Source organism: Triturus cristatus, chromosome 7 (genome assembly GCF_964204655.1).
Source record: "Triturus cristatus chromosome 7, aTriCri1.1, whole genome shotgun sequence".
In the NCBI taxonomy this organism is placed as follows: Eukaryota; Metazoa; Chordata; class Amphibia; order Caudata; family Salamandridae; genus Triturus; species Triturus cristatus.
The window spans coordinates 5093043-5237221 of NC_140590.1; the positions used below are offsets into that span (position 1 = coordinate 5093043).

The 144179-nt window shown below is 52.1% G+C and overlaps 1 protein-coding gene across 1 annotated transcript; it reads right to left on the reverse strand.

Annotated features, from left to right (window-relative positions):
• Positions 1-29006: 29006 nt before the first annotated feature.
• LOC146808671 (uncharacterized) lies at positions 29007-117357 on the reverse strand. The gene is made up of 4 exons (XM_085614211.1): positions 117157-117357; positions 69775-69878; positions 63252-63402; positions 29007-29366 (listed from the first exon to the last, which is right to left on the reverse strand). Exons 2-4 carry the CDS (start codon positions 69821-69823, stop codon positions 29201-29203), a joined length of 366 nt encoding a protein of 121 aa, XP_085470337.1. The 5' UTR covers positions 69824-69878; positions 117157-117357; the 3' UTR covers positions 29007-29200.
• Positions 117358-144179: the final 26822 nt, after the last annotated feature.

Consider the following 144179-nt stretch of genomic DNA (forward strand, 5'->3'; position numbering starts at 1 on the left):
CGCTGCTACTGATTTCAGGCACGCAGGCAAAGCCTGAGCTACGGGATCTAATGTACTAGAGAAATAGGCACATGGTTTGTGTGCTCCTGCTTGATCCTGTGTGAGTACTGACAAAGCAGTACCTTCGCGTTCTGTAACAAAGAGTGTAAACTGTTTTCTGTAACATGGCGTTGCTAAAACGGGTGCTTGACATAAAGCTTTCTTTAGGCTTTCAAAAGCTTGTGTGTGTTCCTGAGTCCAAGGGAGAACAGTCGATGTGGCTGCCTCCTGTGTTGTCAATTGAATGAGTGGTTTTGCTAGAAATGCATACTGCGGGATCCACTGTCTACAGTATGAAGTGAGGCCTATGAAAGCCCGCACCTCCTTTTGTGTCTTGGGTATTGGCATGTTAGTTATTAACTGAATGCGGTCGGGTGTAAGCTGCCTTCCCTCCTTGTCCAGCGAGTGTCCAAGATAAACAACTTGCTGGACACAGAATTGCAGCTTAGAAGGGGACACCTTGTGCCCTTTTTCGGCTAGAAATTGTAAAACTGTCAGTGATGCTTTCTCACATTCAGGTTCGCTTCTTGCGGTGATCAACAGATCATCGACATATTGAAGCAAGGCAGTGTTAACTGGCATGTGGATACTGTCAAGTTCTCGTTTCAGTGCTTGGCTATAGATGCTGGGGCTTTCTGTAAATCCTTGAGGTGCGCGTGTGAATTTAAAGCTACGTCCATTTAAACTAAATCCGAACAAATATTGGCTTTCCGGATCTATTGGGACGCTGAAAAAGGCGTTTTTGAGATCAATTACAGTAAAGAATGTTGCTTCGGAATCAATAGCTGTCAATAATGACGAGATATCTGGGACCACAGGAAATTGTGGCACAATGCATTTGTTTAACTCGCGCAGATCAATAACCAATCGATATACTGGCGGCGCTGTAGGATCTGTTCGTTTAAGAATCGGTATTATCGGTGAATTACATATATTGGAGTCTGTTTCCACAACTACTCCTTGGGCAATGAGTTCGTCAATGATTTGTAGTAAAGCCACTACAGCATCTGGTGGTAACTTGTATTGTCGCATTCGTGGTAGCACCACTCCTGCCTTTAGTGTGACTCGATATGGTGTAATATTCATGCAACCAACATCAGTAGGGCCTTGTGCCCATAGACGTGTAGGTAAGGTCTGCAGTCGGGGATCCATGTCTCTAGATACATAGTGACCTTTAAAATCACGTAAAAACAATCTTACTCCTTCCGGAGAACAACATATTATAGCTCCTAGAGCTTTTAACGTTTTTATTCCTAATAGATTTTCTGGACATGATTTAGTAAGCAATAAATCTGTAGTTCGGGTCAAAGGTCCTATCGTAAGTGGCAGAGGTTGTGACACTTCATTAACAATAGGTTTTCCTGAAAAACCAAGGGAAATATTCTGTGAGCCTGAGAGGGGTGCCCCTGGAACTTCACTACGTTTTATAGTTGTTCGACTTGCCCCTGTATCGAGTAAAAATTTTCTATCTTGACCTAATAATTTACTATGTACATAAGGTCCTTCTTGATCTACAGGAATCTCGATAAGGGGTAAGTCAACTTCCCTCTCTAGGCTTGTTCATGCGTAACGCTGATACTCGGGATATTCATACTGTGCGGTCTGATACATTTGTCGTGTTGTTGTCTGTGTGGCAGCAGCAGGCAACGGTGGTGCAGCTGGCACAAACTGTATTGGCTGTTGTGCGGCTGGCATGGCCTGGGCATGCTGCATAGCTCCTTGTTCATTCTGATCTTGTCTTAGTGGCCGTGATCTTTCTTGTGTTTTACCTATGGCGATATTATGTTTTAAAACTGGACAATCGTGTACGTAATGGCCTGGCTTTTTACAATAATTGCATGTCCCCTTTACAGGTCCTGCTGAATCGGAATGTGTCATACCCTTTTTATGTCCTTCAGCTGGAACTGTCTGGGAAACTAGCATTTTCATTTTCGTGTCTTTCATGCGTCTGTGTTCATGTTCTTGTTCCTCTTTAATTCTATTGTGGTGGTACTGTAACATTTGTAACATTTGTGTTGGAGTGTTACCTTGCCAGGTACTCTCGAATTTTAATACTCTATTCTTTACTGGGGGCAGAGCATTTTCTACTAATTTTGTTACAAACAGATGTGGGTATGATTCGCTACTTGCTTTTATGCCACTATTTATACCAAAACATTTTTCAAATCGGGCATAGTAATCACTAGTGTCTTCATCTTGCTTCTGCTTACAGGCTGAAATTGTACCCCGATCTTCCTTTTTCGTAGTCAATAAACGTGGCAGTACCTGTACTAGTAGACCTGGTAGTGCTTTAGTTTTGTCCCCAAGCCCCGAACCTGGACCTCGGGCCCTTTCTTCTGCTTCTAATGCTGACCATTCTATCTTTTGATCACCTATCTCCCACTCTTTTTCCTTGAGTTTCTCATAAATGCCAGCAGGCATCAACACCTTTAATATTGTCATAATGTCGGGGTAGGTATACTCTCCCATGAGTAACATGTCTTTAATTTCTCGGTGAAAACCCGCTGGGTCTTTGTCATGACTGGGTACCACTTTCTTCATTTCTAACAATTCTATTTTCGATATGGGCGTATATACAAATACGCGTTTAAACTGATTGTCCTCACCCTTTATTGGGTGCACTTCTCGTAAGGGATTCTGTCTATCTATGTGATACGTGGTTCTTTCCTTGACGGACAATGGAACATGTTCTGAACATACAAAAAGAATATACTGCTTTCTTGATTCTAGAATTTCTTTAATTAATTCAGTACCTGGACCTCTCCATTTATTCATAAGTAATTCAGTCAGTATGTCAGGCAAGGGACCAGGGTCCGAATGCTGACTCCGATATAGTATAATGAGTTGTTGAATCATATAAATCCCAGCTAACCTTTGTTCATCTGGGGTAAGATTCAAAAATGTGCGTACTACTGTATCATCACTATATTTTCCGGGACTGTCCACCCAATGGACAGCTGCCCTGGCTAAATCTTGTTCATCCATAGAATCGAGGAAATGATAACCCCTTCGTTCTCGGAGTAGTTTGTCGGCGGTTTGGAACGAATGCTCGTTAGACCTTATATTAATTATAGGTATTTGAAAATTCCTGTTATTATCTAGACATATTGGACGTATTGGGTCAGTATGACATCTAGTCTGATTCCTATTACAAGATCTTCCTCTACCTACATAGGCTATGGTGTCTGACTGTCCTGTGGGCAGTCCTGACCCATCTTCCTCGTTTTGTTCGAACTCGTCTACCTCTAATCGCTCTTCGTGTAGGCGTTCTATTTCTTTACGGATCTTTCGGCACATGGCTATTATACAGTTTTGTTTATTATGTCTCCCTTCCGATATATTCTGGCTCCATCTTGTAAGAATTTTCATTGCTTCCGGGTCTACCCCCGGTCGGTCTTGATTTCGGATCACACAGTTTATGAGGAAACGTAACAGTTCCCCCTGTATCTCTACTTTCTGGTATTCCATAGCTCTGTAAATACATTCTGGATCTCGCCCCGTTTGGACAAAATGATATATATTATCTAGATGCGCAGTCATTCCTGGTAACTTCGCTAAATACACTGCGGCTCGTCTGATACGCAATGATGCTAGGGTCATTTCGTCCTCCTTTCCAGGCACCGGGTCATATCTACAATCTATAAGAAGTTCCTTAAGCGCACGAGCACTAAGGAGTTTGGGTGTACGTGAATGCGCTGACTCTTGAAAAGTAAGTTTATTTATTCTGGGTGGCGTAGAAAAGACATTGGCAGCTCCTCCCGCGGCCCCATCTGGGGCGTCGGGTGTAAAAGGATTCGTCGAACGTGACACAGCAACTGCAGGTGTGGACACAGCCATAGAAGTAGCTGTAGGAGCGGATACAGAAACAGATGTGCTTGCCGGAACTTGTGACTCGATTTGTTGCTGCAGGGATACGGGTACTGGATCTTGGCGTTGAACCTCCCTGGTATGCGGTCTATGTGGGGCGGAATTAGCATACTCGGGAGCTGCGTCATCTAAATATGAGGAAAGAAAAACATCTTCTGCGGTTCTAGGATGCCCCTTAGGATGTACCTTTATTGGGAACAATGGGGTTGGCAAGTCTTTTGGTGTCTCTGGAGTAGCCTTAGGTAATCCTTCGGCCAGAAGGGGATACATACCATTCATAAGGGCATTTCTTTGTCTGTCTACTTGTTCTGATTTTACTCGGATACCTTCCTCAATTAATAGATTCTCTCGAACTTTATTGGAATTCTCTTTACTCTTCTCCTCCTGTCTACGTGCTTTTTCTGTTCGTCTATGTGATTCTTTACGCCATAATTCAACGGCGTCTTTCTGTGACTGTCTGACTTTTCTTTTCCATAACTCTTCCTCGACTTTCATGATGCACTCTGCATCCCAGGTCCCCGCTGTGGGCCACCTCTGACTTTCTGGTAATCCCTTGGTATAGTCTACCCATAAATCAAGAAATAATATAGCGTCTAAGCCATGTTTGTGATACATAAAGTGCCCTGGAGTGTCCCTAGGAGGAATAGGGACTGCTTCTTCGAGAACCCCTTTTCTGGTAGTGATCTGCCTTAATTTCGAAAAGAGCGGCATATTGAGAACTGACCTTATACTTGATTTTGACCTGATACTTGAATTTGAACAGACTTAATACAATAAACACGATAATGAACAGTCATTCATACCACGATATTCAGAACATACTTAAACACTTTAAACATTTAACATTAAACCATTAACTGAAACAACAATGATGATCGTCTGCATAACTAATCACCAAGCTTAATTCTCGACAATAACTAGACAATAACTAGACACTTCGGAATACTTCGGAATACTTGATATACTGCTAAACAGTACAGATACACTGCTAAAACAGTGCAGACCGGATTTGTGTACCCAAACCCGTCTTGACCGGCACAACCTATGTGCACGTCAGAAATGCCTCCCCAGCAATGGTACTCACCGGGTAGCTTCGGAAACGGAAGGCCTCAGTAACTTGAACTTGAACCGGACCGGACTCGACTCGACTCGTCGGACACTGGGCTTGACTTCGGACTGGTGGGTCTCTATATACCTCGGATCTTGCTCTCTCAGCTAGGCTCTGGTCGGGATACTTCGCACTTCTCACCGCCTCGTCTGGGTGTTGATCGCAGTCTCAGTCGCCCCCGCTTGACCGGAGGGAGATACAGGAAATCCTGCTGGTACGCGTTATTGTCCGTCCAGCTGTGGCAGGAGACCGGGCCTGCAACGCACCGCCGGCGCGTGAGATGAGAAAGTGTCCCTGTTCAGGCGCCATCATGTGGTAAATATTTCTCCTTTACCGGGACTGAATTTGATACAGAAACATTATAAAATAGCTCAGTAAAATGAGAGGCAGAATCCGTGATATTAGAGTTTCGGAATGGACTTTATTCCGGTGGTCGATTATAATCGGATGCCTCAAGTTCCATCACCACGGGGGTTCAGGAAGTGAAGTACATACTTTATTGACAAGAAGTAACTTTTATAGTCCATACATTATAATGAAGTGAATATAGTAGGCGTAACAATTGATAAGGACATTGACGTTTGGTTTGCGTAACCGAAAATGGGTGTATTAATGAGTAGAAAGGAACATGATTGGTTATGACGTAATACATAGGTGGATCTATAAGATAATACTTGGCATTGATGCGCGCGCAGCAGTATGACGTGTAATTGACGTGTAACTAGGGGGTGACGGGGACTTGACATTAGCTCTATATGTGGAGACAAGAAGTCTGGGGGGTCAAGTCAACCTAATCCCAAATCATATCTAACATCCTATGTTTAAAGAACTATGTTATCCATAAAAGAAGGACTCTTGGACAGAATCTATTCTATACTGACTGTGCGTGTACAAGCGTCTAAGTGTCTACACTGAATGCGAGGGGGTAGGAATATTCCATGGTAACAGGGCTATGAATTACTTGCATGAGGACAGAGAAGATGGGCCTTTTTGCTTGGTAACTGGAGGAATGTTTACTTAAACTACTAGGCAGGAATGCATCGGCTGAGGGGGAAGCAGATAATTCGAAGGTGAAATACAGTTCTTGGCAGAGAGTAAGCTGATGTCAGGCTTCGTGAGCCGCGCAGAGAATGAGACAAAGTTCATGGTCACAGATGCAGGCTCGGGCTGGAGCTTTTAGAGGCAGAAGGCAAGAAGAGTTTGATGACAGAATCAGGGCCTACTTGCCTGGACTGAAAAATGGCATAAGTGAACCATATAAAGCCGGTGGCCTTTCATATTTAAGAATGGAATATCCGGCCTATTCATGGCGGATCTGGCAGAGGACATGTTGACGGTGGGCATACATGTATTTGCGTCTTCATAACTGGAACTGGGGGGGACATATATGTACTTGTGATATACACATGGAACCGTTGGGGTCCAAGATAGGGGACATAACTGACCAGGAAAATCCATATTTCCACACCTCGGACAGCCCCTGGGCCAGCCCGGTCGTGCTGGTCCCCAAAGCCGCTGCCCCCGGCACCACTCCTGAACTCCGATTCTGCGTCGACTATCGGGGCTTGAATGCTGTCACCAGGACCGAGGCTCATCCCATCCCCCGAGCGGATGAATTGATCGACCGCATGGGGGCTGCCCGCTACCTCAGCATCTTCGACCTGACAGCGGGCTACTGGCAGATCGGTCTCACACCCCGAGCCCAAGAACGGTCCGCCTTTTCTACCCCCGATGGCCACTACCACTTCAAGGTCATGCCCTTCGGCATGAAGAATGCCCCAGCTACTTTTCAGCGACTAGTGAACCAGGTCTTGGCGGGGCTCGAAGAGTTCAGCGCCGCCTACCTGGACGATATCGCTGTGTACAGCCACCACTGGTCCGACCACCTCCACCACCTCCGAGAGGTCCTGCAAGCCCTCCAGCGGGCCGGCCTCACAATCAAGGCCGGCAAATGCCAAATTGGTCAGGGGTCCGTGACCTACCTCGGACACCAGGTGGGAAGCGGTCTGGTGGCCCCTCTGCAACTCAAAATCGCTGCCATCCAGTCCTGGCAACCCCCAGTCACGCAGACCGAGGTCCGAGCCTTCTTGGGACTCACCGGCTACTACCGGCGGTTCGTGAGGGACTATGGCAGCATTGTGGGGCCCCTCACGGGTCTCACGTCCAAAAACCAACCGAAGAAGATTAACTGGACCCCCGACTGTCAAGCGGCCTTCGAGAAGCTGAAAGCCGCCCTGTGCACCGCCCCTGTGCTCCAGGCCCCCGATTACAGTCGGGAATTCATTGTGCAAACGGACGCCTCCGACCACGGCATCGGGCGGTTCTCTCCCAGCTGAACCCCGAGGGTCTTGACCAGCCGGTGGCCTTCATCAGCAGACGCCTCCTGGCCCGAGAACAGCGCTGGAGCACAATCGAGAGGGAGGCCTTCGCAGTGGTGTGGGCCCTCAAAAAGCTCCGGCCCTATCTCTTCGGTACCCACTTCCGGGTGCAAACCGATCATCGACCCCTGCAGTGGCTAATGCAGATGCGGGGGGAAAACCCAAAACTATTGCGCTGGTCCATCTCCCTGCAGGGGATGGACTTCACTGTGGAACATCGACCGGGCCAAGACCACGCCAACGCAGATGGCCTGTCACGCTTTTTCCGCCTCGACGAGGAGAGTCCCCAAGAGGATGGGTGACTCTCCCCGCCTTCAGCTGGGGGGGACGCATGTTGGACAGGCCACATGAAGGGCTCGCTCCCTCCCCGCATGACACGGCCCAAGCCCCGGACTCCTAGGTGTTACCCACAAGAGCAACCCGCACCCCGTCTCCCGACGGAACTCCTGCCCCCGGACATCCATGTATCATGGGGCCGAACCCCTACCGGCTCCCCCGGCCGGATCAGCCGCCATCTTGGACACTGCGCCACGAGGCCGCGTGGCCTCAGCTCGACCCTAACCCTGGGCCTGGCCCGGCCCCGACAGCCCGGCACCACCATCCACCCAGGAGGTGAACGGACCACTTGGCAGGTCAATGGGAGAAAGAAGTGTCGATGGCTCTCCCCCGCCAGGTGCCGATCACCCTCCAGCTCCCCCGGGCGCTGGCTCCACCCCCTGCTGGGTGTCTGGACTCCCTCATCCCGGACCCCCCCGACCTCCAAGTGCGAGGGTCCGGACATCAAAGGGCGCCAGACCTATAACTAGGGCAGCTCCAGAGCAGGAAGGCAGTTGTATCCTGGAGTCGAGAGACACCGAGAAGAACTCAGCCTTGACGGACTACTGGCGCTGCCGTAGCCCTGCCTTGTGAATTATAGTCCTGCCTGCTGGCGCTGCCGCGGCCTTCTGCATCATCCATCCTCGTCGGGACCTGCTGGCGCTGCCGCGGACCGTTGTAACGACCACCTTCATCGGGACCTGCTGGCGCTGCCGCGGACCGTGTAACGACCACCTTCACCGGGACCTGCTGGCGCTGCCGCGGCCCGTCCAAGCTAGAACACCGAGCTCGAGGATTGTGAGCTACCCACCATACCATCTCAGCTACCAGATTGGTAACCAGACTGTCCCGCTACCCCCTTTTCCCAAACCAAGAGACTAGAATCGAGGGGACCCCTGAGTCCAGACCTCCTTGTACCATTTCATCGTACCTCAAGAAATTGCCTATAAAGAACGTTAAATCCCATCCTTGTGTGGTGTGTATCTGTGGGGGGGAAGTTACTCATCTGTACGATCGCTGGAGACGGCTCTCCCAGGAGACCTCTCCCCTTGTCCTCGGCCGACCCTCCCGGTCCGTCTAACATATACCATATACTAGGGGCTTATAAAGCACTCCAGAATCCACTTAGAAATGTACCTAATGTACATGGAAACCATCTTAGAGAGGAAGAAGCTAGGCTGGGGTCCTGATTAGCAGTGCCACAGCCAGACTAAGGTCGAAAAACAGTGAAACACCAGCAAAATGTCGGGGCCTGATATATGCTGTCCACTAGTTCTAGTGGGCACCTTGTATCAGTCCAAACAACCCCTTATGGTGAATAGTTAAAGACAACCTTATATGAAAGCTATCCTAGTGGTAGCTATGGAGAGCAGCCTTCAGGCTAAGTCTTGAAGGAATGTAAAGCAGCTTGTTTTACCAGTCTATAATCTCTGGAGACTGGAGTTCGAAGTACTTATGTTACAAGTGATCAAGCATCAGTAAAAGCACAAATACACATTTGGGCCCTAGGGGCATACCAAACCATATACCAAAAAAGTGATATAGGAACCACGACTGGAATAGGCACTAGGCCTAGAGCCTGTAGAATTGTTGGGACCCCAAGGAACCACCCAAGGTAGTGACAAAGGGGACCCACGGGAGCCGTATGCAGTGTGAAAACACAACCGCGGGTTCCTATTATCTTCTATGGGAAATGTCGCAGTTGGAATTTTAAAGATTAGGGACACTTCTAATTGAGTCAGGACCAAACCCTTTTGGACTTAGGTAGTTCTAGGGCTAGCACCCACGAGAGTACCAGAGTACTCGAGTTACCTCACCCAGGGATGCCGGTTGCCTAGGTGTCTTTTGGTGTCGGGTCGCGTCATCGATTCCAATGGAAGCCTGCAAAGAACTGCTGCTGCCGTGAAGAGGTGAAGTGTCCTGAGAGATCCAAGCCTGGATCTAGGATGTAAGGAACCTGAAAACAGAGGGGACAGAGTCTGGGTCACTTACCAGTGACCTAGGGCAGGATGGACCAATGCCCACATATGTCGGGTGCTTCAGGTGAGTTGATGGGTGTCTTGACTCTTCAGCCACAAGGTCCAGGAGGTGTCGACGAAGTCCACGAGCCGGATTCGAGCTGTCGCACAAAGTTTGTTGAGTGCTGCGGTGTCGGCGACCAGATTGGACCCAACAAGCCTTGGCAACAGCAAGTCACTGGAAATCAGAGAAAGGACTGCCGTGCAAACCAGCAAGGTCTGATAGACTCACCCAGCAAAGGTAAGTAAGGTCACGTCTGGAGCTACCAGGAAAGCCCAAGCAGAGAAGGAGTTGCCTTTGTGGGGACCTGCTAGCCAATGGGCCACTGCCAGACTAAGGTCGAAAAACAGTAAAACACCAGCAAAAAGTGGGGGTACCCATGTGAAGCAGATCCTACTCTCCTACACAACCCCCCCCCCCCCAAACGCAGGGACATTAAACTAACCTTGACCAGTTGAGTCTTCATGTTCTAAATGGAAATACCTAGAGAGTCCATCTGCATTGGCATGGTTACTCCCAGATCTATTTTCCACTGTAAAGTCCATCCCCTGTAGGGAAATGGACCACCTAAGCAGTTTGGGATTTTCACCCTTCATTTGTTTTAGCCATAAGAGGGGCTTATGGTCTGTCTGAACAAGGAAGTGAGTACCAAACAAGTATGGCCTCAACTTCTTCAGAGCCCAAACCACAGCAAAGGCCTCCCTCTCATTGGCTGACCATTTCTCTCTAGGGGTCAGCCTTCTGCTTATGAAAGCTACTGGCTGATCCTGACCTTCTTCATTCAATTGTGACAGCACAGCCCCAACCCCCAATTCAGATGCATCAGTCTGAACAATGAACTTTTTGGAGTAGTCAGGACTCTGCAGAATTGTAGCAGTACACATGGCCTGCTTCAGGACATGAAATGCCTTTTGACAGCTAGCTGTCCACTGAACCTTTTTGGGCATTTTCTTAGAAGTTAGGTCATTCAAGGGTGTCACTATTGATCCCTACCCTTTGAAAAATCTCCTATAGTACCCAGTCAGGCCTAAGAAGGCTCTCTAGATCACAGTCGTGTCAAATGTCCTGAGTGAATTTGACACGACTGTGATCTAGGTGGCTATACATACCCAAGATAATCTCTCTTTTTACATATTTGTGGTACCCTGTCTCTTGGGCAGTGGGGTCCCTCCCGTGTTTTTTACATACTAAGAAGGCTCTCACCTGAGTCTGGGTAGTTGGAGCAGTCCATTCCATTATGGTCTGGATCTTGCTCTGCAATGGTTGAACCTGGCCCCCACCTACAAGGTGGCACAGGTACACAACCTGACTCTGCCTTATCTGCACTTAGTAGCTTTGATAGTTAGGCCTGCTTTTTGCGGGGCTTCCAATACATTCCTTAGGTGGACCAGGTGATCCTCCCAGGTGGAGCTAAAGACAGCAATATCATCTAGATATGCTGCACTAAAGGCTTCCAGGCCTGTGAGAACTGTATTCACCAACCTTTGGACAGTGGCAGGTGCATTCTTCAAACCAAAGGACATTACCACAAATTGATAGTGCCCACTAGGGGTAGAAAATGCTGTCTTTGGCTTTGCATCATCAGCTAGTCTGATCTGCCAGTAGCCTGCTGTCAAGTCAAATGTGCTAAGGTACTTGGCTGAGGCCAAAGTATCTTTAAGCTCATCTGCCCTTGGGATGGGAGGAGCATCAGTCCTAGTGACTGCATTGAGACCCCTGTAGTCCACACAAAACCTCATCTCTCTTTTCCCACCACTGATGTGAGGTTTTGGCACAAGGACCACTGGACCAGCCAAGGGCTATCTGAGGTGTCAATCACACCCAAATCCAACATTTTCTGGACCTCTGTCCTGATACAGTCCCTGACATAGTCAGGTCGCCTATAAATCTTATTTTTAATAGGCAGACTGTACCCAGAGTCCACTTCATGAGTGCACCATGTAGTCTGACTTGGAGTCAGTGAAACATGTGTCTGAACTGATTGAGAACCTGTCTACAATCAGTTTGTTGCTGGGCAGTGAGGCTGCCTGCCAAGGCTACACCATCTACTGACTCATCATCAAGGTTCTGTGAGAGGAGGTCAGGGAGTGGGTCACTCTCTTCCTCCTGTCCGTCATCAGTTGCCATGAGCAAGCCCATGTCAGCCCTCTCCACATATGGCTTTAGCCTGTTGACATGGAGAACCATATGGGGACTCCTAGGGGTTCCAAGGTCTAACAAGTAGGTAACCTCCCCTTTCTGTTCAACAATAGTGTGGGGTCCACTCCACTTGTCCTGGAGAGCTGCTGGGGCCACAGGCTCCAAAACCCACACTTTTTGTCCTGGCTGGTAAACAGTCAGTACAGCCTTTTGGTCATGCCAGGCTTTTTGCAGTTCCTGGCTAGCCTCAAGGTTTTTGTTTGCCTTTTTCATTTATTCAGCCATCCTGGAGCGGAGACCAAGTACATAGTCCACTATGTCTTGCTTTGGGGGCTTGAGAGGTAACTCCCATCCTTCCTTCACCAAACTCAATGGACCCCTGACAGGGTGACCAAACAGAATTTCAAAAGGGCTGTAGCCAACCCCCTTCTGAGGCACCTCCCTGTATGCAAATAAAAGGCAGGGCAAGAGAAGGTCCCATTTTCGCCTAAGCTTCTCTGGGAGTCCTTTGATCATACCCTTTAAGGTTTTATTGAACCTTTCAACTAAACCATTGCATTGTGGGCGATAGGGTGTGGTGAATTTGTAATTCACTCCACACTCCTTCCACATTCCAGTTAAGTAACTTGACATAAAGTTTACATCTCTGTCAGATACTACCTCCTTTGGAAAACCTACTCTTGAGAACACACTCAAGAGAGCTCTTGCCACTACAGGTGCTTTAGTGGTCCTTAGGGGAATTGATTCTGGATACCTGGTGGCATGATCCAATACCACCAGTATAAACCTGTGCCCAGATGCAGTTTGAGGATCCATGGGACCAACAATGTCAATCCCAACCCTCTCAAAGGGAACCCCCGCCACAGGTAGTGGTATAAGGGGGGAATTTGTAGTGCCACCTGCTTTGCCACTGGCTTGGCAGGTTGCACAGGAGCGACAGAACTTCTTTGTGTGTTCAGACATGTGTGGCCATGGAAAGTGAGGAACAATTCTGTCCCAAGTCTTGTTCTGGTCTAAGTGTCCTGCTAGGGCAATATCATGGGCTAGTGTCAATAGGAAAACCCTAAACTTCAGAGGTATAACCAACCTCCTGGATGCATCAGGCTTGGGGTCTCTACTCTCTGAGTATAGGAGTCCATCATCCCAATAAACGTTATGGGTGCCACTAGCATTTTCAGCAGCCTCATTAGCAGCTTGCTGTCTGAGGGTTTCAAGAGAGGGGCAGGTTTTCTGCTCCTGGCTCAGATCAGACCTGGAAGGGCCCCCTGTCCCCAAGAACTCAACCTGGTCAGGTTAAAGCTCCTATGGGACAGTTCCTTCTTCAGGCTCAAGATCATCTCTCTGAGGAGACTGATCAGCATCCTGAGACAGGTGGGAAGGCTCTGCCTTGACCCTTCTGCTCCTCCTCTTGTGAGGCACCTGGTCCATTATTCCAGAATCCAGGGCCTGTCCAGCTTTTGACATTGTAGCCTGTGACCTAGTCACAGCAAAGACATGTGCAGGGATCCCTAACATTTCTGCATGTGTCCTGAGCTCCACTTCAGCCCAAGATGAAATTTCCAGATCATTGCCAAGCAAGCACTGTACTGGTAGGTCTGCACTTACCACAACCTTCTTAAGGCCAGTTACCCCTCCCCAGGAGAAGTTAACAACTGCCAGAGAATGGTCTGTTCCCACATTGCTAGCATTGGTCACTTGGTACATTTCACCAAGTATAATCTGCCCAGGATCCATAAGATCTTTTGTCACCATTGTGACACTTGCTCCTGTGTCCCTGAATGCCCAAGCTTCTACTCCATTAATTAAAGGCTACTGTCTGTATTTGCCCAGGTTACTGGGGCTCACAAAGGGGGACATATCCAAGCCCCCATCACTGACAAGCACAGCCTGAGTTGGTACTCTGACTAGGCCAGAGTCCATCTCAGAACCCAGGGTCAACCATACTACACCCTTATTCATTGTATTTCCACCACCAATTGTAACTGTACTAGGGGGAACAGGTGCCTTAGGGGCATTGGTGGTGGTTGGAGTATTTTCTTTAGCCTTGGTGCAGTCACTAGTTCAGTGAGTTTTATGCTTACAGATTTTCCACCAGGGTTTCGTTTGGCCTTTCCCTTTGTTAACCTGTGAAACCCCACCTGAAGAAGGTTTTTGGGGCCCGTGTGAAGACTTCTGGTCTTTACCCTTGTCCCCACCCTTATCAGAGTTTTTTGAATCTTGCTTCTTAGGGTCACCACCTTGGTTCTGTACTTTCTGCCTCACCCTGGTTCTGACCCATTTGTCTGCCTTCTTTCCCAATTCTTGGGGAGAGGTCAGATCCGAGCAACAGCTGATTTTGACAGTTATTAAGAATCTGCTCCCTCATTATCAGATTGTACAATCCTTTGAAGCCACACACTTTATTGCCCAATAACCAATCTTCCAGAGCCTTAGCAGCACAGTCTACAAAGTCAACCAAGTCTTGATTTTGTACCTTTGGGGTATCCCTGAACTGTAACCTGTATTGTTCAGTGGTTATGCCAAACCCATCTATCAGCGTTACAACAAACAAGTGATGGACGGAATGCTGACAATGCAGACATTCTCCCCCAGTCAAGAGATCTGGGTTAAATCCATCGTTCTTTTGCCCACTACGCCACCCCAGTTTAGACATGGCCATATGCAAATCAGTCTTGACCCTGTGCCTCATGGGAACAGTCCAGCCCGAACTGCCAAGCCATGTCTTCCCTGGACCAGAATCAAGCATCCTAGGACCGGTTTCTGGCTATCAGCCGTCATCAGCCAGGATAGCTTGACTCCAGTGGCATAGTGAGCACGGGTCCCACGTCTGGGAATACCCATCCCACTTAGGGCGAAAAGCGTTACAACAAACAAGTGATGGACGGAATGCTGACAATGCAGACATTCTCCCCCAGTCAAGAGATCTGGGTTAAATCCATCGTTCTTTTGCCAACTACGCCACCCCAGTTTAGACATGGCCATATGCAAATCAGTCTTGACCCTGTGCCTTATGGGAACAGTCCAGCCCGAACTGCCAAGCCAGGTCTTCCCTGGACCAGAATCAAGCATCCTAGGACCGGTTTCTGGCTATCAGCCGTCATCAGCCAGGATAGCTTGACTCCAGTGGCGTAGTGAGCACGGGTCCCACGTCTGGGAATACTCATCCCACTTAGGGCGAAAAACGTTACAACAAACAACTGATGGACGGAATGCTGACAATGCAGACATTCTCCCCCAGTCAAGAGATCTGGGTTAAATCCATCGTTCTTTTGCCCACTACGCCACCCCAGTTTAGACATGGCCATATGCAAATCAGTCTTGACCCTGTGCCTTATGGGAACAGTCCAGCCCGAACTGCCAAGCCAGGTCTTCCCTGGACCAGAATCAAGCATCCTAGGACCGGTTTCTGGCTATCAGCCATCATCAGCCAGGATAGCTTGACTCCAGTGGCGTAGTGAGCACGGGTCCCACGTCTGGGAATACTCATCCCACTTAGGGCGAAAAACGTTACAACAAACAACTGATGGACGGAATGCTGACAATGCAGACATTCTCCCCCAGTCAAGAGATCTGGGTTAAATCCATCGTTCTTTTGCCCACTACGCCATCCCAGTTTAGACATGGCCATATGCAAATCAGTCTTGACCCTGTGCCTCATGGGAACAGTCCAGCCCGAACTGCCAAGCCATGTCTTCCCTGGACCAGAATCAAGCATCCTAGGACCGGTTTCTGGCTATCGGCCGTCATCAGCCAGGATAGCTTGACTCCAGTGGCGTAGTAAGCACGGGTCCCACGTCTGGGAATACCCATCCCACTTAGGGCGAAAAGCGTTACAACAAACAAGTGATGGACGGAATGCTGACAATGCAGACATTCTCCCCCAGTCAAGAGATCTGGGTTAAATCCATCGTTCATTTGCCCACTACGCCACCCCAGTTTAGACATGGCCATATGCAAATCAGTCTTGACCCTGTGCCTCATGGGAACAGTCCAGCCCGAACTGCCAAGCCATGTCTTCCCTGGACCAGAATCAAGCATCCTAGGACCGGTTTCTGGCTATCAGCCGTCATCAGCCAGGATAGCTTGACTCCAGTGGCGTAGTGAGCACGGGTCCCACGTCTGGGAATACCCATCCCACTTAGGGCGAAAAGCGTTACAACAAACAAGTGATGGACGGAATGCTGACAATGCAGACATTCTCCCGCAGTCAAGAGATCTGGGTTAAATCCATCGTTCTTTTGCCCACTACGCCACCCCAGTTTAGACATGGCCATATGCAAATCAGTCTTGACCCTGTGCCTCATGGGAACAGTCCAGCCCGAACTGCCAAGCCATGTAGTGGGCAAAAGAACGATGGATTTAACCCAGATCTCTTGACTGGGGGAGAATGTATGCATTGTCAGCATTCCGTCCATCATTTGTTTGTTGTAAAACCCATCTATCAGGGCACTTTTCAAGACCTGGTAATCATCAGCATCCTCTTCTCTTACAGTGAGGAGTTTATCTCTACCTTTGTCTGCAAAGGAGAGCCATAAGATTGCTGCCCACTGACTTTGAGGAACCTTCTGTACTTTACAGGCCCTCTCCAAGGCAGTTATCCATTTGTGGAAGTCATCCCTACTCTGGTAGGGAGGGACAATCTTACTTAGGTTTCTATGGTCATAAGACCTCTAACTATCGCTAGGGAAATTGCTGCCACCAAGGGACTCTAGTCCCTCCTTTTTACTAGCTCTGTAGAGCTCTATGGCTTCTCTATCTAGGGCCATCTGCTGCTTTCTGAGGTTGAACTCATCTTGCTCATACTTCAGCAGTCTCTCTCTCCTCTCCTGGGAGGTTCCCCTCCCTCTATGAGAAGAAACAGAGGTCCCGACAGATGAGGTAGACTGAACAGACTCCCCTGAGAGAGATCTATTCCTTCTAACCCTATTTTCAACTCTTCCTGGAGGAACAAAGAGGGGAGCATTGTTGTCATCCTCCTCATCCTCATCCAATAGAGCTGGGTTCACCAGATCCTGATGATTGTCATCAGTCTGGTCAGCAGTAGAGGTGGGGTCAGGGGAAATTCCACCCCTAGGCCCACCCTCACCTGCTGTCCCACCCACTCTGCCTACCCCTACAGGCCCACTAGGCCCTGAGAGATCATCCAGCCTGAGTATCTTTAAGAGATGCTGGGTGGTTGGGCTTTTGCCTGTCTTCAGCTGCCTAATGGAACAAAAGGCCCTTAGCTGTGCAAAGGTGAGATCCTCATATTTATAGGGGAGAAGGTCACTGGCTTGTGGCAGGGACCCACTGGTTCCTGGCTGATAAGACATTACTAACGTGGTGTGGTGTTTTGCACTAACTACACTAGTGTGGCCTACTAAACTCTCTTGAGTTGTAGAAAGGGTGTGCTATCCCTTAACACACAACTCAAAGTTCAGTAGAACTTACTGTATACTAAACTTGATATTATATGTACCTCAGGTACCTTTAGTGGTTTTCAGTTGATCAATTCAATTGAGATTATTTGGTAAAACAAGAGCAAGCTGGAATCCCACCGCTGCCACCAATGTGAAAAGTTGGCCAGATATATGCTGTCCACTAGTTATAGTGGGCACCTTGTATCAGTCCAAACAACCCCTTATGGTGATGGGTTTAAAGACAACCTTTATTGAAAGCTATCCTAGTGGTAGCTATGGAGAGCAGCCTTCAGGCTTAGTCTTGAAGGAATGTAAAGCAGATTGCTTTACCAGTCTATAATCTCTTGAATAATCAAATGAAAGGATAACCACACCAGGTATATATTTAAAATATATGTATTTAAGATAAAACACACCCCTCTAGTCTCTTTAAGAGACTGGAGTTCGAAGTACTTAAGTTACAAGTCAGAAATCAATAGTAATAGCACAAATACACGTTTGGGCCCTAGGGGCGTACCAAACCACATACCAATAAAGTGGTATAAGAACCACGACTGAACTAGACACAAGGCCTAGAGCCTGTAGAAGTGCTTGGACCACAAGGAACCACCCAAGGTAGTGACACAGGGGACCCCCGGGGGACGCGTGTAGTGTGGGAACACAGCCGCGAATCGCCGTTTACTTCTATGGGGAATGTCGCGGTTGGAAATGTAGAGTTTAAGGACACTTAGAAGTTATCTGCGAGCGAACCCTTCTGAACTTAGAGCTGTCTAGGGCCAACACCCACAGGGGCACCAGAGTACTCGAGTTACCTCACCCAGGGAAGCCGGGTGCATAGGTGTCGGGTCGCGTCGATGTTTTCAATGGGAGCTGCTCAGGAAGTGCTGCTGCCATGAAGAGGAGAAGTGTCCAGAGAGATCCATGCCCACATCTAGGAAGCAAGGAACCTGAGAGCAGAGGGGACAGAGTCTGGGTCACTTACCAGTGACCAAGGGCAAGATAGACCAATGCCCACAGATGTCGGGTACTTCAGGTGAGTTGACGGGTTTCTTGACTCTTCAGCCACGAGGTCCAGGTGGCGCTGATGATGACCAGGAGCTGGATTTGAGCTGTCCCAGAAAGTCTGTCGAGTGCTGCAGTGTCAGCAACCAGATTGGACCCAAAAAGCCTTGGCAATGGCAAGTCACTTGGAATCAGAGAAAGGACATCGGTGCAGACGAGCATGGTCTAAGGGGACTCATCCCAGAAAGGGTAAGCTGGGGCACATCTGGAGCAACCAGGAAAGCTCAATCAGAAGAGGAGTTGACTTTCTGGGGACCCACTAGCCGATGGGCTAGCGATCGCGAAGGAGCCTCAAGGCGTCGCACTGGAAACTGGCCCACGGGTCACTCGTAGAGTGGAGGCCAGAAATCTTCGGTGCAGGAGGTGCTCAAGGCTGGGGCTACTTGGAGCCCAAAGCACAACTTCGAGGAAGACCAGGAAGATGATGGATGAGCAAAAGATCACATTGGCCAGGAGTCACGGTTCCACGTCACCCATGATAGCCACGGGCCTCAGCTTTGCTGTGGACTCAGGGTAGCCTCGGAGATGTCTGGAAATCCAGCTCTGGGGATGCAGAGACTACGGTGTCCGGCAGGAGCTTCAGAATTGCAGACCGGTCAGTTGTTTCTTTGGTGCCTGCCCAGCAGGGGAGTCACTCCTTGACCCCAAGGGAGATCTCTTCAGTCCTCTAGTCAGGATAGAATGTCGAAGGTCCAGGATATATATTGCAGACTTTCGTCCAGGGTAATCAAAAGTCGCAAGGACTGGGTTCCCATACTTATACTAAGTTTGGGGGTTGGACATACTCTAGGGACCCACCTATGGGAGGGTTTGGAAAGAGGGGTGGTTTCACTCATTTTCTTTGTCCAGTTTCACGCCAGAGCAGGGGCAGGTAGGCCCTGCAACCGGGTTGAACTGGACAATGCACAGGGACACCAAGTGTGTCCCCAGTGAAGGACTTCAAAGCACCAGAGAGTGCTCCCGCCCAGCCCCAATACACATCTGCCTGTCTGGGGAGGTGGTTACACCTCCCTGGGACAGGAAACCTACTGTCCAGGCCTTCCCTGCCGGAGTTTCGGTCAGCAGCAGGAGGCCAGACCCGTGTCTGTGGCAGAGGCATCCATTTTGTGATGTCAGGGCTCTGAAAGTCTTAACCGGGTAGACCAGTGTGAACATATCTCTCCCTCTAGAAGGGTAGAATGCTACCCCCGCCGCCAGAACTGGTGGGGGCATAGTATTACAAAGCGTTTGACACCAAACACGACATGTTTCCATGCAGTCATCCCAAAGTTAGCATTTACTGCAAGGTTATAATGCACATAAGAGTATATGGTCAGGCTGCACCACAAACAGCATCAGAGGAGGTACTATGAACGCTGCAGAGGGGTTCTTCTCAAGCAAGGGCACGCTCTCACATAAAAACCAAGCACTTTGCCTTCAGGATTGTTAAGGCTTGCCATAGGAGCGACTTATAGGTTTTATATGTGTATGCAATGGTAGTGATATAGGTAGCCTATACCACAGTAAGGGGTGCAAGCACACCTTACCCAGGCTGCAGTAGCACACCAGTGGTGTCATTTTGGAGTGCTACCCAGGGGTGGCATAATACATGCTTCAGCCCCTGGTAGGCCTATGAGCTACCTATGCCCTATGCCCTAGGTACATAGTATACTGTATACTAGGGGTTTATAAGGCACTCCAGAATCCAATTAGAAATGTACCTAATGTACATGGAAACCATTTTAGAGAGGAAGCAGCTAGGCTGGGGACCTGATTAGCAGGGCCACAGCCAGACTAAGGTCGAAAAACAGTGAAACACCAGCAAAAAGTGGGGGTACGCATGTGAAGCAGATCCTCCTCTCCTACACTGCTCACTTGTGATCTGTTGTGTTATAGACTCTGCAGTTATTGCTCACTTTTGATCTGTTGTGGTATAGAATCTGAAGCTGTTGCTCACTTGTGATCTGTTGTGGTATAGAATCTGCAGGTACTGCTCACTTGTGATCTGTTGTGTTATAGAATCTGCAGGTACTGCTCAATTGTAATCTGTTGTGTTATAGAATTTGCAGGTACTGCTCACTTGTGATCTGTTGTGCTATAGAATCTGCAGGTACTGCTCGCTTGTGATCTGTTGCGGTATAGAATCTGAAGCTATTGCTCACTTGTGATCTGTTGTGGTATAGACTCTGTGGGTATTGCTCACTTGTGATCTGTTGTGGTATAGAATCTGAAGCTGTTGCTCACTTGTGATCTGTTGTGGTATAGACTCTGTGGGTATTGCTCACTTTTGATCTGTTGTGTTATAGAATCTGAAGCTATTGCTCACTTGTGATCTGTTGTGGTATAGAATCTGCAGGTACTGCTCACTTGTGATCTGTTGTGGTATAGAATCTGCAGGTACTGCTCACTTGTGATCTGTTGTAGTATAGAATCTGTAGGGTTGCTCACTTGTGATCTGTTGTGGTATAGAATCTGCAAGTATTGCTCACTTGTGATCTGTTGTGGTATAGACTCTGCGGGTACTGCTCACTTGTGATCTGTTGTGGTATAGAAACTGCAGGTACTGCTCACTTGTGATCAGTTGTGGTATAGAATCTGAAGCTATTGCTTACTTGCGATCTGGTGTGGTATAGAATCTACAGGTATTGCTAACTTGTGATCTGTTGTGGTACATAATCTGCAGGTATTGCTCACGTGTGATCTGGTGTGGTATAGACTCTGTGGGTATTGCTCACTTGTGATCTATTATGGTATAGAATCTGAAGCTATTGCTCACTTGTGATCTGTTGTGGTGTAGAATCTACAGGTATTGCTAACTTGTGATCTGTTGTGGTACATAATCTGCAGGTATTGCTCACTTGTGATCTGTTGTGGTATAAAATCTGAAGCTATTGCTCACTTGTGATCTATTATGGTATAGAATCTGCAGGTATTGCTCACTTGTGATCTGTTGTGGTATAGAATCTGAAGCTATTGCTTACTTGTGATCTGTTGTGGTATAGAATCTGCAGGTACTGCTCACTTCTGATCTGTTGTGGTATAGAATCTGCAGGTATTGCTCACTTGTGATCTGTTGTGGTATAGAATCTGTAGGTACTGCTCACTTGTGATCTGTTGTGTTATAGAATCTGCAGGGTTGCTCACTTGTGATCTGTTGTGGTATAGAAACTGCAGGTACTGCTCACTTGTGATCAGTTGTGGTGTAGAATCTGGAGCAATTGCTCACTTGTGATCTGTTGTGGTATAAAATCTGAAGCTATTGCTCACTTGTGATCTGTTGTGGTATAGAATCTGCAGGTACTGCTCACCTGTGATCTGTTGTGGTATAGAATCTGAAGGTACTGCTCACTTGTGATGTGTTGTGGTATAGAATCTGCAGGTACTGCTCACTTGTGATCTGTTGTGGTATTGAATCTGCAGTTATTGCTCACTTGTGATCTGTTGTGGCATAGAATCTGCAGATATTGTTCACTTGTGATCTGCTGTGGTATAGAATCTGAAGCTATTGCTCACTTGTGATTTGTTGTGGTATAGAATATGCAGGTGCTGCTAACTTGTGATCTGTTGTGGTATAGAATACGCAGGTATTGCTCACTTGTGATCTGTTGTGGTAGAGAATCTTTGGGTATTGCTCACTTGTGATCTGTTGTAGTATAGAATCTGAAGCTATTGCTCACTTGTGATCTGTTGTGTTATAGAATATGTAGGTATTGCTCACTTTTGATCTGTTGTGGTACAGAATATGTGGCTATTGCTCACTTGTGATCTGTTGTGGTATAGAATCTGCAGGTATGGCTCACTTGTGATCTGTTGTAGTATAGAATCTGAAACTATTGCTCACTTGTGATCTGTTGTGGTATAGAATCTGCAGGTACTGCTCACTTTTTATATATTGTGGTATAGAATCTGCAGAAATAGCTCTCTTGTGATCTGTTGTGGTATAGAATCTGTGGGTATTGCTCACTTGTGATCTGTTGTGGTATAAAATCTGAAGCTATTGCTCACTTGTGATCTATTATGGTATAGAATCTGCAGGTATTGCTCACTTGTGATCTGTTGTGGTATAGAATCTGAAGCTATTGCTTACTTGTGATCTGTTGTGGTATAGAATCTGCAGGTACTGCTCACTTCTGATCTGTTGTGGTATAGAATCTGCAGGTATTGCTCACTTGTGATCTGTTGTGTTATAGAATATGTAGGTATTGCTCACTTTTGATCTGTTGTGGAACAGAATATGTGGCTATTGCTCACTTGTGATCTGTTGTGGTATAGAATCTGCAGGTACTGCTCACTTTTTATATATTGTGGTATAGAATCTGCAGAAATAGCTCTCTTGTGATCTGTTGTGGTACATAATCTGCAGGTATTGCTCACTTGTGATCTGTTGTGGTATAAAATCTGAAGCTATTGCTCACTTGTGATCTATTATGGTATAGAATCTGCAGGTATTGCTCACTTGTGATCTGTTGTGGTATAGAATCTGAAGCTATTGCTTACTTGTGATCTGTTGTGGTATAGAATCTGCAGGTACTGCTCACTTCTGATCTGTTGTGGTATAGAATCTGCAGGTATTGCTCACTTGTGATCTGTTGTGGTATAGAATCTGTAGGTACTGCTCACTTGTGATCTGTTGTGTTATAGAATCTGCAGGGTTGCTCACTTGTGATCTGTTGTGGTATAGAAACTGCAGGTACTGCTCACTTGTGATCAGTTGTGGTGTAGAATCTGGAGCAATTGCTCACTTGTGATCTGTTGTGGTATAAAATCTGAAGCTATTGCTCACTTGTGATCTGTTGTGGTATAGAATCTGCAGGTACTGCTCACCTGTGATCTGTTGTGGTATAGAATCTGAAGGTACTGCTCACTTGTGATGTGTTGTGGTATAGAATCTGCAGGTACTGCTCACTTGTGATCTGTTGTGGTATTGAATCTGCAGTTATTGCTCACTTGTGATCTGTTGTGGCATAGAATCTGCAGATATTGTTCACTTGTGATCTGCTGTGGTATAGAATCTGAAGCTATTGCTCACTTGTGATTTGTTGTGGTATAGAATATGCAGGTGCTGCTAACTTGTGATCTGTTGTGGTATAGAATACGCAGGTATTGCTCACTTGTGATCTGTTGTGGTAGAGAATCTTTGGGTATTGCTCACTTGTGATCTGTTGTATAGAATCTGTAGGGTTGCTCACTTGTGATCTGATGTAGTATAGAATCTGAAGCTATTGCTCACTTGTGATCTGTTGTGTTATAGAATATGTAGGTATTGCTCACTTTTGATCTGTTGTGGTACAGAATATGTGGCTATTGCTCACTTGTGATCTGTTGTGGTATAGAATCTGCAGGTATGGCTCACTTGTGATCTGTTGTAGTATAGAATCTGAAACTATTGCTCACTTGTGATCTGTTGTGGTATAGAATCTGCAGGTACTGCTCACTTTTTATATATTGTGGTATAGAATCTGCAGAAATAGCTCTCTTGTGATCTGTTGTGGTATAGAATCTGTGGGTATTGCTCACTTGTGATCTGTTGTGGTATAAAATCTGAAGCTATTGCTCACTTGTGATCTATTATGGTATAGAATCTGCAGGTATTGCTCACTTGTGATCTGTTGTGGTATAGAATCTGAAGCTATTGCTTACTTGTGATCTGTTGTGGTATAGAATCTGCAGGTACTGCTCACTTCTGATCTGTTGTGGTATAGAATCTGCAGGTATTGCTCACTTGTGATCTGTTGTGGTATAGAATCTGTAGGTACTGCTCACTTGTGATCTGTTGTGTTATAGAATCTGCAGGGTTGCTCACTTGTGATCTGTTGTGGTATAGAAACTGTAGGTACTGCTCACTTGTGATCAGTTGTGGTGTAGAATCTGGAGCAATTGCTCACTTGTGATCTGTTGTGGTATAAAATCTGAAGCTATTGCTCACTTGTGATCTGTTGTGGTATAGAATCTGCAGGTACTGCTCACCTGTGATCTGTTGTGGTATAGAATCTGAAGGTACTGCTCACTTGTGATGTGTTGTGGTATAGAATCTGCAGGTACTGCTCACTTGTGATCTGTTGTGGTATTGAATCTGCAGTTATTGCTCACTTGTGATCTGTTGTGGCATAGAATCTGCAGATATTGTTCACTTGTGATCTGCTGTGGTATAGAATCTGAAGCTATTGCTCACTTGTGATTTGTTGTGGTATAGAATATGCAGGTGCTGCTAACTTGTGATCTGTTGTGGTATAGAATACGCAGGTATTGCTCACTTGTGATCTGTTGTGGTAGAGAATCTTTGGGTATTGCTCACTTGTGATCTGTTGTATAGAATCTGTAGGGTTGCTCACTTGTGATCTGATGTAGTATAGAATCTGAAGCTATTGCTCACTTGTGATCTGTTGTGTTATAGAATATGTAGGTATTGCTCACTTTTGATCTGTTGTGGTACAGAATATGTGGCTATTGCTCACTTGTGATCTGTTGTGGTATAGAATCTGCAGGTATGGCTCACTTGTGATCTGTTGTGGTATAGAATCTGAAACTATTGCTCACTTGTGATCTGTTGTGGTATAGAATCTGCAGGTACTGCTCACTTTTTATATATTGTGGTATAGAATCTGCAGAAATAGCTCTCTTGTGATCTGTTGTGGTATAGAATCTGTGGGTATTGCTCACTTGTGATCTGTTGTGTTATAGAATCTGAAGCTAATGCTCACTTGTGATCTGTTGTCGTATACAATCTGCAGCGTTGCTCACTTGTGATCTGTTGTGGTATAGAATCTGCAGGTACTGCTCACTTGTGATCTGTTGTAGGATAGAATCTGCAGGGTTGCTCACTTGTGATCTGTTGTGGTATAGAATCTGCAAGTATTGCTCACTTGTGATCTGTTGTGGTATAGACTCTGCGGGTACTGCTCACTTGTGATCTGTTGTGGTATAGAAACTGCAGGTACTGCTCACTTGTGATCAGTTGTGGTATAGAATCTGAAGCTATTGCTTACTTGCGATCTGGTGTGGTATAGAATCTACAGGTATTGCTAACTTGTGATCTGTTGTGGTACATAATCTGCAGGTATTGCTCACTTGTGATTTGGTGTGGTATAGACTCTGTGGGTATTGCTCACTTGTGATCTATTATGGTATAGAATCTGAAGCTATTGCTCACTTGTGATCTGTTGTGGTATAGAATCTACAGGTATTGCTAACTTGTGATCTGTTGTGGTACATAATCTGCAGGTATTGCTCACTTGTGATCTGTTGTGGTATAGAATCTGAAGCTATTGCTCACTTGTGATCTATTATGGTATAGAATCTGCAGGTATTGCTAACTTGTGATCTGTTGTGGTACATAATCTGCAGGTATTGCTCACTTGTGATCTGTTGTGGTATAGAATCTGAAGCTATTGCTTACTTGTGATCTGTTGTGGTATAGAATCTGCAGGTACTGCTCACTTCTGATCTGTTGTGGTATAGAATCTACAGGTATTGCTCACTTGTGATCTGTTGTGGTATAGAATCTACAGGTATTGCTAACTTGTGATCTGTTGTGGTACATAATCTGCAGGTATTGCTCACTTGTGATCTGTTGTGGTATAGAATCTGAAGCTATTGCTCACTTGTGATCTGTTGTCGTATTGAATCTGCAGTTATTGCTCACTTGTGATCTGTTGTGGCATAGAATCTGCAGATATTGTTCACTTGTGATCTGTTGTGGTATAACATCTGAAGCTATTGCTCACTTGTGATCTGTTGTGGTATAGAATCTGAAGCTATTGCTCACTTGTGATCTGTTGTGGCATAGAATCTGCAGATATTGTTCACTTGTGATCTGTTGTGGTATAACATCTGAAGCTATTGCTCACTTGTGATCTGTTGTGGTATAGAATCTGAAGCTATTGCTCACTTGTGATTTGTTGTGGTGTAGAATACGCAGGTATTGCTCACTTGTGATCTGTTGTGGTAGAGAATCTTTGGGTAGTGCTCACTTATGATCTGTTGTATAGAATCTGTATGGTTGCTCACTTGTGATCTGTTGTGTTATAGAATATGTAGGTATTGCTCACTTTTGATCTGTTGTGGTACAGAATATGTGGCTATTGCTCACTTTTGATCTGTTGTGGTATAGAATCTGCAGGTACTGCTCACTTTTTATAAATTGTGGTATAGAATCTGCAGAAATAGCTCTCTTATGATCTGATGTAGTATAGAATCTGCAGGTATTGCTCACTTGTGATCTGTTGTGTTATAGAATATGTAGGTATTGCTCACTTTTGATCTGTTGTGGTACAGAATATGTGGCTATTGCTCACTTTTGATCTGTTGTGGTATAGAATCTGCAGGTACTGCTCACTTTTTATAAATTGTGGTATAGAATCTGCAGAAATAGCTCTCTTGTGATCTGTTGTGGTATAGAATCTGTGGGTATTGCTCACTTGTGATCTGTTGTGTTATAGAATCTGAAGCTAATGCTCTCTTGTGATCTGTTGTCGTATACAATCTGCAGCGTTGCTCACTTGTGATCTGTTGTGGTATAGAATCTGCAGGTACTGCTCACTTGTGATCTGTTGTAGGATAGAATCTGCAGGGTTGCTCACTTGTGATCTGTTGTGGTATAGAATCTGCAAGTATTGCTCACTTGTGATCTGTTGTGGTATAGACTCTGCGGGTACTGCTCACTTGTGATCTGTTGTGGTATAGAAACTGCAGGTACTGCTCACTTGTGATCAGTTGTGGTATAGAATCTGAAGCTATTGCTTACTTGCGATCTGGTGTGGTATAGAATCTACAGGTATTGCTAACTTGTGATCTGTTGTGGTACATAATCTGCAGGTATTGCTCACTTGTGATCTGGTGTGGTATAGACTCTGTGGGTATTGCTCACTTGTGATCTATTATGGTATAGAATCTGAAGCTATTGCTCACTTGTGATCTGTTGTGGTATAGAATCTACAGGTATTGCTAACTTGTGATCTGTTGTGGTACATAATCTGCAGGTATTGCTCACTTGTGATCTGTTGTGGTATAGAATCTGAAGCTATTGCTCACTTGTGATCTATTATGGTATAGAATCTGCAGGTATTGCTAACTTGTGATCTGTTGTGGTACATAATCTGCAGGTATTGCTCACTTGTGATCTGTTGTGGTATAGAATCTGCAGGTACTGCTCACTTCTGATCTGTTGTGGTATAGAATCTACAGGTATTGCTCACTTGTGATCTGTTGTGGTATAGAATCTACAGGTATTGCTAACTTGTGATCTGTTGTGGTACATAATCTGCAGGTATTGCTCACTTGTGATCTGTTGTGGTATAGAATCTGAAGCTATTGCTCACTTGTGATCTGTTGTGGTATTGAATCTGCAGTTATTGCTCACTTGTGATCTGTTGTGGCATAGAATCTGCAGATATTGTTCACTTGTGATCTGTTGTGGTATAACATCTGAAGCTATTGCTCACTTGTGATCTGTTGTGGTATAGAATCTGAAGCTATTGCTCACTTGTGATCTGTTGTGGCATAGAATCTGCAGATATTGTTCACTTGTGATCTGTTGTGGTATAACATCTGAAGCTATTTCTCACTTGTGATCTGTTGTGGTATAGAATCTGAAGCTATTGCTCACTTGTGATTTGTTGTGGTATAGAATACGCAGGTATTGCTCACTTGTGATCTGTTGTGGTAGAGAATCTTTGGGTATTGCTCACTTGTGATCTGTTGTATAGAATCTGTATGGTTGCTCACTTGTGTTCTGATGTAGTATAGAATCTGCAGGTATTGCTCACTTGTGATCTGTTGTGTTATAGAATATGTAGGTATTGCTCACTTTTGATCTGTTGTGGTACAGAATATGTGGCTATTGCTCACTTGTGATCTGTTGTGGTATAGAATCTGCAGGTACTGCTCACTTTTTATAAATTGTGGTATAGAATCTGCAGAAATAGCTCTCTTGTGATCTGTTGTGGTATAGCATCTGTGGGTATTGCTCACTTGTGATCTGTTGTGGTATACAATCTGCAGCGTTGCTCACTTGTGATCTGTTGTGGTATAGAATCTGAAGCTATTGCTTACTTGTGATCTGTTGTGGTATAGAATCTGCAGGTATTGCTCACTTGTGATCTGTTGTGGTATAGAATCTGCAGGTACTGCTCACTTGTGATCTGTTGTGGTATAGAATCTGCAGGTATTGCTCACTAGTGATCTGTTGTGGTATAGAAGCTGAAGCTATTGCTCACTTTTGATCTGTTGTGGTATAGAATCTGTGGGTTGCTCACTTGTGATCTGTTGTGTTATAGAATCTTAAGCTATTGCTCACTTGTGATCTGTTGTGGTTTAGAATCTGCCGCTATCGCTCACTTGTGATCTGTTGTGGTATAGAATCTGTGGGTATTGCTCATTTGTCATCTGTTGTATAGAATCTATAGGGTTGCTCACTTGTGATCTGTTGTGGTATAGAATCTGTGGGTATTGCTCACTTGTGATCTATTGTGTTGTAGAATCTGCAGGTACTGCTCACTTGTGATCTGTTGTGGTAAAGAATCTGCAGGGATTGTCCAGTAATGATCTATATCCTTGGCCACATGGGGCCAGACCCTCAAGGCCCTGTACAGCTCTGTTATGTTAAGGGTATTTGTAGAGCGCACAATCATACAATAGGGTCAATCTACCATCCATCCCCCCAACACTCAATTTTTACATAAATGACCATTTCAAGACACAGACTTGTTACCAAAAGCTCATTATATTTGGGTTATCGGAGGGGAGGCAAGATGGAGAGATTGGAGGAGTACATAATCTGGCTGAGATCCATCAGCAGATGGAGCCGGGAAAGGATCTAGAGAAGCTGAAATGAGCCATGGAATGGACAGTCAAGTTCTCTTCTCATAGATGGCTCCTAAACCGCACCCTTTTCTGTTCTAGGAATAAAATTTCTTGAAGAAGTCCTTGAGGCCACCCGTGCTGTTTGTTGCTTTAATCCGTTCCTGGATTTCTTTGACCGGAGCGCTGAAGTGGTCCTCATAGTAAGTCCATAGATACTCGGAGCTATAATTTACAACCCCCTGGACACCATTCAAGGTCTTCCTGAAATGAAAGAAATTGAATTTTGTTATTAACCGTAACTGCGACAAGCACTCCTTAGATTGCTGCGACCCATGATATATGCGCATGCCCTAAAGTATACGTGTCTACCATAATCATGAAACCCCCTTGAGAGCCAGAGTGATATTGTCATGAAGTGTCTTCCCTCTGGCGTCCACTGTCCTTGGATCAATCGTGGAGTAGACCATGCTTTACTATGGTCTAAATTAACTAAGTGAGGCATTCCCCGGTACCTGAGGTCCAGACCGTCTGTGTATTGGAACCACGTGTCCAGGTTAGAGCCACCGTGGCCACATTTCTACAAAGATCATGACAAAGAGGATGCTGTTATCTTAGATCGCACTGCATGGGGCCTGCAGAAGACTCACAGCCCTGAATACCTATTACACTGTCAATAGCCAACCAATGCAAAGAAATCTGAAGGTTAGGTCATTAGCAACTAGCCACTCAATGTGAGGCAAAGGTACGAAGGTGTTACCTGAACTCGTAAACAAAGGAAGGACACATTTAGGAGTATGAGGGTGTCGCCTCAGCTCAGAAACAAAGGAAGGACACACATTTAGGAGTACGAGGGTGTCGCCTCAGCTCAGAAACAAAGGAAGGACACACATTTAGGAGTACGAGGGTGTCGCCTCAGCTCAAAAACAAAGGAAGGACACACATTTAGGAGTAAGAAGGTGTCGCCTCTGCTCAGAAACAAAGGAAGAACACATTTTGGAGTACGAAGGTGTCACCTCTGCTCAGAAACAAAGGAAGAACACATTTAGGAGTACAAAGGTGTCACCTCAGCTCAGAAACAAAGGAAGGACACACATTTAGGAGCATGAAGGTGTAACCTGTGCTCAGAAACAAAGGAAGGACAGACATTTAGAAGTCCAAAAGTGTCACCTCAGCTCAGAAAAAAAGGAAGGACACACATTTAGGAGTAAAAAGGTGTCACCTCAGCTCAGAAACAAAGGAAGGACAAATATTTAGGGGTGCAAAGGTGTCGCCTCAGCTCAGAAAAAAAGAAAGAACACACATTTAGGAGTATGAAGGTGTAACCTGAGCTCAGAAACAAAGGAAGGACACACATTTAGGAATAAAAAGGTGTCACCTCAGCTCAGAAACAAAGGAAGGGCACATATTTAGAAATACAAAAGTGTCACCTCAGCTCAGAAACAAAGGAAGGACACATATTAAGGAGTAAAAAGGTGTCACCTCAGCTCAGAAACAAAGGAAGGAGACATATTTAGAAAGTGTCACCTCAGCTCAGAAACAAAGGAAGGACACACATTTAGGTGCAAAAAGGTGTCACATCAGCTCAGAAACAAAGGAACACATTAAGGAGTACAAAGGTATCACTTCAGTTCAGAAACAAAGGAGGAACACACATTTGAAGTACGAAGGTGGAGCCCTTTGCTCAGAAACAAAGGAAGGACACACATTTAGGAGTGCGAATGAGTCACCCCAGCCCAGAAACAAAGGAAGGACAGACATTTAGAAGGATTCAAAATTTGCAAACATTCGTGACAAGAATTTTCAATTCTATTAAAGACACGGAGGCGAGGATTATGCTTCTCTTTCATTTACTACTAATGAAACAGCAGCCAATCACATTAAAATGTTTGGGAAAGACTACATTTCCCATTACTCCCTACTGTCACATGATCTACCATAGAGCCCAAGCCCACCAAACCGCCCAACAGCCCTCCAACCTCCTCTTTCTGTGCACAGTCTAATGAAAACCGTTGACGCAGTTCGAGACCTGACTTTCCAGGCCGTAACCAACATCCTAACCCTCTAACTATAGGGTATCAACCATCAGGAACTGAAGACTGAAGACCCAAGGCAAATGATTTAGAAGATATCGCACCTCGCGCTGAATGGGCTCCAAGCATGGACACATCAATGCCCCCTCCACCCATAAGCCAATGCACCCATCTCGCAAGTATGGCCGGGGTCACTAGGTGAAAGGGTTTCTGCAAAGCAATTAACAATTTCCCCCTCATGTCAGTACAAAACTAGGACGTCATCAAACATTGTACCAGACAAAGTTTGGGGTTATCTGGAAAAGCGGGATAAGAAACTGATGAAGTATTACACTTGGTGCACCTAGAAATGGAGAAGGTAACCCCTTCCAGGGAGAAAGTGTGGCCCGCCAAATCCAGAGCACGGACTTCAGATTCTTTTCTACATGAAACATGAAACGAGGCAGAGCAGCAGAGTATGCTTGGCTGAAATCTGCTTGTGCAACAGTTTTACATTTTGTATATTTTAGCTGAGTTTTATATAGTGCAAACTTGACTTGAAGGTATCGGGTATCAGAGCGCTTTACACCAGCACCAGTTGCGTTACATGAGGACACATTCATTTTTGTTAGGCAAGGGGAGATTAAGTGATTTGTCCAGAATCACAGGATGTTGCGCGTCCCTGCCAAGACTCGAACCTGGTTCCCCAGGTCCGAGGTCGACCGCCCTAGCCGTTATTGTCAGTCCAAGAGGCCAAAAACTGCAGGACAATGGACACATTCCAAAACACCGAGGATTTAGGAAGGGGAGGATGGACCATACGGATGCCCCTCAAAAGCTTGCACACTATGGGACGCTGACCCACCAGTTTACCATCAACATGAACATGGCCAGCAAAAAATGACAGATCTAAAGTTATTAACAGTCCTGTATGCCATACCCGCAGAGGCAAGGGAGGACCGAAAATTTTTCACCAAACAGTAATCTGCTCCAATGGGATTGACATCCCGTTCAACGGAAGACCAGGCTTGGCAGATGAAGTAATTAGCCTCTTGTGAAATCCCTGGGACACCCCATCTGTCCTGGAAACCCTCCAAGCCCCTAGAGTGAGGTGTTGTGACAGGATCGATGGATGAGGTGAACACCCCGGATCCAGAAGGAGATTCCAATTAAATGAAATCAGAATCAGACAGGCACAAGTCAACTCCAGGAGAACTGGGAAACAGGCCTGTGCTCTCCAAAAAGGTGTCATCAAAAACAGTTCCGCTCATTGATGGTGCAATTGCGCCAGCACCCTGGGAATCATCAAAAATTGAGGAAACGCAAAACACAGATATAGAGTCAAGTCCTGAAGAAAGGCATCAGTGGCCAGGGTTTCTGGATCCGGGAGTCAAACAAAGAAGGTTGGAATCTGACCAATGAGGTACAATGCAAACAGGTCTATCATGCAAGGGCCCCAGAGACGATTCAATACATGGAATACCCTGGGATGGAGTCTCCAGTTACTGAAATCCCGAAGATGTCGGGACTGCCAATTCATAACCGTATCGCCCTGACCTGGGAGATACTACTCCACCACTGAGATTCAGTGCTGTAAGCAAAATCCTTGGCAATCTCTGGGCCCGATTCACAGAACTAACTTAAGACAAAATCCTAAACTTACTACCATTTTGGTATTCACAGAAGGCACTTACTCATTTTGGTATTCACAGAAGTTAGGAGTTATAACTTTAGGACTCCTAAATGCCTTCTGTGAATACCGAAAGTCTTAAAGTTAGGATTATTCTCAGTTTAGGAGTAGTAAAGTTAGGACTCCTAACTTTACTACTCCTAAACTGAGAAAAATCCTAACTTTAAGACTTTTGTTAGTAACAGAAGGTATTTAGGAGTCCTAAAGTTAGAACTCCTAACTTCTGTGAATACCAAAATGAGTAAGTGCCTTCTGTGAATACCAAAATAGTAGTAAGTTTAGGATTTTGTCTTAAGTTAGTTCTGTGAATCGGGCCCTCAGACTGAATATGAGATTTCGTCCCACCCAGTTTTTTCACATAGTGAGCCACTGAGACATTGTCCATACGAAGCAAGATGCAACAATCCATCTTCACCTGCGAAAGACTGCAAATCACAAAGGATCCCGCCAGGAGTTCCAAACAATTGAGGTGCTAGGAAACTTTCCCCTGACACCAGGGACCCCCTGTGGAAACTGGGCCGTACTGTGCTCCCCAACGGCTGGCATCGGACTCAATCACAAGCTCTTGAGTTGAGACTAAAATAGCCCTCCACGTGATCCAACAACCACAACATCTCCAACCTTGCTTCCTCTGAGATGAGAATCTGGAGAATCTGTTCCGCAGCAGAGCTGAGGCCTTTCTGGAGATGTTGAATTTTGAGTCTCTGCACCTTCTGGAGCGGGAGAATCAGTTGGCAGTGGATAGAATCGATCTGAAACCCCAGATTCTCTATGCTTTGTGAAGGGATCATAATCGATTTCTGCGAGTTCACAATGATTTGCAACTCCTGGAGCAGGGAGATTGACCATTCCAAATGAGTGACAACCAGAAGAGGACAGTGCACCATGATAATGATATCGTCTAGATAAATAATCAGATGGGCGCCTCGAGCTCTCAAGGACTCTATTACTGGCGGCAGGTGCTTTGTGAGGCACCATGAGGCGGAGGAGAGGCTGAAGGGAAGCACCTTGCACTTGTAGCAAATGCCCTGCAACCGGAGCTGGAGAAACATCAATGGGGAAAAAAGATGGGGACAGAGAGATATGTGACCTTCAAATCCAGCCGGACCATCCAGTCTCCCTCTCGGAGAAGATCTCGCAACAGATGGATGCCGTCCATCTTCAAATTATGGTATATCACCCAGCCATTGATGATTTTGAGATTTAGTATGAGGTGAGAGTCATCACCTTTCTTCTCTGCTAGAAGTTGCAGCTAAAAAACCCAAGAGGATGAGGATCCAAGACCACTAATGCCCCTTTCTGCAGAAGGATGTGAACCTCAGAGGAGACAAAATCTTGCTTTTGTTGGGAAAATAACATTCCTGGGGTGGGAGAACTGCCTGGGGGGCTGTAAAGTTCTAATTTGTAACCCAGCACCATCTCTACAACCTAAGCAACCTGCCTGATTTAATGTCAAGTGTGCAGGAAAGACTGAATCGTTCCCCGCAAAACAACTTCGGCAAGTAGAATTAACCTTACCTGTGGTCCCTGAATCCTGGGCGGCTCCTCCATTGAGGCCCTTCTTGAAACGAGTCTGGTTGGAACGCAGTGGAGGTAGAAGATGGGGTTGTTGGGGGTCCTGATATCCCCACACTGTTGCTGGTAGTAACCCCTCTGTGGGCTTTGCTGGTATCCACAGCAAACAAAAGCACTCAAAAATGTCCAGCCCTGCCAAAAACCAGTCTGAAAACTTTGCAGCGTGATCCCTGAGCTTTGTCCAGGTTGCTGAAGGTAGCAACAAACAAATGTAGAGAGCTCTTTCAAGAATGGATAGCCAAACAACAGCCCCAGCGCAATCAGGCCTGACTCCGAAGAAACCAGTTAGTATGCTTGGGATCTAGCTTCAGGAGAACAGACCTGCGCCTCTAGGAGGACATAGAGCAATTAGCATTTTCTAACTGGAAGACAGAACATTGTGGCCCCCCTATCAATTCGTTGGGATCAGTGGCCATGGCCAATTCCTTAGCCAGGAAATCCAGCTCTAGGTTTTTTTGTCAGAGACGCAGACATATCCAGTAATGTATCCTGCCAGGATCGCCAGGCCCTGTCAATCCCCTTTTTTGGATCTTTTGAAAAAAAAAAAATATGTGACAAGGGTAGTATCCACTTGGGGGGTCTGTGAGACCTTCCCAGGTAAAGGTGGCCTAGGGTATTCGTAGTGGAGTCTAGCACGCACCTCTTTGTCAAAGGCCTGACGTATATGAAACTGAACATAGTCCGCCACTTCTTGAGGCTGTAGCCAGGCCGTGGATTTAGGGTGGACAATGTCTGCGGGCTAAACCGTGAGCAGTTGTGGCTGAGGGAAGGCATTGACATGGTGCTCATTGCGTTTTCACTGGCTGGGCCCCCGGGCTCCTTCTGGCAGAGCTCCGGTGAGAGGAGGAGCTGGAATCATCCTCCTGAAAAGGATCGGAATAGGGAACTCAACAGAAGCGCTGTAGGCATGTTCCGTGTTAAGCGAGCTGGCCAAACTCACAAGATCAGCAGCATGTGGGCCCCTAGGGGCCCTCCCACTGGCCTTGGTGCACACTTGAGGAGCTGGCAACCAACCTTGTTGCTGCATAGCCACAAAGATGGCGTTTTAAAGACTCAGGGCCTTGTTAACGGAGTGCTGCAGACCCACGTCTAATGCCTCAACCAGGTCCTGCTGTGGGAACCAGCAGGGTCATCATAATAATATCCATCCTCATAGGATTCCGCAAGCAGAGGAAACAAGGTCCCAGGCAGAGGAGGAGGACCAACGACCAATTAACGTAAAAGGAAGAAATCACGTCCCAAGTAGCAGCAATCTACCCCAAAGCAGGCAAAATTCAAGGCAAATTTTAAATAGTGGAGTGAGTGCCTACGGACACTGCCCTAGGCAAAGTCTGTGTAAATTTTCCCACCCTGAGTCAGTTCCAGCAACAGGGCGTCAGTAGGGAGCATATCGAGGGCCAGGGACCAGGAGAATTGTAATACGTTTCTCCTCATGTTCACTTCGAGCTTCCGAGTACCGGAGGCAATGAAGAGGGCCGACATGGAGGCAAGGGGCAATGAAGAGGGCCGCCACGGAGGCGAGGGGCAATGAAGAGGGCCACCACGGAGGCGAGGGGCAATGAAGAGGGCTGCTATGGAGGCAAGGGGCAATGAAGTGGGCTGCAAGGGGCAATGAAGAGGGCCACCGCAGAGGCGAGAGGTAATGAAGAGGGCTGCCACGGAGGCGAGGGGCAATGAAGAGGGCCACCACAGAGGCAAGAGGCAATGAAGAGGGCCGCCACGGAGGGAGGGGCAATGATGAGGGCCACCATGGAGGCGAGGAGCAATGAAGAGGGCTGCCACGGAGGTGAGGGGCAATGAAGAGGGCTTCCACGGAGGCGAGGGGCAATAAAGAGGGCGGCAAGGGGCAATGAAGAGGGCCACCACAGAGGTGAGGGGCAATGAAGAGGGCTGCCACAGAGGCGAGGGGCAATGAAGAGGGCCAACACAGAGGCGAGGGGTGTGAGACCGGCCTCACGGCGTATGCCCTCCCGATCATCCAGACCACCTGCAACCACCCTCAAAACACGACATCTCCGACTTCGGCCGCCCCAGCCACACAGACCCGAGGGCCGGCCAGAGCCCCCGACAGACTCGACACCCTACCACGCATGTCCGCCCGAGGGAGCGGGAACCCCCGAGCCAGACCAAGAGGCGCCAGCCCAGTCACACCTCGGATCGCCTTCCCCCGGGAGGACTCGATCGGCCACCAGGCCCCTGGGGGGCAGGCGCCTCGCCTGCCGAGCGTCTGGGGTCCCTCCCAGACCCACCTGAAAAGACCAAAGACACGAGCGGCAGGAAATCCCGCCGAACCCCCTCAGTCACCCAAGGCCCCCCTCTGCGAGGACTCCGGACTTCAAAGGGCAGGGGGAGTATAACAAGGGGTGCCGGAGGAACGAATGGCAGAGAAGACCTGGAACCATCTGAGCCCTGCTGACGAGATCGCGGCTCCCGACCCCCGAACCACCTGGGCCTGCTGAGTGACTCGCGGCCCCCGACTCTCGAACCACCTGAGCCCTGCGGACAAGGTCGCGGCTCCCAAACTCCGACCACCTGTGCCTGCTGAGTGACTCGCGGCGCTCCCCTCGAGGACGAATTGGCAAGAGATCGCCCAGAGAAACGACACCCTCCAGCTCGAGGATTGTGAGCTATCCGCAGGGTACTTTGCAGAGACACTACCTTCAAAGACTGTCCCGCTACCCCCATTCCCCTACCACAGATTTGCAGTCTCTTGTACCGCTGATGTACTCCTTATGCTTTGGATCATAAAGATCCCTTGAAACCTTCGATAAAATAACCTATCGTCCTACAAAGAATACGTGTGGTGTACCTCTGTTCGTAGTGTAAGTTCAGGGTGTGCGCGCCTGGTTCGGCCTACTTGGGAGAGGTGGGTCAAAGGGGTGGGCAAGACGTGTATCGAACCCCCCGCCGGCGAACGCCTTTCCAACATTTGGTGGCAGACGACGGGATCCGAGCCGACACCGAAAGAGAGCGTGCAGTGAACGACTGACGCACTACCAAACAGAGATGGAAGGAGAAACCTCCCTGGGTGCCGCAGGTACCGAAATGAGCTCCATGTTCAGAGAGGATCAATTGGACTATTACACGCATAGAGAATTAAAACAATTTTGCAAAGACCTTGGAATCGCTACCACCGGACTAAGCACAAAGGAAGACTTCAAGAAAGTATTGAAGACCTGGGTCGAGACGGGGGCGCCCCCGACCCAAACGGAGGGAGACCCCGCCCATGAACCACAAAGCATCCCGGTGAGAAACAGCGGGCCAGAGGGGAACCTGTCCCCCGAGGAACTAGCCGACCGAGAGAGAGGCCGCAACCACGAACTTGAACTGGCCAAGCTGAAAATCGAGGGAGAACTAAAACTGGCAGAGAAAAAGTTAGCCGTCGAGCAGTTACGGCTACAAGGAGAACTCGAAGAAAAGAGACGCCAAAGAGAGCACGACGAAAAGAAACTCCAGCTGGAACATGAACGCAGCCTGAAAGAGATCGAGTTGAGGGTTAAAAGCGAAGAGTCACGACCTTCCGGGACTCGACCATCCGCTCCCACCGTGGAAGCCAAAGTCCACATCCCCAAGGATGTGGTAAAGGAGTATTACAAAAACGACGATATCCAGCAATGGTTTAAGGCCTACGAAGTCGCCATGACCTCTCACCGAGTCCCGCAGAAGGATTGGGGGGCTGGGTTATGGGGCCGGTTCTTAAGCGAAGGAAGAGATACCCTGCTGGATCTGCCCTCCACGGTCATGAACTCCTACAGCTACATGAAAGAAGCCCTCGTGGGCCGGTATGGACTCACCCCCGAGATGTACCGGCAACGGTTCAGAGATTGCAAAACGATACCGGGCACCACCTGGGTAGAATACGTGAACTTTTACAGCCGGGCCTTGGATGGGTGGATCAAGGGCAGCAAGGTCTCCACCTTCGAGGAGCTGTTTGATCTGATCGCCTGGGAACATTTAGCGGCCAACTGCTTTGTAGAACTGCGCCAACATCTCCTGGACAGTAAACTCACCGACCATCGAAAAATAGCCGCCGAGGCTGACCGTTGGGTGAACACCCGGGCCGCCCGAAGCCCCGTGGGGGGCTACGGTCGCCACAGTCAATGACCACCTCGCCAGAGGGGCGGAGGAAACCATGGCCGACCAAGAGACTTCCCAGGGGGGCCCACGCACAACCCTCCCAGCAGCCCACCAGCGGCAGGTCCAGCACCATCCCCCGCCAGCACCGGAGCCCCGGGGCGGCAAGGGCCACGAACTAGGATCACCTGCTTCCGCTGCCAACAGACCGGACACTACGCCAATGACCCCCAGTGTCCCCAGTATCAACGAACCGCAGCGACCAACCCCCCGGCCCGGCAGATGGCCTCCGTGGCCCTAGGGGAAGAGATAGAGGACTCCGAAGAGTGGGAACCAGCCGCCATGGCCCTGGTCTCCCTTGGTGATTGAGAAATGGTCCCCGGGACACCCTTGCCCGCCAACACGAAGAAATACCGACAGCAGGTGACCATCAACGGCCACCGAGTCGAGGGCCTCCGCGATACCGGGGCAAGTGTCACCGCGGTCCACCGCAACCTAATCTCTGAAGACCAGATCCTACCCGGTGCCCTCTGTCCGGTCATATCCTCCGACAATTCCGAGAACCTCTGCAAGATGGCTCTGGTGCCTTTCGAGTGGGGAGGAGTCTCCGGAGAATTGAAGGTAGCCGTCCGAACATCACAGCCCGTAGACTGCCTCCTGGGCAACGATCTTGAGAGTTCCCCGTGGAGGCAAGTGGAACGAAGAGCCCATCTCGAGATGATGGGCCTACCCGAATGGGTCTGCGCCACCACACGTTCCATGACCGCGCGATTGCCACTCTCCGAGGGCGGTGAGGCCCTCCCACCAAACACTGTCCCCGAGAACCGGGACACCCTACCAGAAACGGACAACCCTCCTTCGGAAGGAGAAGAAGACACTAACCCGGGGGAAGAGCCGGAACCTTCCGCCCCTGAGGCCCTGACTGAGCTCGGAGAACTGCCCGAGATGGCCCAGTGGCGCTGTGAGGGAGGTCCCTCCCGTGAAGAGTTCTGCCAGGAACAGGCCACCTGCCCTTCCCTCGTGGGACTCCGACAACAAGCAGAAGCACAGACCGCCGGTGATCGGACCGGAACCCACTGGGTCTATTGGGACAATGGCCTCCTTTACAGTGAACAAAAGTCAGTCGAACTAGGCGCAGCCCGAGTACTGGTGGTACCCCTGCGCTTCCGAAGCCTCCTCTTGGGCCTGGCCCACGATGTACCCTTGGCAGGACATTTAGGCCAAGACAAAACATATCAGCGTTTAGTTACCCACTTCTATTGGCCCAAGATGCGAGCAAATGTGGAAGTCCACTGTAAATCCTGCCTCACGTGCCAGGGCAGTGGGAAAAGTGGCGGAAAGCGCAAAGCTCCATTACAACCCTTTCCCGTTGTGAGTACCCCGTTTGAGCGGGTCGGCATCGACATCGTGGGACCGCTGGATCCGAAGACCGCCCAGGGCCACCGATTCATCCTCGTCCTGGTGGACCATGCCACCCGCTACCCCGAGGCCATTCCCCTCCGCACCGTGACGGCTCCCGTGGTGGGCCGGGTTCTCATGGGGATCTTCTCCCGTGTCGGATTCCCTCGCGAGGTTGTGAGCGATCGCGGAACTAACTTCATATCCCGCTACATGAAGTCCCTGTGGCAGCAGTGCGGAGTGACCTATAAGTTCACGACCCCCTCCACCCCCAGGGCAACGGCCTGGTGGAACGCTTCAACAGAACCGTGAAGGGGATGATCCTGGGCCTCGAGGAGCCCCTGCGCCGAAGGTGGGACGTCCTCCTCCCTTGCCTCCTGTTCGCGTACCGGGAAGTTCCCCAAAAGTCCCTGGGGTTCAGCCCATTCGAACTACTATACGGACACCCCGTCAGAGGGTCCCTGAGCCTGGTCAAAGAGGGCTGGGAGACAAGCCCCCGGGGGACCGCTCCTGATGTGTTCCGCTACATCCTGGCGCTCCGCAACCAGACCCGGAAGTTCAGAGAACTAGCAGAGGCCAACCTCGAGGCCAGCCAAGAAGAAATGAAGCGCTGGTATGACCAGAACGCAACTCTGGTCGAGTTCCAGCCGGGCCAGCAGGTTTGGGTCATGGCCCCGGTGAAACCCTGCGCCCTACAGGACAAATGGACTGGCCCCTTCAAGGTGATCGAGCGGAAGAGCCAGGTCACGTACCTGATCGATGTACAGTCCCCCCGGAACCCCCTCCGGGTTCTCCACGTGAACCGTCTCAAGCCCCACTTTGTGAGAACGGAGTTAAGTTTGCTACTGGCCACCGATGATGGGGCGGAAGAAGACACGGACCCCCTGCCTGACCCCCTGTGCGCTAAAGAACTGGATGGTTCCGTGGAAGGAGTGAAACTGTCGACCACCCTCACTCCCCAACAGTCCGACGACTGTCGCCAGCTGCTCAGACAATTTGCAGACCTCTTTTCCCTCATCCCAAGTGTCACCGACTGGTGTGTGCACGACGTGGACACCGGCGACAGCCCACCTGTGAGACACCGAGCCTACCGGATGCCTGACCGGGTCCGCACCTGCATCAGGACCGAAGTACAGAAGATGCTAACCCTTGGAGTGATCGAACCCTCCGATAGCCCCTGGGCCAGCCCGGTAGTCCTGGTCCCGAAAGCGGCCGCCCCTGGGGACGCCCCCGAAATAAGATTCTGTGTGGACTACCGGGGGCTCAATGCGGTCACCCGAGCGGACGCTCATCCTATCCCCCACGCCGACGAACTCATCGACCGCCTTGGGGCCGCTCGTTTCCTCAGCAACTTCGACCTGACCTGCGGTTACTGGCAGATTGTGCTCACGGAGGGAGCAAAAGAACGCTCCGCCTTCTCCACACCCGATGGACACTACCGCTTCAGGGTCATGCCGTTCGGGATGAAAAATGCCCCGGCCACCTTCCAACGGCTGGTAAACAAGGTCCTGGCCGGACTCGAGGAGTTCAGCGCAGCATACCTTGACGACATAGCCGTATTCAGCTCTCAATGGCACGAGCATCTCCAGCACCTCCGGCAAGTCCTACTGGCCCTGCGCCAAGCCGCCCTAACCGTGAAGGCCAGCAAATGCGAGCTCGGGCAAGGCTCCGTGGTCTACCTGGGGCATCAGGTGGGCAGCGGGCAGGTCGCCCCCCTCCAACCGAAGATCGACGCCATCAAGTCCTGGGAGCCCCCCACCACTCAGACCGAAGTCCGGGCCTTCCTAGGCCTCACAGGATACTACCGGAGGTTCATTAAAAACTATGGTAGCCTTGCAGGGCCTCTCACGGAGTTGACCTCCAAAAAGCTCCCGAAGAAGGTGCAGTGGACTCCCCCGTGCCAACAGGCGTTCGACGCCCTGAAAACCGCCATGTGCACCGCACCAGTACTCAAGGCCCCCGACTACTCCCAAGAGTTTGTGGTCCAGACCGACGCCTCTGAACACGGCATCGGAGCCGTCCTCTCGCAGTTCAACGACAAGGGCATCGATCAGCCCATAGCCTTCATCAGCCGAAGGCTGCTGCCCCGAGAACAGCGTTGGAGTACCATTGTTAGAAGGCGACCTCAGAGGGGCCCTGAGGGGGCCCTGACTGTCCTGAGACCAACCCTCGAGGTATCGTAGCCAGGCACTGGCGGGAGACTCCTCAGGGGAGGAATCTCGTATCTAGGATCGTGCACTCGGCACCACACGACAAAGAGACACCACACCGAGAGTTCTTAAGAGCAAATCTTTATCAGATCGGAGTGGTAAGATCTTTATGATCAGCAAGGCAATATATATACAAGTAGAGCGCGGGCTCACAAAGTCTTGGAGGGGGGTTAGGAGGTAGCGGGACAGTCTTTGGGGGAATGGATCAAATGCAGGAGCGTATCCGGCGCACAGCTCACAATCCTCAAGCTGGGGGTTACGCTTGTCGTCGTGGGGTCCGGCGGGACCAAGGGAGTCTGGGGGCGCTGCGAGATACTCAGCAGGCTCGAGTACAAGTTCGGAGGTCTTACGATCTTCAGGGAGCAGCGAGTCACTCAGCAGGGCTCAAGCACAAGTTCGGAGGTCTTACGATCTTCAGGGAGCCGCGAGTCACTCAGCAAGGCTCAAGCACAAGTTCGGAGGTCTTACGATCTTCAGGGAGCCGCGAGTCACTCAGCAGGACTCAGGTGTTTCCAAGGCGAATCTGCCGGACAGTCCCAGGGCACCCCTTGTTATAGGGCGACTCCTCTTTGATGTCCGGAGTCTGTGCAGGCAGGGGTCTTGTCACCTGGGGGTCGCTTGTTGGGGGTTTCCTGCCATTGTCCTTTGATCCTTTCAGGGCCGGGTCGGGAGGAGCCCCAGACACCCAGCAGGCGTGGAGCCAGCCCTCGGGGAGGCCGGCAGGTCGATCGAAACCCACCTTCCCAGGGAAGCGCAGAGGTGTGATGAAAACTGCTCCTCCCTCTCTCATCCCAAGGGGAGCGCGATGTCCTCCAGCCGGAGTGGCGCCTGTAGGCTAGGGTCGCGCTGGGGCCGGGCGGCCATCTTGGTGCATGAAGTGGGCACGCGGGCCCGGGGTAGCCGAAGGAGGAAGGCCTACGGACGGGGGAAGTCCGGGTCGGGTGTGTGTGTTCTGGTGGGAAGGATCGGCCAGGCCAGGGGCTCGGGGCTGGTGTGAGGTGCAGGGGTCAGGTCTGACTATGTTACGAGGGCCGGGTCTAACACGCGTCCCCCCCAGCTGAAAGCCGGAGAGAACTACCCATCTTCTTGGGGGTTCTCTTCGCTGAGGCGGAAGAATCGGGAGAGGCCATCGGCGTTGGCGTGGTCCGTACCAGGGCGATGTTCCACGGTGAAATCCATCCCCTGGAGGGAGATTGACCACTGCAGAAGCTTGGGGTTTTCTCCTCGCATCTGCATGAGCCATCGCAAGGGGCGATGGTCGGTCTGGACCCTGAAATGGGTGCCGAACAGGTAAGGGCGTAGTTTCTTGAGGGCCCAGACTACTGCGAACGCCTCGCGCTCGATGGTACTCCATCTCTGTTCCCGGGGCAACAGCCTTCGGCTGAGGAAGGCCACGGGCTGGTCCAGACCCTGGTCATTTACTTGGGAGAGGACGGCCCCGATGCCATGCTCGGACGCATCAGTTTGTACCACAAACTCTTTGGAGTAGTCGGGGGCCTGGAGGACGGGGGCCGTACAAATGGCCGTTTTCAGGGCATTGAACGCCTCTTGGCAGGCAGGGGACCATTGTACCTTCTTAGGCTGCTTCTTGGACGTGAGCCCCGTGAGGGGACCGACCAGGCTGCCGTAATTCCGGATGAATCTCCGATAGTAGCCCGTGAGGCCCAGAAAGGCTCGGACCTCTGTTTGGGTAGTGGGAGGTTCCCAGGCGAGGATGGAGGCGATTTTGGGCTGTAGAGGGGCGACCTCCCCGCTTCCGACCTGGTGCCCCAGGTAGGTTACCGAACCTTGCCCAATCTGGCATTTGCTGGCTTTCACGGTGAGGCCCGCCTGGCGTAGGGCGGTTAGCACCCTCCGGAGGTGTTGGAGGTGCTCGCTCCATTCGGAACTAAAAACTGCGATATCGTCGAGATATGCTGCGCTGAATTTTTCCAGCCCGGCCAGGACTCTATTTACCAGTCGCTGGAAGGTGGCCGGGGCATTTTTCATCCCGAAGGGCATTACGCGAAAGCGATAGTGCCCATCCGGGGTGGAGAAGGCGGACCGCTCCTTGGCTCCCTCTGTGAGCGCAATTTGCCAGTAGCCGCATGTGAGATCGAAGGTGCTGAGGAACCGTGCAGCTCCGAGCCGGTCAATGAGCTCGTCGGCTCGTGGAATGGGGTTGGCATCGGCTCGGGTGACCTCATTGAGTCCCCGGTAGTCCACGCAAAAGCGGAGTTCCGGGGCGACCCCGGGGGCGGCTGCTTTTGGGACCAGGACCACGGGGCTGGCCCAGGGGCTGTCTGAGGGTTCGATCACGCCTAGGGTCAACATTTTCGAGACTTCGGCTTGGATACAGGACCGGACCCGATCGGGGACTCGGTAGGCTCGGTGTCTCACTGGTGGGTTGTCCCCGGTATCCACATCATGGACACACCAGTCGGTGACCTTGGGGACGAGGGAGAAAAGGTCCGGAAACTGCCCTAGGAGCTGGCGGCAATCCTCACGTTGCTGGGGAGTGAGAGACGGGGAGAGGTTCACTCCTTCTACGGAGCCGTGCTTCTCCTTGGTGCATAGAAGATCGGGGAGAGGATCCGACTCTTCTTCGGACCCGTCGTCAGTGGCCAGTAGGAGGCTCAGCTCTGTCCGCACAAAGTGGGGCTTGAGGCGGTTCACGTGGAGGACCCGGAGGGGGTCCCGGGGTGACTGGACGTCTACCAAGTACGTGACCGGGCTCCTTCGTTCAACTACTTTGAAGGGCCCGGTCCATTTATCCTGGAGAGCGCAGGGTTTCACGGGGACCATGACCCACACCAGCTGGCCCGGCTGAAACTCGACTAGCGCGGCATTCTGGTCGTACCAGCGCTTCATCTCCTCCTGACTCGCCTCCAGATTGGCCTCTGCCATTTCCCGGAACCTCCTAGTCTGATTGCGGAGGGTCAGGACGTAACGGAACACGTCTCGGGGGGTGCCTCGGGGCGCCGCCTCCCACTCTTCTTTGACCAGGCTGAGGGGCCCCCTGACGGGGTGCCCGTAGAGTAACTCGAAGGGGCTGAAACCCAAGGATTTCTGGGGAACTTCTCGGTATGCGAATAGGAGGCAGGGGAGCAGGAGGTCCCACTTACGCCGGAGGGGCTCTTCCAGGCCCGCGATCATCCCCTTCAGAGTGCGGTTAAACCGCTCTACCAGGCCGTTTCCTTGGGGGTGGTACGGGGTTGTGAACTTGTAGGACATCCCGCACTGTTGCCATAAGGACCTCATGTATCGGGAGATAAAGTTGGTACCGCGATCGCTCACGACCTCGCGGGGAAAACCCATGCGGGAGAAGATCCCCATCAGCGCCCGGCCCCCGTGGTGGGCGACGGTGCGCAGGGGGATGGCCTCAGGGTAACGAGTGGCATGGTCCACCAGGACGAGGATGAACCGGTGCCCCTGGGAAGTTGGGGGGTCCAGAGGTCCTACAATGTCGATCCCGACCCGCTCAAAAGGGGTACTGACGACAGGGAAGTGCTGGAGGGGAGCCTTGCGCTTCCCTCCACTCTTCCCACTGGCCTGGCACGTGGGACAGGACTTGCAGTGGGCTTCTACATCCGCTTTCATTCTGGGCCAGTAGAAGTGAGTCACGAGGCGACTGTATGTTTTGTCCTGACCCAAGTGGCCTGCGAGGGGGACGTTGTAGGCCAAGCCCAGGAGGAGGTCTCGGAAGCGTAGGGGTACCACCAGCACTCGGCCGGACCCTAGCTCCACCGACTTCTGTTCGCTGTACAGAAGGTCATTCTCCCAATAGACCCGGTGCGTCCCCGTCTGGTCGCCTGCGGCCTGGGCCTCTGCCTGTTGCCGGGGCCCGACCAGGGAGGGACAGGTAGCCTGCTCTCGGCAGAACTCCTCTCGGGAGGGGCCCCCTTCGTGGCGCCACTGTGCTAATTCGGGCAGATCGCCTAACTCGGTGTCTGGGGTGGAGTCGGAAGGCGGTGGTTCGTCACTGGCGAGCGACTCTTCTGGTGGGGGGATGTGGGCCATCCCATCTTCAGGGGTCGGGGCGTCGTCGACGTCCCTCAGGGGGGTCAGTCGAGCCGCCATGGATCGAGTGGTGGCGCACATCCACTCAGGGAGGCCCATCATCCCTAGGTGGGTCTTGCGCTCAACTTGCCCCCAGGGGGAACTTTCCAGGTCGTTCCCCAGGAGACAGTCGACGGGCTGGGATGTTCTCACTGCGACCTTCAGTTTACCGACCACCCCTCCCCACTCGAAAGGCACCAGGGCTACCTTACATAGGCTTTCTGTGTTGTCGGCTGAAATGACAGGGCAAAATATGTTGGGGAGGACCTGGTCCTCGTGGACTAAATGGCTGAGGACACCGGTGATACTGGCCCCGGTGTCAAGGAGGGCTTCTACTTGGTGGCCATTGATCGTGACGAGCTGCCCATATTTCTTTGTGTTAGAGGGCAGGAGGCTCCCAGGGACCATCTCTCTATCTCCTAAGGACACTAGGGCCATAGCGGCGGGTTCCCACTCCTCGGCCTCCTCAACCTCCTCCCCCAGAGCTACATTGGCTATCTGTCTAGCGGGGGGTGCTGCCTGGTTGGTGCGTGGGGCCATGGGGCATTCAGGGTCGTTGGCGTAATGCCCGGGCTTCTGGCAACGGAAACAAGTGATGGTTACCCGGTGCCCCCGTCTCAGGGGGGGGCCGGATACAGCTGGTGGGGTTGCCGGGAAAGGCGGAGGTTGGGACTTTGGGGGGCTAGTCTGGGGCTCTCTCTGCCCTCCCTGGTTTCCCCCCCCTCTCTGGCGGGGTGGTCCCTGACTGGCTCGGGGATACTCTCCTACAGGGCCCCGGGAGACCCGGGTGTTGGTCCAGCGATCCGCCTCGACAGCCAGCTTTCTCGGGTCCGTGAGCTTGCTGTCGAGCAGATGCTGGCGTAGTTCCACAAAGCAGTTGGCAGCCAGGTGTTCCCATAACATAAGGTCAGTTAGTTCTTCCAGGGTGGTTACCTTGCTGCCCTTGATCCACCCATCGAAGGCACGGCTGAAGAAATTCACATATTCCACCCAGGTGGTACCCGGGATCTTCCGGCAGTCCCGGAACCGCTGGCGGTACATCTCCGGGGTGAGGCCGTACCTTGTGAGGAGGGCCGCTTTCATGTGTTCATATGAGGTCTGCATGGAGGTGGGTAGGTCGAGCAGGGTGTCTCTTCCTTCGCTCAGGAACCGTCCCTGTTGGACAGGCCACATGAAGGGCTTGCTCCCTCCCCGCATGACAGGGCCCAAGCCCCGGACTCCCAGGTGTTACCCACAAGGGCAACCCGCACCCCGTCTCCCAACGGAACCCCTGCCCCCGGACAGCCATGTATCATGGGGCCGAACCCCTACCGGCTCCCCTGGCCGGATCAGCCGCCATCTTGGACACTGCGCCACGAGGCCGCGTGGCCTCGGCTCGACCCTAACCCTGGGCCTGGCCGGCCCCGACATCCCGGCACCACCATCCACCCAGGAGGTGAACGGACCACTTGGCAGGTCAATGGGAGAAAGAAGTGTCGATGGCTCTCCCCCGCCAGGTGCCGATCACCCTCCAGCTCCCCCAGGCGCTGGCTCCACCCCCTGCTGGGTGTCTGGACTCCCTCATCCCGGACCCCCCGACCTCCAAGTGCGAGGGTCCGGACATCAAAGGGCGCCAGACCTATAACTAGGGCAGCTCCAGAGCAGGAAGGCAGTTGTATCCTGGAGTCGAGAGACACCGAGAAGAACTCAGCCTTGACGGACTACTGGCGCTGCCGTAGCCCTGCCTTGTGAAAGATCGTCCTGCCTGCTGGCGCTGCCGCGGCCTTCTGCATCATCCACCTTCATCGGGACCTGCTGGCGCTGCCGCGGACCGTGTAACGACCACCTTCACCGGGACCTGCTGGCGCTGCCGCGGCCCGTCCAAGCTAGACCACCGAGCTCGAGGATTGTGAGCTATCCACCATACCATCTCAGCTACCAGATTGGTAACCAGACTGTCCCGCTACCCCCGTTCCCCAAACCAAGAGACTAGAATGGAGGGGACACCTGAGTCCAGACCTCCTTGTACCATTTCATCGTACCTTAAGAAATCACCTATAAAGAACGTTAAATCCTATCCTTGTGTGGTGTATATCTGTGGGGGGGAAGTTATTCATCTGTACGATCGCTGGAGACGGCTCTCCCCGGAGACCTCTCCCCTTGTCCTCGGCCGACCCTCCCGGTCCGTCTAACATTGGTGGCCAGCGGCGCGATCCGAATCAACGCGTAATCGTACAAAGAGTAGCTCACCCCACGACAAAACCACGATGTCAACCAAAGAGAGCGGATCCACCGAGAAATTCCAGATGGATAAATTGGAAGAGTATAGCCATCGTGAACTGAAACAATTCTGCATGGAACTAGGCATTGCTACCACCGGCCTGAGTACCAAAGACGATTTGAAGCACGCCATTGAGTCGTGGGCGGAAACCGGGGTCGCCGGATCCCCAGACCAAAACGGTGCAGCATCGGAGGGGAATGCCACTGCTCCCGAGGAGCGAGGAACGGGCCTCTCGCAGGAAGAGATCCAAGAAAGAGAAAGAAACAGATTACATGAGTTGGAAATGGCACGACTCAAGATGGACGGTGAACTAAAATTAGCCGAGCAGAAACTGAACCTAGAACATCTGCGGCTCCGAGAAGAATGGGAAGAAAAACAGAGGCAGAGAGAGCTCGAAGAAAAAAGACTAACATTCGAACACGAACGCAAACTAGCAGAAATAGAACTTCGGAAACAGAATAAAGAACCGGAGGTGCCTGAGCGACCGCGCACCCCGGGAGCGACCGAGAAGAAAGTCCACATCCCCAAGGATGTTGTCCGAGAGTATGTCCGAGAGGACGACATACAACAGTGGTTCAAAGCCTACGAGATCGCCATGACCTCCCACCGGATCGATCGGAGTGACTGGGGAGCCGGCCTATGGGGGAGGTTCGTCAACGAAGGCCGCGATGCCCTACTGCAGCTCCCAGACCATCAGATGTCATCCTATGACCACATGAAGGCTGCCCTCCTCACCCGATATGGGCTCACACCCGAAATGTACCGCCAGAGGTTCCGAGACAGCACCCAGATCCCGGGTACAACTTGGGTGGAATATGTCAACTATTTCAGCCGAGCCTTCGAGGGTTGGATCAAGGGAAGCCACGTAACGACCTACGAGCAACTCTTTAATCTCATGGTGTGGGAGCACCTGTCTAACAACTGCTTCGTCGAGCTCAGGCAGCACCTCCTCGACAGTAAATTGACTGACCCACGGCAACTCGCCGCCGAAGCTGACCGGTGGGAAAGCACCCGAGTGGGCCGGAGAGGGCCACACGAGCAAAACCGGAACCACCAAGGTCAGCACCGCCCCCGAGGAGGAGGAGGAGGCCAGGGGCGAGGGAGAGACACCGTCCCGGCCACTCCCGCGGCCGGCACCCCGCCCCCGGCCGGCCGGGGCAACCCCCCGATGCGCCCGGGGTTCCGAGCCAACGTCACGTGTCACCGATGCCAGCGAGTCGGCCACTACGCCAATGACCCGAGCTGCCCGCAGAACCAAACGCCAAAGCCCCGCCAGGTAGCTGCCGCCGCCCTGGGGGGAGAACAAATCTCCGAGGAACAAGAAGAATATGAGCAGGCACAACAAGAGTGGGAACCGGCCGCCATGGTCCTAGCGTGCCTAGGGGGAAAAGACATGGTCCCGCGGGCTCCCCTACCCGCCAACACCAGAAAATATAGCCAGTGGGTGAACATTAATGGGCGCCAGGCCGAAGCCCTACGTGACACAGGGGCCAGTGTGACGACAGTCCGCTGTCACCTGGTAAAACCAGAGCAGATCCTGTCGAACATTCTCTGCCCCGTCCGCTCAGCCGACAATTCCGAAAGTCTATGTCGGATGGCCTGCGTCCCCTTCGAATGGGGAGGGGTCTCCGGCATGTTGAAGGTGACGGTCCGGGATGATGCCCCCGTGGACTGTCTCCTGGGGAATGACCTTGAGAGTTCCCCGTGGGCCGCCGTCGAAAGAAGAGAGCACCTGGGGATGCTGGGCCTCCCGGACTGGGCGTGCGTAACCACCCGGTCCATGGCCGCCCGTGCCATCCCCCGACCAGAAGAACCAGAATGGCCAGCACCTCCTCCCCCGGTCGCTCCAGTAGAGGACACCGACTATACCGACCTCCCAGAGCCAACCCCCGAAGGGGTCGCCCAGCCCCAGGACCTTCCCGGCCTGGCTCAGTGGCGTCAAGAAGGGGGGCCCACCCAGGAACAGTTCCGCCAGGAGCAGAAGACCTGCCCCTCCCTCGAGGGACTCCGCCAGCAAGCCATCGCCCAGAGCGCAGGGGACTCCACCGGAGCCCATTGGGTCTATTGGGATAACGACCTGCTATACAGTGAACAAAGAATCGCGGAGTTAGGGGCCAGTCGAGTGCTGGTGGTGCCCCTCCGTTTCAGAGACTTCCTGCTAAATTTGGCCCACGATGTCCCCCTGGCTGGACACCTGGGCCAGGACAAAACCTACAGTCGCCTGGTGACCCACTTTTTCTGGCCGAGGATGCGAAACGACGTCCTCAACCACTGCCGGTCCTGCCCCACGTGCCAGGCCAGCGGGAAGAGCGGCCGCAAGCTCAAAGCACCTCTGCAACCCTTCCTAGTGGTCACCACCCCGTTCGAGAGGGTAGGAATAGACATTGTGGGGCCCCTGGACCCCCGCACAGCACAAGGACATCGGTTCATCCTGGTACTGGTGGACCACGCCACCCGCTACCCCGAGGCTGTGCCCCTGCGAACTGTAACAGCTCCGGTGGTCGGCCGGGCCCTAATGGGGATCTTCTCCCGGGTGGGCTTCCCCCGAGAAGTCGTCAGCGACCGAGGCACAAACTTTATCTCGAAATATATGAAGTCCCTCTGGCAACAGTGCGGGGTCACCTACCGATTCACGACCCCCTATCATCCTCAAGGGAACGGACTAGTTGAGCGATTCAACCGCACACTCAAGGGAATGATTGGGGGATTGGAAGAGCCCCTCCGTCGCCAGTGGGATGTACTACTTCCGTGCCTCCTCTTCGCCTATCGAGAAGTTCCCCAGAAGTCCCTCGGCTTTAGCCCTTTCGAACTCCTGTACGGGCACCCTGTGCGAGGGCCCCTCAGCCTAGTCAAAGAAGGTTGGGAGATGGCCCCCCTAAAGACCCCTCCAGACGTCTTCAAGTACCTCCTGGCACTACGCAATCAGACCCGGCGCTTCAGGGAAATGGCAAAAGCGAATCTTGAGGCCAGTCAGGAGGACATGAAAAAATGGTACGATCAGAATGCCTCCTCCGTCGAATTCGAACCTGGTCAACAAGTGTGGGTGATGTCCCCCACCGAACCATGTGCCTTGCAAGATAAGTGGACGGGGCCCTTCAAAGTGGTCGAACGCAAGAGCCCCGTCACCTATCTCATCGACATGGAGTCCCCCCGGAACCCCCTCCGGGTCCTCCACACCAACAGACTCAAACCCCACTTTGTGCGCTCGGAACTCAGCCTCCTGATGGCTACAGACAGTGGGGCGGAAGAAGACTCCGAGCCCCTCCCTGATCTCCTGAAGACTCAGGAGAAAGACGGTTCCGTGGACGGGGTCCGGCTCTCCGATGCCCTCACCCCAGAGCAACGCCAGGGCTGCCGGGACCTCCTGCTGCAGTTTGCTACTCTGTTTTCCCTCACCCCAGGGATCACCCCTTGGTGCTTGCACGACGTGGACACTGGGGACAGTCCCCCTATCCGACACCGGGCCTACCGCGTACCAGATCGGGTGCGGGCCTGCATCCAAGAGGAAGTATACAAGATGCTCACGCTCGGGGTCATCGAGCCCTCGGACAGCCCCTGGGCCAGCCCGGTCGTGCTGGTCCCCAAAGCCGCTGCCCCCGGCACCACTCCTGAACTCCGGTACTGCGTCGACTATCGGGGCTTGAATGCTGTCACCAGGACCGACGCTCATCCTATCCCCCGAGCGGATGAATTGATCGACCGCCTGGGGGCTGCCCGCTACCTCAGCATCTTCGACCTGACAGCGGGCTACTGGCAGATCGGTCTCACACCCCGGGCCCAAGAACGGTCCGCCTTCTCTACCCCCGATGGCCACTACCACTTCAAGGTCATGCCCTTCGGCATGAAGAATGCCCCAGCTACTTTTCAGCGTCTAGTGAACCAGGTCTTGGCGGGGCTCGAAGAGTTCAGCGCCGCCTACCTGGACGACATCGCTGTATACAGCCGCCACTGGTCCGACCACCTCCACCACCTCCGAGAGGTCCTGCAAGCCCTCCAGCGGGCCGGCCTCACGATTAAGGCCGGCAAGTGCCAAATTGGTCAGGGGTCCGTGACCTACCTCGGACACTAGGTGGGAAGCGGTCTGGTGGCCCCTCTGCAACTCAAAATTGCTGCCATCCAGTCCTGGCAACCCCCAGTCACGCAGACCGAGGTCCGAGCCTTCTTGGGACTCACCGGCTACTACCGGCGGTTCGTGAGGGACTATGGCAGCATTGTGGGGCCCCTCACGGGTCTCACGTCCAAAAACCACCCGAAGAAGATTAACTGGACCCCCGACTGTCAAGCGGCCTTCGAGAAGCTGAAAGCCGCCCTGTGCACCGCCCCTGTGCTCCAGGCCCCCGATTACAGTCGGGAATTCATTGTACAAACGGACGCCTCCGACCACGGCATCGGGGCGGTTCTTTCCCAGCTGAACCCCGAGGGTCTTGACCAGCCGGTAGCCTTCATCAGCAGACGCCTCCTGGCCCGAGAACAGCGCTGGAGCACAATCGAGAGGGAGGCCTTCGCCGTAGTGTGGGCCCTCAAAAAGCTCCGGCCCTATCTCTTCGGTACCCACTTCCGGGTGCAAACCGATCATCGACCCCTGCAGTGGCTAATGCAGATGCGGGGGGAAAACCCAAAACTATTGCGCTGGTCCATCTCCCTGCAGGGAATGGACTTCACTGTGGAACATCGACCGGGCCAAGACCACGCCAACGCAGATGGCCTGTCACGCTTTTTCCGCCTCGACGAGGAGAGTCCCCAAGAGGATGGGTGACTCTCCCCGCCTTCAGCTGGGGGGGACGCATGTTGGACAGGCCACATGAAGGGCTTGCTCCCTCCCCGCATGACAGGGCCCAAGCCCCGGACTCCCAGGTGTTACCCACAAGGGCAACCCGCACCCCGTCTCCCAACGGAACCCCTGCCCCCGGACAGCCATGTATTATGGGGCCAAACCCCTACCGGCTCCCCCGGCCGGATCAGCCGCCATCTTGGACACTGCGCCACGAGGCCGCGTGGCCTCGGCTCGACCCTAACCCTGGGCCTGGCCGGCCCCGACATCCCGGCACCACCATCCACCCAGGAGGTGAACGGACCACTTGGCAGGTCAATGGGAGAAAGAAGTGTCGATGGCTCTCCCCCGCCAGGTGCCGATCACCCTCCAGCTCCCCCAGGCGCTGGCTCCACCCCCTGCTGGGTGTCTGGACTCCCTCATCCCGGACCCCCCGACCTCCAAGTGCGAGGGTCCGGACATCAAAGGGCGCCAGACCTATAACTAGGGCAGCTCCAGAGCAGGAAGGCAGTTGTATCCTGGAGTCGAGAGACACCGAGAAGAACTCAGCCTTGACGGACTACTGGCGCTGCCGTAGCCCTGCCTTGTGAAAGATCGTCCTGCCTTCTGGCGCTGCCGCGGCCTTCTGCATCATCCACCTTCATCGGGACCTGCTGGCGCTGCCGCGGACCGTGTAACGACCACCTTCACCGGGACCTGCTGGCGCTGCCGCGGCCCGTCCAAGCTAGACCACCGAGCTCGAGGATTGTGAGCTATCCACCATACCATCTCAGCTACCAGATTGGTAACCAGACTGTCCCGCTACCCCCGTTCCCCAAACCAAGAGACTAGAATCGAGGGGACCCCTGAGTCCAGACCTCCTTGTACCATTTCATCGTACCTTAAGAAATCACCTATAAAGAACGTTAAATCCTATCCTTGTGTGGTGTATATCTGTGGGGGGGAAGTTATTCATCTGTACAATCGCTGGAGACGGCTCTCCCCGGAGACCTCTCCCCTTGTCCTCGGCCGACCCTCCCGGTCCGTCTAACAGTCCCCATAACCCAGCTCCCCAATCCTTTTGCGGGACCCGGTGGGAGGTCATGGCGACCTCGTAGGCCCGAAACCACTGCTGAATGTCATCACTCTTGTAATATTCCTTGACCACATCCTTGGGGATGTGGACCTTTTGTTCCGTCGGGGCGGCCGCCTCCCGGTTCCCCGGGGGCCGCGCTTCTTCGCTTCTTGCTTCTTGCTTACCGCCCCATCTCGCTTCTCCCGTTTCCAGCCAAAGTCATCGAGAAGACCGTCAACAAGCAGATGGCCGCCTTCCTCGAGACGAACGGATCCCTCGACCCCTCACAGTCCGGCTTCCGAGCCAAACACAGCACCGAGACCGCCCTCATCGCCGCCACCGATGACATCCGAGCCCTGATGGACAATGGAGAAACAGCGGCCCTCATCCTCCTAGACCTCTCCGCGGCATTCGACACGGTCTGCCACCGCACCCTAATACGGCGCCTCAGCAACATCGGAATCCAGGACAAGGCGCTGGAATGGATCATCTCCTTCCTCGACGGAAGAACACAGCGAGTCCGCCTACCACCTTACAAGTCAGAGGCCTCCGAAGTCATCTGCGGCGTCCCCCAAGGATCATCCCTGAGCCCCACCCTCTTCAACGTCTACATGAGCCCCCTCGCGGCCATCGTACGCAAACACCACCTCAGCATCATCTCCTACGCCGACGACACCCAGCTGATCCTCTCCCTGACCAACAACCCCGCCGCCGCCAGAGCCAACCTACACGAAGGGATGAAAGAGGTAGCCGAATGGATGACGACCAGCCGCCTGAAACTGAACTCGGACAAGACGGAGGTCCTCATCCTGGGCTCCTCTCCCTCCGCCTGGGACGACTCCTGGTGGCCTCCCGCCCTGGGCACCGCACCCAAACCGACAGACCATGCACGTAACCTGGGCTTCATCCTGGACTCCTCCCTCTCCATGACCAGGCAAGTCAACAGCGTCTCCTCGGCGTGCTTCAACATCCTACGCATGCTACGGAAGATCTTCTGGTGGATCCCCACAGAGACCAGGAAGACCGTCACCCAGGCCCTCGTCACCAGCCGACTGGACTACGGCAACGCCCTCTACGCCGGGACCACCGCCAAGCTCCAGAAGAGACTCCAGCGGATCCAAAACGCCTCAGCCAGACTCATCCTCGACATCCCACGATCCAGCCACATCTCCGGACATCTGAGAGACCTTCACTGGCTCCCCATCAACAAGAGAATCACCTTCCGCCTCCTCACCCACGCACACAAAGCCCTACACGACCAAGGCCCGAGCTACCTCAACAACCGAGTCAACTTCTACGCTCCCAAACGCCACCTCCGATCAGCCAACCACGCCCTCGCCGCCGTCCCCCGCATCCGCAGAGCAACTACAGGAGGAAGGTCCTTCTCCTACCTGGCCGCCAAGACCTGGAACTCCCTCCCGTCCGACCTGCGCCTGACCCAAGACCACCTCTCCTTCAGCAAGAAGCTGAAGACCTGGCTGTTCGAGCAGTAGCGGCACCCCCCCCCCCCCAGCGCCTTGAGACCCTACGGGTATGTAGCGCGCTTTACAAGTGTCACTGATTGATTGATTGATTGCTTTCAGTTCTATTTCCTTCAAACTGCGTTCATGTTCTAGTTGAAGTCTCCTTCCCTCGTGTTCTCGTTGGAGTTTCTTCTCTTCCAGTTCTCCTTGCACTCGCAACTGTTCTACTGCTAGCTTTTTCTCGGCTAATTTCAACTCGCCCTCAATTTTGAGTTTGGCTAATTCGAGCTCGTGATGGCGACTTTTTTCTCTGTCTGCGAGTTCCTCCGGGGATAGGCCCCCGTCTGGTACGAAGCCTCGCACCTGGTTGCTGCTGCGTTCTCCTTGGGAGGGTCCTGCTTCGTCGTGGGGCTCCACCGCTCCTTCTGGGCGGGGGGCTCCCGAATCCACCCAAGCTTTCAGTGCCTTTTGCATATCTTCTTTGGTGTTGAGACCAGTGGTAGCGATTCTGAGTTCCTCACAGAATTGCTTTAGTTCCCTGTGAGTGTACTCTTCCAGCTGTTCCACCTGGAACACGGTACTGGCGTCGTCTTCTACGAGAACCACGGTGTTTCCTTCTGCCATCTTTCTCGGTAGTGCGTCAGCCGTTCACGGTACGATCTCTAGATTATGGGCCTGAATCCCGTCGCTTGCCACCAATGTTAGAAGGCGACCTCAGAGGGGCCCGGAGGGGGCCCTGACTGTCCTGAGACCAACCCTCGAGGTATCGTAGCCGGGCACTGGCGGGAGACTCCTCAGGGGAGGAATCTCGTATCTAGGATCGTGCACTCGGCACCACACGACAAAGAGACACCACACCGAGAGTTCTTAAGAGCAAATCTTTATCAGATCGGAGTGGTAAGATCTTTATGATCAGCAAGGCAATATATATACAAGTAGAGCGCGGGCTCACAAAGTCTTGGAGGGGGGTTAGGAGGTAGCGGGACAGTCTTTGGGGGAATGGATCAAATGCAGGAGCGTATCTGGCGCACAGCTCACAATCCTCGAGCTGGGGGTTACGCTTGTCGTTGTGGGGTCCGGTGGAACCAAAGGGAGTCTGGGGGCGCTGCGAGATACTCAGCAGGCTCGAGTACAAGTTCGGAGGTCTTACGATCTTCAGGGAGCCGCGAGTCACTCAGCAGGGCTCAAGCACAAGTTCGGAGGTCTTACGATCTTCAGGGAGCCACGAGTCACTCAGCAGGGCTCAAGCACAAGTTCGGAGGTCTTACGATCTTCAGGGAGCCGCGAGTCACTCAGCAGGGCTCAAGCACAAGTTCGGAGGTCTTACGATCTTCAGGGAGCCGCGAGTCACTCAGCAGGGCTCAGGTGTTTCCAAGGCGAATCTGCCGGACAGTCCCAGGGCACCCCTTGTTATAGGGCGACTCCTCTTTGATGTCCGGAGTCTGTGCAGGCAGGGGTCTTGTCACCTGGGGGTCGCTTGTTGGGGGTTTCCTGCCATTGTCCTTTGATCCTTTAAGGGCCGGGTCGGGAGGAGCCCCAGACACCCAGCAGGCATGGAGCCAGCCCTCGGGGAGGCCGGCGGGTCGATCGAAACCCACCTTCCCAGGGAAGCGCAGAGGTGTGATGAAAACTGCTCCTCCCTCTCTCATCCCAAGGGGAGCGCGATGTCCTCCAGCCGGAGTGGCGCCTGTAGGCTAGGGTCGCGCTGGGGCCGGGCGGCCATCTTGGTGCATGAAGTGGGCACGCGGGCCCGGGGTGGCCGAAGGAGGAAGGCCTACGGACGGGGGAAGTCCGGGTCGGGTGTGTGTGTTCTGGTGGGAAGGATCGGCCAGGCCAGGGGCTCGGGGATGGTGTGAGGTGCAGGGGTCAGGTCTGACTATGTTACGAGGGCCAGGTCTAACAACCATAGAGCGAGAGACCTTCGCCGTAGTCTGGGCCCTCAAGAAACTACGGCCCTACTTGTTCGGAACCCACTTACGAGTGCAGACGGACCACCGGCCCTTGCGGTGGCTGATGCAGATGAGGGGAGAGAACCCTAAGCTATTACGATGGTCAATCTCCCTCCAGGGGATGGACTTCACTGTCGAGCATCGCCCCGGGGCGGATCATGCCAACGCCGACGGCCTGTCCCGGTTCTTCCGCTTCGGCGAGGAGAATCCCCCAGTGGATGGGTAGTTCTCCGCGCCTTTCAGCTGGGGGGGATGCGTGTGAGACCGGCCTCACGGCGTATGCCCTCCCGATCATCCAGACCACCTGCAACCACCCTCAAGACACGACATCTCCGACTCCGGCCGCCCCAGCCACACAGACCAGAGGGCCGGCCAGAGCCCCCGACAGACTCGACACCCTACCACGCATGTCCGCCCGAGGGAGCGGGAACCCCCGAGCCAGACCAAGAGGCGCCAGCCCAGTAACACCTCGGATCGCCTTCCCCCGGGAGGACTCGATCGGCCACCAGCGTCTGGGGTCCCTCCCAGACCCACCTGAAAAGACCAAAGACACGAGCGGCAGGAAATCCCGCTGAACCCCCTCAGTCACCCAAGGCCCCCCTCTGCGAAGACTCCGGACTTCAAAGGGCAGGGGGAGTATAACAAGGGGTGCCGGAGGAACGAATGGCAGAGAAGACCTGGAACCATCTGAGCCCTGCTGACGAGATCGCGGCTCCCGACCCCCGAACCACCTGGGCCTGCTGAGTGACTCGCGGCCCCCGACTCTCGAACCACCTGAGCCCTGCGGACAAGGTCGCGGCTCCCAAACTCCGACCACCTGTGCCTGCTGAGTGACTCACGGCGCTCCCCTCGAGGACGAATTGGCAATTGATCGCCCAGAGAAACGACACCCTCCAGCTCGAGGATTGTGAGCTATCCGCAGGGTACTTTGCAGAGACACTACCTTCAAAGACTGTCCCGCTACCCCCATTCCCCTACCACAGATTTGCAGTCTCTTGTACCGCTGATGTACTCCTTACGCTTTGGATCATAAAGATCCCTTGAAACCTTCGATAAAATAACCTATCGTCCTACAAAGAATACGTGTGGTGTACCTCTGTTCGTAGTGTAAGTTCAGGGTGTGCGCGCCTGGTTCGGCCTACTTGGGAGAGGTGGGTCAAAGGGGTGGGCAAGACGTGTATCGAACCCCCCTCCGGCGAACGCCTTTCCAACAAGGGGCAATGAAGAGGGCCGCCACGGAGGCGACGGGCAATGAAGAGGGCCGCCACGGAGGCAAGGGGCAATGAAGGGGGCTGCCACAGAGGTGAGAGGCAATGAAGAGGGCCACCAAGGAAGCGAGGGGCAATGAAGAGGGCCGCCACGGAGGCGAGGAGCAATGAAAAGGGCGGCGAGAGGCAATGAAGGGGGCCGCCACGGAGGTGAGGGGCAATTAAGAGAGCAGCGAGGGGCAATGAAGGGGGCCGCCATGGAGGTGAGGGGCAATGAAGAGGGCCACCACGAAGGTGAGGGGCAATGAAGAGGGCCGCCACAGAGGCGAGAGGCAATGAAGAGGGTGGCGAGGGGCAATGAAGGGGGCTGCCACCGAGGCGAGGGGCAATGAAGAGGGCAGCAAGGGGCAATGAAGGGGGCCGCCACAGAGGCGAGGGGCAATGAAGAGGGCCGCCACAGAGGTGAGTGGCAATGAAAAGGGCCACAACGGAGGCGAGGGGCAATGAAGAGGGGCGCCATGGAGGCGAGTGGCAATGAAGAGGGCCGCCACGGAGTGAGAGGCAATGATGAGGGCTGCCATGGAGGCGAGGGGCAATGAAGAGGGCTGCCACGGAGGTAAGGGGCAATAAAGAGGGCTTCCACGGAGGCGAGGGGCTATGAAGAGGGCGGCAAGGGGCAATGAAGAGGGCTGCCACAGAGGTGAGGGGCAACGAAGAGGGCTGCCACAGAGGCGAGGGGCAATGAAGAGGGCCGACACGGAGGCGAGGGGCAATGAAGAGGGCCGCCACGGAGGCGCGGGGCAATGAAGAAAGCCGCCACGGAGGCGAGGGGCAATGAAGAGGGCGGCGAGAGGTAATGAAGGGGGCCGCCACGGAGGCGAGGCGCAATGAAAAGGGCTGCCACGGAGGCGAGGGGCAATAAAGAGGGCTGCCACGGAGGTGAGGGGCAATGAAGAGGGTGGTGAGGGGCAATGAAGGGAGCTGCCACAGAGGCGAGGAGCAATGAAGAGGGTAGCGATGGGCAATGAAGGGGGCCACCACAGAGGCGAGGGGCAATGAAGAGGGCCACCACGGAGGCGAGGGGCAATGAAGAGGGCCGCCACAGCAGCGAGGGGCAATGAATAGGGCCGCCACGGAGGTGAGGGGCAATGAAGAGGGCCGCCACGGAGGCGAGGGGCAATGAAGAGGGCAGCGAGGGGCAATGAAGAGGGCCGCCACGGAGGCGAGGGGCAATGAAGAGGGCCACCACAGAGGCGAGGGGCAATGAAGAGGGCTGCCACGGAGGCGAGGGGCAATGAAGAGGGCTGACACGGAGGCGAGGAGCAATAAAGAGGGCTGCAACGGAGGTGAGGGGCAATGAAGAGGGCTTCCACGGAGGCGAGGGGCAATAAAGAGGGCAGCAAGGGGCAATGAATAGGGTCACCACGGAGGTGAGGGGCAATGAAGAGGGCTGCCACAGAGGCGAGGGGCAATGAAGAGGGCCAACACAGAGGTGAGGGGCAATGAAGAGGGCCGCCACGGAGGCGAGGGGCAATGAAGGGGGCTGCCACGGACGCGAGGGGCAATGAAGAGGGCCGCCAAGGAAGCGAGGGGCAATGAAGAGGGCCGCCACGCAGGCGAGGGGCAATGAAAAGGGCGGCGAGAGGCAATGAAGGGGGCCGCCACGGAGGCGAGGTGCAATGAAGAGGGCGGCGAGGGGCAGTGAAGGGGGCCACCGCGGAGGCGAGAGGCAATGAAGAGGGCTGCCACGGAGGTGCGGGGCTATGAAGAGGGCTGAAACGGAGGTGAGGGGAAATGAAATGGGCCGCCACGGAGGCGAGGGGCATTGAAGAGGGCCGCCACGGAGGTGAGGGGCAATGAAGAGGGCTGCCACAGAGGCGAGGGGCAATGAAGAGGGCTTCCACGGAGGCGAGGAGCAATGAAGAGGGCTGCCACAGAGGCGAGGGGCAATGAAGAGCGTGGCAAGGGGCAATGAAGGGGGCCGCCACGGAGGCGAGGGGCAATTAAGAGAGCAGCGAGGGGCAATGAAGGGGGCCACCATGGAGGCGAGGGGCAATGAAGAGGGCCACCACGAAGGTGAGGGGCAATGAAGACGGCCGCCACAGAGGCGAGAGGCAATGAAGTGGGTGGCGAGGGGCAATGAAGGGGGCTGCCACTGATGCGAGGGGCAATGAAGAGGGCAGCAAGGGGCAATGAAGGGGGCCACCACAGAGGCGAGGGGCAATGATGAGGGCCGGCACAGAGGTGAGGGGCAATGAAAAGGGCCACCACGGAGGCGAGGGGTAATGAAGAGGGCTGCCATGGAGGCGAGGGGCAATGAAGAGGGCCGCCACGGAGTGAGGGGCAATGATGAGGGCTGCCATGGAGGCGAGGGGCAATGAAGAGGGCTGCCACAGAGGTAAGGGGCAATGAAGAGGACTTCCACGGAGGCGAGGGGCAATGAAGAGGGCGGCAAGGGGCAATGAAGTGGGCCGCCACAGAGGTGAGGGGCAACGAAGAGGGCTGCCACAGAGGCGAGGGGCAATGAAGAGGGCCAACACGAAGGCGAGGGGCAATGAAGAGGGCCGCCACGGAGGCGAGGGGCAATGAAGAAGGCCACCATGGAGGCGAGGGGCAATGAAGAGGGCGGCGAGAGGTAATGAAGGGGGCCGCCACGGAGGCGAGGTGCAATGAAGAGGGCCGCCACGGAGGTGAGGGGCAATGAAGAGGGCGGCGAGGGGCAATGTAGAAGTCTGCCACGGAGGCGAGGGGCAATGAAGAGGGCTGCCACGGAGGTGAGGGGCAATGAAGAGGGTGGTGAGGGGCAATGAAGGGGGCTGCCACAGAGGCGAGGAGCAATGAAGAAGGTAGTGAGGGGCAATGAAGGGGGCCACCACAGAGGCGAGGGGCAATGAAGAGGGCCACCACGGAGGCGAGGGGCAATGAAGAGGGCCACCACAGAGGCGAGGGGCAATGAATAGGGCCGCCACGGAGGTGAGGGGCAATGAAGAGGGCCGCCACGGAGGCGAGGGGCAATGAAGGGGGCCGCCACGGAGGCGAGGGGCAATGAAGAGGGCGGCGAGGGGCACTGAAGGGGCAGTCATGGAGGCGAGGGGCAATGAAGAGGGCCGCCACGGACGCGAGGGGCAATGAAGAGGGCGGCGAGGGGCAATGAAGGGGGCCACCACGGAGGCGAGGGGCAATGAAGAGGGCTGCCACGGAGGCGAGGGGCAATGAAGAGGGCCGCCATGGAGGCGAGGGGCAATGAAGAGGGCCACCACGGAGGCGAGGGGCAATGAAGGGGGCCGCTACGGAGGCAAGGGGCAATGAAGTGGGCTGCAAGGGGCAATGAAGAGGGCCACCGCAGAGGCGAGAGGCAATGAAGAGGGCTGCCACGGAGGCAAGGGGCAATGAAGAGAGCCACCACAGAGGCGAGGGGCAATGAAAAGGGCCCTTTGGTTTTTGCTTTGTTCGCCATAAGTTGGCAGGGTATGCTCAAACGTGAGTCCCTTGCTCACTTTGCCACTGGATTCAAGCAAGCCTGGCTGAAGACGGCTGAAATGCCAGAAACCGGTCCTAGGAAGCTTGTTTCCGGTCCAGGGAAGACATGGCTTGGCAGTTCGGGCTGGACTGTTCCCATGAGGCACAGGGTCAGACTGATTTGCACATGGCCATGTCTGAACTGGGGTGGCAGAGTGGGCTAAAGAACGGTGATGGATTAAACCCAGATCAGTTGACTGGGGGTGAGTGCTCGCAATGTTCAACACTCCGTCCATCATTTCCTTTGGTTTTTGCAATAAAAAGGGCCGCCACGGAGGCGAGGGGCTGCCCAATGGACCTCGCATCAGGCAGACTGAGGCCCCTCTCCCAAACTCCCACTCCATGATAACATCAGGCGCCAGCTGACAGCCCCTCCGGAAGGAGAAACACTTCCTCTCCTAACAACGCGGCGAGGCCGCGGGACACGACGAGCACCGACACAAATCACCGCAGACAGCTTACACACAAATAACAAGCAATAAACAATCACAATATTGGAAGTAATACATGGTATAAAGCCCATACTGCACTGTAGTACAGTTACATATATGTTTCAGGGAATAATCAGAAATGCACCTAAGGGCCTGCAAAGCAGCAAAGAAGGAGGACGCTGGAGTGCTGGCCGGAGGTTTTATAGGGCTTAGGCTCTATGGTAGATCATGTTATAGTAGGGTGTCATGGGAAATGTAGTATTTCCAAAAACGTTGATGTGATGGACTGCTGTTTTAAGAGTAGTACAAGAAAGAGAAGCATAAACCTCGCCTCCGGTCCTGACAGAGTTGGTGAGCCGGGATCTCTGACCCAACGCCGGGCGGACATTAGATAAATCCATCTTCTTGACATGCGCGAAATGTTGATATTTTCCTTGCCCTAGGAACTCTTACTTATAGCAGGAGTGCCTTTTTTGATGCATCTCTGACACACTCACCCCAGTGCTCCCCAGATCCGCGAGGATCTGATGGTGTCCACCAAGCCAGCTGTGTACGGCTTCACATACTGGCCCAGTGAATCCTCCAGTATACGGGACGCGCTCCAGTCATCTGCTTGGTACTCCTCACGATGGGTCGAAGTTGGGCACACTGCAGCACAGGAGAGAAGCACAGGGTGAGAGAAAGAGAGGGAGTGAACGAGCGCTGGAGAGGTATGTATGATAGGGCGGTAGCAAGAGAGATTGCGAGTGGGAGCAGTAGCGGTGCATGGAGGGAGGCAGGGAGTGACTAAGGTATGGACAGGTGAGATGGGAAACAGTGGGAAAGAGACAGAAAGCTGGTGGTTGATGTTGGACAGGCCACATGAAGGGCTTGCTCCCTCCCCGCACGACAGGGCCCAAACCCCGGACTCCCAGGTGTTACCCCCAAGGGCAACCCGCACCCCGTCTCCCAACAGAACTCCTGCCCCCGGACATCCATGTATCATGGGGCCGAACCACTACCGGCTCCCCCGGCCGGATCAGCCGCCATCTTGGACACTGCGCCACGAGGCCGCGCGGCCTCAGCCCGACTCTAACCCTGGGCCTGGCCGGCCCCGACATCCCGGCACCACCATCCACCCAGGAGGTGAACGGACCACTTGGCAGGTCAATGGGAGAAAGAAGCGTCGAGGGCTCTCCCCCGCCAGGTGCCGATCACCCTCCAGCTCCCCCAGGCGCTGGCTCCACCCCCTGCTGGGTGTCTGGACTCCCTCATCCCGGACCCCCCGACCTCCAAGTGCGAGGGTCCGGACATCAAAGGGCGCCAGACCTATAACTAGGGCAGCTCCAGAGCAGGAAGGCAGTTGTATCCTGGAGTCGAGAGACACCGAGAGAACTCATCCTTGACGGACTACTGGCGCTGCCGTAGCCCTGCCTTGTGAACTATCGTCCTGCCTGCTGGCGCTGCCGCGGCCTTCTGCAACATCCATCCTCGTCGGGACCTGCTGGCGTTGCCGCGGACCGTTGTAACGACCACCTTCATCGGGACCTGCTGGCGCTGCCGCGGACCGTGTAACGACCATCTTCACCGGGACCTGCTGGCGCTGCCGCGGACCGTGTAACGACCATCTTCACCGGGACCTGCTGGCGCTGCCGCGGCCCGTCCAAGCTGGAACACCGAGCTTGAGGATTGTGAGCTATCCACCATACCATCTCAGCTACCAGACTGGTAACCAGACTGTCCCGCTACCCCCTTTCCCCAAACCAAGAGACTCGAATCGAGGGGACCCCTGAGTCCAGACCTCCTTGTACCATTTCATCGTACCTTAAGAAATCACCTATAAAGAACGCTAAATCTTATCCTTGTGTGGTGTATATCTGTGGGGGGGAAGTTATTCATCTGTACGATCGCTGGAGACGGCTCTCCCCGGAGACCTCTCCCCTTGTCCTCGGCCGACCCTCCCGGTCCGTCTAACAGTTGACATGAAAGAAGGGATTGAGGGAGAGATGGGGTTGGGTTTACAGAGACAGAAGGAACAGGAATAAAACAAAAGAGAAAGAGACAGCAAGACAATGTGAGACACAGTCAGCAAGCGGAAGAGACAGAAAAGATTGAAGGCAATGAAAAAAGAAGGGAAGGTATCATTTGGGAGGGAGAGACAGCAAGCAAGAGGCCCTAAAGAGGGAGGGGATAGCAAGAAAAGCAAGGCTATACGAAGAGAGGTGAAGCCAACTACAGCATGTTTAAGACAGCATGGCTGAGAATGAGAGTTAAGAGAACATAGACTGAGACCACGAGAAGGATGAACCATTTGGTGGGAGACAGAAAACAAAACATCTACCCAAAGGGCATTCCTTGTTGCCAGGTCACCCCTTCCCGATGTCCTTGGGTGCCCTTCGGCATTTAATGGTTCACCAACAAAAGTTAACATTTACCTAGCAGTTACATTCCTGGGTAGAGGTCCTAGCATTGCCGGAGCATCATAGGCTAGATACTTTCTGAGACGTTTCCATGACTTTGGCCTGTTGCCCGGTCCCTTCATGGCTCCAGGAATGTTGATTTGTCCCTTCATGGCTCCAGGAATGTTGATTGGTCCCTTCATGGCTCCAGGAATGTTGCCTGGTTCTTTCACGCCTCCAGGAATGTTGCCTGGTGTTTTCATGGCTACAGGAATGTTGCCTGGTTCTGTCGCAGCTCCAGGAATGTTGCCTGGTTCTTTCACAGCTCCAGGAATGTTGCCTGGTCCTGTCATGACTTTGGCCTGTTGTCTGGTGTTTTCATGGCTTCAGGAATGTTGTCTGGTCCCAGCATAACTTTGGCCAGTTGCCTGGTCCCTTCATGGCTTCAGAAATGTTGTCTGGTCCCAGCATAACTTCGTCCAGTTGCCTGGTCCCTTCATGGCTTCAGAAATGTTGTCTGGTCCCACCATAACTTTGTCCAGTTGCCTGGTCCCTTCAAGGCTTCAGGAATGTTGCCTAGTCCTTCAAGACTTCAGGAATGTTGCCTAGTTCTTCAAGGCTTCAGGAATGTTGCCTAGTCCGTCAAGGCTTCAGGAATGTTGTCTGGTCCCATTAGGCCTTTGGCCTGTTGCCTGGTCCCTTAATGGCTTCAGGAATGTTTTCTGTTCCCAGCTTAACTTTGTCCAGTTGCCTGGTCCCTTCAAGGCTTCAGTAATGTTGCCTAGTTCTTCAAAGCTTCAGGAATGTTGCCTAGTCCTTCAAGGCTTCAGGAATGTTGCCTAGTCCTTCAAAGCTTCAGGAATGTTGTCTGGTCCTATTAGGCCTTTGGCCTGTTGCCTGGTCCCTTAATGGCTTCAGGAATGTTGCCTGGTCCCAGCATAACGTTTCCGGTTGCCTGGTCCCTTCATGGCTTCAGGAATGTTGTCTGGTCCCAGCATAACTTCGTCCTGTTGCCTGGTCCCTTCAAGGCTTCGGGAATGTTGCATAGTCCTTCAAGGCTTCAGGAAGGTTGCCTAGTTCTTCAAGGCTTCAGGAATGTTGCCTAGTCCTTCAAGGCTTCAGGAATGTTGCCTAGTCCGTCAAGGTTTTAGGAATGTTGTCTGGTCCCATTAGGACTTTGGCCTGTTGCCTGGTCCCTTAATGCCTTCAGGAATGTTGTCTGGTCCCAGCATAACTTTGTCCAGATGCCTGGTCCCTTCAAGGCTTCAGGAATGTTTCCTAGTCCTTCAAGGCTTCAGGAATGTTGTCTAGTCTTTCAAGGCTTCAGGAATGTTGTCTCGTCCCATTAGGACTTTGGCCTGTTGCCTGGCCCCTTAATGGCTTCAGGAATGTTGCCTGGTACCGTTATGACATCGGCCTGTTGCCTTGTCCCTTCCTGGCTTCAGGAATGTTGCCTGGTCCTTTCATAGCTTCAGGATTAGCTAGTCCCAAAGAGCACACATTAAGCCTCAGGCCATTCTTAACCTCCACAGGTGTCAGGATTGCAGGAACAAAGGTTTCCGAAGTCATCGGCCTGAAAGTCGGGCTGTGAGGCAGAATTCTCTCATCTACCAAGAGCTCATCCGCAAGTTCCGCTTTTCTCGTTTTCTGGAGAAAGAAGCTTTTCATCTTTCTGCCTGAAGGCTTGTACATGGCAGGTGAGTCCCTCAATGCGTGGCAATGGGTAAAACTGGGGTTCAATTAGAGGTAATTCTGAAATCAGCCCTTAGCTGTCCATAATCAGATCCTCGTCCTATTTTATTCAACAGCCATGTATCCCACTACTTATGAAAGTTAACTTTACTGGGTACATTCCCCCAGCCTCAAGGTAGCAGAGGTCTCTTTTTAAGAACTAAGGGCCCGTTTCACAGAACTAACTTAAGACAAAATCCTAAACTTACTACCATTTTGGTATTCACAGGAGGCACTTACTCATTTTGGTATTCACAGAAGGCACTTACTCATTTCGGTATTCACAGAAGTTAGGAGTCCTAATTTAGGACTCCTAAATGCCTTCTGTGAATACCGAAAGTCTTAAAGTTAGGATTTTTCTCAGTTTATGAGTAGTAAAGTTAGTATTCCTAACTTTAGGACTCCTAAATGCCTTCTGCGAATACCAAAAGTCTTAAAGTTAGGATTTTTTTCAATTTAGGAGTAGTAAAGTTAGGAGTCCTAACTTTACAACTCCTAAACTGAGAAAAATCCTAACTTTAAGACTTTCTGTATTCACAGAAGACATTTTGGAGTCCTAAATTTAGGAGTCCTGATTTTACTAAAAATCCACTTTTGATCACTTTTATTCACCAATTTCTTTCTGTGAGATCTTCACCCTTTATATAAATGTGATTTATTCCCTTTGACTGTAGGTGGGTGTGCACACACACTTTCCCCAATAGTAGGCATCTTGCTGTTCAAGTCACGTCACTGCCTAAAACCTCTGGAGGCTAATTAGCCTCTAGCTGAAGCCCCAAGTAGTTCCGCTTTGATAAGATCTGAAAACTGCTCATAGTGACCAAAGAGATCTGTGACAGGATGACTATTGGGGTTGGGTCCAGGAAATGCATTAACTTCAAAGAGGCTTTGCCTGTCACAGACAAATGTTAACTGGCATCTGGGCAGGGTCCTTCTTTTCTCCCCCAGCCAGCTGGGCTCCAATCACAGTGGGCCCCGCTTGACAAGACTGCTGGGCTTCACATTTAACACTTTTGGGGACACTTGAAAGGAACAGAACAGTTTGCCACAACAATTCCTTTGTATCCACTGTTGCTGATGAACCCTGCTTTGTCCTACCAGACATCTGTCTCAGGGTTTATTGTGAGTCGAGTGGTTGTTTTTTTAAAACTGTATTTTAATGTTAGATGTGAAAGGGCATTAGGATTACCATAGTACACTACCCCCACATACACGCCCATTCCCCAGAGCATGAGTTGAGGATGGCCAAAGACCTTCACAGTCTAGAAAATGCTGAAAGTGGGCAGGGTGGCCCTGGGAACTTTTACCTCATCAGTTAAGTCATGTCCAGGTGTCATTCCCACCCACTAGCAAGTGCCAAGCATGAATGTGGCAATGGCGGGAACTCACTTCAGAACACTCCTGGACCTGGGGAAGAACTGAGGAGGGCTAGACCTGCTATTGCGGCCTGAGAGGGGTGTAAAGCACTGGTCCCACTCCCTCTTGTACTCAGGGCAAAGAAGTGGACTCCAAGGGTCATAACGCTGACCTTATGTTCAACCCACAGGGATACAACAAGCTGCAAGAGGCCTTTCCTGCAGCTGCCCAGTTCACTAGTGACAACTGGACCTGTACTGGACCCTGCTGTTGGCCTCTGTCCAACACCCCGTGAGTCTTTACGTGCTTCTCTTGAGGGCCTGGGGTCTTTGGAAGTGCACTCCTGTGCTGGATTGGGACTGACCGTTCTAAGTCAGAAGGTGAAATGAGCACCTAGGTCGCCTTCTACCGCAACCCTTGCCTGTCGTTGGCACTCTGTGTTACTGACACTATTCCAACTTAAACGTTTTAAAATTCAAATATCCAGTTCCCTTTCCTGGAGTCATATAATGGTTCCTGTCATTTTGTTTATTAAATGCACTCTAGTTTTTTAAGTCGGTTTAGGATTGTATTGTGTTTCACTTCAACTTTATCACAGTTTTGGCACTGGGGACATACTTTGCCCATTGCCCTGGGTTAAGCCTGCGTGCTCCGTGCCGCAGTTAGCAGGAGGTTGGGCTGAGGTTAGTGTCGTGACTCTGATCGTTCCCCCTGACATGGGTTGTGATTATTACTTCAGTGGGTAGTGACCTACCCCACATGGAAATCCGATTTCTTACAATTAATTAAACTCCTCCGAACCTCATACATAGATACAGGCATTTATATGTACATAAATACACAACAGAAGCTGCTCTGAATTTTTGACCGAAACTCTCTTAACTTCTAAGTGAAGATGCTGGCATCTCACGAAAAGTGAAGGACTGTCCTCACACACCACCCGGTGTCATGCTTCATCAGCGGCAGTCCTCGCTCTCTAAAAACTAGGTTTGAGAGAGAGCGGGTCTTCACCTGGAGACAGGGAGGCACTTCTAAAACTCAGTGGGGGCCCGTGAAAGTGAGTGAATTTTTAAAAACCAGTATGATTACAGAATAAAATTTATTCAGAAAGATAACCATATGGTGTTAAAAATACAAGGACGGTGAGAATGGAGGAGTATTATTTCCCCCTCACCGTAGTGGCTAATTTGGTCGACATGTTTCTGCCTTCTTAGCCCAAAAAGGTCCGCGGCATTCATCAGGACAAAGAAATAATGTGGGCTCCGTTCTTACCAAAATTATGCTGCAAAGTTACCTCTTGGTAGGCTGACCTGTGTCACACTACCTGGAAAGATTCTCAATATACCCTAAGATAGTATCCTACACGCCCCATGGGAGGAGGGTGGAGGAGAGACCCATGTAGTCAAACTTATGTCAAGGTGCATCTCTCGTGCTGCACCTCGGTGTGTCTGCTCTTCCTCCCTGGAGATCATGTGCATACACAGATATATAAACTCCTTGTAAGTGCACATATTTATGAATATAACATCATGCCACAGTTTCCAGTTGCCCTCACCCAGGAAGCTGGTAAGTAGCAGGGCCCACAGCAGTTTCCAGGCTTCCATCGCAGAGGTGAAAGGTGAAAGAGGGGAGCGTAAGCAGCAGTAGTGTCCACTCAGCCTGCGAAGAAACAGAACCTTCGTTCAGCCACTTATCCTATCTTTGAAGTTCTTGTTTCACAGTGTATAGTAATATATGTACCTATCCATTATGTCCAGATCTGACGTCACCAGAACCATAGCTCATCTTCACCTAGCCGAGCCAGCAATTGTCTGTTATTGGGCCCCTCCGTGGCCTGACTGTCCATTCGGTCCTCCTGTCCTTTTCCCGGTGGGTTGCTAGCAAGTGGCTGCTTTCAGGTCTGGGTGGCCAGCCATGACTCAACCATGCCTTCCTGGCCCCATTCTAGCTGCATCCCACTGCGGCGTGGAGTTGTTGTGAGCATTTTACCCAGGACTGAATTTAGTTCCAGCCTGGCGCTGTTCCCTTTGCAGTCAATCTCTCAAGTCCCCCCTCCAGCCTGTCCTAGCCCTACCCAGCCCTTGTCAGCCTTTGGAGAGCTGCCCCTAGACCTTCCCTGCCGACACTAGCCTCAGTCTGTCTCAGGTGATCTGACCCCAGCCCTGTCTAATTGTGAATAGCTCTGAACAGGTCTGTCTCCTGCTTCCACCAGTGCTATCCATCCAACTCAGATGTCGCAGGGGTCTGCTGTCGGTCCCACCCAGCCCTGTCAAACCTATGTCAGGGGGTCTGCGTCCTGTGCCACCGGGCCCTTATCAAACCTATGGCAGCGGGTGTATGTCCATTCTCACCTGGCCTCTATCAAACCTATGTCAGCGGGTGTATGTCCATTCTCACCCGGCCCCTATCAAACCTATGTCAGCGGGTGTATGTCCATTCTCACCCGGCCTCTATCAAACCTATGTCAGGGGGTCTGCGTCCTGTCCCACCAGGCCCCATCAAACCTATGTCAGGGGTCTGCGTCCTGTGCCACCGGGCCCTTATCAAACCTATGTCAGCGGGTGTATGTCCATTCTCACCCGGCCTCTATCAAACCTATGTCAGGGGGTCTGCGTCCTGTCCCACCCAGCCCTTATCAAACCTATGTCAGCGGGTGTATGTCCATTCTCACGCGGCCTCTATCAAACCTATGTCAGGGGTCTGCGTCCTGTCCCACCCAGCCCCTATCAAACCTATGTCAGGGGGTCTGCGTCCTGTCTCACCCGGCCTCTATCAAACCTATGTCAGGGGGTCTGCGTCCTGTCCCACCAGGCCCCATCAAACCTATGTCAGGGGTCTGCGTCCTGTGCCACCGGGCCCTTATCAAACCTATGTCAGCGGGTGTATGTCCATTCTCACCCGGCCTCTATCAAACCTATGTCAGGGGGTCTGCGTCCTGTCCCACCAGCCCCTATCAAACCTATGTCAGCGGGTGTATATCCATTCTCACCCGGCCTCTATCAAACCTATGTCAGGGGGTCTGCGTCCTGTCCCACCCAGCCCCTATCAAACCTATGTCAGGGGTCTGCGTCCTGTCTCACCGACCCCTATCAAACCTATGTCAGGGGTCTGGGTCCTGTCTCACCGACCCCTATCAAACCTATGTCAGGGGTCTGCGTCCTGTCTCACCGGCCCCTATCAAACCTATGTCAGGGGGTCTGCATCCTGTGCCACCCAGCTATCAAACCTATGTCAGGGGGTCTGCGTCCTGTCCCACCAGGCCCCATCAAACCTATTTCAGGGGGCTGCGTCTTGTGCCACCCAGCCCCAATCAAACCTATGTCAGGGGTCTGCGTCCTGTCTCACCGGCCCCTATCAAACCTATGTCAGGGGTCTGCGTCCTGTCTCACCGGCCCCTATCAAACCTATGTCAGGGAGTCTGCATCCTGTGCCACCCAGCTATCAAACCTATGTCAGGGGTCTGCGTCCTTTCTCACCGGCCCCTATCAAACCTATGTCAGCGGGTGTATGTCCATTCTCACCCGGCCCCTATCAAACCTATGTCAGGGGGTCTGCATCCTGTGCCACCCAGCTATCAAACCTATGTCAGGGGGTCTGCGTCCTGTGCCAACCAGCCCCTATCAAACCTATGTCAGGGGTCTGCGTCCTTTCTCACCGGCCCCTATCAAACCTATGTCAGCGGGTGTATGTCCATTCTCACCTGGCCACTATCAAACCTATGTCAGGGGGTCTGCATCCTGTGCCACCCAGCTATCAAACCTATGTCAGGGGGTCTGCGTCCTGTCCCACCAGGCCCCATCAAACCTATGTCAGGGGTCTGCGTCCTGTCTCACCGGCCCCTATCAAACCTATGTCAGGGAGTCTGCATCCTGTGCCACCCAGCTATCAAACCTATGTCAGGGGGTCTGCGTCCTGTGCCACCCAGCCCCTATCAAACCTATGTCAGGGGTCTGCGTCCTGTCTCACCGGCCCCTATCAAACCTATGTCAGTGGGTGTATGTCCATTCTCACCCGGCCACTATCAAACCTATGTCAGGGGTCTGTGTCGAGTCCCACTCAGCCTTTATCAAACCTATGTCAGGGGTCTGCGTCCAGTCCCACTCAGCCCCGATCAAACCTATGTCAGGGGGTCTGTGCCCAGTCCCACCTGGCCCCTATCAAACCTATGTCAGGGGGTCTGTGCCCAGTCCCACCTGGCCCCTATCAAACCTATGTCAGGGGGTCTGCGTCCTATCCCCCCAGGTCCCTATCAAACCTACGTCAGGGGGCTGTGTCCAGTCTCACCCAGCCCTCATCAGATCTACAACAGGGGGTATGTGTCCAGTCCCACCCATCCCCCATCAAATATTCGTCAGTGGGTGTGCATACTGAATATATGTAAATACATATACAGATACATACATGCCTCATAAATACATACATGGATATATACATGCCTTATAAGTACATACATCAAGGGCTAGAGGAGAGAAGACCCCACCTTACCTGTTCCTGCAGCCCCTGGCTAGAGGAGAGCAGACCCTCTCATACCTGTTTCTGAAGCCCAGGACTAGAGGAGATCAGACCCTCTCCCGACCTGTACCTGCAGCCCAGGGCTAGTGGAGGACAGACCCCTCCTTACATGTTCCTGCAGCCCAAGGTTGGTGGAGGGCAGACCCCTCCTTATCTTTTCCTTCAGCCCAAGGCTAGATGAGGGCAGACCCCACCTTACCTGCTCCTGCAGTCCAGGGCTAGAGGAGGACAGACCCCGCCTTACCTGTTCCTCCAGCCCAGGGCTAGAGGAGGGCAGAGCCCTCCTTACCTGTTCCTCCAGCCCAGGGCTAGAGGAGGGCAGAGCCCGCCTTACCTGTTCCTGCAGCCCAGGACTAGTGGAGGACAGACACTATCCTTACCTGTTCCTGCAGCCCAGGGCCAGTGGTGGGCAGACCCCCCTCCATACCTGTTCCAGACACCAAAAGACACCTATGCACCCGGCTTCCCTGGATGAGGTAACTCGAGTACTCCAGTGCTCCCATGCGTGCTATCCCTAGAACTTCGTAAGACCAAAAGGGTTTGGTCCTGACTCGATTAGAAGTGTCCCTAATCTTTAAATTTCCAACCGTGACATTGCCCATAGAAGACAACGGGAATCCGCAGTTGTGTTTACACACTGCATACAGTCCCCTTGGGTCCCCTTGGGTGGTTCCTTGGGGTCCCAGTGATTCTACAGGCTCTAGGCCTTGGGTCTATTTCAGTCGTGGTTCTTATACCACTTTTTTGGTATATGGTTTGGTACGCCCCTAGAGCCCAAACGTGTATTTGTGCTATAACTGATTCTTGCTAACTTGTAAACAAAGTACTTCGAACTCCAGTCTCATAAAGAGACTAGAGGGGTGTGTTTTAACCTAAATACATATATTTTGAATATATACCTGGTGTGGTTGTCTTTTCATTTGATCATTAAAGAGATTATAGACAGGTAAAACAAGCTGCTTCACATTCCTTCAAGACTTAGCCCGAAGTCTGCTCTCCATAGCTACCACTGGGATAGCTTTCACATAAGGTTGTCTTTAACCATTCACCATAAGGGGTTGTTTGGACTGATACAAGGTGCCCACTAAAACTAGTGAGCGCAAACGCCAGCGTAAAAACAGAAATAAAACAAGGTCTAAAAACAACAGCAGCCATGACAAACTTTTTTCCTCTTTTCGCAATAGCTTCTAACAAAAAAGTTCTTAGTGAACGTGACATACCATCACCCTTAGCAAACCCAAACATAATTGATCAAAAAGGGGACCTATCTGAAACCGTCATTCAACGGACTTTGAGCAGTAACCATGATTCAACTAAGTCAGCCATGGGAATAGCGATTGACGACTTCAGTACTGCTAAAGAAAAGCCAAGAGTGAAATTTAACGATCTAAGCGCATCAGAGCCCACATCTGTGGGAATAACAACAGAAGATTTTAGTATAGCTAAAGAAAAGCCAAGGGCGAACAGTAATGATCTAAGCCTGTCAGAACTTACAGCGACCGCAACTAACCCTAAACCAGTACCTGCTTCAATTTTACCCCGGTCAGACCATGCCATGACTAGTTCAAACCTAACAAAAACAATTTACAATCACAATCCACTTTTGCCTACTAATAGACAGTCCTTGAGGAAGGACCATCAACACCAGCCTCTACAGGAGCAGGATCTCGACGCAGGCCTGACCCTTAATACCATCAACAAGTTAACTCAAAGCTTATGCAGTAAAAAGGACAAATGCGACTCTAATCTTTCTCATATTATACTAGCCCCAGACTATAAATCAAAAAGTAGGCAAGACATTCTCAACAGATCTAATATAATTAAATTAGTGGATGGTACTCCGGGGTTTGCAGGCTTGGTTACGGACGACATAGATTCCATCGTATTCCTTCCCCCAAGAGGCACACAACCATCTGAGGTAACACTGGTAGCATTCAAGTCGGCCTATTGGGCAAGGGTATTTCTGGACCACAAGGCTATCCTGCGGGGTTGGGGCATTCGAGTTTATCCATATTCCACCCCAGGGTACCCCCCAGCTTTATTAAACCAGCAAACGCCACCCAAAAGAGCCGGAACCCTACAATTCGAGCCCCGCCCCAGACCTTTCTCGATTCTAAAAAATGCGTCAGGATCTGAAGCATGTGACAACCCGACTTCAAATGTGGTCTCTAACGATGACTCTCATCAAGGCTGGAGTTGGCTCCCAGCTATCTTATCATCAAAAAGAACAGAATGACCTCAAGGTACAGAGCCTATTGGTCAAACTCTTACACCTTCGGAAAACACAAGCACTCAAGCATTCCCATCGGCAAAGGGGCACATCCCACAAGTAGATTCCATCTTCTTAATTTGCTCCTGGAACATCAGCGGTCTTCAACAGAAAATTAAGAACCCAGAAACGTATTCTTTTATTTGTCAGCATGCTGTAATAGCTCTGCAGGAAACTTGGGCTTCACAAGGCCACCCCGTCACTGGTCATATCGATCTATGGAAACCAGCACTGAGGGACAGCAGGTATGGTCACTCAAAAGGTGGCATGTCAATATATATATCAATTAACCTAAAAGGCCCAATAACACAATTAAAATTGGATGAAGACTGGCTGCTTGGGGTTAAAATCAATTCTTGGCGGGAGCAACGCTCACTCATTCTTCTAAACGTGTATATCAACCCAAATACACGCACAAAAAAATCACATCTGGTACGACTAACGGAAATTATGAGCGCCGTGGAGCACCCACACTCGGACTGTATTGTTACTGGGGATTTCAATACCAATCTATTTCAGGGGCAACTAACAGAAATTGAGGGGCCCTTTCTATTCTCCTTGAATGAGGCAGAGGCACAAACTAAACCGGCGAATCAAGCCTACAGTGTTCTGGGACACCTCTGTGCGATGCGTTTTTATAGCGCAGGCTACTTGGTCATAAATGGAAGATCGGAGAGTGATACGCCCCCCAATTGGACTTGGACAAATGGAAACAAACGTTCCTATCTGGACTATTCCATCTGTAATTCAGCTCTGCTCCAATGCTTGGTCAGCTTTTGCATTCACCCACGAACAGAAAGTGATCATCGGCCTCAGGTCATAGCTTTCAAAACAAACCCGGTGAAGCATAAACCTGCACCTTCAACCAGTAGGGGAATATACTCCGAAAACCTCAAACGCCTCAGATGGAGCGATGACATTAGTCCGCAGATCCTTCAAGTAAGCATGGAGCTGATAAGAGGTGGATTTGACCAGGAAGCTTCCCCGATAGTGACATGGATGATGCTCTGCGCTCACCTGATTAACCTTTTTCCAAAAAAACACCAACCCTCAAGTAGATCTCTCTCGCGCCAGTTCACGCTTTCACACCAGTCGAAGCAACTTAAGAAAGCTAGAAACAATGCCTTACGACTGCTGGTAAAAATTCCAGGGAACAGCGAATGCTTAAAACGGTACCAAGTAGCCCAAAAGTCATTCAGGTTGGCAACCACTAAAGATAAACGGACACATGATAACCAATTTTGGTGTAAGTTAGTGTGTGAGAGTAAGAGCCGAAACTCACGAAAATTCTGGGCCCTAATCAATCAGTCAAATTCAAGCACACTGAGCCTTGGATCTGCTAACATCCAAGAAACAGACTGGGTCACCTTCCTTACTGACCATTTTAGTCACTCGGAATGCTTGGGAGCAACAGGAGAGAATCCCGTAAGTGAGAAAGTATCAGATCATAACAACAAGCAGAACAATCTTACAGAGTGCTCATACACCGATAACGACGATCTCCAGATGTCACAAGAAAGGGTCGCCACGGCTGTGTCAAAAGCTAGATCAGATGGAGCTCCGGGTCCAAATGGCCTCCCACAGAACTTGTTTAAATCTGACGTGGCCCTCTGGTCAGGCGCATTGTCAAATCTCTTTAACTTTGCTCTGAGAACTGCAACAATCCCAGACTCATGGCGGGGTGAAATAATTCAACCTATCTATAAATCTGGTTCCCGTGCCTCCCCCAAAAATTATAGACTTATTGCACTCCTGGACATTGAGGCGAAACATTATGCGGGTCTCCTGCTGGAGGAGTTGAGGGCATGGGCAAAGGCACACAAATTGATACCAATTAACCAAACAGGTTTCACTGCAAATTCCGGGACAATGACCAATCTATTAGCATTGTCAACTATCGTCGATAAAGCACTCTCTACATCCAGATCGGTGTTTTGTTGCTTTGTTGACTTCAAAGCAGCGTTTGATAGGGTTCCGATGGCCGCTCTATGGGAAAAGCTGATGAAATGGGGGATCCCTGACAAACTTTTGGAGGCAATTGTACAACTCTACTCCAGAACTTGGGTTAGGGTGAAGTTGGGGTCCGGCACGCATCTCTCCCGGAAAATTTCGACATCAAGAGGTGTGAAGCAGGGATGCGTGCTGGCCCCCATGCTTTTCAATCTGTTTATAGCGGATTTGTCAACCTCATTGGACGATACTAATAGTCACGCCCCAAAGGTAGGAGGAATGGCTTTAAGCAACCTCTTATATGCCGACGACCTGGTTCTTTTTAGCCTCACTAGGGTCGGGCTGCAAAGGCTTCTTGATAAACTGTACACCTACACGTCCATGAACCAACTAGAGGTTAATTTAAAAAAAACACAAGTAGTCCCATTTGGTCGGAAACGGCGCATTGTTGGAGGTTGGTCATATAATAACACAAGCCTCGTTGTAGGTCACTCGTACAAGTACCTAGGTGTCCATTTGGACTCTAGAGGTAACCTTACTAAACATCGTAACGAGCTCACAGTCAAAGCCATAACCCTTGCTGTATCACTAGCTAAAGTCTCGAAAAATATCTCTGGCCCAACTCTTTTACCACTCTTAGAAGTTCTGAGAGCAAAAATCGGCCCTTCTCTATCATATGGTATAGAGATATTCAGGGGCAAGCTGAATACTGCCTTAATCCAACATACAAGCAAAATCTATAAAAAGGTACTCCACTTGCCAAACTCCGCATCTCCAGCTCAGGTAAGACTTGAGCTGGGGATATTGAATTATGATGCTTCTAACATTGGTACATATCTGAATCTCTGCCACAAACTGCGACAAGCGGACTTAGGCACACTAGAATCTTTGGTCTGGTTGGAAATTACCCAGAAAAACCCTGGCGGTACGTTTGGTTGTCTTTTCAAGGATTACATTTGTCAAATGTCGGCGAGCGAGCTCTGGGTCCTCAACCCCAGCCGGGCAGCATTCAAAACTGCCATCAAAAAATGTGTGAGAATGAGTTCTCTCATAATGGATAAGGCCCTCTTCACCAAACGTAGTCATGCTTGGGCTCTTGTAAATTCTTACAGACGGCTAGCCCCTGCATCTTATCTGTCTTGCACATATTCACTGTACTTAAAACGCAGCTTTATGGCAATCAGGATGGGTGACTGGCGCTTTTTGCAAGATCTGCCCCCCTGGCGACGTATGGCGGAAAATGTTATCTGCAGAGGGTGCGGCAAGACAGCCGAAACCCTGCTACATGTAGTTTGTCTCTGCCCAGCTTTTAACTCGCAACACAGGTGTAAACTTAAAGTAGAGTGGAATAGGATGGGTGTTCGGACATGCAGGCAAGCCATTATTGTGGCTCTGAACCCTGAAAACAAAGACTTAAACCTGGGTTTAATAACTTTTATTCAACAAGTATATCGTAACTTTACGCAAAACAGGATTTGTTAACAAAAATTTTAGAGAAGAAGAAATGAAACGTTTATCATGCTCTGCAAAGTGATAGATCAATACATCTAATCCTATTCCACAGAACACTGCCTTGTTTTAATACTTATGTTGTATTTTTATAGCCAGTGTAACATATAACAGTGTATTGTATTTTAAAACAGTTGGTTTCTTTTTAACTGTGAATCTTGTAAACTCTTTTAAAGATATGTGTTATATCTAAATAAAGATTATTATTATTATTATTATTATTATTAGTGTTCAGCATATATCAGGACACCTTCTCACAAGACCCACGCATCCAGCCATGAATTGTGGCGCATTCCCGTATTTATCATTAGTGGTATACCTGGGGATGCATCGAAATGCTACGCCTCCTCGTCGGAGGCAGAATGAGGAGAAATAACTTTATTTCTCCTTGTTTTTTCCTCTTTTTATGTGTACTGCATTCTACAGCATACAAAGAAAGAAACATGCCTCTGAGGGCTGTTTTAGTTCAGGAAGGTGCCCCTTCATGCACAAAAACATTCCTGCCTCCAATTTAGGCACCCTTGCATCATGGTGCATGCGAAGATGCAAAAAACTCTGCTGCGCAAAGTTGGCGAGCGCGAGCGATGATAAACCAATGCTAGACCACCTCCCCGAGAGACTTCTCAATGCGGACGGTTGCGTATGAATGAGACAACTCCTATTGAGAAACCATCCACTCGCATTGTGGAAACTGCCACTCGAGTATAAAATCTAGTTGAGCGGCAAAAAGAAGCAGCGTGCTCTTGCGCTGCACATGGTGCTGTTTGTGTTGATTTTCCATTGCGGGACAAACACCTGGTTCTACAAATCAGTACGAACGGCGTGACCTAACGCACGCCACCGCTTGTGGAACTCCGCACAGCGCAGCAGAGTTTTGGTCGTGAGTAGTTCACACATTGACTGAACTTAGGATCTTACATAAACACCTTTGTTTCTGTAATACTGTCAAGAACACTGTGTCAGGGCACATGTCAATCTCTTCTATGTTTTATTATGTGCTTCCTGCAGACTCGTTTATCTCTTTCTATTAGAAGGTGCAAAGTTTAGTCGCAGGCAGAAGTGTTAGCATCATGTCTGCCTCCTATATAGACTGAGACATTTTCCTTGTTTGTGTTATCGTCACAGCCATGTTAAAGCGGATTCTTACAGTAGAAGCTAAAATGTCCGCATGTGAATTTAGAAAGCACATTTATCACCATAGCTATTTTGTCTTGTTGCGACTTTAGTGTCACCCAATTCATAAACATTAGATAAAATCGGCAATCAGATACTAGAAACACTCCTGTATCTGACCATTATTTGGAGAAGATTCAGGGCAGAACTAACAACCAGAGGTCACACTAATTTGCTGTGTCAAACCAGTCCCTGTCGGGGATAGAACCACCTTCGGTACAGCATGCTGCTCTACCTGGCCAGAGCAGATAGAAGCACCTTCGGTACAGCACTGCATATCATACCTGGCCTAGGGCAGATAGAAGCACCTTCGGTACGGCACTGCTTATCGTACCCGAGCCAGGGCAGATAGAAGCACCTTCGGTACAGCACTGCATATCATACCTGGCCTAGGGCAGATAGAAGCACCTTCGGTACGGCACTGCTTATCGTACCCGAGCCAGGGCAGATAGAAGCACCTTCGGTATGGCACTGCTTATCGTACCCGGGCCAGGGCAGATAGAAGCACCTTTGGTACGGCACTGCTTATCGTACCCGGGCTAGGACAGATAGAAGCCCCTTCGGTACGGCACTGCTTATAGTACCCGGGCCAGGGCAGATAGAAGCACCTTTGGTACGGCACTGCTTATCATACCAGGGTTAGGGCAGATAGAAGCACCTTCGGTATGGCACTGCTTATCATACCCGGGCCAGGGCAGATAGAAGCACCTTCGGTACGGCACTGCTTATCGTACCCGAGCCAGGGTAGCTAGAAGCATCTTCGGTATGGCACTGCTTATCATACCCGGGCCAGGGCAGATAGAAGCACCTTCGGCACGGCACTGCTTATCGTACCCGGGACAGAGCAGATAGAAGCACCTTCGGTACGACACTGCTTTTCATAACCAGGCCAGGGCAGATAGAAACACCTTCGATACGGCACTGCTTATCGTACCCGGGCCAGGGCAGATAGAAGCACCTTCGGTATGGCACTGCTTATCATAACCAGACCAGGGCAGATAGAAGCACCTTCGGTACGGCACTGCTTATCGTACTCGGGCCAGGGCAGGTAGAAGCACCTTTGGTACGGCACTGCTTATCGTACCCGAGCCAGGGCAGATAGAAGCACCTTCGGTACAGCACTGCATATCATACCTGGCCTAGGGCAGATAGAAGCACCTTCGGTACGGCACTGCTTATCGTACCCGAGCCAGGGCAGATAGAAGCACCTTCGGTACAGCACTGCATATCATACCTGGCCTAGGGCAGATAGAAGCACCTTCGGTACGGCACTGCTTATCGTACCCGGGCCAGGGCAGATAGAAGCACCTTCGGTATGGCACTGCTTATCGTACCCGGGCCAGGGCAGATAGAAGCACCTTTGGTACGGCACTGCTTATCGTACCCGGGCTAGGACAGATAGAAGCCCCTTCGGTACGGCACTGCTTATAGTACCCGGGCCAGGGCAGATAGAAGCACCTTTGGTACGGCACTGCTTATCATACCAGGGTTAGGGCAGATAGAAGCACCTTCGGTATGGCACTGCTTATCATACCCGGGCCCGGGCAGATAGAAGCACCTTCGGTACGGCACTGCTTATCGTACCCGAGCCAGGGTAGCTAGAAGCATCTTCGGTATGGCACTGCTTATCATACCCGGGCCAGGGCAGATAGAAGCACCTTCGGCACGGCACTGCTTATCGTACCCGGGACAGAGCAGATAGAAGCACCTTCGGTACGACACTGCTTTTCATAACCAGGCCAGGGCAGATAGAAACACCTTCGATACGGCACTGCTTATCGTACCCGGGCCAGGGCAGATAGAAGCACCTTCGGTATGGCACTGCTTATCATAACCAGACCAGGGCAGATAGAAGCACCTTCGGTACGGCACTGCTTATCGTACTCGGGCCAGGGCAGGTAGAAGCACCTTTGGTACGGCACTGCTTATCGTACCCGAGCCAGGGCAGATAGAAGCACCTTCGGTACGGCACTGCTTATCGTACCCGGGCCAGGGCAGATAGAAGCACCTTTGGTACGGCACTGCTTATCGTACCCGGGCTAGGACAGATAGAAGCACCTTCGGTACGGCACTGCTTATAGTACCCGGGCCAGGGCAGATAGCAGCACCTTTGGTACGGCCCTGCTTATAGTACCCGGGCCAGGGCAGATAGAAGCACCTTTGGTACGACACTGCTTATCATACCCGGGTTAGGGCAGATAGAAGCACCTTCGGTATGGCACTGCTTATCATACCCGGACCAGGGCAGATAGAAGCACCTTTGGTATGGCACTGCTTATCGTACCCGAGCCAGGGCAGATAGAAGCACCTTCGGTACGGCACTGCTTATCGTACCCGGGCTCAGACAGATAGAAGCACCTTCGGTATGGCACTGCTTATAGTACCTGGGCCAGGGCAGATAGCAGCACCTTTGGTACGACCCTGCTTATAGTACCCGGGCCAGGGCAGATAGAAGCACCTTTGGTACGGCACTGCTTATTATACCCGGGTTAGGGCAGATAGAAGCACCTTCGGTATGGCACTGCTTATCATACCCGGGCCAGGGCAGATAGAAGCACCTTCGATACGGCACTGCTTATCATACCCGGGCCAGGGCAGATAGAAGCACCTTCGGCACGGCACTGCTTATCGTACCCGGGACAGAGCAGATAGAAGCACCTTCGGTACGACACTGCTTATCGTACCCGAGCCAGGGTAGTTAGAAGCATCTTCGGTACGGCACTGCTTATCGTACCCGGGACAGAGCAGATAGAAGCACCTTCAGTACAACACTGCTTATCATAACCAGGCCAGGGCAGATAGAAGCACCTTCGGTACGGCACTGCTTATCGTACCTGGGCCAGGCCTACGATGGAGAGTAGCTAAACAGCTTTTTTTTACTGAGAGAAAGTACGCTGTGCAATCCATCTTAAGCAACTGTGGTGAATATTTACAAGCCCCTATCACCACCACAACATCACTTTTAAAGACGTGGTGGCGATACAGGCTTCACCTTATTTACAAGGCAGCACTAAGTCACTTAATGTGGATTTATGCTGCCTTGTAAATAAGGCCGCCTTTCACACTATACTTATGTGAAAACAGAATCCAATGGTTGTTGCAATAGGGGTTCTACCACAACACCCATTGATTTTGATGCTGCCCCATATTTACAAGGGTGGCGTTCATAGGAGGCAGAGCCAAAATTAAGACCAGGAAAAACCTGGTCTTACCCTGGCGCAACAAGGAGAAATGTTTTATTTCTCCTCGTTGTTGCTGTTTCCATGTGTGCTGCCTTGTGCAGCACACATAGAAACAACAAAAAGCCATTGATTGTTTATGTGCAGGAAGGTGTCCTTTCCTGCTCTTAAACAATCATTAAAAGAAAATGACGTTTTGCAGATTCTATGGGTGTTGCATTCAGCAGCTCACACAGTTACAAAACACCATTTCAGATTGTTGATGTGCAGGAGGGACACCTTCCTGCACATGAACAATCACTCACCTCAACATAGGCACCCTTGCACTATAGTGCAAAGGTGCCTGCGTTGGCGCTATGCAGCTAAATTTAGCGCCAACACAGGGATAAACGCAGGATTGCACCATATTGTTGTAAATATGGTGCAGCCCTGCGTTTCTAAAGTGACAGAGCGCGGCGTTATTAACGCTTCACCACTTTATTTTTAAATATGCCCCTCAGTTTATAATTTTCTGCTTCTGCCAAATTTTTCTCATATTGCTTTGAAGTGGTGATAGGGTGTAAAGAAGCTAGGAAATTGCTTACCATGTTAATGATGTTGTTTTCATTGGCCACATCATGCATTGCTGCATTTATTATGTCATTGGTTGTGGTTACTGTTCATATTAAAGCACTAAACCTAGGCTTTGAAAATACCCTTTTTAGGTCTCGGCCTAGGCAGCACATGCGCCGTATTGTCGAGAGATGCTGCATATAGTATAGCGAGGGAAGCTCCGCCCACTTTCTGTCCATGCTTTTGATTGGCTCAAATCTGAAATGCTGCATTCTGATTGGTTGACGGCGTATTAGTCCCTCATCCTTACTGCCATGACATCATGTTTATCCTTCCATGGCTATCAGCCCCTTTACTTCATCAACTCTTTTGTTCCCCTGCCTCTCCCTTTTCCCTCCCGCAGTCCGTGACTTCTCTGGCCACCACCACCCCCCACCCACTCCCGTTCCTGCCTTCTACGGCGCCTGCATTTTTGTTTACAGTGCAATAGGACTTGCGTATATACGAGTCCTATTGCATTTGTAAATGCTTTTTTTTCATATGATTGGCTGCCTGTATTCTCACTTTCTTTTGCCTAACCTGTTCAGACTCTCGCATGCGCGTGATGCTTTACATCCTGCGCATGCGCGCCAAAAGTCTGTCTCTGCCTCTTACTATTACTGTCATGTGCGTTGGGCGTTTAACATTGCTTTATGTTTAATACTGATTGTGAGACCGGCCTCACGGCGTTGCCCTCCCAATCATCCAGCCAACCTGCAACCTCCCTCAAGACACGACATCTCCGACTCCGGCCGCCCCAGCCACCCAGATCCGAGGGCCGGCCAGAGCCCTGACAGACTCGACACCCTACCACGCATGTCCGACCGAGGGAGCGGGAACCCTCGAGCCAGACCCAAAGGCGCCAGCCCAGTCACACCTCGGGTCGCCTCCCCCGGGAAGACTCGATCGGCCACCAGGCCCCTGGGGAGCAGGCGCCTCCCCTGCCGAGCATCTGGGGTCCCTCCCAGACCCACCTGAAAAGACCAAAGAAGTGAGCGGCAGGAAATCCCGCCGAACCCCCTCCGTCACCCCAGCCCCCCTCTGCGAGGACCCCGGACTTCAAAGAGCAAGCGGAGTATAACAAGGGGTCCCGGAGAAACGAAGGCAGAGAAGACCTGGAACCATCCGAGCCTGCTGACGCTGTCGCGGCTCCTGAATGCTGAAATCACCTGGGCCTGCTGAGTGACTCGCGGCCTCTTGCTATTGAACCATCTGAGCCCTGCTGACGAGGTCGCGGCTCCCGAGCACTGAACCACCTGGGCCTGCTGAGTGACTCGCGGCCTCTTGCTATTGAACCATCTGAGCCCTGCTGACGAGGTCGTGGCTCCCGATCACTGAACCACCTGGGCCTGCTGAGTGACTCGCGGCCCCCAGCTATTGAACCATCTGAGCCTTGCTGACGGAATCGCGGCTCCCGAACTCCGACCACCTGTGCCTGCTGAGAGACTCGCGGCGCTCCCCTTGAGGACGACTCGGTAAGAGAACGCCCAGAGAATCGACACCCTCCAGCTCGAGGATGGTGAGCTATCCACAGGGTATTTCGCAGAGACACTATCTTGAAAGACTGTCCCGCTACCCCCATTCCCCACGAACGATTTGTGGTACTTTGTGCCACTGCTGTACTACTTGCATCTTGGATCCTAAAGATCCCTTGTAAATCACCGATAAAAGAACCTATCGTCCTACAAAGAATACGTGTGGTGTCACTCTGTTCGTAGTGTATATCAGGGTGTGCGCGCCTAGTTCGGCCTACGTGGGAGAGGTGGGTCAAAGGGGTGGGCAAGACGGGCATCGAACCCCCCTCCGGCGAACGCCTTTCCAACATTTGGTGGCAGACGACGGGATCCGAGCCGACACCGAAAGAGAGACTGACACACTACCAAACAGAGATGGAAGGAGAAACCTCCCTGGGTGCCGCAGGTACCGAAATAAGCTCACCGTTCCGAGAGGATCAATTGGACTATTACACACATAGAGAATTAAAACAGTTTTGCAAAGACCTTGGCATCGCTACCACCGGATTAAGCACAAAGGAAGACTTCCAGAAAGTATTGAAAACCTGGGTCGAGACGGGGGCGCCCCCGACCCAAACGGAAGGAGACGCTGCCCATGAACCACAAAGCATCCCGGCGAGAAACAACGGGCCAGAGGGGAACCTGTCCCCCGAGGAGCTAGCGGACCGAGAGAGAAGCCGCAACCACGAACTTGAACTGGCCAAGCTGAAAATCGAGGGAGAACTAAAACTGGCCGAGAAAAAGCTAGCCGTCGAGCAGTTACGGCTACAAGGGGAACTCGAAGAGAAGAGACGCCAAAGAGAGCACGACGAAAAGAAGCTCCAGCTAGAACATGAACGCAGCCTGAAGGAGATCGAGTGGCGGGCTAAAAACGAAAAGTCACAGCCACCCGGGAATCCACCGCCCGCTCCCACCGGGGAAACCAAAGTCCACATCCCCAAGGATGTGGTAAAAGAGTATTACAAGAACGACGATATCCAGCAGTGGTTTAAGGCCTACGAAGTCGCCATGACCTCTCACCGAGTCCCGCAGAAGGATTGGGGGGCTGGCCTATGGGGCCGGTTCTTAAGCGAAGGAAGAGACACCCTGCTAGATCTGCCCTCCACGGTCATGAACTCCTACAGCCACATGAAGGAAGCCCTCGTGGGCCGGTATGGACTCACCCCCGAAATGTACCGACAACGGTTCCGAGATTGTAAGAAGATACCGGGCACCACGTGGGTAGAATACGTGAACTTTTACAGCCGAGCCTTGGACGGGTGGATCAAGGGCAGCAAGGTCTCCACCTTCGAAGAACTGTTTGATCTGATTGCCTGGGAACATTTAGCGGCCAATTGCTTTGTAGAACTGCGCCAGCATCTCCTGGACAGTAAACTCACCGACCCTCGGAAGCTGGCCGCTGAGGCTGATCGTTGGGTGAATACCCGAGCCACCCGAGGCCCCGTGGGGGACTAAGGCCGCCACAGTCAAGGCCCCCCCGCCAGAGGGGCGGAGGGAACCACGGCCGACCAAGAGACTTTCCCGGGGGGTCCTCAACCAGCCCCCCCAGCAGCCCACCAGCGGCGGGTTCAGCCCCGTCTCCAGCAAGCACCGGAGTCGCAGGACGGCTAGGTCCACGAGCTAGGATCACCTGCTTCCGCTGCAAACGGCCCGGACACTACGCCAATGACCCCCAGTGTCCCCAGTATCAGCGAACCACAACGACCAACCCCCCGGCCCGGCAGATGGCCTCCGTGGCTCTGGGGGAAGAGATGGAGGACTCCGAAGAATGGGAACCGGCGGCCATGGCCCTGGTCTCCCTTGGTGATCGAGAAATGGTCCCCGGGACACCCTTGCCCGCCAACACAAAGAAATACCGACAGCAGGTGACCATCAACGGCCACCGAGTCGAGGGCCTCCGCGACACCGGGGCGAGTGTCACCGCGGTCCACCGCAGCCTAATTTCAGAAGACCAGATCCTAACCGGTGCCCTCTGTCCGGTCGTATCCTCCGACAATTCTGAGAGCCTCTGCCAGATGGCGCTGGTGCCCTTCGAGTGGGGAGGGGTCTCCGGAGAACTGAAGGTAGTGGTCCGGACATCACAGCCCGTAGACTGCCTCCTGGGCAACGACCTGGAGAGTTCCCCGTGGGGGCAAGTAGAACGAAGAGCCCATCTGGAGATGATGGGCCTACCAGAATGGGTCTGCGCCACCACGCGCTCCATGACCGCGCGATTGCCTCTCTCAGAGGGCAGTGAGGCCCTCCTACTGAACACTATTCCCGAGAGCCGGGACACTCTACCCGAAGCGGACAACCCTCCTTCGGAGGGAGAAGAAGACACTAACCCGGGAGAAGGGCCAGAACCTTCCGCCCCGGAGGCCCTGACTGAGCTCGGAGAACTGCCCGAGATGGGCCAGTGGCGCTGTGAGGGGGGGCCCTCCCGGGAAGAATTCTGCCAGGAACAAGCCACTTGCCCCTCCCTCGTGGGACTCAGACAACAAGCCGAAGCCCAGGCCGCCGGTGACCGAACCGGAACCCATTGGATCTATTGGGACAATGGCCTCCTATACAGCGAGCAAAAGTCCGCCGAGCTAGGCGCAGCCCGGGTACTGGTGGTACCCCTGCGTTTCCGGAGCTTCCTCCTGGGCCTGGCCCACGATGTACCCTTGGCAGGACACTTAGGCCAAGACAAGACATATCAGCAATTGGTTACCCACTTCTATTGGCCCAAGATGCGAGCGAATGTAGAAGTACACTGCAAATCCTGCCTCACGTGCCAGGGCAGTGGGAAGAGTGGCGGAAAACACAAAGCTCCCTTACAACCGTTCCCCGTTGTGAGTACCCCGTTCGAGCGGGTCGGCATCGACATCGTGGGACCCCTGGATCCGAAGACCGCACAGGGCCACAGATTCATCCTTGTCCTGGTGGACCATGCCACCCGCTACCCCGAGGCCATCCCCCTCCGCACCGTGACGGCTCCCGTGGTGGGCCGAGCTCTCATGGGGATCTTCTCCCGTGTCGGATTTCCCCGCGAGGTTGTGAGTGATCGCGACACTAACTTTATATCCCGCTACATGAAGTCCCTGTGGCAGCAGTGCGGAGTCACGTATAAGTTCACGACCCCCTACCACCCCCAGGGCAACGGCCTAGTGGAACGCTTCAACCGTACCCTAAAGGGAATGATCCTGGGCCTCGAAGAGCCCCTGCGCCGGAAATGGGACGTCCTCCTCCCTTGCCTCCTGTTCGCATACCGAGAAGTTCCCCAAAAGTCTCTGGGGTTCAGCCCCTTCGAACTGCTATACGGACATCCCGTCCGAGGGCCCCTGAGCCTGGTCAAAGAGGGCTGGGAGACAAGCCCCCGGGGGACACCACCTGATGTGTTCCGCTACATCCTGGCGCTCCGCAACCAGACGAGGAAGTTCAGAGAACTCGCAGAGGCTAACCTCGAGGCCAGCCAAGAGGAAATGAAGCGCTGGTATGACCAGAACGCAACCCTGGTCGAGTTCCAGCCGGGCCAGCAGGTTTGGGTCATGGCCCCGGTGAAACCCTGCGCCCTACAAGACAAATGGACTGGTCCCTTCAAGGTGATCGAGCGGAAGAGCCAGGTCACGTACCTGGTCGATGTACAGTCCCCCCGGAACCCCCTCCGGGTCCTCCACGTGAACCGTCTCAAGCCCCACTTTGTGAGAACGGAATTAAGTTTGCTACTGGCCACCGATGATGGGGCGGAAGAAGACACCGAACCCCTGCCTGACCCTCTGTGCGCTAAAGACCTGGATGGCTCCGTGGAGGGAGTAAGACTTTCAACCACCCTCACTCCCCAACAGTCCGACGACTGCTGCCAGCTGCTCAGACAATTCGCAGACCTCTTCTCCCTCATTCCAAGGGTCACCGACTGGTGTGTCCACGACGTGGACACCGGCGACAGCCCGCCTGTGAGACACCGAGCCTACCGGGTGCCTGACCGGGTCCGCACCTGCATCAAGACCGAGGCACAGAAGATGCTCACCCTTGGAGTAATCGAACCCTCCGACAGCCCCTGGGCCAGCCCGGTGGTCCTGGTCCCGAAGGCGGCTTCCCCGGGGGTTGCCCCCGAACTAAGATTCTGTGTGGACTACCGGGGGCTCAATGCGGTCACCCGAGCAGACGCTCACCCTATCCCCCGCGCCGACGAGCTCATCGACCGCCTGGGGGCCGCCCGGTTCCTCAGCACTTTCGACCTGACCTGCGGATACTGGCAGATTGCTCTCACGGAGGGAGCGAAAGAACGCTCTGCCTTCTCCACACCAGATGGCCACTACCGCTTCAAGGTCATGCCGTTCGGGATGAAGAACGCCCCGGCCACGTTCCAGCGGTTGGTGAACAAGGTCCTGGCCGGACTCGAGGAGTTCAGCGCAGCATACCTTGACGACATCGCCGTATTCAGCTCTCAATGGCACGAGCATCTCCAGCACCTCCGACAAGTACTCATGGCCCTGCGCCAAGTCGGCCTAACAGTGAAAGCCAGCAAATGCCAGCTCGGGCAAGGCTCCGTGGTCTACCTGGGGCATCAGGTGGGCAGCGGCCAGGTCGCCCCCCTCCAACCGAAGATCGACGCCATCAAGTCCTGGGAGCCCCCCACCACGCAGACGGAGGTCCGGGCCTTCCTGGGCCTTACAGGGTACTACCGGAGGTTCATTAAAAACTATGGTAGTATCGCGGGTCCCCTCACGGAGTTGACCTCCAAAAAGCTTCCGAAGAAGGTGCAGTGGACCACCCCATGCCAGCAGGCGTTCGACGCCTTGAAAACCGCCATGTGCACCGCCCCAGTACTCAAGGCCCCCGACTACTCCCAAGAGTTTGTGGTCCAGACCGACGCATCCGAACACGGCATCGGAGCAGTCCTCTCGTAGTTCAACGACAAGGGCATAGATCAGCCCATAGCCTTCATCAGCCGAAGGCTGCTGCCTCGAGAACAGCGTTGGAGTACCATAGAACGAGAGACCTTCGCCGTAGTCTGGGCCCTCAAGAAACTACGGCCCTACTTGTTCGGAACCCACTTCCGAGTGCAGACGGACCACCGGCCCTTGCGGTGGCTGATGCAGATGAGGGGAGAGAACCCCAAGCTATTACGATGGTCAATCTCCCTCCAAGGGATGGACTTCACTGTCGAGCATCGCCCCGGGACGGATCATGCCAACGCCGACGGCCTGTCCCGGTTCTTCCGCTTCGGCGAGGAGAACCCCCCAGTGGATGGGTAGTTCTCCACGCCTTTCAGCTGGGGGGGACGCGTGTGAGACCGGCCTCATGGCATATGCCCTCCCGATCATCCAGCCAACCTGCAACCACCCCCAAGACACGGCATCTCCGACTCCGGCCGCCCCAGCCACACAGACCCGAGGGCCGGCCAGAGCCCCCGACAGACTCGACACCCTACCACGCATGTCCGACCGAGGGAGCGGGAACCCCCGAGCCAGACCAAGAGGCGCCAGCCCAGTCACACCTCGGGTCGCCTTCCCCCGGGAGGACTCGATCGGCCACCAGGCCCCTGGGGAGCAGGCGCCCCGCCTGCCGAGCGTCTGGGGTCCCTCCCAGACCCACCTGAAAAGACCAAAGAAACGAGCGGCAGGAAATCCCGCCGAACCCCCGCAGTCACCCAAGGCCCCTCTCTGCGAGGACTCCGGACTTCAAAGGGCAGGGGGAGTATAATAAGGGGTGCCGGAGGAACGAATGGCAGAGAAGACCTGGAACCATCGAAGCCTGCTGACGCTGTCGCGGCTCCCGAATACCGAACCACCTGGGCCTGCTGAGTGACTCGCGGCCCCCAGCCATTGAACCATCTGAGCCCTGCTGACGAGATCGCGGCTCCCGAACACCGAACCACCTGGGCCTGCTGAGTGACTCGCGGCCCCCAGCCATTGAACCATCTGAGCCCTGCTGACGAGATCGCGGCTCCCGAACTCCGAACCACCTGGGCCTGCTGAGTGACTCGCTGCCCCCGACCCTCGAACCACCTGAGCCCTGCTGACGAGATCGCAGCTCCCGAACTCCGACTACCTGTGCCTGCTGAGTGACCCGCGGCTCTCCCCTCGAGGACGAATTGGCAAGAGATCGCCCAGAGAAACAACACCCTCCAGCTCGAGGATTGTGAGCTATACGCAGGGTACTTTGCAGAGACACTACCTTCAAAGACTGTCCCGCTACCCCCATTCCCCTACCACCGATTTGTAGTCTCTTGTGCCGCTGATGTACTACTTACACCTTGGATCATAAAGATCCCTTGAAACCTTCGATAAAAGAACCTATCGTCCTACAAAGAATACATGTGGTGTCCCTCTGTTCGTAGTGTAAGCTCAGGGTGTGCGCGCCTGGTTCAGCCTACTTGGGAGAGGTGGGTCAAAGGGGTGGGCAGGACGTGTATCGAACCCCCCCCTCCGGCGAACGCCTTTCCAACAGTCATGAACTCCTACCACACCCACAAATACGGTATCATAAACTCCTAACCCACCCATAAACACGGGATCATAAATTCCCACCAAACCCAGGACCCTAAACTTCTACCACACCCACAAACACAAGGTACTAAACTCCTACTACACCTCAAACACAGAGTCCTAAATTCCTACCATGCCCACAAGTATGGGGTCAGAAACTCCTACCACACCAAAAATACAGGGTCCTAAAGTCCTACCACACCAACAAATACAGGATCCTTAAGTCCCATCACACACAAAAATATGGGGTCCTAAACTACCACCAAACACAGGGCCCTAAACTCCTACTACACCCACAAATATGAGGTCCTAAACTCCTACCCCAACCACAGGCTCCTAAACTACTCCTACCACACCCACAACCATAGGGTCCTAAACTCTTATCACACTCATAAACACAGGGTCCTAAAGTTGTACCTCACCCACAAACACAGCCCATTAAGCTCACACCAAGCACAGGGCCCTAAATTCCTACTGCTCGCACAAATACAAGTCCTAAACTTCTATCACACCCACTGGGTCCTACACTCCTCCCACACCTACAAACAAAGAGACCTAAAGTACTATCACACCCACAAACACTCCCACCAAAGACAGGGCACCTCCCCAACCAAACACAGGGCCTTAAACTCCTACTACACCCACAAATGCAGGTCCTAAACTCCTACCACAACCACGGGGTACTAAACTCCTACCACAACCACAAACATGGGAACCCAAAATCCTATCACTCACACAAACACAGCATCCTAAACTCCTACCACATCCATAAAAGCAGGGCCCTAATCTTCCACCATACTCAGAAACCCAGGCTCTTAAACGCCTACAACACCCACAGAGGCTTTTAGCCTCTTGTCACATGCACGAATACAGGTCTTAAACCTCTGCCACACCCTCAACCACGGGGTCCTAAACCCCTACCATAGCCACTAGCACAGGTTCCTGAATTCCTACCCCACCAACAAACACAGGGTCCCAGAATCCAACTACACCCACAAATACAGGTTCTAAACTCTTACCACAACCACAGGGTACTAAACTCCTACCACAACCAAAAAACACAGGAACCAAAACGTTCTATCACTCTCACAAACATAGGATCCTATACTCCTACAACACCAACAAAATCAGGGCCCTAATCTTCCACCACACTCAGAAACCCAGGCTCTTAAAAGCTATCCACACCCACAAACACAGGCTTTTAGGCTCTCACCACATGCACAAATACAAGTCTTAAACCTCTGCCACACCCTCAACCACAGGGTCCTAAACTCCTATCACAGACACAAACACAGGTTCATGAATTCCTACTCAACCAACAAACACAGGGCCCCAGACTCAAACTACACCCACAAATACAGGTTCTAAACTCCTACCACACCAGCAAACAAATGGTCCTAAAGTCCTACTGTATGTACAAACTCAGGGTTCTAAACACCTACCACACCCACAAACACAGGTTCCTGAACTCCTACCCCACCACCAAACACAGGGCCCCAAACTCCAACTACACCAACAAATACAGGTTCTAAACTCCTACCACACCAGCAAACAAAAGGTCCTAAAGACCTACTGTATGCACAAACACAGGGTCCCAAACTCCTACCACACCCACAAACACATGGTCCTAGATTCCCACCACAGCCGCTAACAATGAGTCCTAAACTACTAAGGGACCCAAATAATAACCCAGTATTTGTAAAGCGCGAACAAACCACTCCTAGGGGTCTCAAGGCGCTGTGGGCCATGGTGAAGATTAAGCGAGCTTTTGCCCAGAGTCACATGGTGCTCGGCTGAGCTGCTGCCGGGGAGCAAGCCATGAGCCCCGTGCTCTGGAGTCAGCTGCTGTTGGAAGGCGGACCCCGAGGAGTCGGTGCGACCACCAAGGGGGGGCCCTCACACTGCACGAAGTAGCCGAGCGCTGCCGAGAAGTCTCCTGAGAGATCCTTCTCCTATCACGTCCTAGCACAGTAACACCACCACACAGGACTCAAGGAGGTTGTCTTGTGACAAGCAATTCTTTATCAGCAATAAAAAGGTTACGAGGTCAATATTTACACGAAGGGATCGAGGGATCCACCAAAAGTCTCAGTGTCTCTTTGGAAGGGTCGGGGTAGCGGGACAGTCTTTGGCAGGAATGCGGTACGAGGGTACCTGGGGCCCAGTTCTTATCCTCAAGCTGGAGGACCTCCGGATCTCGGAGGGGTTGAGCCGCGACGGCGTCAGCAGGGCTCTGGCGTACAGTTCGTGGAGAGCCGCGATCCAATCAGCAGGGCTCTCAAGATGGTTTCTGCTCAGCTCGAGCCGCGACGTCGTCAGCAGGGCTCCGAGGGAGGTTTCAGCGAGGTTGGGCCGCGACGGCGTCAGCAGGGCTCCGATGTTCCAGGTGGTTCAGAAAGGGTTCACAGGGAGGAGCCGCGACGCAGTCAGCAGGGCTCGTGATGGTTCCGACAAGAGTTCTTCTCCGGAGGGTCAGCCGCGATTCAATCAGCAGGGCTCTCGACTCCGGGATACAACTGCCGAGCTGTGGTGGGGTCGCCCCAGATATAGGTCTGGAGCCCTTTGATGTCCGGACCTATGCGCCCGAGGGGGCGGAGTGGCCGGGTGGAGGTGGCCAGACGCCCAGCAGGAGAGGCGCCAGGCCCATGGGAGTTTGCAGGGTGATCACACCTCGAGAGGGGAGGACAGTTGGGGGTCCCATCGATACTGTCCTCCGCCGGGGCGATGAATGGTTCCTGCGGCACCCCCTGGCCAGTTCGTGGTGCCTCGATGTCGGGGCTTCGTTGGGGTCGAGGCTGGGTTGAGCGGGGTCGCGCCGGCTGGGGCACGGTGTGACGTGGATGCCAACAAGATGGCGGAGCCACGAGGAGTATGCGACCACGTGTAGCTCCGGGTGAAGGGCCTTGGTGCAGTCCAGACGGGTGGCCCGTGACGGCCGGGGCGGGGAACGGCCACAATCCAGGGGGTTAAGGACCACGCCACGAGGCCAGGTCCAACAGGCGTCCCCCCCAGCCGAAGGCATGGAGAGTCACCCATCTCCTTGGGGATTCTCCTCGTCAAGGCGGAAGAAGCGGGACAGGCCGTCGGCGTTGGCGTGGTCATTGCCGGGCCGGTGTTCGACGTCAAAGTCCATCCCTTGTAGCGAGATGGACCATCGCAGCAGCTTGGGGTTCTCGCCCCGCATTCACATTAACCATTGCAAGGGCCGGTGGTCGGTCTGGACCCGGAAGTGGGCGCCAAAGAGGTAGGGCCGGAGCTTCTTGAGGGCCCACACCACAGCGAAGGCCTCGCGCTCAATAGTGCTCCAGCGTTGCTCCCGGGGCAGTAGTCGCCGGCTGATGAAGGCCACTGGTCTGTCGAGCCCCCTTTTGTCAGTTTGGGAGAGGACGGCCCCGATCCCATACTCGGAGGCGTCCGTCTGTACCACGAACTCCTTCTGGTAGTCCGGGGCTTGCAGCACCGGAGCAGTACACATGGCCGTTTTGAGGGTGTCGAAGGCTGTTTGGCAGCGGGGTGTCCAGTGTACCTTCTTGGGCTGTTTTTTGGACGTTAACTCTGTGAGGGGGCCAACAATGCTCCCATAGTCCCGGATAAACCGCCGGTAGTATCCGGTGAGGCCCAGGAAGGCCCGGACAGCGGTCTGGGTAGTGGGGGGTTCCCAGGTCTGGATGGCATCTATCTTCGCTTGGAGGGGGGCCACCTGCCCGCTCCCCACTTGATGGCCCAGGTAGGTCACGGATCCGTGGCCGATTTGGCATTTGCTGGCCTTGATAGTGAGCCCGGCCCGCTGGAGGGCGGCCAGGACGGCCTCCAGGTGGAGGAGGTGCTCGGCCCAGTGGTTGCTGTACACGGCAATGTCATCTAAGTAGGCCGCGCTGAAGGCCTCAAGCCCGGCCAAAACCTTGTTCACCAGTCTTTGGAAGGTGGCCGGGGCGTTCTTCATTCCGAAGGGCATCACCCGAAAGTGGTAATGCCCATCCGGAGTCGAAAAGGCGGATCTTTCTTGGGCGCCGGGGGTGAGCTGGATTTGCCAGTACCCGGCGGTGAGGTCCAGCGTGCTCAAGTAGCGAGCGGCCCCTAGGCGGTCGATCAGTTCGTCGGCCCGGGGTATCGGGTGTGCGTCTGTCTTGGTTACTACATTCAGGGCTCGGTAGTCCACGCAGAATCGCAACTCCGGGGGGTGACCGGGAGCTGCGGCCTTGGGCACCAGGACGACAGGGCTGGGCCACGGGCTGTCGGAAGGCTCGATGACCCCCAGGGCCAGCATCTTCGCTACTTCGGCCTGGATGCAGGCCCGCACTCGGTCAGGCACCCGGTAGGCTCTGTGTCGTATGGGGGGGTTCTCCCCGGTGTCGACGTCGTGGACGCACCAGTGGGTCACCCCCGGGGTGAGAAAGAAGAGGGCTGCGTAGTCCCGCAGTAATCGCTGGCAGTCGTTGTGCTGCTCCGGGGTCAGGGACGAGGCGAGTTGGACCCCTTCGATCGATCCATCGTGACTGTCGGATTGCAAGAGGTCGGGCAAGGGCTCGGAGTCGTCCTCGCTCCCCTCGTCGGTCGCCAGCAGCAGGCTCAGTTCGGTCCGGGCGAAGTGGGGTTTTAGCCTGTTCGCATGTAGGACCCGGAGGGGGTTCCGGGGGGACTCCAGATCGACCAGGTAGGTGACGGGACTTTTCTTCTCCACCACCTTGAAGGGCCCGGTCCACTTGTCCTGGAGGGCGCCGGGTTCGACCGGGGCCATGACCCATACTTTCTGACCTGGCTCGAATTCTACCGTAGAAGTGTTGCGATCGTACCACCGCTTCATGTCCTCCTGGCTGGCCTCGAGGTTGGCTTCGGCTATGGCTCGGAACTTGCGGGTCTGGTTTCGGAGGGTCAGGAGGTATCGGTAGACGTCAGGAGGGGCGCCTCGGGGCTTCATCTCCCAGCCCTCCTTGACCAGGCTGAGTGGTCCGCGGACCGGGTGCCCATACAATAGTTCAAACGGGCTGAACCCCAGGGACTTCTGCGGGACCTCCCGATAGGCAAACAGGAGGCAGGGCAGCAGGACATCCCATTTCCGCCTGAGGGGTTCTTCCAGGCCCTGGATCATCCCTTTCAATGTTCGGTTGAACCGCTCAACCAGCCCGTTCCCCTGAGGGTGATATGGGGTCGTGAACTTGTATGTGACCCCGCATTGTTGCCACAGGGACCGCATGTACCTGGAGATAAAGTTCGTGCCACGGTCGCTCACCACTTCGCTGGGGAATCCCACTCGGGAGAAGATCCCCATCAAGGCCCGGCCTACCACAGGGGCCGTTATAGTTCTGAGCGGGACCGCCTCCGGGTACCTGGTGGCGTGGTCCACGAGGACCAGGATGAAGCGGTGGCCCAGGGCGGTTTGGGGGTCCAGGGGTCCCACAATGTCGATTCCGACTCGTTCAAACGGGGTGCTGACGGCGGGAAAGGGCTGGAGGGGGGCCTTGACCCGACCCCCCGTCTTTCCGCTGGCTTGGCAGGTCTGGCAGGACCGGCAGTGGTTGTCCACATCTCTCCGCATCCGAGGCCAGTAGAAGTGGGTCACCAGACGACTGTACGTTTTGTCTTGCCCCAAGTGTCCGGCGAGGGGCACATCATGGGCCAGGTTGAGAAGGAACTCCCGGAAGCGGAGGGGGACCACCAACACGCGGCCGGCCCCGAGTTCTGCCACTTTCTGTTCACTGTATAACAGGCCCTCGGCCCAGTAGATCCAGTGGGTGCCGGTCTGGTCACCGTTGGCTTGCGCGGTCGCCTGCTGTCGGACCCCTTCGAGAGAGGGACAGGACTGTTGCTCTTGCTGGAACTGCTCTCGGGTGGGGCCCCCTTCATGTTGCCATTGCGTCAGTTCTGGTAGGGCGCTCGGAGAAGCCATCTCTTCGGGGGAGGATTCGCTGGGCCCGGGGTCGGTGTCCGCCTCCTCCTCGCTGCTGGCGGGAGGGGGTGTGAGCCCCTCGGGTCGGGCCGTCCCGGAGGTCGAGGAGGAGCGGGGGGCCTGGGCGGTCATGGACCGGGTGATGGCGCAGGCCCAATCAGCCAGTCCCAACATTCGGAGATGCTCTCGTCGTTCTACTTGAGCCCAGGGGGAACTCTCCAAGTCGTTCCCCAGGAGGCAGTCGACCGGGGCGTCGTCGCGCACCGTCACCTTCAGCAGGCCCGTCACCCCTCCCCACTCGAAGGGGACCAGGGCCATCTGGCATAGGCTTTCACTGTTGTCGGCCGTCCGCACAGGGCACAGCACATTCAGTAGAATCTGTTCAGGGGTCACCAGGTGGCAGCGGACAGCGGTGATACTGGCGCCGGTGTCGCGAAGGGCTTCGGCCCGTTGTCCGTTGACCGTGACCTGCTGCCGGTACTTCTGGGTGTTGGTTGGGATGGGGGTGCAGGGTACCATCTCTCGGCTACCCAGGCAGACCAGGGACATGGCTGCCGGCTCCCACTCAGTGTTTTCTCGGTCGAGGGCCTCTTCTTCCTCCTCTCCCCCCAAGGCGGCGGCTGTCAGCTGCCGGGGCGGGGGCCCGCCGGCCCCGTTTCTTCGGTTCAGGGGGCAGGCCGGGTCGCTGGCAAAGTGTCCGGTTTGTTGGCAGCCATAGCAGGTCACGGGTGGCCGTGGTCCGGGTCGGGCCGGGCCCACCCTTCGCGCTAGGCTCGGGGAGAGATGTGGCTGCGGTGGCCCTCGAGGGGGGCTCCTGGGGGCCCCAGCGGGAGGGTCTCGGTTCCTGTTCGGCCCTCCCCCCCCACCGCGCTGGCGTGGGGGTCCGTTGGGGTTCCTCTGGTACTCCCCCATTGAGCTCCGGGGGACCCGGGAGTTGACCCATCGATCGGCCTCGACGGCAAGTTTTCGCGGGTCGGTCATTTTGCTGTCGAGGAGGTGCTGTCTCAGTTCCACGAAGCAATTATTGGAAAGGTGTTCCCAGACGATGAGGTCGACCAGTTGTCCGTAGGTGGTTACTTTGCTGCCTTTGATCCACCCTTCTAGGGCCCGACTGAAAAAGTCCACATATTCCACCCATGTGGTACCCGGGATTTTCTTGCAGTCTCGGAACCGCTGGCGGTACATCTCCGCTGTTAGCCCGTATCGGGTGAGCAGGGCCTCCTTCATGTGATCGTAGGAGGTCATCACCTCCTCCGGTAGCTGGAGCAGCGTGTCCCGCCCTTCACTCAGGAATCGCCCCCACAGGCCTGCGCCCCAGTCTTTTCGGGGCACCCGATGGGAGGTCATGGCCACCTCGTAGGCCTTGAACCATTGTTGGATATCGTCATTCTTGTAATACTCCTTGACGACCTCCTTCGGGATATGCACCTTGGCTTCGGGGGGCGGTAGAGTGTCTCTAGTACTGGGGGTGTTGGTCCCTCCGTTCTTGGCCTTGATCTCGAGCTCCTTGAGACTGCGCTCGTGCTCAAGAGTTAGTTTCTTTTCCTCCAACTCCCGGTGTCGTCTCTTCTCTTCTATTTCTTCTTGAAGGCGTAGCTGCTCGAGGGCCAGTTTCTTTTCTGCCAGCTGGAGTTCGCCGTCCAGCCGCAGTCGGGCGAGCTCTAGTTCGTGGCTCCGGACCTTTTCCCGCTCTCGTATTTCTTCCTCGGAGAGGCCGGTTTCTAGGCTCTTTCTTCCTCCGGTTGCCGTGGTCAGTGCGGTTGCTGTGGTCTCCGTCAGGGGCAAGGGCCCTTCTTCCTGGGAGGGGCCTGCCCCAGCCTCCAACCATGCCCTCAGAGCTTTCTGCATCTCTTCCTTGGTACCGAGGCTGGTGGTTGCAATGCCTTTGTCTCTGCAGAACTGTTTTAATTCTTTGTGCGTATATTCTTCCAGCCGTTCGGGCTGGAACTCCATTGTCGCGTTGTTTTCCTGGCTGCTCATGATGCTATTCGTTTGGATGGGTAGCTAGTGGGTACTGGCTGGTACGTACTGCGTTCGGCTCGGATCCCGTCGCTGGCCACCAAATGTTGGAAGGCGGACCCCGAGGAGTCGGTGCGACCACCAAGGGGGGGCCCTCACACTGCACGAAGTAGCCGAGCGCTGCCGAGAAGTCTCCTGAGAGATCCTTCTCCTATCACGTCCTAGCACAGTAACACCACCACACAGGACTCAAGGAGGTTGTCTTGTGACAAGCAATTCTTTATCAGCAATAAAAAGGTTACGAGGTCAATATTTACACGAAGGGATCGAGAGATCCACCAAAAGTCTCAGTGTCTCTTTGGAAGGGTCGGGGTAGCGGGACAGTCTTTGGCAGGAATGCGGTACGAGGGTACCTGGGGCCCAGTTCTTATCCTCAAGCTGGAGGACCTCCGGATCTCGGAGGGGTTGAGCCGCGACGGCGTCAGCAGGGCTCTGGTGTACAGTTCGTGGAGAGCCGCGATCCAATCAGCAGGGCTCTCAAGATGGTTTCTGCTCAGCTCGAGCCGCGACGTCGTCAGCAGGGCTCCGAGGGAGGTTTCAGCGAGGTTGGGCCGCGACGGCGTCAGCAGGGCTCCGATGTTCCAGGTGGTTCAGAAAGGGTTCACAGGGAGGAGCCGCGACGCAGTCAGCAGGGCTCGTGATGGTTCCGACAAGAGTTCTTCTCCGTAGGGTCAGCCGCGATTCAATCAGCAGGGCTCTCGACTCCGGGATACAACTGCCGAGCTGTGGTGGGGTCGCCCCAGATATAGGTCTGGAGCCCTTTGATGTCCGGACCTATGCGCCCGAGGGGGCGGAGTGGCCGGGTGGAGGTGGCCAGACGCCCAGCAGGAGAGGCGCCAGGCCCATGGGAGTTTGCAGGGTGATCACACCTCGAGAGGGGAGGACAGTTGGGGGTCCCATCGATACTGTCCTCCGCCGGGGCGATGAATGGTTCCTGCGGCACCCCCTGGCCAGTTCGTGGTGCCTCGATGTCGGGGCTTCGTTGGGGTCGAGGCTGGGTTGAGCGGGGTCGCGCCGGCTGGGGCACGGTGTGACGTGGATGCCATCAAGATGGCGGAGCCACGAGGAGTATGCGACCACGTGTAGCTCCGGGTGAAGGGCCTTGGTGCAGTCCAGACGGGTGGCCCGTGACGGCCGGGGCGGGGAACGGCCACAATCCAGGGGGTTAAGGACCACGCCACGAGGCCAGGTCCAACAGCTGCCCTGGCCACTGTGCCACATCTCTACCCACCCACAAACACATAGTCCTAGAGACCCCCACAGCCACAAACACTGGGTCCTAAAGTCTTACTTCACCCACAAACACAAGATCCTAAACTCCTACCAGACCACAAACACAGGGTTCTAAATTCCTACCACGCCCTAAAACACAGTCCTAAAGTCCCCCCACAGCCACAAACACAGGATATTAAAGTCCTATCACACACACAAACAAAGGGCTCTAAGCTCCCACCAAACGCAGGGCCCTAAACTTCTACTACACCATCAAATACAAGGTCCTGAACAACCCTAACCACACCTGCAACCACAGGGTCCTAACCTCTTATCACACTCACAAACACAGGGTCTTAAAGTCTTACCTCACCCACAAACACGGCCCCTTAAGCCCCCACCAAGCACAGGGCCCTAAACTCCTACTGCTCCGACAAACACAAGTCCTAACCTCCTACCACACCCACAAACACTCCCACCAAAGACAGGGCCCCTCCCCAACCAAACACAGGGTGCTAAACTCCTACAGCTCCCACAAATACAAGTCCTAAACTCCTAGCACACCCAGAGGGTCCTAAATTCCTCCCACACCTACAAACACAGGGTCCTAAAGTCCTACCACACACACAAACACTCAAACCGAACACAGGCCCCCTCTGCGACCAAACACAGGGTCTTAAACTCCTACTACACCCACACATGCAGGTCCTAAACTCCTACCACAACCACAGGGTACTAAACTTCTACCACTACCACAAATACAGGATCCCAAAATCCTATCACACTCACAAACACAGGATCCTAAACTCCTACCACATCCACAAAAGCAGGGCCCTAATCTTCCACCACACCACAAACCCAGGATCCTAAACACCTGCCACACTCACACATAAAGGTTCTAAACTCCTACCACACCAACAAACAAACGGTCCTAAAGTCCTACTTCACCCACAAATACAGGGTCTTGAACAACCCTTACCACAACCACAACCGCAGGGTCCTAAACTCTTATCACACCCACACATACAGGTTCTAAACTCCTACCACATCCAAAAACACAGGGTTCTAGATTCCCACCACAGCCACTAACAATGAGTCTTAATCTACTAGGACACCCACAAACACAGGGTCCTAAACTCCTATAACACACACAAACACAGGATAAAGGTGGCAGCTACAAGAACATGCACTCACACAATGTTACTATACCACCAAACCTCCAGTGCACACTCATGTGTTGCTGCACCCTACCTTCATTTGATGCTACCGCTGACCATGGTTTCTATGCTTCCACTCCCATGACTCTCTCCCACCTCTTTATTGGCTGCTTATGGGCTGAGGGAAACGAGAACACTACAACTGTTGCACCTTGGGATGGCAGGGGAAGGACAATCCTGCCCAAAGGCTGCATAACATGCCAGTAGTGTTGCTTACACTTTTGTGCCACTTAATGTACAGCTGATGACTGAGGTTTTCTGGAAAGTCAAAGAAAATGTGGGACATGGATACCTGAGACAACACAGCTTAACAGCTTTTCCTAAATCTCACCACATCACTCCGGCCAACACCACATTACTTAGCACTACCAAAGATAACAGAGCACCATAACACAACCCGCACAGTCTCCACATCATGTAACATACATCGCTCATAACCATATCAAACAGGTGATGCACAGACTCTATCCCGCTCACAAGGAATGTATGAACACCACATGACTGTGGAGCAGCTTGACCCTGTTCTCTATCCAGAAGGGTATCCAAGAGCATGTTGCAGCTACTTCTCGCACTACTTCCTTTCACTAACGGCATAAGGACCAGCACACCACACCCTCCCTATGCTGCTGCTCACCAAATCACACCCTCTGGGGGCTGCTGCTCACAACCCTCTGTGCACTGCCGCTCACCACACCACACACTCTGTACGCTGCTGCTCACCACTACACACACTGTGTGTGTTAGTGCTCACCACACCACACACTCTTTGTGCTGCTGCTCACCACACCACACTCTCTTTGTGCTGCTGCTCACCACACCACACCCTCTGAGCGCTGCTGCTCACCACACCATGCACTCTGTGTGCTGCTGCTCACCACAACACGCTCTCTGTGCGCTGCTGCTCATCACACCACACTCTCTGTACACTGCTGCTCACCCAAACACACACTTTGTGTTTTAGTGCTCACAAAACCCTCTTTGTGCTGCTGCTCACCTCACCACACCCTCTGAGCACTGCTGCTCACCACACCATGCACTCTGTGTTCTGCTGGTCACCACAACTCACTCTCTGTGTGCTGCTGCTTACCACACAGCACTCTCTGTGCACTGCTGCTCACCACACCGCACCCTCTGTGCGCTGCTGCTCACCACACCACACACTCTGAGTGCTGCTGCTTACCACAGCATGCACTCTGTGTGCTGGTGTGCCACACACCACACCCTCTCTGTGCTGCTGCTCACCACAACATACTCTCAGTGCACTGCTGCTGCTCACACTACACCCTCTTTGAGCTGCTGCTCATCACACCCTCTGGTCTCTGCTGCTCATCAGACCCTCTGTGCTCTGCTGCTCACCACACCACACCCTCTGTACTCTGCTGCTCACCACACCACACCCTCTGTGCACTGCTGTTCACCATACAACACCCTCTGTGTGCTGCTGCTCACCACACCCTCAATGCACTATTACTCAACACACTTCACCCTCTTTGTGCTGCTGCTCACCACACCCTCTGTGTGTTACTGCTCACCACACCACGCCATCTGTGTGCGGCTGGTCCCCACAACACACCAGATATGTACTGCTGCTGCTCACCACACCACACCCTCTTTGCGCTGCTGCTCATCACACCCTCTGAGCACTGCTGCTCACCAGACAGTACAGTGCTGCTCACATGCCACAATCTCTGTGCACTGCTGCTCACCACACCACACCCTCTTTGCGCTGCTGCTCATCACATTCTCTGAGCACTGCTGCTCACCACACCACACCCTCTGTGTTCTGCTGCTCACCACACCCTCTTTGCGCTGCTGCTCATCACACCCTCTGAGCACTGCTGCTCACCACACCACACCACACAGTGCAGTGCTGCTCATATGCCACAATCTCTGTGCACTTCTGCTCACCACACCACACCTTCTGTGAGCTGCTGCTCACCACACTACACCCTCTGTGTTCTGCTGCTCACCACATCCTCTGTGCGCTGCTGCTCACCACACCACACTCTCTTTGTGCTGCTGCTCACCACACCACACCCTCTGAGCGCTGCTGCTCACCACACCATACACTCTGTGTGCTGCTGCTCACCACAACACGCTCTCTGTGCGCGGCTGCTCATCACACCACACTCTCTGTACACTGCTGCTCACCCAAACACACACTTTGTGTCTTAGTGCTCACAACACCCTCTTTGTGCTGCTGCTCACCACACCACACCCTCTGAGCACTGCTGCTCACCACACCATGCACTCTGTGTTCTGCTGGTCACCACAACTCACTCTCTGTGTGCTGCTGCTTACCACACAGCACTCTCTGTGCACTGCTGCTCACCACACCGCACCCTCTGTGCGCTGCTGCTCACCACACCACACACTCTGAGCGCTGCTGCTTACCACAGCATGCACTCTGTGTGCTGGTGTGCCACACACCACACCCTCTCTGTGCTGCTGCTCACCACAACATACTCTCAGTGCACTGCTGCTGCTCACACTACACCCTCTTTGAGCTGCTGCTCATCACACCCTCTGGTCTCTGCTGCTCATCAGACCCTCTGTGCTCTGCTGCTCACCACACCACACCCTCTGTACTCTGCTGCTCACCACACCACACCCTCTGTGCACTGCTGTTCACTATACAACACCCTCTGTGAGCTGCTGCTCACCACACCCTCAATGCACTATTACTCAACACACTTCACCCTCTTTGTGCTGCTGCTCACCACACCCTCTGTGTGTTACTGCTCATCACACCACGCCATCTGTGTGCGGCTGGTCCCCACAACACACCAGATATGTACTGCTGCTGCTCACCACACCACACCCTCTTTGCGCTGCTGCTCATCACACCCTCTGAGCACTGCTGCTCACCAGACAGTACAGTGCTGCTCACATGCCACAATCTCTGTGCACTGCTGCTCACCACACCACACCCTCTTTGCGCTGCTGCTCATCACATCCTCTGAGCACTGCTGCTCACTACACCACACCCTCTGTGTTCTGCTGCTCACCACACCCTCTTTGCGCTGCTGCTCATCACACCCTCTGAGCACTGCTGCTCACCACACCACACCACACCACACAGTGCAGTGCTGCTCATATGCCACAATCTCTGTGCACTTCTGCTCACCACACCACACCTTCTGTGAGCTGCTGCTCACCACACTACACCCTCTGTGTTCTGCTGCTCACCACATCCTCTGTGCGCTGCTGCTCACCGCACCACACCTTCTGTGAGCTACTGCTCACCACACCTGTGCGCTGCTGCTCACCACACCACAGCCCTTGTGCTGTTGCTCATCATACCACACCCTCTGTCTGCTGCTACTCACCACACCACACCCTCTTTTTGCTTGTGCTCACCACTCCACAACTTCTGTGCCCTGCTGCCCACCACATCACACCTTCTGTGAGTTGCTGCTCACCACATTTTCTGTGTGCTGCTGCTCACAACACCACACCACACCGTGCACTGCTGCTCACCACACCACACTACACCCTCTGTGTGCTGCTGCTCACCACAACCTCTGTGCACTGCTGCTCAACACACCACACCCTCTGGTCACTGCTGCTCATCAAACTAAATGCTCCTGCTCATCCAGAGGTTGAAATGGGTGGGAACAATATAGCAAAACAGTTTCCTATTTTCAGTTAATACAACCCTCCAGGGACAGGTAATTCCAGCAGTTGAGCCGCTAAATCAGAAGGCAGGGAGTCGAGGGGCCCAGCCAGCTACCGAGAAGCAAGCCTTCTTGCCAGGGTGGCCACTTCCTGGAAGAAATGTAAATGTGTCTAATTGGTTAATCTGCAAATGTAAAGGATGCTTGGAAGGTTGTATTGACTTTTATTGATTGAATCATTTGCAGATTCTTGATTATAAATATTTATTCTTTTTGTGAGGTATTGTAAAGGTGTAAACAACTGACCCTGCGGAGTGTGTGCTTTTAATGGGCTGTTGTCTGCATATTACTGAAATCTGTATTTTGAAATGTTTGTTTTAGTGTTTTATCTTAAACCTAAATGTTTTTACACATTTTTGGGCAGCCTATCTGTTGGACAGGCCACACGAAGGGCTTGCTCCCTCCCCGCACGACAGGGCCCGAGCTCCGGCCCGCCAGGCATAACCCACGAAAAGCACCTGTACCCCGTCTCCCGACGGATCTTCTGCCCTCGGACCTCTACTCATCACGGGGCCCAGCCCCACCGGCTCCCCCGGCCGGTTCAAGCCGCCATCTTGGGCCCTGCACCACGAGGCCGCGTGGCCTCGGCCCGACCCTAACCCCGGGCCTGGCCGGCCCCGACATCCCGGCACCACCTTCCACCCAGGAGGTGAGCGGACCACTTGGCAGGTCAATGGGAGAACGAAGTGTCAAGAGCTCTTCCCCCGCCAGGTGCCGATCGCCTCCAGCTCCCCCAGGAGCTGGCTCCAACCCCTGCTGGGTGTCTGGACACCTTCATCCCGGGCCCTCCGACCTCCAAGTGCGAGGGTCCGGACATCAAAGGGCGCCTGCCCTATAACTGGGGCAGCTCCGGAGCAGGAAGGCAGTTGTATCCTGGAGTCGAGAGACACCGAGAGAACTCAGCCTTGACGGACTACTGGCGCTGCCGTAGCCCGCTCTTGTGAACCATCGTCCTGCCTGCTGGCGCTGCCGCGGCCTTCTGCAACATCCATCCTCGTCGGGACCTGCTGGCGCTGCCGCGGCCCGTTGTACGACCATCCTCACCGGGACCTGCTGGCGCTGCCGCGGACCGTACATCGACCATCTTTCCGGGACCTGCTGGCGCTGCCGCGGACCGTGTACCGACCATCTCAACCGGGACCTGCTGGCGCTGCCGCGGCCCGTACCAACTAAACCACCAAGCTCGAGGATTGTGAGCTAGTCATCATCTCATCCGAACTACCTGACTGGTAGACAGACTGTCCCGCTACCCCTTACCCTGCTTTGAGAGACTTGAATCGAGGGGACCCCTGAGTCCAGACCTCCTTGTACCATTCAACCGTACCCTAAGAAGTGCTTATAAAGAACCCTGAACCTTATCCGTGTGTGGTATCCGTCTGTGGGGGGGAAGTTACTTATCTGTACGATCGCTGGAGACGGCTCTCCCCGGAGACCTCTCCTCCTGACCCCGGCCGACCCTCCCGGTCCGTCTACCCTTTCTAACATTGGTGGCCAGCGGCGGGATCCGAATCAACGCGTAATCGTACAGAGAGTAGCTCACCCCACGACAAAAACACGATGTCAGCCAAAGATAGCAACTCCACCGAGAAATTCCAAATGGATAAATTAGAAGAATACAACCACCGCGAACTGAGACAATTCTGCATAGAACTTGGCATTGCTACCACCGGCCTGAGTACCAAAGATGATCTAAAGCACGCCCTAGAGTCGTGGACAGAAACTGGGGTCGCCGGACCCTCCGACCAAAGCAGCATCACACCAGAGGGGAACGCCACGGCTCCCGAGGAGCGGGGAACGGGCCTCTCGCAGGAGGAGATCCGAGAAAGAGAAAGAACCAGATTGCACGAGTTGGAAATGGCACGACTCAAGATGGATGGGGAACTCAAGTTAGCTGAACAGAAACTCAACCTCGAGCATATGCGGCTCCGAGATGAACGAGAAGAGAAGCAGAGACAGAGAGAGCTGGAGGAGAAAAAAATAACGCTCGAGCACGAGCGCAAACTGGCGGAAATAGAACTTCGGAAACAGAATAAAGAACTGGGGGTGCCTGAGCGACCACACACCCCGGGGCCAATCGAGAAAAAAGTCCACATCCCCAAGGATGTTGTCCGCGAGTATGTCCGAGAAGACGACATACAACAGTGGTTTAAAGCCTACGAGATCGCCATGACCTCCCACCGGATCGACCGGAGTGATTGGGGAGCCGGACTTTGGGGGAGGTTTATCAACGAGGGTCGCGATGCCCTACTGCAGCTCCCAGATCACCAAATGTCGTCCTACGACCACATGAAGGCTGCCCTCCTCACCCGCTACGGCCTCACACCCGAGATGTACCGCCAGAGGTTCAGAGATTGCACCCGGATCCCAGGTACAACTTGGGTAGAATACGTGAACTATTTCAGCCGTGCCTTCGAGGGTTGGATAAAGGGGAGCCATGTCACCACCTACGAACAACTCTTTAACCTGATGGTATGGGAGCACCTGTCGAACAACTGCTTCGTCGAGCTCAGGCAGCACCTCCTCGACAGTAAGCTGACTGACCCCCGGCAGCTCGCCGCCGAAGCTGACCGATGGGAAAGCACCCGAGTGGGCCGGAGGGGGCCACACGAACAGAACAGAAACAACCAAGGCCAGCACCGTCCTCGGGGAGGAGTAGGGGGCCAGGGGCGAGGGAGAGACGCCTTGCCAGCAACACCCGTGGCCAGCACCCCGCCTCCGGCCGGCCGGGGCAACCCCCCGTGGCGTCCTGGGGTCCGAGCCAACGTCACGTGCCACCGATGCCAGCGAGTCGGCCACTACGCCAATGACCCGAGCTGTCCGCAGAACCAAACACCCAAGCCCCGCCAGGTAGCTGCCGCCGCCCTGGGGGAAGAGCGATCATCGGAGGAACCAGAGGAGTATGAGCCGGCCCAGCAAGAGTGGGAACCGGCCGCCATGGTCCTGGCGTGCTTAGGGGGAAGAGACATGGTCCCGCGGGCTCCCCTACCCGCTAACACCAGGAAATACGGTCAGTGGGTGACCATTAATGGACAGCGAGCCGAGGCCTTGCGTGACACAGGCGCCAGTGTGACGGCCGTCCGCTGTCACCTGGTGAAGCCCGAGCAGATCCTGCCGAACATTCTCTGCCCCGTCCGCTCGGCAGACAACTCTGAAAGTATGTGTCAAATGGCCTGCGTCCCATTCGAATGGGGAGGGGTCTCCGGCCTGTTGAAGGTGACGGTCCGGGACGATGCCCCCGTGGACTGCCTCCTGGGGAATGACCTCGAGAGTTCCCCGTGGGCCACCGTTGAGAGAAGAGAGCACCTGGGGATGCTGGGCCTCCCGGACTGGGCCTGCATAACCACCCGGTCCATGGCCGCCCGTGCCGTCCCTCAATCAGAAGAACCAGAATGGCCAGCACCTCCGCCCCCGGTCGCCCCAGTAGAAGACAACGACGAGGCCAGCCTCCCAGACCCGACGACCGAAGGGGACGCGCAACCCCAGGACCTCCCTGACCTGGCTCAGTGGCGTCAAGAAGGGGGGCCCACCCAAGAACAGTTCCGCCAGGAACAAAAGACCTGTCCCTCCCTCGAGGGACTCCGCCAACAAGCCAGCGCCCAGAACGCAGGGGACTCCACCGGAACTCACTGGGTCTACTGGGATAACGACCTGCTATACAGCGAGCAAAGAATCGCCGAGCTGGGGGCCGGTCGAGTACTGGTGGTACCTCTCCGCTTCAGAGACTTTCTGCTCAACCTGGCCCACGATGTCCCCCTGGCTGGACACCTGGGCCAGGATAAAACGTACAGCCGCCTAGTGACCCACTTTTTCTGTCCGAAAATGAGGAACGACGTCCTGAACCACTGCCGATCTTGCCCCACATGCCAAGCCAGCGGGAAGAGTGGTCGGAAGCTGAGAGCCCCTCTGCAATCCTTCCCTGTGGTCACCACCCCGTTCGAGAGGGTGGGGATAGACATTGTGGGGCCTCTGGACCCCCGCACGGCACAAGGACACAGGTTCATCTTAGTACTGGTGGACCATGCCACCCGCTACCCCGAGGCGGTGCCCCTACGGACCGTGACAGCTCCGGTGGTTGGCCGGGCCCTAATGGGGATCTTCTCCCGGGTAGGCTTCCCCCGAGAAGTCGTCAGCGACCGAGGCACGAACTTTATATCCAAATACATGAAGTCCCTCTGGCAACAATGCGGGGTCACCTACAGATTCACGACCCCCTATCACCCCCAAGGGAACGGACTAGTGGAGCGTTTTAACCGCACCCTCAAGGGGATGATTGGGGGATTGGAAGAGCCCCTCCGTCGCCAGTGGGATGTACTACTCCCGTGCCTCCTCTTCGCCTACCGAGAAGTTCCCCAGAAGTCCCTCGGTTTTAGCCCTTTCGAACTCCTGTACGGGCACCCTGTGCGAGGGCCCCTCAGCCTAGTAAAAGAAGGTTGGGAGATGGCCCCCCTGAAGACCCCTCCAGACGTCTTCAAATACATCCTGGCCCTACGCAATCAGACCCGGCGCTTCAGAGGGATGGCCAAGGCGAACCTCGAGGCCAGCCAGGAGGACATGAAGAGGTGGTATGATCACAATGCCTCCTCCGTTGAGTTCGAGCCTGGGCAACAAGTATGGGTGATGTCCCCCACCGAACCATGTGCCTTGCAGGATAAGTGGACGGGGCCCTTCAAAGTGGTCGAGCGCAAAAGCCCCGTCACTTACCTCATCGACCTGGGGACCTCCCGGAACCCCCTCCGGGTCCTCCACACCAACCGACTCAAACCACACTTTGTGCGCTCAGAACTCAGCCTCCTGATGGCTACGGACAGTGGGGCAGAGGAAGACTCCGAACCCCTTCCGGATCTTCTGAAGACTCAGGAGAATGACGGCTCCGTGGACGGGGTCCGGCTATCTGACGCCCTCACTTCGGAGCAACGCCAGGGCTGCCGGAACCTCCTGCGGCAGTTCGCTACCCTGTTCTCCCTCACCCCCGGGGTCACCCCTTGGTGTTTGCACGACATGGACACCGGGGACAGCCCCCCTGTCCGACACCGGGCCTACCGCGTACCAGATCGGGTACGGGCCTGCATACAGGAGGAAGTGGCCAAGATGCTCACAATCGGGGTCATCGAGCCCTCGGACAGTCCCTGGGCCAGTCCGGTGGTATTGGTTCCCAAAGCCGCTGCCCCCGGCACCGCACCTGAACTGAGATTCTGCGTCGACTACCGGGGCTTGAACGCTGTCACCCGGACCGACGCTCATCCGATTCCCCGAGCAGACGAGCTGATCGACCGGCTGGGGGCCGCCCGCTACCTTAGTATCTTCGACCTAACAGCGGGCTACTGGCAGATCGGCCTCACACCCAGGGCTCAGGAACGGCCAGCCTTCTCTACCCCCGATGGCCACTACCAATTCAAGGTCATGCCCTTCGGCATGAAAAATGCCCCCGCCACGTTTCAACGCCTTGTGAACCAGGTCTTGGCGGGGCTCGAAGAGTTCAGCGCTGCCTATCTGGACGATATCGCTGTATACAGCCGCCACTGGGCCGACCACCTCCGTCACCTCCACGAGGTCCTACAGGCCCTCCAGCGGGCCGGCCTCACAATTAAGGCCGGCAAGTGCCAAATTGGCCAAGGGTCTGTGACCTACCTTGGGCACCAAGTGGGAAGCGGGCTGGTGGCCCCGCTACAACTTAAGATTGCTGCCATCCAGTCCTGGCAGCCCCCCGTCACCCAGACCGAGGTCCGAGCCTTCTTGGGGCTCACCGGCTACTACCGGCGGTTCGTGAAAGACTACGGCAGCATCGTGGGGCCCCTCACGGGTCTCACGTCCAAGAACCAGCCGAAGCGGATTAACTGGACCCCCGATTGTCAAGCGGCCTTCGAGAAACTGAAGGCCGCCCTGTGCACCGCCCCTGTGCTCCAGGCCCCCGATTACAGTCGGGAATTCGTGGTACAGACCGACGCCTCCGACCACGGCATCGGAGCCGTCCTTTCTCAGTTAAACCCCGAGGGTCATGACCAGCCGGTGGCCTTCATCAGTCGACGTCTCCTGGCCCGAGAACAGCGCTGGAGCACCATTGAGAGGGAGGCCTTCGCAGTGGTGTGGGCCCTCAAAAAGCTCCGGCCTTATCTCTTCGGTACCCACTTCCGGGTACAAACCGACCATCGACCCCTGCAGTGGCTGATGCAGATGCGGGGAGAGAACCCAAAACTCTTGCGCTGGTCCATTTCCCTGCAGGGAATGGACTTCACTGTAGAGCACCGGCCAGGCCAAGACCACGCCAACGCGGATGGCCTGTCCCGCTTTTTCCGCCTCGACGAAGAGAGTCCCCAAGGAGATGGGTGACTCTCCCCGCCTTCAGCTGGGGGGGACGCATGTTGGACAGGCCACACGAAGGGCTTGCTCCCTCCCCGCACGACAGGGCCCGAGCTCCGGCCCGCCAGGCATAACCCACGAAAAGCACCTGTACCCCGTCTCCCGACGGATCTTCTGCCCTCGGACCTCTACTCATCACGGGGCCCAGCCCCACCGGCTCCCCCGGCCGGTTCAAGCCGCCATCTTGGGCCCTGCACCACGAGGCCGCGTGGCCTCGGCCCGACCCTAACCCCGGGCCTGGCCGGCCCCGACATCCCGGCACCACCTTCCACCCAGGAGGTGAGCGGACCACTTGGCAGGTCAATGGGAGAACGAAGTGTCAAGAGCTCTTCCCCCGCCAGGTGCCGATCGCCTCCAGCTCCCCCAGGAGCTGGCTCCAACCCCTGCTGGGTGTCTGGACACCTTCATCCCGGGCCCTCCGACCTCCAAGTGCGAGGGTCCGGACATCAAAGGGCGCCTGCCCTATAACTGGGGCAGCTCCGGAGCAGGAAGGCAGTTGTATCCTGGAGTCGAGAGACACCGAGAGAACTCAGCCTTGACGGACTACTGGCGCTGCCGTAGCCCGCTCTTGTGAACCATCGTCCTGCCTGCTGGCGCTGCCGCGGCCTTCTGCAACATCCATCCTCGTCGGGACCTGCTGGCGCTGCCGCGGCCCGTTGTACGACCATCCTCACCGGGACCTGCTGGCGCTGCCGCGGACCGTACATCGACCATCTTTCCGGGACCTGCTGGCGCTGCCGCGGACCGTGTACCGACCATCTCAACCGGGACCTGCTGGCGCTGCCGCGGCCCGTACCAACTAAACCACCAAGCTCGAGGATTGTGAGCTAGTCATCATCTCATCCGAACTACCTGACTGGTAGACAGACTGTCCCGCTACCCCTTACCCTGCTTTGAGAGACTTGAATCGAGGGGACCCCTGAGTCCAGACCTCCTTGTACCATTCAACCGTACCCTAAGAAGTGCTTATAAAGAACCCTGAACCTTATCCGTGTGTGGTATCCGTCTGTGGGGGGGAAGTTACTTATCTGTACGATCGCTGGAGACGGCTCTCCCCGGAGACCTCTCCTCCTGACCCCGGCCGACCCTCCCGGTCCGTCTACCCTTTCTAACACTATCTTATACTGTGTGTAATGTCGGTTTGAAATAATGACTTACATATTCCCAGTGCTTTCTGTCACACGCTTGGACCTCGTAGCACTAAAAATACCCGTCACTAGTCCCCTCTGCACCAACCAGGGTTTAATTCTATGTCTCTCTCCTTACTCACAGACATTTGAAGTGATCACATTAACCAACGAGTTTTCATAACATAAAAAGGCAGATTTCCCACTGATAAGTTTATCTTGCATTTATTACGTTTTTAAGAGCTGGGTTATTTTATCTGGTAGACACCCCTCTCACCTACACTGAAGCTCCTGACAGACACCCCTCTCACCTGCAACGAGCCCTGGGATAGACACCCGTCTCACCTGCACTGCAGCTCCTGACAGACACCCCTCTCACCTGCAACGAGCCCCTGGATAGACACCCGTCTCACCTGCACTGCAGCTCCTGACACACACCTCTCTCACCTGCACTGCAGCTCCTGACAGACACCCGTCTCACCTGCACTGCAGCTCCTGACAGACACCCCTCTCACCTGCACTGCAGCTCCTGACAGACACCCCTCTCACCTGCACTGCAGCTCCTGACAGACACCCGTCTCACCTGCACTGCAGCTCCTGACAGACACCCCTCTCACCTGCACTGCAGCTCCTGACAGACACCCCTCTCACCTGCAACGAGCCCCTGGATAGACACCCGTCTCACCTGCACTGCAGCTCCTGACAGACACCCGTCTCACCTGCACTGCAGCTCCTGACAGACACCCCTCTCACCTGCACTGCAGCTCCTGACAGACACCCCTCTCACCTACACTGAAGCTCCTGACAGACACCCCTCTCACCTGAAACGAGCCCCTGGATAGACACCCGTCTCACCTGCACTGCAGCTCCTGACAGACACCCCTCTCACCTGCAACGAGCCCCTGGATAGACACCCGTCTCACCTCCACTGAAGCTCCTGACAGACAGCCCTCTCACCTGCACTGAAGCATCTGACACACCCCTCTCACCTGCACTGAAGCTCCTGAGAGACACCCCTCTCACCTGCACTGAGGCTCCTGAGAGACACCCCTAAACCTTCAAAGAAGCCCCTGGAACAAACACCCCTCTCATCTGCAGTGAAGCGCCTGCCAGACACAGATAGTACCTGCAGACAAGTACCTGGACAGACACTGCTCTTACCTGCAGTCAAGTACCTGGACAGACACCTCTCTTACCTACAGACAAGTACCTGGACAGACACCTCTCTTGCCTGCAGTGAAGCCCCTGACAGACACCCCTCTTCCCTGCAGACACGTCCCTGCACAGACCCCCTTACCTGCAGACATCTCCCTGCACAGACCATCCTTACCTGCAGAGACGATCCTCTCACCGCCATACACGCCCATGCACAGACCCCCCTCTTCCCTGCAGACACGTCCCTGCACAGACCGCCTTACCTGCAGACATGTCCCTGCACAGATCCCCCTTACCTGTAGACATGTCCATGCACAGAACCCCTCCTCCCTGCAGACACGTCCCTGCACAGACCCCTTCCTACCTGAAGACACATCCCTGCACAGACCCCCTCTTACCTGCACACACATCCCTGCATAAACTCCTCTCACACCTGCAATGAAGTCCCTGCACAGACCCCCCTTACCTGCAGACATATCCCTGCATTTACCCCCTTACCAGTAGACACGTCCCTGCTCAGACCCCCTTCCTACCTGCATAGACCCCCTGCACAGATCCCCTTCTTACCTGCAAACACGTCCCTGCACAGACCCCCTTCTTAACTGCATAGAGCCCCTGCACAGACCCCCTTCTTATCTGCAGTCACGTCCCTGCACAGACCCCCTTCATATCTGCATTGACCCCCTGCACAGACCCCCCTTTTTACCTGCATAGACCCCCTGCACAGACACCCTTCTTACCTGCATCATGTCCCTGCACATACCCCCTATAACCTGCAGATATGTCCCTGCACAGACTCTCCTCTCACCTGCAGAAACATCCCTGCAAAGACCACCCTCTTACCCGCATACACATCCCTGCACAGGCTCCCCCTCATCTGTAGACACGTCGCTGCACATGCACCCCTCTTACCTGCAGACATGTCCCTGCACAGACCCCCTACCTGCAATGAAGTCCCTGCACTAACCCTGTCCTACCTGCAGATATGTCCTTGCACAGACCCCATTTACATGCAGACACGTCCCTGCACAGACCCCCTTTCCTGTAGACATGTCCCTGCACAGACACCCCTCTTCCCTGCAGACACATCCCTGCACAGACCCTGTCCTACCTGCATAAATGTCACTGCACTGACCCCCCTTACCTGCAGAAACGTGCCTGCACAGACCCCCTCTTCCCTGCAGACACGTCCCTGCACAGACCCCCTTACCTGCAGACATGTGCCTGCAGCGACCCCCTCCTACCTGCAGACTTGTCCCTGCACAGACCTTCTTACCTGTAGAAATGTCCATGCACGGACCCCCTTCTTAACTGCAGACATGTCTCTGCACAAGCCCCTGTTGCCTGCAAATATGTCCCTGCACAGACCCCCCTACCTGCAGACACATCCCTGCACAGACCCCCCTCTTCCCTACAGACACATCCCTGCACAAACCCCCCACCTGCAGACACGTGCCCGCAGAGACCCCCTCCTACCTGCAGACATGTCCCTGCACAAGCCCCTCTTGCCTGCAAATATGTCCCTGCACAGACCCCCCCTACCTGCAGACACATCCCTGCACAGACCACCCTCTTCCCTGCAGACACATCCCTGCACAGACCCCTTACCTGCAGACACGTGCCCGCAGAGACCCCCTCCTACCTGCAGACATGTCCCTGCACAAGCCCCTCTTGCCTGCAAATATGTTCCTGCACAGACCCCACTGCCTGAAGACACGTCCATGCACAGACCCCCCTACCTGCAGATATATCCCTGCACAGACCACCCTCTTTCCTGCAGACACATCACTGCACAGACCCCCTTACCTGCAGACATGTCCCTGCACAAACACCCTCCTACCTGCAGACACGTCCCTGCACAGACCCCCTTATCTGTAAACACATCCCTGCACAGACCCCCTCCTACCTGCGGACACATCCCTGCACAGACCCCCCTCTTATCTGCAGACACACCCTGCACAATCTCCTCTCTCACCTACAGTGAAGTCACTGCACAGACCCCTCTTACCTGCATAGACCCCCTGCACATACCCCCTTCTTACCTGCAGGCATGTCACTGCACAGACCACCTTACCTACAGACATGTCCCTGCACAGACCCCCTCCTACCTGAAGACATTTCCCTTCATAGACCCCCCCTTACCTGTAGACACATCCATGCACAGACCCCCTCTTACCTGCAGACACGTCCCTTCACAAACTCCTCTCTCACCTGCAGTGATGTCCCTGCATAGACCCCCCTCTTAACTGCATAGACCCCCTGCACAGACCCCATCTTACCTGCAGACATGCCCCTGCACAGACCTCCCTTACCTACAGACATGTCCCTGCACATACCCCCTCCTACCTGCAGACACGTCCCTGCACAGACCCGCTTACCTGTAGATACGTCCCTGCACAGACCCCCCTCTTACCTGCATAGATCCTGTGCACAGACCCCCTTCTTACTTGCAGACATGTCCCTGCACCGACCCCCTTCTTACCTGTCGACATGTCCCTGCACAGACCCCCTTCTTACCTGCGAAGTCCCTGCACAGAACCCCCCCTTACCTGCAGACATGTCCCTGCACAGACCACCCCCTTACCTACCGACATGCCCTGCACAGACCCCCTTCTTCCCTGCAAACTTGTCCCTGCATGGACCCCCTTCTTACCTACAGACATGTCCCCACACAGACCTCCTTCTTACCTGCCGGCATGTCCCTGCACAGATCCTCCTCTTACCTGCAAACATGTCCCTGCACAGACTATCCTCTCACCTGCAGACATGTCCCTGCACAGACCCCTTCTTACCTGCAGACACGTCCCTGGACAGACTATCCTCTCACCTGCAGACACGTCCCTGCACAGACAATCCTCTCACCTGCAGACATGTCCCTGGACAGACTATCCTCTCACCTGCAGACACGTCCCTGCACAGACAATCCTCTCACCTGCAGACATGTCCCTGGACAGACTATCCTCTCACCTGCAGACATGTCCCTGCACAGACCCCTTCTCACCTGCAGACACTTCCTTGCACAGACCCCCTCTCACCTGCAGACACATCCCTACACAGACCTCCGTCTTACCTGCAGACACGTTCCTGCACACACACACCCTTACCTGCAGAAACCTCCCTGCACAGACCCCTCTTACCTTCAGTGTTGTGCCGAGGTTAGAGTCAGACTCACTGGCTTCAGCACGCCTGACCTGACCTTAGAGGCTGCCCTTGAGTGAATCACTTCTGTGACCCAACTCAGCAAACAGAGCACGTGTCCAGGGACTGTCAGCTCATGCACGGTCATCGCTCCACCCTCCCACCCACCTCCACCCCCAGATCCCGACCTCCTTCTGTGTAGCACCTCTCAGCACTTTTACCTCTAAGAGAATGCCGTTTGGGCTAGCGTCAGCAGCTTCGGTTTTTCAGAGGGCAATGCAGAGGGTCCTGAGAGGATCAGAGGGAGTCAAGATAAACAGGATAATGTATTAATCTGTGGCTCTGACTTCTCTGAACATGATGAGAGAGCGAGAGCCGTCCTCAGGAGGTTGGAAGCGTGAATGTAACCATAAAGTGAGAACACTTTTAATTCACGCAATCACACATTGAATATCTGGGGCATGAACCTTCAGATAAAGTTATAAAACCAAAGACTGGTTAGGGTGGAGCGATCAGTGGGTTATTATCACCCCAAAACAAAGAGGAACGACTCAAACATTGAGGGTTGGCTGGATAGTATTGCAAATCCATACCCAAGTGTGCACTGAGCAGCGTGAAGATGAGGCGACTATGATAAGGTGCAGACTTGGACTGGGACCAGGATTGTGAAAAGGAGTTTCAGTAGACCAACATGAACTAGATGCAGCCCCAATCAGAGAAGTATGAATCCTAACATGGAATCCACAGTAATCACGGCCGCACGCGCGAGAGGGTTGGATGGTACTGATGCAAGAAGAGGGGGATAATGCCACAACCATTGTGTTTGCGTCACAGACCTTAAAGGAGCCAGAAAGAAGATACTCGGTGATTGAGAGGGAAGCCCTAGCTATGTACAGGACAGCGAGGAGAATGAGGGCTTTTCTGAGGGTCTGCGAGTTCCAGCTTAAGACGGATCAGAAGCCTCGAGGGGGGTTTTCATTCGAAAGGCATCAATCCTGTGTCCGGAGGATCACTCAACGGAGAGTTGCATCGCAGGAGTATCATTTCAGCAGGCGCAAGAAAGGTGGCGGTGGATGGTGTGTCTAGGTTGGGGGCAGGTGAGGATGAAATGTCGAGTGGAGATGGCAAATTGGAAGTAGATGCGAGTGTGTGTTCTGTAGAGGGTACGGTATTTCTGAAGAAGAGTGGTGAAACTGTTAAGGATGAAATAATACAGGCGGTGAGTAAACTTTTGAGGTCTGGTTGGTGCAAGATTTACCACGACAATTAAAAATGCCCAAAAAAATTGAATATAAGGGAGGAGCTATTGGTGAAGCAGGGACTTTTGTTCCGAAGAACGAGGTTGGTTACGCCGGTGCTCTTTCGGAATTCATTATTGAAGTTGGCACATGAAGGGCACCCAGGGATCTCAAAAACAAAGGAGAAATTAAGAACAGTAAATTGGTGGCCAGGAATGGACATGGAGGCAGAAAGGTTAGGGAGGGAGTGCATACAATGAATGACGAGTGACAAAATACTTAAACCCAGAGTTCAACCCGTGGTTGTGAGGAAGTTACCGGGGGACCATGAGATGAAGATACGCTTGATATAATAGGGCCAATTCACTCAAAGGTAGGGTCCATATATGCCATTGTACTGATGGTCATATTCTCAAGATGGCCGCAAGTGACTTAACTTTTACCCAGGGAGTGGAAACCAGACCTATGGTAGCACTTCTCAATGAAATTATAAGTAGAGAGGGAATTCCCAATATGTTACTTACACAAAATGATGTACAATTGGTCTCAAGAGAAATGGAGGAGTTTTTGGTGGCGAAAGGGACCAAACACAAAGGACCCGATTCACAGAATTAACTTAAGACCAAATCCTAAACTTACTACTTTGTGGTATTCACAGAATGCACTTACTACTTTGTGGTATTCACAGAATGCACTTACTACTTTTGGTATTCACAGACTGCACTTACTACTTTTGGTATTCACAGAATGGATTTACGACTACTAACTTTACGTCCGCACTCGGGCCGGAAATGCCCAAGGGGTGGGCTGCCATAGGGCGAGGCTGCTTTTGGAGACATCAGCAAACCAGAGTCCTATGACGGCTGTATGCCCTTGTTGTGGTGTAGAGGTGTACACCCCCTTTTAGAGGCTGTTTAGGATACATACAAGGCCTCCTTAAGAGCCTTGCCCAGCAAGCAGACGCCTGAATACAAAAAGGTGCCCATAGCAAAATGATGAGATACAGCCCGCTCGTGAAAAGGCCAGTGTTGGGTGTCTACCAGCCCCCTATCAATAGATATTACTCCAGCTTAACATCCCTGGTAATGGACGAGAATGCTCAACAAGAAACACCTAAGGATATGGGTTGCGACGTTACTGGTTTTGGCAATGACCTTTGTCGGCGCTGAAGAACTCAGGCTCAAGGATTGCGTATGCCGGATGTCCCCGATTAAGGTCGACAGCAGCAAAAGTGAGGGCTCGTGTAGTGGCAGCGTGTATGCTGGCCTCAGTTTTGTTAACATGGAGGAGGATGAAATATCGATAGTTCCACCTAACACATCCGTCAATGAAGACATGGGCCTTCAGGAGGATACGGCTCCTGAGAAGGTCGTTGTGCAACAGCCGGGTACAAGAGTCGAAGATGATGGGGCATCGCAAGACATTACTAACTCTCAAGATTTCAGAGCCGCCGCAGAGGGTGGTGAAAATGCGGAGGTTAGTAAAAATTTTATGCGCAGGCAGTTACATAATGATGTATTTTATTTCTTCAACTAACGGAATTTCAATCTTTCTTCTTTTGAACCCTAGAGAGCAACCCCAAAAAGGCCTAGAGCAGAGTGGCGCCCTGTAAAAGCGAGCAATGTAATTTTCAATTGTCTGTGGTGTTCAAAACAGGCGGAAAGTTCCACAAGCCAAAACAGTGATGGGTGCGACAAGTGTGTATGCGGCTCTAAGAACGGCGTGTGTGAAAAGGAAGATCCAGGATTGTCCTACAATGCCAGGCAGTGTGTTAAGGGTTCGCTGCGGCGGTGGTACTAAACTGTGTCAAGCGTGACTATTACAGCCTTTGTCACGGACATCAAATGAACGATCCTCAGCAGGCGGCACACGAATGTTTGTGTGAATCATACAGAACAAGAACAATATGATACATTTGTAGTTTGACCCGTAAAAGTGTGTAAACTGATAAGGGTGGTGTACGGGCTGTACACTGAAAATAAATATGTCCACCCTGATATGGTGAGGATCTTGTCAGCGGCACTCAATGAGATCCGATACGCCCATGACCCGAGCATAACATGTATGCAGGGGCTGTGCGCGGCTTTTGATAGAAAGATGATAGAAAGACTTGTAGAAAGGAGTATGTGTAATCTGTATAAAGAAAATCGAAAATATGGTCTTTGGCCCCCGAAGACTATTATAAATAAGGTCTTATTCTAGGTTACATGATGGCGTGTGTTTAGAACAAAGTAGTAGAATGTTACACCGCAAGGCGGCTATGTGTTAATCCGTCCTTACGACGCTTACTGTGAAAATGTAAAGTACCTTCTGTTTATGTTCTGTTAAAAACTTTCTTTACTTTTAATAAAAGGTCCTTATACAAAGCAAGTGTCGTTCATTGCCTGGGGTGAAACGGATGATAACATGCCAGGGGCCGGGTTAAGAAAACTTTATTATTATAAAAAAGGGAGTTGGCAGCTTGGGAAGCGGCGAAGCTCTGTATAGAAGAGCTGTAGATGAAAATGAACCTGTAAGCAGAGACCTGGTGAAGACCTGGTTATCAGGAGAGGAGGCGTATTCACTCCATAAACCCGCCAGAAGATGATTTAAGAGGCGCTCTACAATCGTTAATGCACAGATAGATTATCAATGGCAGGCGGATATCATCAGCCTTCCAGATATAGCAAAGCATAACAGCAAACGCTCGTTATATATTAACTGTCATAGACGTCTTGTCCGAGTACGCCTACGCAGAAGCGCTACGCTATAAAAGTGGGGATAGCATTACGGCCGCTTTTAAAGCCATCTTCGAGAAGAGGCAAATTCCTCAAAAACTACAAACAGATGCCAGTAAAGAATTCTTAAACAAGACATTTCAGAAATTATTAAAGCACCACAGGGTTCAACATTTGTAACACACACAGAGGTAAAAGCAGCGGTTGTAGAGCGGTTTAACAGAACGTTAAAGTCTATGATGTGGAGGTATTTTACGGCCCACAACACCTACAGATACGTTGATGTTCTACAGGCTTTTTTAGATGTATATAATGCCAGTTATCATAGGACCATCAGAACAGGGCCTGTAGAAGTTACTTCTGGTAATTCTTTATCTGTTTGGAGAACTGTGTACGGGCGTAATTTCACTACAATGATCATGTAAGGATTTCTAAATTGAAAGGGTCTTTACGAAGGGCTACCAACAGACTTTTAGCGACTAAATATTTAGAATTGAAAGTGTGGAGCTTAAAGAAGGGCTGATTATTTACAGGTTAAAGGACTACGGTGGGGAAGCGGCGTTGGGGGGTCTTTTACAAGGAAAAGTTACAAAGGATACCCGATGATCCGCACAGGGTGTATAGGGTTTAAAAGATTCTGAAAAGGAAAGGTAGAGGTGCTAATAGCCAGACATATGTCAAATGGAGGGGCTGGCTGGAGAAATTTAACAGTTGGGTGTTGGCCAGTTCCCTGAAGGGTGTGTGAGCTGAGGACCATCTAAAAACTGCTGATAAGATGGAGACAACGTCCTTTTACATCACCCTGCCATCCAACGCTTCTAAGGGCATCTTCCCCAACAACCAGATTTCTAATTATACCGTGAATTTGGCTAAGCCTGTGGACCTGAAATGGGATTGGGATGTATCCCTAACCAAAATCCAATAACCTAGAACCTGGAATACATTTACACAGAGCGAGGCAAAGTTTTAGATAAAGCGTGAGCAGGACTCTGTGAGCATGCACAAGAGCATCCCATATGGCTACTACCCAACCGTTTCAAGTGTTGTCGACGCCATCAATAAATCCATAGGCAGCTTCGAAACATAAAGGAAAATTCACCTGTCGCTAGATAAAGTCAGAAGAAAGGTGTTTCTTAAAGCCCCCAATGGCACCATGACGTTTAACTGCTCCGGTTAATTAAGAAGAGTTTTAGGCACAGTACAGAATGCGAGAACTCCGATCGAACAGGATCACACGTGCCCTGATATTATTGGGAGATTCTACACCCCCTATGTGTATAGCGATATTGTAGAGGCCCAGAGGATCGGTGATAGTTACTCTCCGCTGTTAAGGTGCGTCCATGTACAGGGCAAAAATAATACGATGGTTAATATTCAATTCAACAAACCAGACTACGTCGCAGTCTCTAACAACCATTTTTGACACTAGTTCAATTATTATCTTCGATGATCAGCCCGTCCCGGTGTCATTTAAATACGGGAAAGTTATTGTTAAGCTTCATTTGAGGCCGAGACGCGACAGAGGCAATTAAGCAGTGTTAGACCTGGCACCTTGGCGTGGGTCTCCCTTCCAATTTTTGCTGTTGCCTCATGTGTTTTTGCTGGTTTGAGATGCTTTGGGCACTGTACCACCGCTATCCAATGCCAGCGTGCAAGTGCTCCCTGTTGTAAATTGATGTATGGCTTAGTGATTCCATCATTGACTGATTTGGTTTACCTGTCAGACCCCAGTACAGTACACCAGGAGTGCCCAGGACTGGTAATCCAAATGCTGCTAGTGGGCTTGCAGCACTGGTTGTGCCACCCACAGAAGCAGCCTGTTAAAGTGTGTCTCAGGTCTGCCATTGCAGAGCCTGTGTGCAGTCTGGTACTGCCATGCCGACTGGGCAAGTGCACCTTCCCTTTTCTGCATATCAGACACCCCTATGGAAGGCAGCGTGCATTGTAGGTATAAGGTAGGACCTGCCCTGGTGTGTGTGGCATGTCCTAATAGTGAATTACCGCCATTTCCTCATAGGCCAGAATGGGAAGTTTGATTATTACATCTTATAATCCTAACTGACTCAGGGAAAATGCTAAAAATTCGAGTTTAGTATGCCTGAACTCAGAATGATAAAATACATCTTTTAGTGAAGTTGGTTTTAACATTCTATGTTTGAAAAGACCACTTTTAGAAAGTAGGGGGCAGATTTATGTTTCCTGGCGCATCCCTGCAAATCAGCAGGGAGGCGCCAGGAAAGATGCGTCACGCAAGTTTACCCTTAAGCCACCACAGATGGGCCGTATTTACAATGCAGCGCATCGTGGCGCAAGGATAAACAGATGCGTGACGCAACTGATGGCGTAAGGGCGGCGCATTGCTGGAGTCTTGTCGCAAGCACGACGCAACTCCAGCAATGTTTAGGGGCTGCCCATACCTAACATGCTGCTTCATCCCTTACGCCTGCTTCAAGCAGGCGCAAGGTTTTGACGCAGCAGCGTCGGAAAAGTGACTGAGTGAAATCTTGTAGATTTCACTGCGTCACTTTTCCGAGGCTTTTTCCGCTGGAACGCCCACCCTGCATACATTAAACCTGACGCAGGTTTAATGTGGCGCAGGGCTTTACACCTTGACGCATCTCCATAGATGCGTCACGATGTAAATAGGGCGCAACGTGGCGCAGGGTTTACGCCACCGCTGCGTCACAAAAGTGACGCAACGGTGGCGTAAAAGTGGCGCAAGTCTAACATTAATCTGCCCCTAGGTATTTTCTTGTCTAACCATCCAAACCTGCCTCTGCTAGGTTGTGTATTCCTTGTCTGGAGTTTGAGTGACAGGGGCTGGGGATTCCAGGAGACAGGGTGATTCAGCACAGAGCTGAATAGAGAGATCTGCATGCAGATGGGTGGGAGGAGTTGCAACTGGGACCTGAATAGGGCTGTGCCTTCCCTCCGCAATGCTGGCTCCACTTCCTGTGGTGCCTCTGATGTCTCTGCCCTGCACTCTGAAAGGAAAGAAGGAGTCTTGTGAACAAAGTGCTCCAGGACTGACCAGAACTGGTTTGGACTAGGCAAAGGCCTCTCTGCCTTCAGAGAACAAAGAGAAACTGGGTATAAATATTGGGACCCAAACCCAAGAACTTTAGATCACTTTGTGAAACAAGAAGAAACCTTTGCTGAGGAGAGGAACCTGAGAGACTGAGGAAAGACTATCCCTAAGCTTGAGGGATTTGCCTGCAGTGGTTGCCTGACTGCCAATGAGAGGAGAAGGAACTATGTGAATACTTTATTCAACTTGTGAAGGATCTCCAAGGGCTTGAGAAAAAAGCTTGCCTCCTGCTGAAGTCTCAGGGACAACAGACTTCACCCACCAGCTCCCCAAGAGTTCTTTGGAAGTGCCTGCTGTTTTGCGAGGCTTTCCGACAGACTGCATGTCGCAAGGAGCTGGAAGCGCGACTCACGATCAAGAAGCGTGTCATCGCACTGCCGCTGTCGCTTCACAATGAGAAAGCGCCTCGCATCGCCGGAGAAGAGGATCGACATCGTAGCAGATGCCGCCGCATCACCGGGAAGCATGTCGCAGGGCCTGTCGCGGGTCAGAAGAACCGTTGAGTCATCGCAGGGTCCCCGAAGCGCCTCGCATTGCCGGAGAACAGGATCGACATCGCAGCAGACGCCGCCGCATCACCGGGAAGTGTGTCGCAGGGATGTCGCGGCTCGCATCGTTTTCGAAGCAACCCGCATCGGCGGAGAAGACGATCGACGTCGCATCAGACGCCGCCGCATCACCGGGAAGCGTGTCGCAGGGCCTGTCGCGGCTCGCATCATTTCCAAAGAGTCCTGCACCATCGGAGAAGAGGATTGACGTCGCAGCAGACGCCGCCGCATCACCGAGAAGCGTGTCGCAGGGCCTGTCCTGGTCCGCATCATGTCACATCAAGAAAAGACGCCATCTTTGTTTCTATGCACCGGATTTGTATCACATCACGGTGTTGCGTGCCACATTGCCACAGAAACGCAGTAAGAAACCCACGCATCACCTCCCTTCGCAGAGAAGAACCGACGCATCCCCTATGCAGCAGTAGGGACCCAACACATCACCATTCTTGCGTGTAAGGAACCGACGTATCACCTTCCCTGCAACACTTTTGTTGTATTGCGTTACACATCTTAAGGTACATTGAACTCAAAGTGTCGCATTTTAACATCTGAAGAGAACTAAGCTAATTCTACCATCTTAAGTACAGTATTGTGGATTTTTGTCGTTTGTGGTCTTGTGATAAGTCTATATAAAGAATACTTATTTTTTATATAAAACTTTTGTGGTGTCCATCTGTAGTGTTGTCACTTGATTACTGTATGTGTTCACAAATGCTTTACACACTGCCTCAGAGATAAGCCGGTCTGCTTGTGCCAAGCTACCAAGGGGAGAGCAGGGGTTATTTTAGGAGTGTACCCTCTCACCCTGACTAGACACAAGGCCCCTACTTGGACAAAGGTACCTACCTCTGCCAACTAGAGACCCCCAAATCTAACAAGCAGGCATCATGGTGGTTGTGAAGACATACAGGGACCCTTCTATGTACAGGGACTATTAACAAAACCAGGCCGGATCTGGAGGCCCTCCGTACTTTCAATGGTCACCGGTTATGTCGGGCCGGTCAAGGAGGTTTCTTCCGTCGTCTGTTTAGAAGAGCTTTGCCCTTCTTGAGAAGAGGCTATGAAATTACAAAACCGCATGTTAAAGCGGCGGCTACGAACATTGCCCAGAATGTTGTTGGGTCTGTTACTTCGGCGGTTGCCGAACGCATGAACAGACAGCCGCAAGAAGGTGCTGGCTTGGTTTACAGGCCTCACATGAGTGTTAAAAGGAAGCGCCGTGCTTTGAGATGCAAAGGGCCAACTGCACCCTATAAAAAAAGGAAGAGTTCTTCAAAGCATTCTCAGAAAAGAAAAACCCCAAGACGGAAGAGAGCTTCGGAGAAGAAGAGAACCGCCTCTAAAGTAAAGATTTATTAAAGCGCCGCAAACTAAAACATGGCCTTCGTACATTGTGCATCGGGCGAGTGCGCCAAATCCGAGTTAGACTTGTTTACTCTAAAGCCCACGCAGACAAGCATCGAACACAGCCTCTTCATGGAGGTATCACCTTCAGCCACTTTGACGCCTCTGGCCCCTTTAGAGTTTTATGTATCAGGGTCCACGGTTATGTATTTGGTTCTCAACAACACGCTACTCCATCTTATGTGTAAAATCGTAAAAGCGGATGATTCCGACATATCATCAGACACTAAAGTGGCTACGATCGCTTCCCCCTAGCAACCTTGTTTAATCAGGTGGACATCACCCTGGGCGATCGTCTCATCACACAGAGAGATAATATGTACGCCTACAGAGCCTACCTCAAGAGCATTCTAAATTACAGTAGCAACACCTTCGACATGCAGCTTTCAGCGGGGTTCTTCTATAAGGACACATATGAACACTTTGAAGCCAAGGAGCTGGACGGTGACAATCAGGGCTTTGTAAAAAGAGCACGTTTTGAGGGGGGCAGTCGCCAGTTTGACCTCCTTGGCTGCATACATTCAGACCTCTTTTTCCAAGATAAACTGCTCATCAGCGGAATTGATCTTAACATCAAGCTCACGCACAACAAGGACTCATTCTGCCTCATCAGCTGGGATACGGACCAGTACAAGCTGGAAATACTGTTAGCGAGTCTGTTTGTAAAGAGGGTAAAAGTGTCCCCGAGTGTCAGACTAGCTCACGCCGACGCTTTGCAACTATCAAACACCAAGTATGCGGTGGAAAGAGTAGCTCTGAAGGTATTCAGCATCCCGGCCGGTACCCAGTTAATTCAGCAACAGAATTTATTTCTGTGACAACGCCCCAAGCTTATCATCATCGGGTTTGTGGACAATACCGCATCTTCGCCGCAAAACCCCTTCAATTTTAAGCACTTCAACATCAACTATGCTGCGCTGGTCCACGAGGGCACCTTGATTCCTACAAAACCCTACACACCCAGTTTAATAACCGCAAACTACATCAGGGAATATCAGGGGCTGGTTTCGATAACCGGGAAGCATCTACGGGACTGCGGGGTAGCCGTGTCAAGAGAAGGCTATGGGGCCGGATACACGCCGTTTGCATTCGACCTGCCTCCCGACATGGAAGCTGGCGATCACTACAACCTGGTCAAAAACGGCAATCTAAAAGCTGAAATACGATTCAGTAATCCGCTACCTACGAATGTGAACATGGTCGTATTCTCAGTATTTGACAGCATCATTCAAATCAACCACACCAAACAGATTTTGTTTGACTATCTTTAAAACGTTTGTTACATGGACACTGTGCAGATACAGGACTTCTTAAGCAGGTATAAATACGCTAGGAAATACTTTTTAAGTGTTTTCCCGAGCGATGGGCTACCAGCCAAAATAAGGCCAGAAAGACCACGCACCCTAGTCTTTAACACCGATCCTCATTACAAGGGTGGAACACACTGGGCGTCCGTGTTTACAGATAGTGACCAGGGGCCGATTCACAGAACTAACTTAAGACAAAATCCTAACTTAAGTCTGTCTTAAGTCTGTCTTAAGTCCGTCTTAAGTTTGTCTTAAGTCTGTCTTAAGTCTGTCTTAATTCTGTCTTAAGTTTGTCTTAAGACAAACTTAAGACAAAATCCTAACTTCTGTGAATACCAAAAGTAGTAAGTTTAGGATTTTGTCTTAAGTTAGTTCTGTGAATCGGGCCCAAGGTTACAGTGTTTGACAGTACAGCAGAGTTCCCCGGGCACAATGGGCCTGATTCACAGAACTAACTTAAGACAAAATCCTAAACTTACTACCATTTTCGTATTCACAGAAGGCACTTACTCATTTTGGTATTCACAGAAGACACTTACTCACTTCGGTATTCACAGAAGTTAGGAGTCCTAACTTTAGGACTCCTAAATGCCTTCTGTGAATACCGAAAGTCTTAAAATTAGGATTTTTCTCAGTTTAGGAGTCCTAAAGTTAGGTCTCCTAACTTTTCTACTACTAAACTGAGAACAATCCTAATTTTAAGGCTTTCGGTATTCACAGAAGGCATTTAGGAGTCCTAAAGTTAGGAGTCCTAACTTTACTACTACTAAATTGAGAAAAATCCTTATTTTAAGACTTTCGGTATTCACAGAAGGCATTTCGGAGTCCTAAAGTTAGGAGTCCTAACTATACTACTACTAAACTGAGAAAAATCCTAATTTTAAGACTTTCGGTATTCACAGAAGGCATTTAGGAGTCCTAAAGTTAGGACTCCTGTGAATACCGAAATGAGTAAGTGCCTTCTGTGAATACCAAAATGAGTAAGTGCCTTCTGTGAATACCAAAATGGTAGTAAGTTTAGGATTTTGTCTTAAGTTAGTTCTGTGAATCGGGCCCAGTATCTATACACAACCCATATTCAAGTTTGTGAAAAAAGCCGCAGCGAGGGTTGAGTATACCAACCTAAGGGTCCATGATTCGTTAGCCATCACATGTGGGGAACACTGTATTTATTTTATCAGTAAAATGTCAGAGGGTGTGGCGTTTAGAAATGTCTTAAATCTATATTCGGGTGACCTTGTTAACAATGACAGTCTAGTTGTGAAATATGTAAAAGAAAACACAAGGGCATCGGTCAGACCTGTGAAAACAGAATATAACGTTTGTCAAAATTGTAAGGGCCTGTAACGTGTGTATGTTTAATGATGAACGTTTAAAATTAAGGCACTTTTAAAACACGCATTCAGACTCTGTATTTCTATGCTGCCTCATACACCATAATTAAAAATGTTTTAAAAGATGAGTGTGACGGGATGAAAAGTTATAAAAGTGTTTATTACAAACAGTTATGTAGGTTGCGCATTACAATGACATCCATTACTGAAGAAATATATGAAGAAAAATCAGACATGATTATACATGTAATAGGCACAGTTATTCAAAAAGGCTGTAGAAACATTAAGGATTAATCCATGTATGGGATTTGGAGAGCGGCCTTTTTCTCTGTACAGATGGCGCAAATGGGGTGCTTCAAGAGTGGGATAGTCGTGGGCCATCAGAGGCGGCTGTCGATGGAGGGAGGGGTGTCTTTAAACTTTCAAGCATACGGCGGTGATCGTTATCACCCACGATTGTAGAAGGGATATTGAGTCCAGCGGCGGCTCGTAGAAACTGATCCCAACCTCTAGGAGCATTTTGATGCGTTAGGGTCTTGGGGTGCGTGAGACCTTTGACTAAATCGTACATGTGTGAACCAACAACCAGCTGCCCCCTGTAGAGAAATTTGCCTCGCTCATTCCACGCTGTTAGATCTTTAGAAGCGGCGAGTTTAGTCATCAACATTTGCGCTGCCCCCCTGTGCCTCAGACTTATTTTTTTTAGGAGGTCGTCAACAAAGATATCCGAGGGTGGGGTCTGGGCCGGGTGCGGCTGTTGGGGATGTGTAGCAGGCACAGGCGATGCTGGCTGTTCAGAGTCCAGGACATATAAAGTTAGCTTATTTTTTTTGGTATCTCACTGCTCTTAGTAGCTTAGAAAGTTTTTAAGGGTGCTGGTGTAAAGGGTAGCTTTGTCATACGGGTTTAGAGCCGTACGGTTCAAAATGTCTTTAATTTCAGCATCCAGTCGTAGAGTCTCATTTCGCCGTATATCCGAGGTCTTGTCTGCAGAAGAGCCCAGTTGCTCCAGCTGTTGTCTAGGAACCAAATACATCTTTGCGGCATGCTCCATCACCGGCCCCAGAGGAGGCTTGTAATTAAGGGTATAGCTATGCCCAGCAATGAGCCTATAAAAAACCCCCAGACTGTTTCACCAGTTTCTTCTTGGTAATGAGTGAGGCCCTTTTATTACTGAGCTTCTTGATAAGATGTCGCTTCTTCTTCAACACCTTTAACTGGCTCTTTGATAAAGGGACGTGGCCTTTTAGGGTGTTTAGGGCTATTTCTGAAATGGCCTCCACTAAATCGTCAGAAGCAGCTCAGAGGAAGGCCTTTCTGTGCTGGGGACTGGCTGTAACCAACATTTTCAGGAGGGCCAAATTGCGACATAGGGGGTCAGACAGGGTCGACACCTGGGTTTTAAGGGCCAGGGCTACAAATGTCTCTAAAGGGCTTCAGCGCGGCTTTTCATAGGCTCGGGACTTGGTCTTTGGGGTGTAAGCAACGGGGAGATCAGGGGGAAAAATATCAGCCCTCAGTCAATAGTCTTCTAGAGTGTTATTTTGTAAGTCGACCAGCAGGTAGCCGTGGGGTTTTGCTGTAGTGTCGTTAAAGGCCTCCATGAAGAAGTGTGTGTTTAGATATGACAGAAATTTGCTGTTTGTCACAGAGATTTTTAAATAAAACAAGGTATGAGGCATTGAGTGCTATAGAGCAACTGTTCTTACCCTTGTAAAACAAGTTCTGCACAATGCAGTATATGCTTAGATTGCGGTGGTGTGAATATTGAGTAAAAGCTCTCTCTAACTCAGGATGGTCACCACCTTCACACATAAGGTCATCGACAATTACCATGTTTACAGGGGTCGGTGGCAGCAGATCATCGTTGTTGAGATTATCAGGTATACCTTCTATAAACCTGATATGAGGGAAGATGAGGGACAGGTCGGTATAAAGATCTTGCCAGCACGAATAAAGCCACACAATGTTATTAGGTGTTTGGGATAAAGAACCGCCAGCATTTTCGAAGAGCTTTTTTATAAAGTAGCTTTTACCGCAGTATGAGGGCCCTGCTAACACGCAGGAGAACGGATGCTGTAATCTGCTGTCCATAGTGTGGTGGTGACCTCTCTAATGCGCCGAATAACAATACGGCAGTGCTTTATAGTCCGGAGTCAGGGCCCTTTTGTCAAAAACAACAAGTAAGGTTTTATGTAGGGGCTGGGTTGTAATTTCCCACTTCTTTTTGGATCTGACTATGCATGGTTGGTTAACAACTATGGTTTTATCATTTTCTCAATTGTCTGATGCAGAGTATTCATACACCAGATCCTTCAGACTGTCAAAATAGATTTTCAGGGTTTTGCTGACGTTTAATGTTATACATTTGACCTTCATGCACACTTTGTTGGTGTTTGTTTTGTAGGAGTAGGTCTTAGTTCCGGATGAGGTAAATTCTATTATATGTTTATCCTTATCGAGTTCGCTGGTCAAATTTCCTAGATAATGCCCAAGAGGATGATCTTCCTCCCCAGGTTTACTCAGAAAAATCACAGAGCTGGCATCATGATACAAGCAGCGGTCCTGGAGTTTATCCATAACCATGTAAAGCTCTAGATGTTTATGTTGTTACATGTTGTGGGGAACTCTTTTGTGTATTTCCAACACACAGCCGCGGTATCATCATCGATAAACTCGCAGCTGGACACCTCGTAACAAGGGGCAAAAAGGTACTTAAACAGTTTGTCAGGATCTGTTATTAAGGTTGTATTTGACATGTTTGTACGCTGTGCGAATTTTCCCCATGAGGAGTTGAGGCAGAGTTTGGCTAACTGTGGGTGGGCTGGGTTGACCTCTATCAAATGGGGCCATAAACGTATACCCTCATGAGCGTGAAAGTCATCGATGTATTTCTGCTTTGCATCTTGACTAGTACACTAATCGGGATATCCTGAGGCCTCCTGTTTGTCTCTGAGAAACAAATTAATGCAGCGTGAAAAGAGACGTGTCGTGGTCCTCTTAAAATGCCACACCTCGTGTACTCTCCCAAGTCTGTAGCCTTTCTCTAAAGCAGCTTGGACCTCGATGCTACAACATGTCCCTGTGAGCATCCTTTGTTCTTTGGTGTGACTGCAACCACCAACCTCTTTAAACACTGTGCATGTTCGACAGAGGGAGACATCACCTTACCATCAACTCTGTATGGTAACACTGGAAAGTAGAGCTGCCTTGGAGGACAGATTTCACATTTGATTAGCCAAAGTATTCGAAAAGAGGCTTAAAGTCTCTATATTTGATGGTGGGGTGTCCTAAGTGGTATACCTTCATTTTGTTCACAAATGGGTACAGACTAGTAGTGTATTTTCTGACCCTCCCCATCAGCCCTGTACAGTTCTATGGCATTTGAACGACCCCTGAATAAGTCATCTCAGGGCTCCAGAGGTTGTGGTAAATCATGACTCTGAAGGAAAGAGGGGAGCGCTGTGTCAGTTGATAGCATCTCTAACCACTCGTGCTCCCAAGGAACCCTCATAGCAAAGCCACATTTTTCAACATACTGGGCCCTCATCAGAGTACGTCTGTGTAAGTGCTCAAATATAGCACCCAGCAGTCTGTTAATCTCGTGGGTTTTGTAACACTAAGGGCAGCTGTGGTAAAAGCAGACGTTGTATTCAAAGGCTGTCGGCACTCCCTTAATTACAACGTACCCATCCCGGTAATAGGGACCCAGGCGGTATTCACCACCCTGTAAGGAGTGTTAAATATGTTTGTCTTCTTTCTCAGAGACGTACATGAGCCATTGGATAGAGGGGGCTGAATAACGTTTCTGTTTACCATTATAGAGGTCTGGCGGCACTATAGCAATACTTTTTGGTCTTAAAAACATGTGCTTGTAGATGGACATACACATGGAGGCCAACGTGATGTTTTGAAAAGGGTCATTGTATTCGACCGTCTTTGTAATTTGAGGCGTCTTGGGTTTCAAGACCCTGACTTTCTTAGTTGTTTGAGGCATCTTGGGTTTCAAGACCCTGACTTTCTTAGTCATAGACACCACAACAACTCTGAAGAGGTTGCATGCTTGTCTCAGGATCATTCCATCAGCCTGACAATAAGATTTCAACTCGGTATGAAAATGAAACTCCTTTTCACGATTCAGAGAACCATTGTAGAAAGCTCTCTTTCTCAGCAGGCATCATACATTCAACTCCATAGCTGTCCAGAGGCGGCATGGGCCCCACATAATTCTGGTTTGCCCAGGTGTTAAAAAAGTGTGGAAAAAACCTTTACACCTGAAGAAACCAAAGGCTTTTGGCAGCTTGTTCAATTTCATGGGTAGGAAATTCAGGGTGTCTATGAACCTTATTTGTAACTGGCAAACCATTAACAACATCAGCTTTGAACCTTGAGTGATGAGTTCTACTTGTCCTTTTTCACAAATCATATTTTAAAAATGAACAATGAATCGTATGCTTTTGAGTTATGGGCCAGCATGGTATACCCTTTGAATTTGGATTGAATGAATGTATTAAGAAAATCACCAACGCACGTTCGCTCCTCAAACTCCCAGCAGTTATCGGAAGTTAGATGGTGTGCGTAAATATAGTTAGGTTGGTGTACCCCCGTCTCTTGTGTGCACTCTATATCAAACACTATGTAGTCTTCGGTTTTGGTCTGGGGTCTGCCTTTAACCATGTAACACTGGTGTGCAATTTCTACCCTACATGGAGTCTGACAACTTGGGCATTTCATGCCTCTGCATTTGTGATCTGTCGCCACATACCGGCCGCATTCTCGGCAAGCGATTTCAGGGATGCATTTAACAGCTTTGCGGTGTATGCTCAATCAGAATTGCGAGCGACAAAACATCTTACAGTTGCGGCACCTTCAGGGTGACGTCTACGACGCAACCATCCTTCTGACACATCTTACAGTGTATTTCACACTGATGATGTGCCTTAGTGTTGTATATATGTTCGCAATGTGTGCACACGTACTTGACTCCCAGAAAACTTTTAAGGTTCAAGGTACCGTAAAAGTGATTTTCATGGTGAAGGACATATACAGTCTTGTTTTTCACACATTCCCCGGTTGTAAAGTACTTCCAAAAACCGTTGTGATGAAGACTTTTCACTGTAACGGCGAAATAGTTCTCAAAAAGACCTATGTCGCTAAAGCCGACCATGCGGTGTGGAGGTATTTCAAGAACCTCATGGGCTTCCGCCGCTCTAGACAGGATGACAGTGTCGGCGGTGTTGCGCCCCATCAGCAACCCCACGATGCTGGCTGCCAGACAGGTGTTGGCTGCTCTGTTGTTAAAGTTGAGCAGCCAATGCTGTTTCTTACCAATGATCTTGCTGTATAGGACGCTCTTTAAAGGCCTGAAAACACCTCCCTCACGACCCCGTACAATGAGGGCTATGACTCTGAAAGTGCCATAGGCGACTAGTTCAGCCTTACTCTGTAAAAGCCTCTAAAACTTCCACGGCGTCAAACACATCGAGGGACCTTCGTTTGGTGAACAAAGGACTGTCAAATCCATGCCCCTGGAAGCGTAGCTGGAAAAACTCATTAGGCCCCACATCGCGTAACAACCTTTCTATGAGTGTTTACACAGCCTGATGTATGGCTAAATCCCCATGATCGGAGAACCTTATCTGATGAATGTTAACAAACCTAAACTCCTCGTAGTGTTCTGTAGCATTAAAACTCTCTACAGTACGACTCTAGCTTCTAACGCTCTCTAAAAACACGGTCTCAGAATCCTCATTTTGAGGAATTTGACTTGTTGTGGAGTTCGCTGCTGTATCATTTTGGGGATTTTGGTTTAGCAAGGGCTCTGGGGGTCTTTTAAGCCACCTTGTAGCACATATTCTAGCTTTCTTTAGTTTACTGATTAAAAGCCTGCGCTGCTTAGCGCTCTTAGCCCAATTTTGTTTTTTACTGACCTTGCTTTTTTAGGTAGCCTGCCCCATCCTATCTGAGCAGTATGGTTTGTGCCTGTGGGCGACGTGCTCATAGAGGCCTCTGCTACAGACCCATCCCGCGGACCTTCTGGGTGTTCCTGGTGTTGGAGTGTTGGCGTTCTACCCCTCGAGCCCTCAAATTGCACTCCTCTCGGGATGTTCTCTCTTAAACTTATGTAATGCCGGGTGCATGGTACTGGTGTATGTTACTCAGGCGCTGTTTGTAAAACTGTATGCCTTTGTTTGAGGGGTTCCATGTACTTTTATGCTTGAGCAAGCGTAAGAACCGCAGGGACTTTGTCAGTACCGTGTGGACCTCACTGCTATATTTTGATTTGTGCGTACTTTTATTCATACCCGGGGCATGTTGGTTCTTTAGGGGACGGTGTAGGCCTAGTCACGCAGGGATACTCCATATGTCGGACACTGTTGCTTGACACGTTTGGAGGATCACCCTTTTACACTGGTCAACCATTTGCAGTATCTTCCGCTGCGCCTCCAGGCCGACCCTGTCGTCGCTACCACACATCCCCAATTATAAGGTGCCAGTGTTCGCTTGGCGTTTTAGCTTTCTGACCACCAGCTGAATGTCTTTCACATGGGCCCCTAGTACCTCTTTTGGGTTTACAGAATCATATTGCGGCGCATTAGAGATGAATACAGTGCCAGGTTGTACAATGACCTGTAACACCCCTGGACCTTCTCTGGCCCCATCCGCAACAACACCATTCTGTAACGGAGGGCCTGAGGAGATCATAGAAACAGGGTCCCAGTGCGAACACACAGGGGCGGCCGTGGAAGGCTCCCCACTAAATAGGCCCTCCAAGCCCTGATTTGACCAATCGTCTCATCCCTTACTGTTATCGTCGTATATTGCTGGGGGTGATGTGGGGTTTACTTTACACTGGACGTGGGTGTCGTTGGGTCATATGCTTCAGGAGGAGAGTTCTTCCACGCGCCGACAAAGGTCTTTGGCAAAACCAGTAACATCGCAACCCATATCCTTAGGTGTTTCTTGTTGAGCATTCTCGTCCATTACCAGGAGTGTTAAGCTGGAGTGATATCTATTGATAGTGGGCTGGGTGCCACCCAACACTGGCCTTTTCACGAGCGGGCTGTATCTCTTCATTTTGCTATGGGCACCTTTTCGTATTCAGGCGTCTGCTTGCTGTACAAGGCTCTTAAGGAGGCCTTATATGTATCCTAAACAGCCTCTAAAAGGAGGCGTATACCTCTACACCACAACAAGAGCAGACAGCCGTCATAGGGCTCTGGTTCGCTGACGTCTCCAAAAGCAGCCCTGCCCTATGGCAGCCCACCCCTTGGGTCAAAAGGGCACCTACATCCATCATGAGGGTGTGGCACCTGTCACTTGTAAGGACACATCGAGAGGGCGTGGCACCTGTCACTTTTAAGGACACAGCAAGGGGAGTGGAACTTGTCAATTTTAGGGACACATCGAGTGGGCGTGGCACCTGTCACTTTTGGGGACACGCAAGATGAGCAAAGGTATCCTGACTTACTACTGGTTTGATGAGAGAACTAGTTAAATGAAAGGTTATTACGATTCAGGTTACAGGAGAATCACCTCAACCGTCCTCTTCAGTTCAGGCTCCGATAGTAAATTGAATGATAACATTCCCATGAGGTAACATCGCACCATGATGTAGCAGTGGAATGTGACTCAGTCACATTCCACCTCCAGCCTCTCAATGTACCACAGGTATGCCCGCCTGATCAGCCCTGGAGATGGCGTTTTCCATCCTACTCACTCACAGTGATGGAATTTGCCACCTTGATCGCCCCTGAAGGTGGGGTGTACCAACCCTCATCACCCCTAGAGGTGGGCTGTATCAACCCTCAGTATGTTTATGTTTATACAGAGCATTCAGTGAAATATGAGAGTGGGCCCCATGTCAAACAGGGACAGAGCATCACCGAAAGCAACGAAGTTCAAACTCCCCCTGGGAAACAATCAGTCCGCATGTATGTCTTACATTCACCCCTCACTCACCCCTTACTCACCCCTTACTCACCCCTTGGGCGATTCACTACAACTATAACTTCAGCACTACAGCAGTAGTTACAAGACACACAGCTTCATTAGGATAGCATATTAGTTATTCTACGACTAAAGCCTTAAAGTGAGTCCATGCAGTGTCATCATGATATTCATAATGAACATGTAGTTAAAAACAAGTTTAACATGAGAGAAACCACACAGTTGAACATCTATGCAGTACGGTTTCAAAACATGTACACAATCAACACGAAAGAAAAAAGCAGGCAGACACAAACTCAGGCAAGACCCACTGTCAATTCAGAGACAGCGACCTGTGCTGATCATGAGCGAGGCGTCCGATTCATCGTCCGTGGCGTCATCAGTTTACAGGCTCAGAATTTGGGGTTTTTGTCGATGCGCTTCTGTGGATCACAAACACATTTCTAGCCGCCTTCTTCAGGGCCAACGCATTCACACAAAGACACGTCACTGTGAGAAAAACGACTCACAATTTGTAATTCCCATGATAAATCCACTGGAAACACGTGGCACAAGTGAGCTTTACGCCAAGCTTACTCATAGGAATGAATACCTTAATACATTATTCGAGCCACCACCCCAAATCACAGAGGAACTTCATTCCAAGTGGTCAGTGTCTCCGACAGAGATATCACTCATCTATTGAAGACTTTTATAAACATTCAGCCGCGGTGCGTCCATTGGGGCGTAGGGGCGTAGCCCCACCAGCCCTGGACCCGCGTTAAAGAATTAAAATAAATGTTTAAACTTTTACGAAATAATTACCATTTACTTACCATTTACACGGCGCCGGGCAGCACCCGACTTTATCGGGAGTGTGCAGGGGGGGGGGGGGGCGGGCCGGGCTGGCTGGTGTGGATTGATTGACAGGTCTTTAAAAAAACGTTTTTTTCCCCGCATGTATGCTTCACGCAGCAACTTGCCCGAGCATGCGCACCCAGGCCGGCCCCATTAGCTAGTAGGGGGGGGGGTGCAGGACCTGCTGGCGGCAGCGCTGGCAGCAAAAGGGCGACAGGGCGAGCAGTCACTGTGCCCTCCAAGCCAATCCTGGTGCTGCATGCAGCGCCACTGCGCCAGGATTGGCCGGTCACCGCAGGGGCGGGCAATCCATATTGGATGCCGAGCGCGTGACGTAAGGTAACGGTCGGGTTCACTTCACTCTGTCTCGACTCGTCGTGCGCGTCGCCTGAGCCCAGCCTCGTGGTCGTGAGGGACGGTGTGTGTGTGGCTACTGCTTGCCCGGCAGGACCTTCATTAGTTCCCCCTAATAGGTAAGGTAACATTTTGATTGGAAAAGAAACTTTCCACTGCATGTCCTGTCAGGCAGGGAAGGATAAACGCATGCTGTAAATAAATTGAAAATGTACTCGTACAGCGTAGGGCCTTTCTCCTTGGCTCTCCGCGAGGGCTCTTGTGTTTGTGACTTTGTGATACACTTTGAGCCCTTAAGCCCCCGGTAGCAGTTGCTTCCTCAGCAGTCTGCCGCTACATCCAGGCTTAATTTAAGACATCTGTATAATGGTTTGTGAGTTGTATGTATAGCACTTATCAGGGGGTTTAACGCAAGCGGAGGATGGGGGGGGGGGGCTTGCAGGACTCCTATACCTTTGGGGGGGGGGGGTCATCCAGCCCACAGCCAATGAGTAGCTGTGAGATATGGGAGACACAGGGCCCCTTTTCACACTCTGCAGGGCTCCCCATTATTTTTCGTTACGTCACTGGCGCGTACGCCATCTTAAGGGTGCTTTCAGGTGTTGCAATGGAGCAGAAGTGTGACGGACGATAGCGAGGGTTCGTAATGAGGGGAGTGTTCTGCCATGTTCGGCGCGTGCTTCATACATATTCTGCCTCAAGGCTGCCCCAACCTGCTACAAGGGGATCAGAATCGGGAAAGAAAGGAATGCAAGAGGAAGGTTCCGTGGCCTTACAGCGCTTCGAAACATCCTTTGGGTAGCATAAGAACTGTAAGAACAACAGAAACGCCCTTTCTCCACCACCCTATGTTCTGTTCCTTTTTGTTCCAGTTTTTGTCCTCTCAGTGCTTTGAGGCCGCCTAGGATATACCGACTCTGAGCGATAAACCCCACTGCGTCCGCGAGGTGCGCTCAGCGGCAGTTTGACTGTCGGTAATCTCGGGACAGAGTGAAAGTGCCGCTCCGGCAGTGTCTGCCAGGAGAGATAGCGAGACAGAAACACTGAAATAACAAACCACCGCCGCCATCTGGCAAGTCTAACTGGCTGACGGCTGGCTATCTTTCGCACCCAAGTGGTTCCCGCCAATTTGCATGCTTTTTTTTTTAAATGCGCAGTTACCTGACGTTCTTGAAGAAAGTGCGACAGTCGAATGTTTTACCTGATGCTCTGCCTGTGTGTGTGTGTGTGGGAGGGGGGGTATCATGTTAGCCATAAAGTTAGTCAGTGTCTTTCAAGATTTGTTTTCTGTTTTGGTATTGTGTAACGTGCTAATTCCTCCAGCAATAGTCAGTGGCGATGCAGGGGCTCCAGAAGGGGTGAAAAACCAACAAAGCCCCATTAACAGGCGAATGGTCTTTTAAAGACCTGTGAAATACGGGGTGGGGGGGCGGCTGCGTGTGTGTGTGTGTGCGCCCTGGAAGCTATTTCAGCCCGGGCTGCCACACAGGGGAGGGGGGGCGGGGGTGGTGTATGCACTGCCAGCAACCTGGCAGGCCAGTGCACAACACTTGCATCACCCTCTCTCTGCCTGCCATTGCGCTCCATGCTTCTGAAAGGTAAGAAAAAAACGTGAATTTGCGTTTCAAATTTCTGATCCTGCAGCAGCACGCTTCCAAAGCACATACATGACATAATGTTGCCGCAGGCATGACTGCATTGTGGTTCGCGTTGCAGTGTTTGATGGAATTGAAGCTGACATCCACGGGATCAATATGGCGTCCACTGAGATGCAAAGCAGTTGTCAAGAGGACGAGAGCGGGCTGTATCTCTGCTCTAAGTGCCTGCAGGTGTCAGGGAAGTTGAACCGTCTCCATTTGGAAGAGGTGTGAATTGAAATGCAGCATATAGATAAATCATTAGTTGGAGAGGTTAGTTGTGCTAAGTGTCTGGTAGAAGGGAGGTGAATATGGGGCCGAGAAGGGAAGGTGGACTTTGAAATGGATTAAAAAAGGCCTGCACAAACGCCTTTATACAAGTCTTCATTTGATTTTCACCCTAAATGATAGCCTATTTTTCTCATTCCCATGTTACAGAAAGTCCCATTTGAGTCATTAGGGGTCACGTGCATCAAACTTAGTATGCCCCGTATAGAGACTGCGGCTTTTAGAAAGTATACAACAATTCGAGGACAAATTCATAGAGCAGGAGATGAAGAGCGCAAGCACGACTTTTACACGGCACAAAGTGCCTTTTACCAGCTCTTTCAATAATAATTCAGGAGCCGCTCTCAAAACTTCAAACAAGCAGATCGTAGGCAGGGAAATGTCAAGGCTCATTAATTCACCACCGTGTGCTGACGTCCAAAAACATGCGGATAGCTAAATAAAAGTTTTAACTTTTGAATGTACACTGGTGAATATTTAATCTGATTCAAATGAAATCTGTGAATTTCCCAGTGCGTTGCGAGCCTGCCTTTATTGTTTTGTGAATTGTTAATATTAATGCTTATTGCTGAGGTAGACGCCATTATCTAGAAGACACCTGCTGCTTTATTCCATGGAGTTGAAACATCGACATGCCCGTAGGGTTAAATAACTTATTGTTACACGAATTTATATCAAACTATGTTTTAAATACTGCATATAGAACCAGTACGGTCTATATCGACATGACACCCTGAGTTTCATGTACATATGACAATATTATTTACACATCAAGCAATTCTGTCACACTGTGCTGTCTGCACTACTTTGCATTATATACTGTATTATGAGATTTGAAAAATTCAGTAAATCAATATATCTACAGTACCCTGAGGTGCATCAATTGATCTACTATTACACCTAATTATGAAGAATTACCAGAACTATGTAGATGTGTGTATAGGTTTAACCCAGGGAACGATTATCTGTGTTCTGAGTGCGTTTATAAGCATTAACTCATTTGTATGTTATGAAATAATAAGCATATGCTTTCCTCAAATGCAAGTAAATATAAAATATGGGATACTAAAAGTGCTTTAACAAACTATGCAGTCTTCGACTGTATTTATATCCCACACCAATCAAGTTGATATCAGGTGTTACATGTGGCATCAAATATGATTATTTGTAGTACATTAAAAATATGACACTGTTGTATGAAGTTTGCGATAATGTCTTTTGTTGAGTGATTGAGTTAGTGCACTTAAAACATGTCGGGTCTGCTGATGGTTTCTTCAGGAGGGGCCTTAAATCAGCAGGTTTCTATTCCTCAGGGAACAAGGCCACAGTGATGGATGTGTTCAGGACCTTCCTGAACTCGTCAACTATTGTCATGCTGGTGTTGTTGAAGACGTGATGGGGGCATGCGTCGGTGGGTGCCCCAGAGTACACGTAGTTCATGATGGCAATAGCATATAGAGTGGTGAGAGATTCCCAGTGGGTGAGCGGCGTTCGGCATTTGAGTTCGTGGGTGTGAACCAGTTGATGGGGTCAGCTGTAGTGGGTTGGCTTTCGAAGTTTACATCACTCCAGTATCATTAGTCTCATAAGTTATATCACTCAAATTACACACATAGTTCACAACGCTCACTTATTTCACATCACTCACAGTACTCACAACATTCACACCCCTCAAATGCATCAATGACATCATCACATCCCGCACTCCGTTGACATGGCTCACGGTGCTCATATCAGTCACGGAAGGCACATCCCAGACATCAGGCTCACTGTCCACATCACTCACTGCTGTCAGAACACACATCACTCACTTCAACTGCACTACGTTAGATGTCCCAGACTCTACACCCTTCTGTGTTGGAGCCTCCCTGGATCTGCATTCTCTTTCAGTGTCCAATTGCCTGCTTTGTTGCTGATTCTGGTGGAACACTTTTGATGTATGGGAAAAAGTGGTGTAAAAAACAAGACACCAATCAAAATGTGCCTATTTCCCATTGACACTGAGAACACAGCTTTTCAGAAGCACAAAGACTAGGGTTGCCCTGTCTGTTTCCTCTGTGTGTTTGTTTGCTCTACTAACTAGATTGGGTCTCTCCCCATTATCCCTAGCCACTTTTCTAGAGTAGTGATGAGGTCACAGAACAGACCGTCCTGCAGAGTTATGACACCCGCTGCAAAGGTTAAATATTTGGTACCTAGGGGTCAGACTCAGACTTGCCTCTTCAGGGACCTTACAATGAGAATGATGTCTGGACCTCAGAGGATGCAGGTTTTTGCACTCAATTCATTCCTTCTAATCTGGTAACTGTTTCTAGGGCAGTGATGGGACCTCTTTCCCTGGCAGTCACTTTCTCCTTATTTTCAAAGCCTCCAATAGATTCATCTGATGTCTAGGAAAAAATTGGAGCGTTATGTTTTTTCCCCACAGTCTTTGTTTCATTACCCTACTGTTTCAAAAATAAATTGTTATCTTTTCATTTTCAGCACCTGACAACCTGAAACATTACAGCATTTTGGGGCAATTTTTCCAGCAAACAACAAGAGGACCCCAACCTCCTTTGCTGCTCTCTCACCAGACCCCGGCTACAACCCAGCAAACACCAGTGTTAAAGGTAAGGCAACTGATGCTATATATTTTTTTACATCGTAGTTAGAGCATGTATGTCATGTGGTCACTCTCAAGGCCCTCAAGCAGTGTCTTTCAGTGCCTCCAGCAACACTATGGCACAGAGAGGCAGGAGGCAGTACGGCTCTATTTTTAGCAGTCATTTGAGATGTATTAGGATAATGCACAAGATATATGTATAATGTATTTATACTGAAATTTGATATTATTGCACTGCACCTTATACGTTGTACTTTGATTATTGACAGGTTTCTTTAATATATATATATATATATATATATATTGGTAAGGCCAGCAACACCCGACACCCCATCATGAATACAGTACAAGAGCTGATTACAAAGTCATTCCAGTCACGGCCACTTGAACAAAAACTGAAGTTAAAAGAATTGGGACCTCATCAGCCTGAAATAAACCTACAGCAAACTAACCAGGACAGAGGAAAAATGTCAAAACGTACATTCTCAAATGCCTGGTACACAAAAGCTGATTGGCTTACAGGCTGCCCTATACGCAATTCTCTGTTCTGCTTCCCCTGCTTGCTGTTTGGCGGTGACTTTTCTTGGACACGGCAAGGAATGGTCGACCTGAAGCACATCGCTGAAAAAATAAAGAAGCATGCGCTCACAAGAAATCATCTGGAAAACCTGACAAGACTGGGAATGTTGGGGGAAGACGCACCAATTGAGCAGCAGATAAATGATGCGTATCGCAAATCCATTCAAAAACACAATGAAGCTGTGGATAAGAACAGACAAAATCTATCCAAGATCATTGATTGCATTCGTTTCTGTGGTGCTTTCGAACTGGCATTGCGAGGCCATGATGAATCGGAAACTTCCTCAAAACCTGGGATCTTCCGAGGACTAGTGGATTTAATGTCAACCATAGACCAGGATTTGGAAAGACATTTAGCACATGCTACAGTCTTTAAGGGCACCTCTAATACAATACAAAATGAACTCCTTGACTGTATGCTCGAAATTATAAGAAGCCATATTGTGCAAGAGTTGCGAAACACAGACTTTGTGGCTATTCAGGCTGATGACGCCACTGATGTGTCCACTCAAACACAGTCCGTGTTAGTGTTTCGGTACCTTGACAGTGACAGAAACATTGTGGAAAGATGTTATGGCTTCACGCATTTAAGTGACTCTAGTGCAGCAACCATCACTGAAGCAATACTGTGTCAACTGGACTTAATTTTCCCGGACCTGCCTCAAAAACAAAAACTTATCGCACAAAGCTATGACGGTGCATCCGTAATGAGTGGGAGCCTTAGTGGAGTTCAGAAGAGAATTCGAGATGTGTACCCTAATGCTCATTTTGTGCACTGTTACGCCCACCAACTCAATCTTATTATGCAACAGGCGGTATCAAAGATCAGAGAGACACGAATTTTCTTTCAGGATATCGGAGGCATAGCAGCATTCTTCACACGTTCCCCCAAAAGAACAGAAGCCCTTCATGAGATTGTGGACAAAAGCGTACCAAGGGGATCCTCAACTCGTTGGAACTTTCACATTCGTACAGTCAACTTAATCTTTGAACAGAGGGAGGGCCTTGAGAAATGTTTTGTCGCCATAGCATCCAGAGCAGACTTTGATCACACAAGTCAGAATGAAGCCCATGGCTTTATTAGAACACTACAAGACAAAGAGTTTCAGTTCTTACTGTTTTTATTTCATGAC

Bases quoted from the DNA above. Each gene is read 5' to 3' on its own strand.
- LOC146808671 (XM_085614211.1), bottom strand. From the start codon at position 69,823: ATGGAAGCCTGGAAACTGCTGTGGGCCCTGCTACTTACCAGCTTCCTG. The intron at 63,403-69,774 runs GTGAGGGCAACT...CCTGTGCTGCAG, and splicing joins GCTACTTACCAGCTTCCTGG to TGTGCCCAACTTCGACCCAT. The intron at 29,367-63,251 runs GTGAGTGTGTCA...CTTTCATTTCAG, and splicing joins CGGATCTGGGGAGCACTGGG to GAAGACCTTGAATGGTGTCC.